The sequence below is a fragment of the Dermacentor andersoni genome, chromosome 7, assembly GCF_023375885.2.
Source record: "Dermacentor andersoni chromosome 7, qqDerAnde1_hic_scaffold, whole genome shotgun sequence".
Classification (NCBI taxonomy): Eukaryota; Metazoa; Arthropoda; class Arachnida; order Ixodida; family Ixodidae; genus Dermacentor; species Dermacentor andersoni.
The window spans coordinates 68400632-68544810 of NC_092820.1; the positions used below are offsets into that span (position 1 = coordinate 68400632).

The window sequence follows — 144179 nt, forward strand, 5'->3', positions numbered from 1 at the left end:
GCTCTTCTGTGGACCCTTCAACGGTAAGTTCCAACGTTGCATTGACTTCGGTATAGGTGCTGACGAATGGGTGGCGTTGCCTCGTGGTAATGGTCTAATTAAGGATCTTGCCCGTGTTGAGACCTAACAGCCTGTTCCGAAATCCCCGCAGCAGATGCAACCAATGCAAGCCGACTAGAACCTACCGCTTGGCTATCACGTGAATACGACCTACTTCTCCTTTATATTCTTTTCTATAAGTATTCTTCAAATTTGTCACGTGACGCTCCCTTCTAGCATATTCCTTCCGCCGTGGACCGCACCCCCACGCTCCGCCCAGTCGGCTCTGCAGGGTTGCCCCTGCAGCGTTCGTCTACAGTGTCGCACGCAAGTAAATTTGCATTTCCGCTGAGGATAATGCATACACTGATCTTAAGGGAATGGACTCCCAAGCATTGTGGCACGCCGGGTCGCAACGCTGCACGACTCCATTAACTCCGCGCAATAGCAGTTGTACGACCTGCTGTGTCGGGCCTGTAGCGCACACCTGGTATTAGAAGACAGTGTGAGGATGTCAAAAGCAACGCATAACCTTGCTATAGCTTTGAATACGAAACAGTGGTTCATCTTTTTCAACTTTTGTTTTCTTTTTTTCTTTACAGCGAATCTGTTTATGCGGACTCTGTACCGTTGATGCCGGACTTCGTTAAAGCTATCATCATCAGCAATGGTTAGAGGGCCCTCTTCTTCTTCCACAGCTGTTTCAGATCAGATGGTTTTCATTGCACGCCAAACCTTGCTCTCATTACTTGCGCGCCAAAAAGTGGCGGAGAAACTCGCACGCGAAAAAGAAAACACCCCAAAACACAGACAGAAACGTTACGCGCAAAAAAACAAAAACAAAAAAGAACGCACTGGGACAGTCGCAAAAGAAAAGCGCTCCTAAAGTCTACTCAACACGCGAAGCATGCAGAAGCGAAATTGAGGAGAAATAATAATGAAAGAACATATCTCCAATACAGACTCCTTGCGAAGATTTTCTGGCATGGTTTAACACGCAATGTAACGTGACAATGTAACGTGACAATGTTGAGACGTGACAGCAAGTTCCCAAACCCACGCAGGAGGCGCAATGATAGCAAGTCGACTAGAATCTACCGCTTGCCTATAACGTGACCCCCACCCGTAAGGCATACTACTTCTTTATATTCTTTTCTTTAAATAGCCTTCAAGACTATCACGTGACGCTCCGTCCTAGTGTATTCCTTCCACCATAAACCACATCCTCCAGCTCCGTTCAGTCGGCTCTAGAGTGCCGACATTAAAGCGCTCGGCTTCTGCCGCTGGCACGAGTGTCGCGCGCAAGTAAATTTGCGTTGCTGTTGAACATATGCGTGCACCACGCATCGTAATGCATACAGTGGACTTAGTGGAATGGATTCTTAAATGTCAAGGTACTATTTCTTTGGGCGCTCAAGTTATTTCCTTTGGTGCTCACAACCGTTGTGACACGTCTGGTCACAACGCTGCATGAATCCATTGATTCTGCGCAACAGCAGCTGTACGACCTGCTGTGTCATGACATGTCGCCCTCACCTAGCGTTAGAACTCGGCGTCATGATCCCAAGCACAACGCATAACCTTGCTATAGCTTTGATTGCCTCAGCCAAGCGAAATAGCGGGTCTTTTCTAATTCTCGATTGTTTTTTTTTTTCTTTTTTCAGCAGCAAAGCTGGTATGCGGACCCTGTGCCGTATTTGTCGGAGTTCGCAAAAATCATCATCGTCAGCAATGGATAGAGCGTCGTCTTCTTCCTCCAAAGTTGGCCGCTCCACAGCTGGCCACTGCTCCCGTGTTCGACGTCGTCGTCTTCTTCCAGGTGGCTCAGATCAAACGGTCTTAATTTCACACCTAACCTTGCTCTCATTACCTCACGCGCATAAAGAGAAGAAAATAGTGGGAGCATAGCAAAAAAATTCACTTCTAAAGAATGCTCACCAACCCGAAGAACGCAAAAGCGAAAATGAGCTTAAAGAATGGTGAAACAGAAGCTTGACGGTGTGGACTCCTCGCGAAGTTAGACTTGCATGGTGTACACTTAATGTAACTAACGTAGCTTCGCTGTTCGACCATCTTCACGGGATGGAAGGGGCGCTGATATTTTTACCTGTGTAAAGCGGGTGATATTCCGCTTTATACGGCACCGTTCGGCCTCGGAAACTCCAGCTGCAGTTGAACTGTAACTTCTGCTACTACCGCATGTTGGCCAATCTCGGAGGCCACTAAACGTCAGAATGTTTACGGCAATGGATGGCTGCTTCCTGGTATGCGCATGAAAGAGTCACAACGAAAATGTTCATTCTTTCTTTATATGTGAAGTAAAAAGACGCAAGTTATTGACATGTGGCTTAACGATTCTACTTGCGCAGTTGCTTCGAATAAAGCTTCAAGAGCATTTGGTCAAAAACTCCTGCACCCACGCAGGGAATCTGTGATGGCTGTGCCACATAGCCTTTAGGTGACCAAGATGCACTCTTGGCTCCATTGGCGCTTCATTCGCTTGCTTTTCTGTCATAACGTCTTCTGCAGCATCCATAGAGTTTCTCACTATATTACCTAGAGGGAAATCTGGCGCTGCTGCGCTGTGGTATGCATGGGAATGCCGGTATATTGTGGATTCGGATTGGCATTGTTCTCGTAGAGACAGGACACCTTGAAGACGCGCTTGGCAAGTACCGTTCCGTCTGTCACAATGATTCATTTTCTACTAGAACAGCACATAAAAAGCTGTTTTAGCTTTATTATTACGCGAAAACATGTTTTGTTTAACTATGAGAACTTGTTATTGTGTGTACGAATACATGTTACGTAAGAAGTATCAGCGGGCCGCTAAAGTTGGAGGACAGACGACAAGGTTCGCGCTCGCTTTGAAACAGTTGGTCGTCTGTTCTTGCTTTTCTTAGCTTGGCCAGGCATTGTGGGTGAGTAGAGATGTAATATGCGTGAATGGAAACATTTTATGAAGATTTTATTTTGAGAACGCGTTATTTGCGTAGCCATATCCACGTTTTAGACCGAGCCTCTTACAACACCAGCCAACACGAGCCTCGCAGACACATATACCGTCATTCCCATGACGGCACGGTGCCCCCTTAAGAAACTCCCATAGACGGTGGCGCCAGATTACCCTCTAGGTGTTATAGTGAGAAACTCTATGGCAGCATCAAACTATGGCCGTAACAGCTTTCTCTTTTGTAATATCCCTAGAAGACCTCCTGTGTACGGTTCTGGCATGAGGACCTCCAAACCTTAAAAAAAGATGTATGAAGTGTGATGCAGGCGGATGCTGGGAAAAATGCCACTAATGGCGTTTTTCACTGGTCGATTCGGAGCAGGATTTCCTGCTCCGCGGCAGCGAATCCGAATTTCACTGGTCGATCTGGAGCGGGTTCGCGCGTTCCGCTGGTCGTTTCGGATCAACTCGCTCCGCGCCGGACCGCTCTCACTTGCTCCGCCCCGAGGCGCGGATTCGGGCGGAAATGGCTCGCGTCACTTCCGCCTTCAAGCGAAATCGGTACCCGGTTGGTACGCACAACATTGTGTGCTTCGCAAAATGGCTGCGTTCGGTGCTGCTGCAGAGCTCGCGTTTAACGATGAGAGCTCGGACGACAGCGATTACGAGGTGACGCAGGTGCTGTACGAAGCCTTCTATGCACGTTGTCCATGCGCAATCCTTGCGGGCGCGACATGGAACTGACGGACTCTGCGACTGCTGCGATCAAATTACGCACGGGGAACGGCGAGTTTGCTTGCCGTGGAAACGTACAGAGCGGAAGTCGGGCATGGTTTCCGGAACCGGTTTGTGTGAGGTGTACGCAGACTTCCCGTGTGATCCCCCGGGGAGCGTTCTTGCGCTCCGCTGGCCGATTCGGATTTGTGAAACCCGACTGCTCGCTCGAGGATTTCGGCGGCCGCTCCTGATCGACCAGTGAAAAACGCCATAAATTTTGCTGAAAAGCATTTTAACCCCTCAATAAGTCATAAGGCTTTGCGAATGATGCATTTCATATTCCATATGCGTGCATGCATGTTCAATATCCTCTTGGCGATGAGTTAATTTTGTAAATTACATAGAAGGTGCTGTCGGAAACAAAATATTCAGATTGTAAAAAAAAAAGAGAACGCGTCGTTTTCAAGGGCAAACACCTAATGTATAACTTGGAAATTAGTAAAAATTTCCCTTGTTGAAAACGCGTGATAAGTTTTGACAAATGCCAGATTTTAATGCACTAAAGTGCCGTAGTTAACATATTGCGTAAAAAAAATGTGTGCGCTGCCTGGCTTGTCCTGTCAGATGAGAGTATTAAGCAACACATTAAATGCAAGCGCAGATCGTGGCGGTTGTAGTCACTGCGCCATAGCACTGAACAGCAGGAGCCAATAACGAAGTGGAAAGCAGCGCATTAGCAAAGCTAAACAGACAACCTATTTTGCATGCAGGATTTATTAGGGGGATGCATAGTCATTTCACCGCAAACCACTAAGTGACGTAAGCTCTGTGTACGCGGCATTGGTGTCCATGCTCGGTATATATTATTTCGCTTCCGCTTCTCATTATTTCCTTTAACCGGCAGCTCAAGGCTAGGCAAATTTTCAATGATAAGTCAACTATAAAGGCGTAATCGATAGATCAGGCAATACAGAAGGCGCGTAATTCTTTTTGGCGCGGAACGCCTTTGAAAACGGTCCCAGGCGGGCGCTTGCCGAAACCACGGTGTAACGAAAACATGCTATGGTATTATCGCGCATATCTTTGTAACCCTTACTTACCCACGCAGCTTACTTGTTTTGCGGAGAAAAGGGACCGTTGCCCGATCTTGCATGTCTACCGTGCGCAGATGGCACCCTTGTCGCACCAGGCTTGGCGAAAGCGGAGATAAACTCTAGAGTTAGCCTCGCACGGGGTGTTCAGAGAGAGAGAGAGGCGTAGCTAGGCAGTACATTTATCCATCAGAGCCAGGAATGATCTCGTTTAAGAGAGCTCACTATGCCATATTAGGTATAATTTAGCGAACTCAAAAGTAGTGTTGGTCCCGATCTGTGTGAGGGGCTACGAACGTGCAATACGCTGGAAAGATTTCATGCTTATACTCGGCTTGGCATACAGATAATTACTTGGGAACATTTCTAGTGACAGGACTCGTCACGTTTTCTTTAGGAAGAAAGGACAGACACGGTACATTTATTTCGGCCCCAAGGCGCGTTTCTTTCATGCACATGCGTGGCAGGCCTGCAACAAGAAGGCTAATGTGCCGATCTTATCTCGCCGCGACCGGGCTGCTGGAGCCTAGACATGTACACGAGGAAATCACTCGTACCCGTTTGAAGGCCAAGAAATGCCACTACGCTCTCCCAACGCAGACAACGGCACATCGCTACCACGGCCAATTAGCGCGTGCTTTCCCACGTCACCAATCATGGAGAGTTTAATTACGGCCCGGTGACTGAACTGAGGGCGTTTCTACATCATTCGTCGTGTCGTTCTTTTTGATGGGTTCCTCTTTTCGAATCATGCCTTGTTCCCTTCTCGGATAGCCGCAATTCGCGCCGTGTTTGCCCTCTTTTTATTCCGACGCATTGCGATATTCATTCGCGTTATAATATTGCCTGCACTCTGCCGCTGCATCTTCGCAAACGGACGCGCATGCGCATTAAACCTGTAGATCCGTCATGCACAGTGGATGGAACTGTAGGTGACAGGGAGAATCTTAAACAGTTTGGCTCCACTGGTTTCAATAGAAATCCTCAGCAAGGTGCACTGAATAACGAACATGGGACAGTGGGTGCGATTTGAGATAAAAAATATTTATTCTTTTGGGATACCATATTGCTGATAACCACAAAGTTGTTGGCCGTGCAGGGTTTTCACCAGATTAAACGATGTTTTCGGCGGGACGTTCCGGATATAAGCATGGGCGGATGACGGGCAGCTCGAGTAGAGAAATACTATAGAAAGGCAGTAATTATAGCACGTGGTTGACAAACTTGCTGTCTCAGAAGCGCTAATGTTTCAGGGATCAGAAGCTCCGAAAAGGACCGGAAGTTGGTTCTGTTCTGCTTTAGTGACAATTACCATGGGAGGGATGTTTCCTCGCCTCATATTTAGATAAGAGATAAATATGAAATATCGCCTTAAATTTGTATCGTATGGGCACCGATTTGAGGAGATTAGACTTTCCATAGCTGAGCCTCACTAATAAAAAGAAATGTTAACTTCATTTCTGAAGGCGCTTGCGTCGCACCTTCGCCTCTTTCTTCCAGATCCAGTAGTGAACTTATGGTATAAATTAGTCATTGTAATGTTTTTACCGCCTATACACCTAATATATTAGTTTTTCTGATTGCCGGCTGCCCTTAGACGAGCCCTCAACACCTGCATTCGGTCGTAGCCTGTTTTCGTGGCCACCAGTGCCACTAAGCACGCGTCTTATGTAAAACTGTATTTTTCGCACCAACGAATTGATGACGTCAATGCACGCTTTAGAGGGAGTGAGATTGTAAATTTACGTGGGTTCCAACGAAGAACCTCACCGTTCTCAACCCAGACAATAATCTCTTCGAAAGTAGATTTATTTAATGTATTTTTTATTATTCCGTATTCTGGATGTATTCATATGTTCAGAGTTCATTGCCTGTGTTCTCTGTACATGTGTAGTTTACCATGTTGTATGATTAAGTCGTTTTTTACGCCATTTTCCTTTTATTTTTCCCTAGTTCCTTCTCGTCCTCGAATTTTTTAACTTATCATATTTGTATTTTTTTCTAAATTGTGCCTTGTGTATCATATTTAAGTGCAGCAATAAAAATGCTTTAACACTCTTCCTGGGCACTTTAATGAATACCTAATTCTTTGTTGTTGTTGTTGCTGTTGTATAAATGCGAACACATGCACACACAGAGGAGCAAAATTAAAATATGAGGCTAGCACGAAATCACGGCAAGGGGTGAAATGCCTGCTAGCTCATCAGTAAACGACTCTCGAGGGACGCGTCTCGACTCTCCGGGACCCGACAGACGTGCAGTGCGCTTGGCCGCAAAAGACGACGGAGCTGATTGCACGCACCATGGCAGAAGGATAATGAAGAACTGATAGGGAGCGTCTCGCGATTCCGCTAGCCTCAGATGCCAACCTCCTCTGACGCCGCACCCTCCCGCTCTCCGCGACCTTGTAGTACACGCTCGGTTAAGCCCCAACCAGACGTACGCGTTGGAACGCGTCCGGAAGCGCCGCGCTCTCTCGACGTCTCGCCGCGCCCGACGGAGCAACAGGACGCGCACCGAAACGATGCACGAGTTGCCGCGCGTCGCCGCGCGTTTCATCGCGGCGGAGCAGTGTTGCTAGGTTCCTGCGTCGAAGGCAGCCCAGCCTTCGCTTAACGGTCGCATTAAGCGATGAGCTAAAGATGACAATAAAACAAAATAAATTCTGACTTGAACTTTGTTTATGCATTTTAAAAAGGATATTGCAAGATCCCCAGTGGTTAAGTCAGCTCAACTGCGACTTAATACGAGCATCGTGAACTCGGGGAAACCTGCAACAGCATCGGCATGCTGTTGCAGGTTTCCGCTCGCGTGCTATGCTCGCGTGCTATGTGCCCTACGTGTGCTGCACGCTGTGTCAGGTCCCGATGTTCGGCAGTGAACATTTCATTATTAATGCAGCCCTTATAGCTGAAGACTTCAGCGGCTGCCATCATAAAATATATAAACCCGTGTAGAACTACGATCAAAACCCCACGCAGCATGACCGGGCTTGCCTGTACGCCGCGCGAACAATCTTTCGGGAAGTAACGTTGGCTTGCCCTGGTCACGTGAGGCGCGCCGGGTGGGTGACGGCAGCGACAGCTTCTGGCGCAGGCGCACTGCAGGTCTCCAAGCCGTCGCGCGTCGACACGCGATGCAGCCTCCGCGCCGGACGCCGTACGCGCTCGGACGGGGTGCGGCGCGTGCGGTCGCGTGCCAGCGCGTACATCTCGTTGGGGCTCTTGGCCCACATGGTTGCCGCACCATTAGATATTGTTTGGTAAGTGGTAAAATTTCGTGGCACCTGTTGTCACAGCCATGGAGTCACGTGGAAAGTAACGGGTGGTTTTCTCCTACCGCAGCCATTGTTCTTCGCTTCAAATGCATTGCCTTGAAACCTGCAGATAGTCTTGGGCGCCTGACACATGACGACAGAATTTTCAAAAGCGTCGGTCGCTTGCGCTTAACACCGACGTTAGTGGAGTGCCCAGCGCTCTCAACTCGAAAGCCATCCAGAATGCGCGAGTGTGGTCTGGTGTTTGGTGAAATCAGCTGTTGTGCACCTATAAATGCGGTGGTTATTTTCTTGCTCTTTTTCCCCGCTGTCTTGCATCTTGAATCACCACACGCACCCACGTCGCGTGTGATGGTTCGGTGCGTTGCCTGCCCGATATAACAAAGACTCCACTTTGTCGCACGCTTGAAGCTTCAGAAACCTGGGCGTGCGTTAGTGACGCCTGACATTTGCGCCTCTTCTGTAATCCCCACAGCAGACGCAGACAAAGCTAGCCGACTAGAATCTACCGCTTGCCTATTACGTGCCTAAGACCTACTTCCCTGTATTTTTTCCTGTGACTAGGCTTCATGTATGTCACGTGACGCTCCCTCCTAGTGTATTCCTTCCGTCGTGGACCGCACATTCAGGCTCCGCAAAGTCAGCTCTGCAGTGCCGAAACTAAAGCGTTTGTACTTCGGCTCTGACACGAGTGTCGCAGTCAAGTAAATCAGCGTTTCTGTTGAGGATATGTGTGCATGACGCACCATAATGCATACACTGGTCTGTGTGGAATGGATTGTAAATCTCAAGCTACTTATATCTAGTTATTTCCTTTGCCGCTTACAACCATTCTGACATGCCTGATCACACCGCTGAGTGTCTCTATTTATATTGCGCAACGGCACTTGTACGACTTTGCCATGCCGTGCCATGTCGCCCTCACCTAGTGTCATAACGCTGCGTGATAAACTCAAGCGCCACGCATAAATTCCTATCGCTTTCAATGCTTCACCCAAGCGAAAGAGTCGTTCTGTCCTTTTTCACTTGATTCTTTTTCTCTTCTTTCTTTCGGTCCTAAAAGCTGACGATATCTCCCTTTTTGTGGCACCTTTCAGCCTGAGAAAATCGAGCTGCAGTTGATGAAGTTCAGCTTCTGCTCTCGTCCTAAGTTGGCGAATCTCGAAGACAACGAAAGGTCACAATGCTTACGGCAATGCAGAAGTTTCTGCCATGTGTATGGAAGAGTCCGGAAAAAAATGTTTCCTTTCTTTTTATTTAGCTAAAGTGGCACAAACTATTGACAGGTGGCTTTAAAACACTACTTGCGCATATGCTCCCTATTAAATTTCATGAGCCTTTGGCAAAAAATATCCTCAAGAGACGCAGGAAATCTTTGGGGGCTGCGTAACGTAGCCTTCAGGTGACGAAGACGCTTCGTTAGCTTCATTGGCAGAGTTGCGATCTCCATCTCTATGATTTTACTGGGAACTTCATTGTGTTAATTTACGAGCAGCCTCGTTCTTTTAGCCAGGCCATCAGAACTATTCATTTAATGCACTTAGAATGTAGGTGACCCTGATTTCTTAGTGTGTGTGTGTGCTCTCGTATGTATGATCATTTTTGCATATGCACATCTCATGCACATTAGTTCAAAATTGCGTGTAGTGTGTCTGCCACATCATCATTGTACATAACCATTGTGTACCACCAGTCCTTTGATCTTTTTCTAGCTCACTGAGCACCTTCTCAGCAAAACAGTCGATTTTGTTTCGTTTTATTTAACATTCTAGAAACATAACGTGCTAATGCACCAGAAAAAGCTGTTCTCTTTAACGTTCCTTGAAACAAGCCAAAGTTAACGCCTTAGAAGCTACCGGCTTCATTCGAAGTTCTATATAAGACTTTCTGAGACCAATCAGAAAGTTTTTCACAATACCTTCCTGGTGTTTTCTCTTCTCTGTTTCTTTCCTTTTTTCTTTAAAAGCTTATCTGTTACGAGTTTGCTGACGCGTTGGTTTCGTCTGTCTGACGTACATGCCGTCTTACAAAAAGCGAGCATTTCATCGTTGCGTTGGGTCAAGCTATTATTTCAACTGCGCCCTAATGTTATTGCACCTCAGTCGCACCATAGCAGGGCATGTGTGTCACGTCCTCCGAGGAAATCCTTATTATTCTTTAAAGCTTGTAATGCTTAATCATTCTTTGGCGAGCTCCCCAGTCGTTTCACGGGAATAGTGTAATGTCTTGTATCTGCACAAAAAAGCGTAATTTGCAAAGTTTAGACGTTTAATCGTAATGATATTGTAAATCTAGATGACTGGTAGCCTACAAGGCAAGAGAACAACTTAAACAGAAAATTAAAAGAACACCCACAGAGATACTTAGGGCTCCATATAACATGCATGCGGAAGCTTATAGCAGGGGTTAAGTGATGGATGCTTCTTCCTAATCTGTGAGCCAGAGATGGATCCTGGGCAGCCTCTACAGGGGGGCCCACGTCAAAATATGCAAAAGAGAAGGGGCACATCAATGGACACTGAGCGCTAAAATGACAGCATTCTCAGGGGAAGCCTGGGCCCTCAGGACTCGGAATCTGCCGGTGCTGTAAGCTCATTTCATTCTAAGCCACGGCGAGCAGGCACCATATACAATTAGGCCATGCACAGATACTTGTGTAAATATAGCTTAGTACCACGTTTTTATGGTTTTTATATGTTTTCATTACTTTAACTCTGCTAAGGCAGTCAATGTGTAGTAATACAGCTTTATGAATGCTTGTGCCTATTAATTATTATTATTATTATTATTATTATCAATTATTGGTTGCTATTATTAATTAACATTAACTCATAAGACAAGCTTATTTCATATCGTTGCAAGTTCAACGCATTTTTTAGTAAGATTTGATATATTTCAATTGTTTTTAGTTTAATTTATTAAAGTGACGTCACTTCAGTGCGTTGCAGGAGTTGATTTTGTGTGGAGTCGTCTGGGGAGCACCGCGTCGCACGAGACGCTGCCGACCAAAGTTAACTTGTTTGTAGAAACATCGCCAGCGCCGCGCCTTCCCTTCACTTACGAGAAAGGGCTTCATCCTTTGCTCGGCTCTGACATTACCGGCAGCGACTGGCGACGGCGCTCCGAAAAAGCGCTTTGTCAGCAGCCGCTCGCGCCTGTCGCCGAAGAACGCGCCGTCATCAGCCGTTTATTCCGATATGACGAGAAGAGCAATTTCTTTCCAGCGTTCAAGTCGATGCGGAATAGAAAAAATGCACACAAAACATGCATCATACACCTGGAACCTGTGCGAGAGAGAGCAACGCCGCTTTTCTTTCAAGCTATGCCAGCGGCTAGGTGCATATGAGCTCCACTGTCTATTACTGTCGTGCCGCGCAACAGTTTCAAATAATTTGTTTGCAGTGCCTAAAGCACGCCGTACTCAAGCGAGCAGAAGGCGAACATGGTCTTAGCCTTGGGAGCGGCACGGGGCGACAAGAGGAAAGCATCCAAGGTATAACGAAATTGGCAATGTAGAGGAGACCTAGCGGGAACACAATTATGAGAAGTTACTTGACACTGAAAGAAACGTTTTGGCTTTCATGACTGCAAACCCTCATTCCAGCGTGCGTGATGTGAGTGTTGAAGTCGGCATTTCAAAGTCTTCAGTGTCGAGAGTTCTTAGGAAGGCTGAAATGCATCCGTATCACCTCCAACTGCATCAAAAGCTGCAGGAGACTTTCAATGACAACTTGATTCCTCAAATTGGATCCTTGTGAACAGTGACGAAATACCAGATTTTGTTAAGAAAGTGCTCTGCACAGATGAGTCAACCTTCTCCAGAAATTCTCAAGTCAACATCCATAATGCGCATTGCTCGACCGATACGAAATCGCTTTTGGTGGCGCAGACCAGACACCTGTACCAATGGTCATTCAGTGTGTGGTGAGGTATCTTTGACGGAAGAATAATTGGCCCCATATTTTTTGACCATATGCTCACTGCTCAGCGGTACGTGAACGACCTCTTGGATGGCCCAGTCGAGGATGTCCGCTGTGATCTTGCTCTTGCGTTTTTAAAGCGAACTTGGTATCAGCACGACGGTGCACCAGCTCACAGCAGCAGCCTTGCCCGAGCCTGGCTTGACGAAGCCTACAAACGCCATGCAGTGGGTTGGGCGGCATGGACCAGTGGCATGGCCTGCAAGGTCACCGGACTTGACACCTCTTGACTTCTTGTGGGGACATGTGAAAGACCGAGTGCACCGCAAACCTACAAATACACCAGAAGCGCCAAAGGCAGAGGTTGCTGAGGCCTGCAGCGAGATGCGGTCTTGCGTCATCAAAGAAGCTACATCGGACGTGCTGAAAAGGTGCCAATACTGCATTATGGCTGAGGGCGACTTGTTTGACCACATTCTTTAGACAGACATCACAGCGAATAAATCTCTACAACCGTTATCCATGAAAAGAGCCATCTGTGTGAAACTTCGGTAGGACGTGGAAATGGCACGTAAGTAATATGAAATTACAAATTCTCTGCCGACAAGGAATGGACAGGAAGCTAAAAAGCAACCTCCCGTGTCAGTTTACAATGCTTCCTTTTGTGATAACCAGCGTAATTCACACCGCGTTATCTTGTTATAATGCGTGTTTGCTTGTTGGGGTCTTGCTCCCAAATTCGAACTCACGAGCTTCTCATTTTTCCTCCGCATGCATTCTGCTAGCGTAAGAGTGCAATTCTAGCCGCGGAAACGGGAGCCGCGCTGTATTTCAACCGCCGCCCGAACCCACTGGCGTTTATCTCGGAATCAAGCACAACGCGAAGCCATGGCGAAGCTCTGTTGTGGGCAGCACGAAAGCCGCGAAGCGAGCGACGTTTTTTGCAAAGCACGGTTGAGAGCGCCGTAATCTTATTTATTCTTTTTTTTTTTCGTGGCGCATTAGGCGCATTCGGGCGCACAGAGCGCGCAGTCACGTGGTATTTTTTAAACTCCGCGGGCTTTCGTTTTTCCCGATTAAGAACGGCCACGCCAAGTGCCTGGGTTGGGCAATACTTGCGGAACTCCACAACTTTTACGCCTGAACGTTTCAAGCTATATTTAAACTTAATTTATCTCGACTAATTACTCAAAAGAAAGACGAGCAAAAAAAATGGTGCTGTAAGTTTAGATAAACGCTAAAACATCCGCGCGACTTCTGTTCTGAAGAACGCAAAGGTTTTTTAAAAATCTTGGTTCAAGTTAGCTGGGACACCCTGTATATATAATCATGACCACATACAGACAACGAAAGCATGGGGGAAATTAGCTGTAGTTGAAATGTAGAAAATAATGAAGGGAAATTAAACCGGACGAAACTTGCCGCTGGTGGGAGCCGAGCCCACAACCTTCGCATCACGCGTGCGTTCAGTGAAGTGACTTTATTAGAGGTCCGGCGAGGACGCGAACTCGTCGCGCACCCGGCTAGTCCCACGTCGGGACCGGCAGGTCTAGCCCACAGGCCCGGTCGCGGGCACGCCGGATAGCCAGGATTTGCTTGTCTAGAGCGGGGCTACGCAGAAGCGACTCCCGCTCTTCCTTGTTGAGCTTGTGGCATCTCGACCCGCACTCCCAGAGCATGTGTGCCAGAGTGAAGGTCCGCCCGCAGGAGTAGCAGGCGTCTTCGCGATATACCACGTAAATTCTGGAGTATTGTTGGCGACAAGAAAGCTGACTCCATTCATTTTGTTCATGTAGATGGCAGTGATGTTGAAGAAGACCAGTGTTGCACTGTGTTAAATGAAGTGTTTACATAATTTTTTGTGATGATAATCTTGCCGATTTACTAAATATTGCTGATTTCTTGTTTTGTGCTATGGATCCCATATTATTTGATTGGGTTGGTATTAACCGTTTGATTTATAATCAAAAGATCTCAGCTTCTGCAGGTCCTGATCCTATTAATTCAAAAATGTTAAAATGTACTGCATTATTTTCATGTATTATTCTATCTAAGCTGTATACTCAGTCAGTACAATGCTCATCGTTTCCTTCAGACTGGAAAACGGCGAGGGTGGTTCCAATCCATAAATCAGGTAACGCAGTATGTCCCGAGAACTACCGACCCATCTCATTAACCAGGATTCCATGCAAACTCTTAGAACATGTAATATATTCTCACCTCATCGATTTCCTGCAAAGCAACTTGTTCTTCCATCCATCTCAACACGGTTTTAGAAAATCTTTTTCATGCGATACTCAACTTCTTGTTTCACTAACGATTTGTTTGCCGCATTAGATCAAGGATTCGATATTGACTGAATTTCTTTAGATTTTGCCAAAGCTTTCGACACCGTATGTCATAACCTACTTATCCATAAACTTAATCAGTTTAATATTGACCCAAATGTATTGTCTTGGATCAAGGAGTTTCTTTCTAATCGAACTCAATATGTCACAACCAATAACTCTTCATCTGCTTTGTCAACAGTTACATCCGGAGTGCCACAAGGCTCCGTCTTGGGGCCTCTACTATTCTTGATTTATATTAATGATTTCCATAACTGTGTAAAGTCATCATCAATTAATCTGTTCGCAGACGATTGCGTAATATACTGAAAGATCACTAACCCTGATGATTCAGATAAACTGCAAAGAGATCTTCACAATGTATCACCCTGGTCTAAAAATGGCTCATGAAATTGAACGCTTACAAGTGTAAATCGATGCGCATATCACGTAAAACCAGCAATAGCAATCAGTGTCGATATGTACTGAATGACACTTCCTTAGCATCCGTTAACGCTCACAAATATCTTAACCTTCACATAACTAATGATCTTTCATGGAATATGCATACTAATTATATTACTGGTAATGCTAATCGCATGCTATGATATCTTTTCTACCGTTCCTACTTCGTAAAATTGACACTCTACAAAACCCTAGTTCGCTCAAGACTTGAATACGCATCTACCATTTGGGATAACAATCAAGCATCACTAACCATAAGCCTCGAAGCCATTCAAAATCGAGCAGCTCGCTTTATTTTATCTAACTATTCCCGCCATTCCTGTGTTACATGTATGAAAGAAACCCTGAATCTGCCAGATCTTTCATTACGCCGCAAATGTGTTCGTCTTTGCCAATTCCACAAGGTTTATCACTCTAACCACGTGCTCAAGAATCAACCTATCACCCCACCTTTCTACACTTCATCCCGTTCTGACCACAGATATAAAGTTGTCGTCCCATCCTCCCGAACGAACAAGTATCATGATTGTTTTTTACCCCGCACAAGTGTCGACAGGAACCACCTTCCTGCTTCCATCATTCAGATCACAGATATATCTTCATTCAAAACAGCAGTCTACAACGCTATCGCTTAACGTTGTCTGCATATCACTGTATGCATTTTACATTGCTTTGTTATGCACCACTCCTTTCTGTAGTGCCTTAGGGCCTTGAAAGTATGTATATTAAATAAATAAATAAATACGTCGGGGTAAACTTCGTGTAGAACGGGCGCATATGTGGCGGTCTATAACAGTTTTAAGAAAAATGGCTTGCGCCCTACTCAACTTGGGGTGAGGGGGTACAAAGGCCCTTCTAGACATGTACAAGAATTGCATAACCTCGTTGCGAGTAGCGGGAGCGTCCCTGTGGCCGTCGGGGGGAGGGGAGTCGCGGTCCTTACAGAGGAAGCGCGGTCCGTGAGGTCGTGCGCAGCTTCGTGAGAAGACTCGCCGAGGTTCGGGGGAGCAGCCTCGACCGTCCCTACGTTAGCGGGAAACCACTGAATCGAATGATGCGTAAGAGCATACGGACTCGAGACGCTAAGACGAGCAGCTTGCTCGGCGGTGCAACCCTTCTGAAAAGCCCTAACTGCAGTTTTGGAATCGCTATAGATCTCGGACCCACGACCGTCTAGCAGGGCGATGGCGGCTTGCTCGGCGACTTCGGGATCTGAAGTGCGAATCGAGGCGCGCTTTTGGAAATCTTGGCGCTCAAGTCGACCACGACGACGGCAAAGGTCTTCCCATCGCTGTACTCCGCGGCGTCGACGAAGCTTGCTCTGTTTGAGGATCGCTGCGCTGGCCTTTGTTGCGACTTTGAGGTGCTCCCGTAGCGCTCGTCACCCGTTTCGTGACAGAGCGTTGCTAGCTCTCTAGTCGGTAGCGAAGACTCCGAGTCAGGCGTCGGCGAGAATAACAAAAGGGACTTTATACACTGTATACAGGTCATTATACAGGACAAGATCTGATCGGCACGGGGGCCGAGAGCTAACAGCAAACGCGACTGTTCCCGCACGGCGACGTCCGGCGAGACTCCAACGCGTAACACATCTCACTCCACTCGAGAGCGGCACTCGGCTCACGGTGGTTCGGTGGATCCGGCTCTCCAGGCGGCAGCGTTGGGGCTTATAAAGCCCCGAGAAACGGTTGTCACTCAAACGGCCCAATACAAAGCCAGCACTCGACAGTCGTCCGAGAGGTCCAACCAGCGACCGCGCTGGCCACCCGCTTCAAGTTTGCCGCGCGCGGTGATCTCCAGTGGCAAGGGAGACAGGCGCCTGGCTGTCTAGCAATTTGCTGCACGTTTGGACGTGTCGCTCGCCGATGCTCCTCCACAGGACGCCGCTGCCTGGCGGCGCAGCATCTTGACTTGTCAAGGGAGCGTTAGGGCGCTGTGCCTTGCAGCGCAGCACCGGGTTTGTCCAAAGGGCGTTCGCAGGATAAATTCTGCATCTTGTAGATTCGGAATCCAGGCTGGTTGTACGGGCACAACAGTATTCCCGCCATCAGATAAGGCGCCGGGAAGACGAGTTGCCTCCACGTGGCTCGGATGCCAGGCGCGCACGTTCGTCAGGCTCGTCCAAGTTCATGTCCAGTGTCCGGACGCCAGGTAACTTCACGTGCCCAGGTCCCACTGGCCGGGACAGGAGCTCTGCTCACAGCGTTGTCGCCAAGGCACCTCGACCAGCTCCACTCGTGTCGTTCCGATGCTCTTGCCTCTCGCCACTGGTCATGGTTGGTCGTTGTGCAGCTTGCAAAACCGACCGGGAAAGGCAACACCAAACACGAGCAAGTGTCCTCTGTCTCCCGTCAAACACCAGACAAGGCCATAATCCAAATCGATCTAACTAAACTGCTAGCCCCCTTTTCGCCCCCACTGCAGCAAGAGGCAGGTGTACGATCTGGTACACAAGGCTCAAACAACCATTTTCCCAATTAACAACACACCAAAATATCAGGAACAATTAATAATCAGCAATAATAATGAAAAATAGAATGGTCCCCTTGAAATCACTTGGACCGAAAACATACTACTGAGGAAGCAAATGAGGTCATTCAATTGTTTTCCCGACTTCCCTGCGAACATGGCAGGTTGTCGAGAAGCAAGAGAAGGTAAGTAACGAGTAGGTCACTGAAAGAAGCGAGACCTAGAATGCACGACTTAGAGCATCTGCGTTCGCGTTCCACCTTCTCTTCTTATCACAGACAACGAGGCTGTGCTGCTGGAGGGTCATGCTCCATCTCAGCAAACGGCCGCTTTTACACGACATGCTACTTAACCAAGTTAGAGGGCAATGGTCCGTTTCCACAACAAACTTAAAACCGGAGACATATCAAGCCAGCTTCTGAACGGCCCACACAACGCAGGCGTACTCTTTCTCAGAGGTACTGTATGCCTCTTCTCTACAACTTAGTTTGCGACTTAAATACAAAATTGGTCGTTCACGACCACTAGCATCTCCTTGGCATAGCACCGCTCCCATGCCGCGATCACTCGCGTCACATTGAATGATGAAACCTTTCGAAAAGTCTGGTGCCGTCAGAACCAGCTTATGGCTCAATGCTCGCTTCAGCATTTGGGACGCATTTTCTTTCTTCGAGTCCCACGTCCCTTTAACGGGCTCCGACTTCCGAAGCGCGTCGGTTAGCGGGCTGGCAAGGTCAGAGTAGTCTCTCACATAGTGTTGGTAATATCCAGCTAAACCTAAAAAGGCCCTTATATCCGTCTTCGTGGTTGGCCAGGGATAGTTCACAATAGCGGCTACCTTGATGTCGGAAGGTCTACGCCGGCCGCGCCCCACCACATGGCCCAAATAAGTCACTTAATTCACCGCAACCTAGGTGACATTTAGCTTGTTTCACAGTATAAGGCCTGTCTCTTTCAACCTGCTCAACACGACTCGCAAGTGGTGCTCCAGATGTGACTTCCAAGCGTCCGAAGATATGGCAACATCATCGAGGTGCGGCAATGCGAACTCGCCTAAACCATGAAGCACTCTATCCATCAGGCTAGAGAAACAGTACGGCGCGTTTTTGAGGCCGAAGCTCAACATGAGTGGGCGGAATGTTCCAAGCGGGGAAACGAAGGCGGCGTAGCGGCGGTACAATAAGCCAGATTCCTCGTAAAATGAAGCCCTCTCTTTTTCCCCACCCACTTTGACGCTCTTCATCAGATCGCCTATTGAACAGTCTTCCTGTTGCTCGCGAATCAGAGTTTCCCTTTCAACTGCAGCCAGCTCCTGCGAGCTGGCGGAAACCGGAGCGAGTGTGGAGCCCGCGTCGCCTAACTGCGGCTTCGTGTCCATATCGCGGCTAGCACTGCACGTGTCACTCCCAGTCACTTCCAAAACACGCTCGCCCAGGCCAGCCTCCGAGCTCTGCCTCTCCCGTGCCTGCTCGCCACTCAAGTTACCTTGATCGGTCCGTGTGCCGCACCGCTGTTCGCTACCGACGCAAAATCAAGTTCTAAGCTTCGACAGCTGGCGCGCTTTGGATCGCGTGAGGGCCATGTACGCCACGTCGGCAAAGAATGATTTGCCCTGATCCTTCAGCAGCTGCTCCGAGCTATTTGAGAAGAGGTAGGGAAAGTGCTCCGGGAGGGCGGCAGACACAGCGGCCTCTGGGTTACGTTTCCCAAACTCTCCTTCAATGATAACCGTTGCGATCGGTAAACAGACACTCTCCTCCTCGGCCACTTGCCGTATCCAAGCGCATTCTCCCGTAATATCACTCTAGGAGACGAAAGACAGGTGGACAACGTCCATAGCAGCTGCAGAGTCCCGAAGTGCTCTGCACTTCTTGCCGTTTACCTTAATTTCCTGCATATATGGCTCCAATAGTCGTATGTTTTTGTTAGTTTCCTGTATTGTTGCAAAAGCAATTTTCTCTTGGCAGTTCGCAGCGATGTGCTGTTGCTTTTTGCAATTGTAGCAGGTTAACGGCTTCCGTTTTTCAAAAGAACAAGGCGTATCGTTTCGCTGCTTGGGACCATCGTTAGCATTCTTAGATGCATTCTGTCCTTCCCTTAGTTTCTTTGGTAAGGGACTCGTCCTTCCGAAACTCGCGACGCGTGATTTGCTTCCGTTCGTCTGGCTTCCCGGAAAAACAATTTCTCCTATCTGCTTTTTCTACGCGCACTGCCTTGCTGTGCAAGCTGCGGCTGGTGTAATACTCTTCCGCTAACTCTGCTAACTGCCTTGTTTAGCTTAACCTCCTTTAGCCTATCTTGCAGCCAGAACCTGACATCCTCATCAATGCAACGGTAGAACTGCTCCAACGCGATGCATTCGACGATGTTGTCGCGGTCGTCGTAAACCTCTTCGCCCTTCAGCCATTCCACCAGGTCGGCTTTTAGACGAAACGCGAAGTCAACATTCGACTCCCTGTCCTTTTTTGCATACCGGAATCTCTGCCGGAAAGCTTCGGGCGGCAGTTTGTAATTCCGCAGTAGCGCTTACTTCACATCACTGTAGCTCTCAAACGCCTCTTTCGATAAGCAAGTTATTACGTCCGATGCCTCCCCAGGGAGCAAGGCTAACAGGTTCTGTGCCCAGAGGGATCACTCAATGCCATTCCGTTCGCACACGTGCTCAAATTTCACGAGGTATTTGGCCATATCCTCTCCGACGACAAAGGGTGGAAGTTGATCGCGTATTCTGGGACCGTTAGAAGTGAGACTAGGCGCCGGCGGGCTATTGCAGGTCTCCAACTCTTTTCATTTTAAGCTCGTGCTCGCGACGTTCCTTCTCTTTCCTTTCCCCCTCGCAACGTTCCTTCTCCCTCTTTTCCTCCGGGCGACGTTCATTGATATCCGCCCAGGCCTCTTCGGCTTCCTCAGCCTTTACGTCCCCAGTTCTCATGACCTCAAGGATCGCATTCTTTTTGTTGAGCCCAATTCAATGCCAAACTCCTCACAAATTTGGAGAAGTTCCTTGACCTTGTACTTCTCCATCGTTCACACTGTCCTCTTGCTGTTTACCCTTTTTAAATATACCTGCCGTAAGCTACTGTAACGCTACTAGTAAGACATCCGCAAGTATTTCACACACTGCCCTGTTTACCCCCTCAGCATCCCTTGGTTTTCAAAACACTCTCACTAGGCTTGAAACACACAAGGTTAACACAATGCAACACCAAATCCTTCCCTAAGCTACTATAACCTGTGTCAGAGAAAGTCTGGTGTTTGAGGTAAACTTCAGGCACTCACCGCGCCGAGGTAGCCGATGCCGGTCAATCCCGAGCTGCCATCCAGTGTTGAGACTTTGAGGTGGTCCCGTAGCGCTCGTCACCCGTTTCGTGACAGAGCGTTGCTAGCTCTCTAGTCGGTAGCGAAGACTCCGAGTCAGGCGTCGGTGAGAATAATAAAAGGGACTTTATACACTGTATACAGGTCATTATACAGGACAAGATCTGATCGGCACGGGGGACGAGAGCTAACAGCAAACGCGACTGTTCCCGCACGGCGACGTCCGGCGAGACTCTAACGCGTAACACATCTCACTCCACTCGAGAGCGGCACTCGGCTCACGGTGGTTCGGTGGATCCGGCTCTCCAAGCGGCAGCGTTGGGGCTTACAAAGCCCCGAGAAACGGTTGTCATTTAAACGGCCCAATACAAAGCCAGCACCTGACGGTGGTCCGAGAGGTCCAACCAGCGACCGCGCTGGCCACCCGCTTCAAGTTTGCCGCGCGCGGTGACCTCCAGAGGCAAGGGAGACCAGCGCCTGGCTGTCTAGCAATTTGCTGCACGTTTGGACGTGTCGCTCGCCGATGCTCCTCCACAGGATGCCGCTGCCTGGCGGCGCAGCATCTTGACTTGTCAAGGGAGCGTTAGGGCGCTGTGGCCTGCGGCGCAGCACCGGGTTTCTCCAAAGGGCGTTCGCAGGATAAATTGTGCATCTTGTAGATTCGGAATCCGGGCTGGTTGTACGGGCACACCTTGCGTCTGCCCTCGTTGTGGACGGGATGGACGTATCGGGGCACGGGGTCCACTTCGAACTTTTCGCGAATGCACCTAGGGATAGGGGTACTGACCATTGGGAATCCAACAGGGCGGTAGCCCATCTCTTCGAGGATGCGTTTACCAGCCGCTGTGGTGGTCCGGCGAGTGAGTTGCACGCGTTCTTGGGTTTTGGCAAACTCCTAGGCGGTGTTATATATCCCCACATTGAGGAAATCCTCGGTATGAGTATTCATAAATAGCCCGAGAGCCCTTTTGACTACTTTGTGGATGAGAGTTGAGCTTGTCTTGCTCCGCTCTGAGCTAGTTGTGCATATAAGTCGTGTACGTGAAGTAGCATAGTACGAATGCGTTGATCAGCCTGATGAGATTGTTTGCCTTCATGCCTCAGTGTCGGTTCGCTATTCTGCGAATGAGGCGGAATGCGTTGTCCGTCTTTGCGATGATCTGGCACAGAGCCGTTCTGTTCCCGCCGTTCAATCCGACAAACACAGCCAAGACCTGAATGACGTCGATCCTGGGTACCAGCCCCCCCCCCCCTCCCGCCCTCCCAAGAGCGAAGACTGATGCTGCTTTCGGAGACTGGCTTCCAATCTTTGGGCCTGCCTCCCTTCTGTAAAGCAGAAGCTCCGACTTGGTGGGGGTGCATCTAAGTTCGGTGGGGCGGAGATACTCCTTGATCTCGTCGATCGCCTCCTGCGTGGCTTCTTTGTCTCTGCACTCGCAGCCGACGGAGCACCAGATGGTGTGCTTGACGCCCTCGACGCGTGCCAACCACTTGGAAAGACCAATCATACAGATGTTAAACAGTGTGATGGAGATGACGGCGCCCTGAGGTGTGCCCTGCCCTCCGAAGGGCATATCTTTGGAGCGGAAGTCTGCAATGCGAAGCTTGGCCTTGCTGTCTGTTAGAAAAGAGCTGACGTAGCTGTGGAATCTGGAACCGAGACCCAGATCCGAAATGGTCTTGACAATGAAGGTGTATACAGCGCGTTGTCGAAAGCCTTCTCGAGGCCCAGGCCGAGCGGAGCCTTGACGTCTCTCGAATGGCCATCCACGATCTGATGTTTGATTGATTTCATGGATTTGAGAGTCCGGCGCGGAAGCCGATCATGTTGTACGTGTAAACCTCGTTGTATTCGAGGTACCCGTTGAGCCAGTTGAGGATGACGTGCTCCATGAGCTTGCCAACACAGAAGGTTGCAGAAATCGGCCTGAGGTTCTCGATGTTTGGCGCCTTGCCGGGCTTGGGAATGAGCACCGTGCAGGCCATCTTCGATCTGCAGGAACAACGCCACTCTTCCAGGGGACCACGAATATCGTCTTAATTGTCGGTCAGAAAGACGATCGACGTGTCGTCGACATTTCTCAACATTCTGTTGACGACTCCGTCCGGCCCCGGCGCAGACTTGCGGTTGAGTTCAAAGATGGCCTGTCTGACCTCGGCAACGGAGAAGTCTTCGTCCAGCTCGGGGCGAGGAGGGCCTCGGTAGTCCGGGAGTTGTGTCACCGGACCCCCGTCGCGACAGACAGGCAGGTACTTCTGTGCGAGTTTTGAGGCCAGTTCATCGACCATGTGAGACCTGGTGGCTTCGTGAAGGGCCCCGGCCAGGGCCAATGTATGCCTCCGATTTGACTTGGAGCCACTTTTGTCGAAAAGGTGCTTCAGCATACCCCAGGATTTGCAGTTGCGCATCTGTCCGTCGATGCATTCGCGGAGCTCGTCCCACTGCTGCTGGCATAGCGCTTTGCAGTGGTCATCGATGACCTTGTTGAGCTCCGAGATCTTCTTTCGGAGTCTGCGATTGCCTTTGACCCTTCCATCGGCGCAGCAGGGCGTTTTTGGCCTCGATCAGGTGGGTGTCTATACTGTCCATCCGCTCGACGTCGAGATCGGTTTCCACTTTCTTGGTGGTCGCTGAGGCGTCATTGTGGATGCCTTCGCACCATTCAAAACTCCTTCCAGCGCACTGTGGCCTTCGAAGTTTCTTTGCACAATGCACGGAAAGAAAAAAATGATTAGCCCTTAGCTAATAAAAATAGATGCACAGAAGCGCTTCAGAAAAACTCACCCACTTCCTCGCAACCTATAGCATCTCAAGTAAGGCATGTTGTAGGGCTAGTCGGTTCATAGATTCAGCAAAATTTTAAACTGCGCGAAGAAGACAGGACGCGAACAGAAACAGACGCACGCACGAAGCGTAGTCTTCCAAATGGTTTTATTTTGTGAAGGCAGGAAATTCATAAAGTTCTACAGAATAGGAAAAACAAGGAACAGTCGTGATGAAATTGAGCACGAGGCGCTTTGCGGCGACGGCTACGAGGTGGCGTCAGAGCAGCGCGTGTAGTCTGTATGGAAACAAATCACTGCTTGAGTGGAGGTTGTCTGCGGCGGCTGCTGTCAATTGTGCCCACGTGTCACCCACGTGCTGCCTCTTGCACTATGCCGATTAGTGAGGCAGTCGCACCACACTTACCTCCGTTTGCAACATGCCGCACAATACAGATTGTCCACACCAACCAATATAGCACGAAAACACGTATACCCGCCGTGCACGCCGACGGACGCGCCACTGGTGGCGGCCTTGCGCAGAACACGCGGGAGAGGAGCCTGGCGCGCGCCGTAGTTTTTGTCGTTGATCGTGCTTCTCGTCTTATTCACGTTTTCAGAGCAAGATAGGTAACACCATTCGCACGTGTGGAGTGGCCTCCAGGGAATGTCGAAGAATTGTTGCAGGGTGGGGGGCTCAAATACCGGTGAAAACGTGCCGGCGATACGGTTCTAATCATTCCCGGCAAAGCCTCATCAGCGGGAGCAACGGTAGCAAAAATGGATCGTCGCTTCGAAGGGAAATTTCTTGTTCTGATCCTTTCCTTTGTCTCGTCGGTGTTTTTTTCCCACTCGATCATAGTTAGACGCGTGAGCAACGAAGTTTGTCTGCAGTGCAGCATGAAGTTTAAAGGCATTTCGCTAACGTTCGGAATGCTGTTTGCCGCTTATATTGTTTTCCGCTTCTTTACCGCGTTGCGCTAGCTAGGCAGCACGACTGCACGAGCGCATTGCGTTGTATGTTAAAGGTACCGAAGTTTGAAAGAACTGAAATTGTTGGTTTCATGTGGTGCGGTAAATCTTCGCACCAGCTGTCGCGCACTTCATGTTTTTACATCTATTTTATGCGTGGCTTCGCACGTTTAACTGTTGCTAGTTGCTCCATGCATCTCTTGTCGATTTTTTTGAGCTGCGAAGTTTTCACCCTGCCTTGTTTGTAAAGAGTATAAATCACGCTTTGTCTTATCGGAATGATACTAAGTGCTTCTTTAACAGCTTTATTCTTTTCGCCCAAGGGCATCTTAGATATTGTTTGCGTTTTTGGAAATTTGTTTAGAAAGTAAGTAGTTCAGGGTGAGAATTGCCAATAGCTGCTGCATATGGTATTTTTGTTCCATTTCTCGCTGAAAAGTTCGTGTCCTGTTTGGGAAGTCATGACACCTTGATGCTGCCTGAGCAAACTTAACACGCCGAGTGTTTGTTTGTTTGACAACGTAGTCCCTTCTTGCATGCGAGTTTTGTACTCAACTGAATTCTTTCTTATACTTACGCTGCAGACGACTAAACCGGGCCTTGCCGCCAGCACTCATCTACTTTGACTGGCGCTGCTCTGCCTTTAAATATATCATGTGGCATCTCTCTAGTAACATTAACGAAAAGTACTGAAAAGATCGTCGGACTGTAGCTTTGTATGTTTCCAAGCGGTTCCCTCAGGGAACTTAAAATTGCAAAAACTGCAGTGGGAACGGCAATTCATCGGCGTATGCAGCAAAACTGCATCAGCGATACAGCGCTAACACGGGCTCTTATTAACCAGTGCGTTTGGAGACTTCGTTGACTAGTGCACGCGTTTCCACCAATAAATTCGCAATTACTGTTCTTGAGGAGACTGACTGCAGTTATTCGGCGATGTCACATGTATTCATCGGCAGAAAAATCACAACGGCATATGCAGATTTTACCGTGCGGATTTGTTCGATATAAGTCAGCACTAACGACGGGTGCTTATTATTCAGGTACAGAAGCAGCATTGCGGCACTGGTAGAATAAAAAAAAACCATCGAGAGATCGCATCACTCAACAAAATTTATCGGCTAGTCAACATGAGCTCCACATCATGTAAATGGGGTTCATGGCGTTTGTCTGCGGGACACACCTTGCACGTATGTGGACAATGTTGTCCCACACACCGGTAACATCGTGTTCATACCCGCTCGCACAGACTTCAGCATCTTCCCTACAGCTGTCACCGCAGAAGCCTGGCACCCGAACCAAGGAGACATCGCAGCCGCGAACTTCAGCCATTCTTGCTGCAAAGGGTTGTCGTCTGCTACTGCTCCCGCGTGTACTGTTGGAAGCGTCCACTAGGTGGCTTTCAGTGGCGCCTCTATACGCGGCGCACGAGGCATTTAGCTGCGCGAAACTTGAGCGCAGCTAAGTGAATATTTCGTGGTAGTTCTGGCGCTTTCATTTTGTGGGTGCTACAAGAGGGCCGAGAAGACGCCAGGGATAGTGTTTCAGCATCTGTATAGGCTGTCTGCATACATAGCTCAGGCCTTAACATGATCTCAAATACCAGCATGTCGTGCTTGTCTAGCGCAATAGTCTTCAACTGAGAGTTTTCCAGTACCTGACACACACTTGAGAATGACAGACCTTCATGCCCATGGAAGCGAGATTCCATTTACAGCGTTACCATGTAAGAGACAAATACTAAGCAGTCTGTTCATATATCCGTCGCTTGAGTGCACGAATTGGTAATGGTTAAGGGCTATCTACGCGACATAGCTTTCTCTATTACACAATTTCATGTTTCATATGCTCTGCCAGGATGAAATTCAGAGCCCTTTTTGCTCCAGCCCTGAATAAAGCACATTTTACTACTTGATATGCTAATAACTGGACATTTACTGCAAGCACTCAATTTGAAAACAATGTCGCAAAATATTTGACTTCTTTGAACATTGTCAATGCTTGCCCCCCCCCCCCCCCCCCATCATGTTTTCTAAATTACTTGGCCAAATTATGCGGTTGCAAGTGAAAATTCCCCACTTGCAATGAAGTAGGGTATCTGGTTGTGGTTGAGCCCTCTTCATGGCAAAGATGCCCTCGCACTGCGAGTAGTGAATTGGGCTATTCAGGCCACCTACACGAAAGTACTGCACTTGTTTGCGTAATATCTTCCAGAAACGCAAGGCACCTAGAAAGTGGTGTGAATAAACTTTATTTGTAACATGAAATTCTCCATACCACATACACAAATTTACTTGGGGGACGAAGAAAGAAGACTTTTTTTTTGCAATTGCACAAAGAGCGTTCAGCTTATTCTCTGTTGCGGACAAAAAGTGGACACGTCCGAAACAAGAAATCAAATACATTTTTTTTATTAAAATAAAGAAGGCATATATAGAGGTAAAGAATTAGAAAACAAATTTGCCATGCAATAGCACCAAATCTTTTTTTTTTTTTGTCTTTTGCCTTCGTTTTCTCCCCTGACAATTCTTGATCATGTTCTCTGTGTTGTACAACTAAAAAAGATGCCCACTCCCGAGAGATATCAGCCTGGTTGCCAAATTTTAGATTAAAACCCCGCATTTTCTTTTTGTTTTCTTTTTCGAATCCCCCCTCTCCCCTAGTATTCCAAGAGAGGCCAAGGTTCATTGCTTCGCTGCTTTCCCTAATCACTAAGTGCCACAGACCATTTCTTGCCAAGCAAGCGACCATGTTCCCTTTTCTTTTGTAGGGCGCGCCAAATCATACCGAGGGGGGAAAGTGAGCTGCTCAAGTTTTGCCTTGTCTTTACTCCCGCACACGAGACAGAATGCGAGAAAGAAAACACTTCTCCACAAAGTTCACAGACTGGGAGGGTTTGTGCAGAAGCGGAGAGAGAGAGATAGATAGAGGTCATTGACACAACGACTGGGAACAGAGAAGTGGCTGGCAAAAAAAAAAGGCATGCACATAGAGGAAAGGTTAAAATAAAAAGGCGGGAAGGTTTGAGGGAGCCAGCCCAAGTAGCATGTCGTCACTGCGCCAGCAAGATGCACCGCCTTACACAGGAAGCAGGGAAGACTCCGTAAAACAGGTGTGAGGGGGGTAGCAAACAAGCCGGACAGACAGCAACGTCGCTGCGCACGACGGAAGCGGACAGGGAGAGAGAAAAGAAATGTGGCCGCCTCCTAGATGGCGTCGATGTCGATGTCGTCCTCGTCTGCCCCCTTGGCCGGTGCGGCCTTGTTGGCAGGTGGTGCCTTGGGCTGTTCCTTCACCTCCTGGATGCTGGTGCTGATGTGACGGTCCGAGTAGACCACCTGGAGAGAGAGAGAGCACCGCCAATTGACATTAGGCTCCAAATCTATCTAAACGAAATGTGCACTGTGTGGGAGAACAGGAAATTGCCCATGATTGTTAAAGTTCTTGCAAGGAAGGTTCATGGGTTCTTAACCCTTTCACTGTCACAGACGTACCGGTCCGTTCTCTATCGTGCGTTCAAAATTTCGCGCCTGAGCGCAAAGCTGGCGCTCCTGGACTGGCCACGCCATCTGTTGACTCTTTCTACAAGTTCGTATTTTCACCCCGTCCTGTGTTAATACATGTATTGAAGAGTACGGTGCGACTGCCACTCCCCCCTTTCTCTTTGCCTAGTGGCGCGGTGGCTCCGCGTTCGCTGGATCATGCGTTGCGCGCGTGTGGTTATGTGTTCAAGGGTTGTTCTGCCATCTCCGCTGGTTTGAAGGTTTTTATTTTTCTTCTGTTGGTGTGTCTGCTACGGCGCATCAAGTTCAGGCACACGCACCGTTGCCTCTCCGCTAAGAGTGACTCGATTGCTGCTTTTGCTCTCTCGCCACACCCTCGCTTCCGATTTGCAGCAGTAAACGTAAAGCCCTTCGAACTTTGTTTTAGCCTTTTTCCATGTCCCTCTGTCTTCTTGATCACACAACATCCCATTTCTCTCTGTTGTGCGGGCGATAGAAAGCGCATCCTCCCTGCACGCGGTTACTTTCGGATGGCTGAACGCGCCGGGACCTTCGTCTGCTCATTGGAGCGGTGGCTCTTCCGATTCAGAATACGAGCCGAGCTTGGATTTGGACTTGGACAGCGTCTCATGCGAGGAAGACAAGAGTTCCGCATCGTCAGATTCGGATGTTGAACGGATGTTATAGTCCGGCTGATGATGATCATGATGTTTACTAACAACAGCTGCAGAACACTGAAATGTGCTTATTGCATTGACTATGTTATTTGTATACCAATCATAACCAAAAATAAATTGCTATGTTCATTCCCTGTTATGCTCGTTCCCTGAAACCAAGCCGACACTGGGGGTGCGTCACGGCCAGAAAGGGCCGACAGCGAAAGGGTTAAGCGTGTTCGAATTAATGAGATTTCACTGCAAGATAAACACCAATGAAGATACCTTGATGAAACTTTACATTTGTCTCTTTATTGCAATGTGCAGTGTGTGTGCCAAATTTCAGACCTTTCTGACAAGAAATAAAAGTTATTTCTCACCCCCTCCTCCCCCATTACCAAACTGCACCAACCACCATTTCATTGCTGGCCAAACAAACCACCATTCTTGTAGTTCCCGTAGGCACTACAGTCGAAACCCGCGATAACGAAATCACCCGCCCATGAAATTCTCGTGACAATGAAATATTTTCGTATCCCCAGCAAACGCCCATAGGATTCAATGCCTTTCGTACATTTTGACAACAAAATGTTCCTGTACTACAATCCTACATCAACGAAATTTGCCAGAACCTAACCCGGCATATTACCTACTCGCGCAAGGCTGGCCCGCTCCAATATGTGCTGAAATGCAATTGCTTTGCACAAAAATTGCGTAAAATATCACCACATTACAATTGTGTGGGTGCCACCATGTTTGTTTACAAAAACAACCAAGCGCGGGAAGCATGTCATGGCCGCTATCTTGTTTGTTGATAGCCCGTGTGAAGCGGCAGCATGTTGCTACCGACATGCTACGGCGATTTTTGCACACCTAGTGCAGTGCGTAATGTGTGCCTCGACTAGAAAAATGAAGAAAAAGAAAACACAACAACAACAAAAAAAAAACTGAATTCCACATCCCACCGACGTGGAATTGTTTATGGTGCTTGAGGTGGCGATCACAGCATGGACTGCCACGCATCGGGCCGTGATAGAGCGATCGTCCAGAATACGCATTCCTTGCTCCAAGGATGCTGGTTTTGGTGCCACCCGACATGCATCGCGTGCGGATGCGGTGCCGGGTGTAGATTTGCGCCAAGGGGCTGGAATCTCGATGAACTGCCTTCGGGTGTATGAGATACGATCACTTTAGCGCTCGGCGCCAGCTGCATGCACCAAGCGATATTGTGCTACGTCCGGTGCCGAATTACGCAAGATCTTGCAAAAGTGATCGTATCTCCGAAAGCAAGTGACCGAGAATGGTGCTCCAGGGCAGTGCTGCCACTGCCAATCACGACGCATGCAGTGCACGTACCGTTGGCAGTGTGGTTCTACATCCTCGCAACGAAATTTGGACAGTAAGGTTTCGTTCTGCGACGCATTACCCATCTGTGCTGTCTCCCATTTTGCAACAACGAAATTCTCCCGATAGCTCGCATCCGCCGATTTCGTTACTGCGAGGTTCAACTGTAGTGCCAGAGTTTCCTCTGGTAATTTTTCTCTTGGAAACTACCACTGCCTTCACGTCCGAGCAGCTAGCAGTGAAGCAAAGCAGCTGCACCGCATTCGGCCACTGACCTCGACGTTCTCGTCCTGGGAGTCGTCCCCGTCGCCCTCGGAGGAGCTCTCCTCTTCTTCGGCCTCCTGGAGCCACTTGATGAAAGGGCGTGCCCGGTCGTGGATCTCTTGGGCCACTTCGCGGCTCACGTACTTCTTGGAGACACGCTTGGACCAGTCCAGGAGCACCTCTTCCTCCACTATGTCCTGGTCGTAGAGCAGCTTCAACAGGTGCGGCACTCGCGGCAGCAGGGCTGCGCTGTACTCCCTCACCACCTGGAACAGAAGATATCGATTTATGCCTCTAAACAGCGTGTCAAGCGTTACGCACGCTTAAAACAGAAATATGCAGTTGCCTTCGCGGCAGTTTCCAGTTCACAACCGCGGTGTGCATCACGTCCAGCGGCCGCACGAACAGTGGCGGCTATAATTTAACGTGCATGAAATCGGTGACCGCCTATCGATGACAGTGCACGTTGCGCGAACATTGGGATTGGCTTCCAAGACCGGCCACTGTCAACCTCGTCACTTCCGTCACACAACGCCGCCGTCTATCGGGACAACGATGGCACTGTCAGAGAATCTTCGCAGAACGATGCTGCGCTATCTGCACTCGGAAACTCCTCCATCGAAGCAGCACCTATTTTATCGCCAGTAGCGTCGTGGTCCCCGACTTCGGCAATGCCAGTGGCTGCCGCCGTGTCGGTTTCACAGATCGCGGTTTCGCCCTAGCGCACAAAGCCCACTGCTTCCATTCATAGGCATGGTCACTGGTTGTAGCCTTCATGATCGTGGCACTCGCGGTTTTCAGAATCGCCGATATCATCGAATGCGCGAGTCTTGCAAAATTTGCAGCTTCGTCCCAAGTGACATAGCTTTGCACTTTGTTGGCGCACTGACCGCTGCTTTCGCGTCCCATTTCCACGCTCCCTGAGGAAGAGAGGGAGATAGAAGAAAAAGAGTGCATGCACGATTCGCTTCTCGCTTTTTTTTGTTATTCTCTCTGGACGCGAAGCAGCTGGCTCCACCTTGTGGCATGCCGCGTCAACTTGCGATGCTCTGAATCAGCATGCACTGCACGGTAATGGCGGCAAATACGAACTTGGTTAAGGGGAACTTAGCGAAGCAAATTTCTCGATCATTATGCATGGCCCTAAAGCATAAACTGATACTCTGAAGTAAACTCATCATTGTAACCTATATATCGTTAGATGTGCTATCACTATAAGTGGACTGCACTGTAGAAGGGTCTGGATTAGTTTTGATTAACTGCTGTTCCTTATCCTTCAGAGGGTTATGCACCAAAAGCTCCGTACACTAGCATTGTTGTGTTACGTTCCCATCTAATGCAGGGACAACGGCCAGGAATAGAACTTTTGCTGTCAGGAGCGAAGCATGGTCTGCTGCAGCAAATGCAGACCTTCCTACAGGATTCACGTGACACCCAAACCATGACCTCAACAATGTGCTCATAGCGAGACTCGAACGCTTTTCTTTATGCAGAGAACACACAAGCAAACTAAACACCTTGCACCAAATTTAAGAATGCAGTGGCTAGTGCCCTGCTGTCCAACTTGTGAGAGAATTCGCACAGACGCACCAGCCAATTATGTTAACTTACTTCCGTGATGTTACGGTCTCAACCTTTGTGCCTCTCGGCAATTACCATATTTTTCTATCTATAACCCACACCAAAAATGAAAAATTTAACGGTAGTCATTGTGCAGGTTCTATGTGAAGTTCACTGTCTGTCGCACCTCAGCTACGCACATACAGCCCTGCAGTAAAGCTACACCTCAGGGCAAGGTTTTCTCTCACTTATCGTCTAGGGCAGAGGCTCTCAAATTGGGTTCCGCGAATGGCACCCTGAGCAGACAGACCCCCATTCCCTTCCACAATAGTTTAATTTGGAGAACTCTCACACTGCACTTTGATTTTAACCAAGTCACTGATTCAATGAAGGGGCAGGCAGCCCCCCTGGCACCCCCTGGCCGTGCTACTTTGGTCAGGCTTATGCAGAGGAAACGAGGCCCTCGGGTGGCCACAGGCGACCCGTGTCCCAGGAGAGGGGCAAGCAGGCGAACCAAGGCCACTGACCTGCTCGATGCCCCCGAGGAGATACCGCTGTGCCCGGTGGTTTCCGTGGGTGAAGCGCAGCAGCAGGGCCCGCTGTCCCGCCACCTGGCCCAGGATGTTCTCGTCGAAGAGCAGCTCGCACAGCACGAGGGGGGCCTTGTCCCGAACCTCCAGGCGCTCGGCCTCGCCCACCACCTCCTTGCCATCCAGGCCGGACCCCTTGCGGGCCTTGACATAGTTGTAGAAGATGTCCATGCGCTCCTGCTCCGTCTTCTCCAGGTCGTCGTCCAACATCAGACCCTTGGCACCGGCTGTCAAGGCCTCCAGCCGACGAGCCTGGTGGTGGCCATAAAACAGCACCCTTGGAGCATTCCGAACCACAACTTCAAACTGAGCATAAACACTACGATCTTGGAGCAGGAAATGGTGCTTTTGGAGTGGGCAGCCTTTTCTGCCTACAGTAAGAATATATTTAGTATGAATGCCTGAAAATTCATCTGTACCGCTCGAGTAGTTCTCTGCAATGCTTAAGATGTTAATTTATTTGTGTTTCATACATTTCTGACAAGGCATGCACAATTTTCATAATTGCAAACCTAGTTTTCAAGCAGTCTGCAAAACTAATGGCGGCACAGTCACCATTGCAAACAGAGGATATGCAAATAGCTTGCTGCTTTCATGACACGGAAAATGTAGGTGTCATACTCATGATGAATCCACGTGCAAGCCCCAGCATCCACAGCGAGAACTTCCCATCTTCATTTTAACCCCGACCTGTGCCACCATTAGTTGGCCAAACGCACTACATGGAGATGCCCGCTTGCCAACAGGAAAGAGTGTTTTCTGAGCTGGCATTCATTTTCACAAAGGGAACCTCGTATTTCATCAAGTAAATTTGATCAGCCCATGCTTGATGTTTTCTCCAAACGCAGCTTTCTTCCCTGTGGGCAGGCATTCCACAGCAAGCTCTCGCTGTTACTGCCAGTACACTACCTTGACAGTTCACTGAATGCCACATTTTACAGGGGACAACTGATGCACAATGGCCAAGATTTTGTAATAAAGGAAGACCCCTTCTGCTTATAATGGAAGGCCTGTAGTATAGTGTACTAGAACACCGGGAAATGTGCAGTCCGCAGCAGGTATGCAGCGACCCATTCCCTCTCCCACCTGCGCCTTCCTGTGTTGAGAGAGCTAGTCCCGTTTTGCCAACTGTCAAAGAAGCATGTGCTATTTTGCTTCACTGTGTGGTTCTTAGGTCGCTAAGAGGAAGTACTGCGATACAGAAGAATGCACCAAAATGACAGAAAGGCAGCGGGACAAGTGAAACAGGACCTGCTTCGAACCGGGTTGCAAGAGTGGCTGCCGTTCGTGTCAAGAAGTCCTGTGAATTTTTTGTCCCGTAGCAGAGTATGATTGTCATGAAGTGTCCCGGAGCGATAGAGAGTAGGCAGAACCATCGACGAAGGAAGCACCAGATGTAAACATCAGTTCCGAGGCTTGATTCGTACAGTGTGTTTCCAGACAAAGATCAACAGTGAGATTGTCGAGAACCCCTGGACCAGCCAGTTCTCACACATGATGTTATTTCTGCTGGGTTTCCGGATGCTTCGAAGTACTCGCTGCCAAAGAAGGGTAATGAATGCAATATTTGTGACAAGGTATATTACGTGCTAAAGTGAATACTGTCAGACCCATTCATAACGAATTTAATGGTTACGCGAAAAGCGGACACTGTATAAGTAGTTTGTAGTATATGGACGTGCCCTTCAATATGAACAAAAATGATCCCAAAGCCAAAGCTGTCCAAGGGAACTATGATTCGACACCACTTTCGTAGGAAAACAATTTTTTGCCATCTCACTTCTTGGCACCGGCGCTTTCCTGTATCTAGTCGAAAGTTTTCGTTAAAAAGCTCATCTAAAGAATGCAATGTGGCACCGCAGCCCAGTTGGTTCTGATCACCTGCCATTAACTACAAGCGCAGCCAACACTTTCTGCGAGAGCTCGTTACATATTTTACTATCAGTGGGACACGAGTGAATTCTGAATATGATAGTCAAGCGTGCCAGTTGGCCGGAAGCAAAAACTGTTGTGGCTTGCCTGCATTTTGCAAGCCTTGCCGTTACAGCTGCAGCATCAGCCGTACACGTGCCGAGAGCCACGAAGTTTCGTTTTCTACGTCACTTTGGTCGAAAAAGTATGAAGTTTAAAAGGTAGAATGCCCTCGCAATGCTTATATGCAACAATGTAAACGAAACGTCAATGAACCATGATCTCCCGGTAACGGCGTAGTAATGTCCACCGACTCTAAACAAGAGTGTCGCTATTGCGACTGAGATGCACGCGGTACTGAACAGAGAACTGCACAAAAACAAGCGCCACCACCGCCATGGCCTCCGTTCTGCCTCGCCCTGAAGCATGGTTACCCAAGCACGCTTGAAAGCGAGACCTTCCCCGAGCTTCTGAAGAGACGCTTGCTCATCTCGGCGGCCATATCGTCGTTGCCGTTGGACTGGAGCTCGGGGTGCACCCCTGCGTGCCCAGATTGGCCGCGATTCCCTGCTTTCAAACTACACGCGTGCCCTCCTTTTTACCACAACCGGTTTTGAACTGCTCGTTGCAAGAGTACGCCACTGTTGAAAATGTTCGTTGTAAAGCAGAACCTCGTTCATATGTTTTGGAAAAAAACGCACAGAAAGAACATGCTAGCTGGGAAACATTCTATTCGGAGTAACCAAAAAAATTCGACAGACTCTACTACTGTTCACATCTACGTAATGCGAAGCGTTGTGTGGATCGGTGCTGCACAAGATGCTGATGTGGGTCTAACTGGTGGTGCTTCAGCGCCCGCAGACGCGTCATTTTCCTATTACGTGGCGCTGAAGAGGGCGCCGAGAAATACACGAAATCGAGCCGGTGGCCGATGCCGGATGCCCATGAAGCAAACACGATGGCCACATTGTGTTGCCTGCAGCAGCGAATGGCTGCACGTTTGGATTATCGCCTACTAAAAGTGTGCAGTACACTACCAACGGCACTCAGCGCTGCCGCGGCAAGCAGCTATATATCGTTCTCGATTGCGCGTGCTTTGGGCATTTTCTTGTTTACAGGGGATCTAGCGGCCACAAGACCTACAATAATATTGCAGTTTGGCAACATACCGAACGTTGGTGGCGAAAAATTGTGTGTTCCGGGAATGTACGAACTGGTAAAAAATGAGCGTAACTTTAGTGGCTCATTTTCTGTGTTCTCGATTGCAAGCATTGGCACTGGGAAAACGTACGTAACGGGAATGTGTCGGCGAGGTTCTACTGTATGTGGCCGTGTTTGAATAGGCAGCGTAGGAAAATCGTAAATGCACTGAAATGTGGTCGTTATAACCGACAAATCATTATATCGGAGATGGTCCTGAGTGGGTTCAATTGTACGACCAAGTTCTGCTCAAAACAAAGTACCTGAGAAACGCAGCATTGAAATGGATGACCTTGCCAAGGAGAATGCAGATGCAAATAAGGCAGGACAAACATTTTTTAGACTCAAAGATCCCTCACCTCAGTCAGAAATTTATCTCCCGGACAGTGAAGGCATACAGTTGCCAATCCAATTTTCCGGACTTCGTGGGACCGAAAAATGGTCCAGAAAACTTGTTCACCGCAAACAATAAAATTTATTAGGCTTAGAGCAACTTAAAAATTTATATAATGCCCTGCCTCATACTGTGCTTGAAAGTGATCAGATTTGCTTGGAATTACACAAGAGTGACGAGCGCTACTGTATTGGCGATCCCCATTGGCAGAGATGTCCATGGAGGTCACAGACACAAGCCAGATTACTTTATCGATAATTGACAGTGTGCACCTCTTAATCTTGGAGGCTATACAGCGGGCCACTGGAAGCCAAGCTTGGCCAAGCCAGCGGAAAATCCAACGGGGCCGTCCCCTAGATCAGATAGCTCATAATGAGCAATTTAGTCCGGAAAATCTAACTTTGGGGCATAAATACGTCTGAAAATTTCGTTGCGAAAATAGAAAATTCGTGAGGTCTATGGGAACCGTGACTGTGCATCCATTCAAGTCTGGAATAGCCATCAAGTCAGAATTTCTGGAGTCCAAAAAATCCGCTGGCAACTGTACTTGTGTATGTCGAGTGCCAAATCCATGCTGCAGAGCCCAACAGCAAACTAGCAGCAAGTGAACTTTTCAGTACTGAAGCATGATCAAAATACAGAGGGGCAAGAGAAATGCAATTACAGAGGTACATATGAGGGGAGAAAAGTGAGGCGAGGAAGTAGCAACGCAAGATTGTGCGGATACACTGACACTGAACAAACTGTTTCTGTGCTCCGAAGAGGGGATAGAGCATTTAGCTGGCAGCTGTGCTATGTTCAAGGGGAAATCATGTTGACATCCTGCCTTGGATTTAGGCCTGATAGCTTTGCAATGTTTTTTGAGTACCAATATTTTCATAACAGCCTCCATAAATCTGTCGGGCACAATTGAAACGTCTGTTGCACGAGTTGCTTTGCCACGAGGCTGCCTGTGAAAGGCTGAGTATCACATTCGCTTCTAATCAAATCCGCTTCTAGTCTGTTATGGAGCTTACTTACAATGAGGGGAAAAGCGACAAGGAGCTGATTTGCCAGTTGCAATTTCATGCTTACATTTACTCTCAATTACGGGAGAGCCAGCAATTTTTTTTTTTTTTTTTTACGCTGCAATGGATACCGTAAAAACCGGAATATAGGTCGAACTTTTTTTCAAAAACCCATCGCGAAAAGTCGACCCTCGACTTATATACCGGACATTGGCGGAAAAACTACGGAAGTCTTGCAACAATGGGCGGATAAAGTAAACAGCCGCCTTCGCCATCGCTATCAGCAGCATGGCGGCGTGGCGACGCTGTGGCACCTGTGACACCAGCATTTTGCGTTTCCATTGTCGCAAAGTTATATTAATTAAAGGCTGCACTTTCATTTTGTTTCAAAATTAGCGGGAGCGGAGGCCGACGTCAATTCACCGTCGCCTTCAAGAAAAAGGCGATTGAGTACGCAGAAGCCCACGGCAACCTGGCGGCACAGCGCGAACTAGAAGTATCCGAAAAGAGCATTCGGTAGTGGCGGAGGCAAAAGCAACGTATTACAACTTGCAGCAACCAAAAGAAAACGTCATTTCGTGCCGGATCGCAGTGGACTGCAGAACTGGAAGGCAAGGTTGCGGAGTCCGTCCGCGAGCTGCGTGTAAGATCGCTGCCTGTGACTGCCGAATGCATCCGTTTGAAAGCGGTAGAGATCGCACGCGCCTATGGACTGGGCAGCGAGAAGCACTCGTCATCCGACTCTGATCAAAGGCGTTGCTCTGATTCGGAGTAGCGCTTGCGCACTTCGTGCCCTTCTGTGTACTGTACACCCGACGAACTTTTAACAGTATCGCGCGACCATCGACCCGCGTGTTTGTCAGCACCTTATCATCACGGCACGGAGCGGCGAAATAGCGAAAGTAAGGGCATGTGTACACATGCGCGTATCTCGTTTGTTTCGCTGCTCGGCGCCATTAATAAGGTGTTGACAAGCACGCGTGTCGATGATCGCGCGAAACCGCTAAAAACTTGGCCGGGTGCACATGCAAGCAGCATTTAAATAAATACTGTCACCATTGTGCAACCCCCCGAGTCGCATTTGTTTCATGGTAAGGGTGTCATGTCTTTCGGTACTTTTGCCATTGAAAAGGATATTTTTTTTTTTCTTTTTTTCATTTTGAGGATTCGTTAGTTGGGGGATCGACCTATATTCCGGTCCGACCTATAGTCCGGTTTTTACGGTACTCATTTCAACTTTGCCACAAGTTTCACGAATGTATATGTACAAACTCATTTGTTTCTGCTACAAGTATTTAGAATTTTCAGTTACTGAGCCACTGATAATCATTTTTTACATCGAAATATTTCAAATAAACACTATAAACCACTCTCCCAACTGTGACCGCGCCGCATGGGGTGCAAGCCGTCGTCACTCCCCCCTCCTGCACAAAATGATCCTGGCCCACCCGCAGCACTTGCTCAGACAGCCACTCGGAGGCTCTTGTGCCCTCGTCATGCAAGATGGTGCAAGTCCGAGTTGTCTCGCTGCTTTTCTGGTTTATTGTGTTTGTACCTTGTGGGCCTTCTCCCACAGTGTTGCCATGATGAAGCGGCAGAATTTGCAGAAATAAATCGGGTTAAATGCGGTGAGAAGTTGGATGCCCCTGCAGTGTCCAAGGTTCCGAGGAGCACTCTCAGCACGATCTTGAGGAATAAGGGGCAGATTAAGGCTGCAGCGGACAAACACGCAACTTGGTGCCCGTGGCACCCGATGCGTACGCATGGTAACCTGGCGAACTCTTGAAAAAATGCCCATCAGTTTTATATAGCGCATAATTTGATATAAGCCTGCTAAAGAATTCAACAAGTGGTTCATCCGAAATCACTTCAACTGTGCCGGCTTCCACGTGCCTGGCAACGACTAAATTCTGATGAGTGTGAAAAAGCTGTTGCCAGTGTTGCCGTAGTTTGGAGCGAGCTGTCAGAATTTCCAGAACCTGTTGATGAATCAACGGTCGAAGAGTTTGCGAGTGCAGATGATGGTGTCACGACCACGGGAGAGCCCGAAAACAAAGACTACATTGCCAACATCGTACGGAGCACAAAAGAAAGTGGGCACAATGAGGAAAGCAACGAGGGTTCTCTGCCCACATCCTCCGAGGTGATTGGTGCAATAACACTAGTCCGGTGCTTCTGCGCGAATGTGGAAGGTTGTGGCTTCGGCTGCTCAGACTCCTTAGACAATGTGGAGAAGTGTGTGCGTCGCAGGCAGCGAAATTGCCAGAGGAGAAGAAAATGCAGGACAATTTCATGCGAAACTAAGCTAGTTTCATCCATAGTGATTTTATAAACGGTATGTGCTTTTATGACATTGAATTCTTCAGCAGGCTTATATCAAATTATGCGCTATATCAAACTGATGTGAATTTTTTCACGAGTTCGATATAGCCAGGTTCGACTGTAATGCAGAACCCTGCAAGATGGCTAATTTACAAACTACAAACTAAAATACAGTGGACTCTTAAACGGAACCTCAAGTGACCAGAGAAACTGGTTCCGTTTATCAGGAGTTTCATTTACTGAGAGACAAAGTTGAATACAAAACCATTTCAGCCATTTCCGTTTATTCTATTATGCACATACACTGGAATCTCAAACTCGGAATAGGACGCCTGTATCTACTAGGCAAGGTTGTAGGTGGTGCGTCCCTAGCGATGTATTCCGAGCATGCCTGCTGCGGACAGTGCCACCTCGTGGTGTCAATGCGGAAAGGGCCCACTCTCCGCCCGCGCAAGGCTTACTTCCCAGTAGTATTCTAGTACGTTATACCTGTAGCACTCCTTCAAAGAACTTGCAGCACTCACTGCTATCTAAAGGCTCCACAAATATCAGCATTCCTGTGGGCTAAGATAGGAGGGCCTTACTAAGGGGGAGCCTGATCTCACACCAAATAATTTATAAAACCTTTGTTCGAGATATGGTGCTGAAAACTAGCAGACATGTAATTTCATGTTCGATAATGAGGTCTATTTTTATCTCACTTCATTGCAATGTTGTGCAAGCGTTTCTATAATCCATTTTTCAGAAATGTTTGTGATAAATTGGTTTCTCAGATTTTGCTAAACATTGTCTCTGGAGTCGAGGATCTTAAGAGCACTCTTCAGCAAAAGTTGCATGACTTCAAGGTCGGCAATAAGTGTTTTTTTCTTTCTGAAGAACCACATGCTGCTCGCACCCAAGTTATTGTCAGTTTTTGAGAAAAGCCTCAGATTCACTACAGAAAACCGCAGAGGATATTTATTTTTCCCCCGACTTTTTGTTCAGGTGCATGTAACGTAAAATTTTACCGTGAGTTTATACCACAGGGCGGCACTGGGTGATCACCCCTATGTGTTGTGAAGTGCTCGACGCAAACGGCTCGAGGGGCAGAGGCATTTTATTCTGGCAGTATATTTCTTGTAGTGCCGTTGCTTGTCAAGCGTCAAACAAAAAACTTGGACAAAGAACAATTAACTGCCTTATCAAACCACTTGAGGTACCTGCCCTTCTAAGTTTACGAGTGATGCAAAATTGCATTATTAGAAAGAAGTCTAGCCGAACCTTGTCATAAGTTGCATCCAGCACGAATACACTTTCATTATATCCAATACTCGTTACAAGCACATATTAGTTACATGCTGATATTAGCAGGGAACAGCTGGTTTACTACATTATTTCCAATTATTCACTGTATCCACGTTCGTTATATGAAGTTTCAGCGAAACTTTGTAGAGGACGGCATCAACAAAAGATGCCGCGCTCCACTCGTTCCGAATTGAAGCCCGCGCGAGACTACGAGGGTTAGTCTCGCAGGCGAGGCAGCCACTGCACCTTGGCGGCCTCACTGGTGTCCTCGGCCCAGTCGTCATCGACGTCGTCGCCCCAGTCGTCATCCTGCGGGTCGGACTCCTGCTGCTGGGAGCCGTCCTCGCCACCGCTGCCGTTCTGCAGCTTGCCGGAGGCATCGGTGGTCGAGCGGCGCTCATCGCGAGACCTGCGTTTGGTCTTGCCCTTGGCGGCCCCAGCGTCCTTGGCGGCGGCAGTAGCTGCCGCCACAGCTGCTGCCTGGGAGCCCTTGGGACCCTCCTGCAAGACGGGCAAGCACAACGCTGAGGCAACCATCGCAGCAGTGACCCCGTGGCAACGAGACGACCTCAGCTGTGCCAGCATGGCAAAAGGTAGCACGATGCCACAATGGAGACCTGCCAACCTTTTTCGATCCTGACTGCCGAGATGGAATTTATGGAATTATGACACAAGACAAAGAAAAAATGCCGAGACACACTGCTGATACATCTGGCAGTACAGTTGAACCCATTTATAACGAACTTGATAGCTCTGTGAAAAGTGGCCGTTATATCAGTAGTTCGTCGTATACGGACTGTCTTAAACATGCTAAGAAATTAACCACGCTGAAGCTGCCATCAGCAACAATAATTTAGCAGCTACTTTGGTGCGAAAACCAGATTTTCAGTGTCACTTTAGTACCTGGTATGTTCCTGCACCTAGATGCAAATTTCCTTTAGAAGTGACCATCCAAAGAATGAAATGCACTGCTTCTAAATGGAGCCCGGTTCCAATCGCTTGCAATTTTGAAACTGCAAGCGCCGCTGCCACTTTTTATTAGAGATCTTGCGATGTATTTTACTCCTAAAAGGACATGACCATTTTCTGCATAAGAGGTTGAAGCATCTTAGCTGGCCAGAAGCGTAAATTTCAGAAACTACTGCGGCATACCGCCATTCTGTGAAGGGTTCAGACATCCGTGGTCTCAGCATTACGACTATGCGTCAGCCACACACAAGCCGTAAAATAATGTTATCTATGTCGCTTTGGGCAAAAAAATTTGATGATGGCAAGATAGAATGTCACCACCAACTGTTATCAGCAATGGGCAACGTGTAAATGAAATGTCACCAAATCGCTATCTCCCGATAATGGCATATTAAGGGGGGCCCTGCACCTGAAAACTAATTTTTTGTTTATTATGATGAAACTTGCTGAATTTATGTATTTCAATGTGCTAGTTTTAAATGTACATCCAGTTTTCTTGCAGAGTAAATAACTTTCCAGAAATTGAAGAAATTAAGCTTTATTGCCGAATTTGCTTGGAAGTGAGCTAATTACCAAACTATACATGGCATAATAAATATCTACATATGAAAATGATGTGGAACTAACGAACAGTGCAAATAAGCAAGTACGGTGTTCTAGCCCAATTTTATATCAAATGAGAACATTGCAAACTTCAGTGAGAGAAATCCACCTAACTGCTAAAAAAAGACTAAAAGATTTCTAATAAATCCAACAACATTATTTCGTATATTTGCACTCTACACAGCTTTGCCTTTCTGGGAAAAAAAATTAATGTGATAGCACAATTAGAAGCAGAGATAATGCACCTCTAATATGGCATCATCAAAATTATGGTTTTGAGAAAGCAAAAAACATTTCACAACTGATATATTAGAAGAAAGTTCGAAAAAAATGTCACCAAAGGCTATCAGTATAATTCATGGCCGTTGTCGGTCGACGACATAGCATGCACTGCAAGTACATTCACTACAAAAGGGTCACATGTTTTCGGACCGTCAATTCCCTGCGAGCTCCATCCCGACACAACTTCACCGCAGATCTCGCAAACCAGTCAGTTTAGTAGAGAGACCGTAATCCTGATTACGGTCTCTCTCGCAAGTATTACATGAGAAAATGCCGAGAAATTTGTTCACTGCAGCAAGTCCGACGACAACGTCCGGAGTAGCGGGCTTCGCACCAGAGGCTGTTGCCGCCCTATCCGCAGTCGGACCTTCAACAGACGCCGAATCTTTCGATCAGTGGCCGTCGTAGAGACAACTTGTTGAGCGTAGCTTTCTCGTGTGCAGTTTTTATCCCTTTCTTCTGCCGTGTTCAACAACAGCAGCCGTGTTCAATTCTAACGCGAGTGTAACCGGCGTATCGAAATGCATGATCCGGCAAAGCAGTTGAGGCGGCGATGTTCGGCGGCGGTACGACTTCGGTGGCAAGCTGCCGGGTATCCTGTGCCGATTGCGACAACGGAATCACTTTCGGAAGTTTATTGCGTCTCATACGTTTCCACCCGTAACAATTCACGGAACTAAACTTTGTCAAACCTCCAGCATATCCAGCGTCGCACTCGTGAGACTAAGACAAAATGACAGTTGCCTTCGTTGTTTGAGCGCTCGTGGTACTTGGAACCAATCATGACTCGCCATCTTGGGTCACATGCTCACACTGGCCAATAATAGTGTGCGGCGCAAATTTCTTTTTCTGTTGTTTCTTGACCGCAGCGCCGGCAATGTTGCCGGCCGACGAATAAAGCCAGAAATGTGAGCTTGCGAATGATACCAAAATGGTGCTAGCAGAGCTTGCAGTTATCGAGTTATGCGCGATGAAAATTGGGCAGGATTTGTCCCCAAATTAAAGGGCAACAATTGCATATTTGCAACTTTAGATCACAATAACGGAAGGACTACGCTATATTTTGTAACCAAATTGCAGGGATAAGCATGGAAACATCAGGAATGCGTAAAATAAAAATCTGAAATTCGAATTTTCAGCAGATTTTAGGTCCCAAAGACCCGGGGGTCCCGGCGGCAGTGCGCCAACTCGGGTCACGTTAACATCGACAGTAACGACAGGAATGCTTGTGTGGCTGTTGTTCCCATGGAAGGAATTTGCACGGTCGTCCCACAAAGTTTAAATAGGCCTAGCGCGGATGTTGCCGCACGGGGAATTGTGCAAAAACGAGAGTGCTTCCGTCATAGCATCCGATATCGCACGCCCAGTGTTGTGCTGTTTATGCTGTATGCTGCCGTGCTGTTTATCTTGGCCACTCCTCCCTGGAGACACACCTCAAAGGGAGCACTCGCAGCTTCCGAAATCCGCGTGCAGCAGCCACTCGCTTATCTCGACGACCATGTCGTCGTTGGGGTTTGACAGGAGCGGGGCACGCATTACCGCGCGACCGCTTTGGCAACGCTTCCGTGCTTTGGTACTTCGTGTGCGCCCCTGTTTTACCGAGACACAGTTCGAAGTGTTTGTTATAACAGTACGTTGATTTATATAACATTCGTTATATCTGCAAGTGGTTTCAACAGGCCGGGTTGGAAAATTGTAAATGTGCCGAAATGTCTTTACAATCGATACATCGTGGTACTTGATCGTTATAAGTGGTTATAAGTGGTTCGACTGTACTTGCCCTATTCTAACATGCCCCCGAATTGAGCGTGTGCCTACTCTATGCTTTCTAAAGTAGGAAACTAATGCGCAGTACTTTTCTCTAGCGCGCAGATTGGCCTCGCGATAACCCATCAACTGCAAAGTTGGCATAGCCCATCTGTGTTTTGAAAAAGACAAAAACTGGAAAGCAGAACCTTCTATGCATTTAAAGAACGACTGCTTCAATACATAGGCCCACTATTGAATGGAGAACCTCACTGGTGTTTGGTGCAACAGAATGTCGCTAATTCATTAGTTTCAGAGAGAAAAAGAAAAAAGCACTTGATTCTATTGAACAGAAATCCTACTGATAAAAAGAAGATTTTTCACACCTTTATATTCCATAACTGAGCTGTAATCAGTGCTGGTATACTAATTCGGTGTTCCCTTGAGTAAGAGTTGACCATACTGTATATCTTGATTTCTGTGTACCTACCGTATTTACTCGCATAAAGATCACACTTTTCTGTCAAAAAGAAATTTACGCAAATTCAGGGGTGTGATCATTCCGTGGGTTAAATTTCCAGCAATTTTTTTTTGTCATCCTGCATTTGCTGCGGGATGACAACAGGTCAACAAATAGGCGGCTGCAGCTGTACGTAGTGCGGGACACCAAAACAAAAATGTCGGCCGGCGGAGCAAGCTGAACGCACCGAACACGATTTTTTCTGCCGCAAGTACATTATGTGCATTGAAACAGTTTCTTCCGTATCAGTAATGAATATTATTAAGTTTGCGGCACTAAAGTAGCCATGTCCACTTTGAGGGGACAGAAACAGATGGGTGCGCTTAGCTGCCAGTGATATAGGAACACATGGCAGGCATGCTGCGGAAACTGCGGCATCCGTCTTCACTACTATCCTAATACGGCACATTTCCGCTAAGGGTGGGCAAATAGCTGTGTTACATGCGTCGGCGTATGAATAGGGTACACTTCTAATGTATCGGTGTAAACGTGGCTGCTATCGTTGCCGCTCGCGCTTTGTTGCGTGCCCACGAATGCAGACGGGAAGAATCAAAAGGCGCCTTTTTTGTTGTTGTTGACCACAACCATTATAAATCCTACACATAATAAAGGCAAGTTTGGTTGTAGCATTTTTTTTTTGTCATGGAAGTGCGGAAAGTGATGAAAGGAATGAAATGGGGCATCTGCTTAAGGGGAGATGTGGGTCTTAAAACCAATTTTGTTAATTTTAGTGTGAAAGGGATGATATTTAACAGTATTGTTCAGTTCTTTCTGCTGATTGCAAATATATAATTAGATTTTGTATATCTTCATTAGAACAAATGATGCAAAGTTTTTAATACAGAAATTCAATCAATTTCTTACGGGACTTTTCAAAAACTTAATTTTGTCAAAAGGAAAAACAAAGTATATGGCCAGAACGCCAGAGAGTAGCTCTAGCCGGTGATGCTATTTTTATTGTTCTCAGTGCAATTATAATGCAAAAATAACAGATGTAAACATAATTCAAATATTTCTGCTAATTTTCGTTTGTATTTAGTGGCAATTAAAATTTAGCCGGCAGCTTTAGAAATAAATAAATAGCATCACCGGCTAGATCCATTCGACACAAATATATTGATACCAAACATTTTGCTGGCACTTCGAAAGAACATATGAAGATCCCCCGTAAGGCAGTGTGCGGTGTCCAAAAAAATGAAGCTGAGAAAAATGAGTTTGAACTTTCAGTTCACTGTAACTTTTAATGGGCTAACAATATGGCAATATTAATTGCACCACCATGTAGCCCTGTCTTTCAGCAACAAGTTCATGACATATATATTGCCATTTTGCAAAAATAACATTGAGATATTGGTTGCAAAATCGTGCATAGTCATTGAAAGCAATGCCAGAAAGCTAGCACCATGAGCTTCACATTCCTATTTTAGTTCCTTGTTGAACAGAAGGCACACAAATGGCATCCCTATGCAAATAAAGTTGTGCAGAGTTCCTGGCCACAACAAAATATGTCCTTTCCACAAAGTTTACGGCTACAACAAAAAATTGGGATCAAATCCCAGTGGTGGTCGCCACATTTCAATGGAGCTGAAATGCAAGAAACTTCATGTGCTTGTGTTGTAGCGCTTTCCAAGTGGTCAAAATTGGTCCACAATCAAATCACGGTTTTGGAACGTAAAATCCCAGAATTTAAATTGTAAAAAAAATTTATATCTCTTGCACACTCTCACAATTGTGCATTCAGCAAAAGGTCACACCTATACCTATAAATGCCCAAGACTGTAGGCAGAGTCTGTTGGTGGCTTGTGCCTCTTTGCAAGCTTGTTTATCAAAGCATTTCTGTTTTTGTGATCCTTGTTGGACATGTGAACCTCCGACGATCCTTTCGCGCATGCCACACGTGGAGCACTCCAGCACAAGCTTGGCACAGAGCCCGTACTCCTTGGCGGGGTCCTTCGAAAGCATCAGCGTTTTCTTGGCGCACACGGGACACGGCATAAGTCCAAAAAAGTATTGCACCACGGATAAATCCACGATCGCAAGTTCCGTTCCGCTGTCGCTGACGTCCTCTTTCGTGTCAACACCCAGCAGCTCCAACTTTCGCTCCGTTGCAGACTGCGACGCCGGGCGCGTTTTCGCCTTATCGGCGATCGCAGCGCGCTTGCTTCTTTCTTCGGTCGTGAAGAAAACGGTATCTACACGGTCTGCGCCAACACGCGAGGCGTGGGTGGACGAAGTGTTGATGCTAGACGTACTGGATTGCAGCTCGGAACTCGATCCGGCAGAATCTTCAGGCAGACCAGCAGCCGGCAACTCCGGGTACACGACAAGCTTATCCGTCTTCTATCGCGCATTCCACGGCCGCCATCGCGCCTTGCCGAACGCTTGACGCGTAGTAGTCTTCAGACGACGATCTCCTCCAGCCATTCAGGCAGCGAAAAAGACACTTCATCGAACGTTGTCGAGAAGCGAGCGGCGCGATGAAATCACAGAGACAAACACGCAGCGCGCACGAGAGCGACCAGCCTGTCGGGAACGCGGGAATCGGCACTCAAACGGCGCCGGACCAATAGGAGCGAGGCGCGCGGGGGGCGTGCGTGCTTTGGCCAATCAGCGGCACGGGCGCATCCTTCAGAAATGACGCGATAGCGTCGGTTCCTCCTCACCTACGCCATTTTGAACCGACGCAAAATACGCACAAAGAAAGCAGCTTCCAAACAAGCTCAAAATGGCGCCCGCCGGCCAACGCGTTCGCAAATGACGACGGCGCGAAGTTCGAACATTTTTGGCGATTTTTTGCTAATTCCGCGGCCACCGTGGCCCGTATAAGTGTGTTTTTTTATTATTTTCCGATTATATTTAGGTTCTAGATTTCGCGGAGGGATTCTTGAATGTATAAACGTAGCGAAAACGCACTTTTCCGAAAATCGACTTTTTTGCGATTTTTTGTCATTTCAAGACCCGCGTCTCCCCTTAAGAATATTTGGTGCGTACAGCCCACTTGGTCTGTCTTGAAGAGTCGTTCGCGTAGCATTCGACAGATGGTTAGCTAGACTTGTCTAGCTAGCTAGCTAGCTAGACATTCGACATTATTAGCTAGACTTGGCACACGACATATCGCTGCCGCAAGTTCGGGGTGTGATCATTACACGGGAAATTAAAAAAAGCAAATTTTCACGACAAAATTCAGGGGTGCGATCATTATGTGAGTAAATACGGTAAGTTACTCCACAGCATGTGCAGCACCACATTTTGTTGCACAAAATTAGTCAGCATTAAACTTTCTGAAAAGTTTTCGACATCCGATACTCCTCGCTTTCTTTATCGATTCGATATTCGAAATCGCAATGCGGTATTCGTAACGCTTAGAAATTTCCATGTACTTTTTTCCTTGAATATTCACGAAACAGAGGCCGAAATTTAAGTTGCCATTATGCATTGATTGTAAGAGAATGGCGCTGTAGGTGGTAGGTCAGAATAAATAAATGGGTCCAAAATTTATCCAGAGAGATTGGTGGGTGACTGCATTTGTATTCATATACCATATAAACTCGTGTAAGGGCCGCACCCCCAACTTCGTAGCCCGAAGTATGGAAAAGAAATTTCAACAGAGAAGCAATCGTGTTCGGTACCTCGATGCCGCATGCACGCATCAGCGAATTTTAGCCCACTGCAACATGTCGCCACTAGATGGCGAGAGCTGCATGTTGACATCCGATGAAAGGGTACATTCGGGGATCTGAGGTGCGCAAAAGTCAGGGCTGGAAAGCCAACTTGCAGTGCTCTAGAGAGCTCCATAGGTGGCATCTAATACAGATCTTGAAGGCCATGCTTTTGCTGGCTGCATGCAGCAGAAGCAACTGTGGGAGCCGGAAACATTGAACGTCGGGTTTTGGACACCACCGATAGCCTGACAAGATAGCCAACCTACGAACATGTATTTACAACATGGGCAGTACGACGTCAACCCCCCCCTCCCTTCCAGTTTACTCAAAAAGAATTAGGACAATGTGCAGACTTCTGCAAGTGCTCAGAGTTTCCCCGACCGTTCCAGGTCACCCAGCAAGAAAAGGGACCAGTGCCGTCCTGACCAGCCGTTACCTGCGTGGGCGGTGGATTCTTGAGGATGAACGTGTTCAGCTTGTGGGCACCGTCGAGGGTGCCCGAGTGGCCACAGGCCCGGCACTTGGTGGTGATGACACCCTTGCGCTGAAGGACGCCCAGCACCGTCTCCGGGTTGTCGCACGAGGCGCAGAGGACGTAGCGGCGGATGAACCCGTCCAGGATGTCCTGCAGCTTGGCCGCCTCGTGGGCCCCGTTGACAATGTAGCGGTCATTCTTGGCATCCAGCTGAGTCTGGGCGCCCAGCTCGCAGCCGAAGTACTTGGTCGGGTAGGTGGGCGGCCGGTTCAGGGCCTTGGCCACCTCGGTCATGTTGACCAGCACAGTCTTGATGCCGTTGCCTTTGCCCTCCACCTGCGTGCGGGATGGGACAGGCCGTTCAATTGCAATCTTACCCAGGACTTACTAGTGCTTAAAAACCAATAGGAAGCCCAATATAAAGTAGGCCACCATTCTTATTGAAACTGCACTTTCACAAGAGGAAAAAAGTTTTCTAGTTTTAGTGTTAAAAATTTTTTTCAAGATTTCCCACTTTAAAACCCGCCCAAAATCTAACGTTTTTCCAGCACATGTGTACACATTACAAATCGAAAACACAGTCCTTTAATCTTTTCCACTGGTCATGAAACTTGGACCAACTTTGCTACAGGGACAACAGCTACTAGGACAAGGGGCACTACTGCAGATGTGGAGGCTACAACCACTGGTGCGTCGGCTACCTTTGGCAGTTTAGCACAACTTAGACAGGATTAGGACCAATTGCACCAGACTGACACAGTGCAGATTTTGGCATGCTGCTTATAGTGATACACGGGTTTTATTGGCGCAAGGGCCAGGGATGGCCAGAGGATGACCCAATCTTGCACAGTGTTTCTCTGCCCTTTTTTTCTGATCCTCGGCTAACGTTAGCCGGGACATGCTACATATACAAGAAAGGGTGCTCCAGCGATCGCCCGCCTGTGCAATGCTCTCTCTCAGCGGTTGATTTCACGAAGTTTGACAGCTCCTCTTGCCCGTCCCTCTGTAGCAGGAATGACACTGCTGCACACAACAGGTCTATGGCCTTGCTCTTCAAGCTCCTGAGGACCTCTTGAGATACTTTGCACGAGCTAAAAGGCCGAAAAGACATGTAAAGCCACCACAGGAATCACGCAGCAAACACACCACCAAGCTGCTGCACCACCTGCCCCCTCAAGGTGCCACTATGCGGCCACTGTTGGCAGCGTACGAAGTTCTCCCACAGAGTGTTGGAGAAGTTCTGTGACCAGTGAAAAAGTATCAAAGTACTTTACTGAAACCAGAAGTACCGGCATCCACAATGTGTGCAATTTAACCTAAGATATTTCTACGCATAGGTATTGTTTTAGTAAATTTAGGTTTAGGATAGGAGTTGACTGACAACAGGGTTCGATGGGGACCGCCAACAGGTCTGAATAATTGGGAGTCCAAATCGAATTTGCCCAAAAATAAGCGACCTTATTCCACAAGTGCCCAAAAAAAGTGTGCCGTCTTCTTGGTTCATCACTTTTGAAGATACCTTCAATTTCCCGTGACCATAGTGCAAAATGCATTGCCACTTTCGAAACTATTTTCTCTGAAAAAAGATGCGTGCTATATTCGGGTAACTACTAGTACGAAATCGTGGTAATGATTGAATTTAGGGAAAGTAGTCATACCCTGCTATACCACAGTCGAACCCGGATATATCGAACCCGCATATACCGTATTTACTCGCATAATGATCACACTCGTGTAATGATTGCACCCCTGAATTTTGTCGTAAATATTCAATATTTTTTCTTTCCCGTGTAATGATCGCACCCCGAACTTGTTCGGCGTGTTCGGCTTGCTCCGCCGGCCGCCATTTTTGTGTTGTTGTCCCACAGTTACAGCGGAAGCCGCTTGTTTGTTGACCTGTTGTCATCCTGCAGCAAACTTGAGTTGAGAAAAAAAAAAACAAAAATCTTTTCGTGGGAAATTTTACCCGTGTAATGATTGCACCCCTGAATTTGCATCATTCTTTTGACAAAGAAGTACGATCATTATGAGAGTAAATGCTGTAACTAATTATTGGGTAGAACAAACAGCTGTAATATCACCTCGCACGTTTTGTATAATAATGTAATTTTATACATAGAATTACCTATACTAAACTTTCTTGTGATCCCCTTCAGTTTTGACATATCTGGGTTTGACTATATAAACGCACACATACAGATGCAGTCCGCATCAGTGATGTTAAAATGAAAATTAGGTGATACAACATTAAGCCATCACTTGAAGGCTGCTCTAGTAACATTCAGTGGTGCTAAGTGTAGATTTTTTATGGCCACTTACATTAGGACTTGGCAGCTTCCTTGGCTACTTAGGGAACTTTGGGACCTGCCAACCATATGAGCCTGAGATACAATTACGGGAAGACATTCAGCTACTCGTTTGACCACTGCTGTATAGAATGGAACAAGGCCACAGGGAGGAACTTAACAACTGGGAACTGCAAAGTTCGTTTAGGAGGAATGCAGGAGTGAAGGGCTTCCGAGTCAATTTTGCAGCCTGGGAGTTCTTTAATATGCACAGCACACGAGGGCTTTCACATTCCCACTTCAATCAGTATGTGGTCACGGTGGCCTAAAATTGAAACCAGCAAAATATCATAGACCGCCATATGAGGTCACAGGCATAAACCAGACAGGCCAACAACACCCACCTTGGCAATGATCTTCGGCATCTTGTAGCGGTAGAACTGGTCCGTCAGGCTCCGGTTGACGTTGACGCTCCCCATGGTGTTGGTTTGTGGAGGATCAAATGAGTGCCTCTCAATAGACGGCAAAAGCAGGAACCGAAGACGACGCTCAAAGCCTCAGTGACGACACTTAACCTCTGACAACCGGCGGCTGTACGGCGACACCTAATGGTCAGAGATTGGGACAGGGCAGCAGACTCCGCAGAGAGGGGGAGGGGGAGTCGGCGAGGACACCCACGACGACGACGAGAAGGGGCAGCGAATGTGAGCTAGGGGCCCCGAAGTAGGTCGAGGCGGCGATGTCGAGGGAGGGAGGATAGGGAGACAGGGTTGCACGACCGGGCAGACAGGGTTGCTGTCACACGACACGAGTCAACAATGACTCGCGACCACGCAGGAGATGAAGAGGGGACACACGTGGCGACACGGCCGACCCTTTGGCGCAGAGGCGGCAGTTTGGATGAGGAGGGAGACTAGACGGGACAGAGCTCGGCTTCGGTGGGAAAGTTCAGATGAACAAGGAGGAAGAGCGAGAGTTAAGTGTTGAGAAAGAGAGAGAGAGAGAAAAGACAAGTCAGGACTGGAACGGCTGCAATCTTTGGCGGGGTTTATCCGGGGACAGTCTGGGGACGCAACAGGATACAACAGGGAAACAGCAGTTCGAGGGAAGGCAGCACGATGCAGTACATGATGCAGAAAGCAGGGTAGGAAGAGGAGGAAAGAAAAAGAAAACAGAAGTTAGACATTCATCCAAAGAAACACAAAAGCAAATGTAAAGTCAAGTTGCAATGGCAGACGGTGCTTCTGAAGCAGTTAATACAATCGAATCTCATTATAACAGAGCCACATCCATCACGAGGATACCTTCGTTATATCAGATAGTCATTACAGTAAAACCATGTTAATTCAGATTTCACAGGAACAAAAAAAGAAAAAAAGAATGGCCGAATGATAATGTAAAATTATCGAGGTTATCAAGAAAACAAATGCTTGCAATGCCAATCTGCCTACTGAGTAAATTCGCAGCCCTTGCTTTTACTTCACATGAAGTCAGTGCAGAAGCAGCGATTCTCGTCATGTTGCGAGTGATTAGCGCTCGCAGCGGTGAAGGCCTCGCGACTTCCTGCAGCACACACCCTGACCCGAGACAAACTACCAGGCGCACAGACACATTTTTTTGCCAGTAAGCTGGTCACCAACACATCATCCGTCCATCGCGACATAGCTGGCGCTCTTCATCCTCGACGACTTCCGTCGTGTTTGCGACATCGGGCTTGCAGCCATTGCACTGAGCCATGACGTAAACTACCGTTTGCCATTACCACTACCAACCCGATCGTGAACAGAGACCATGCAATTCCGACGAAGGCACGCGGGTGACGCGTGCACCGAGCCAAAATGAAACTGTCGATAGCCGAAAGCACTGCTGAAGAAAGCGCGGCCGCTATCGACGCAATTATGGACGGGCACTATGCAACTCTGAAGGCAAGGGGTCGGCGCGGTGTTGGTGCGTGTCAGTAAACTCAATAAAAGCGATAAAGGCACCAATAAACGTGAAGCGTTCTGCCATTTGTGCTCGAGTTCCACTCGAGACTATGCGATGCGCACTCTGCCAATTCGTTTTGGTTGGACGAAAGTGGCATTTCTGCTGTATTCAGCCACACATTTGCGGCGCTCAGTTCAAAGAATTGTCTGAATTAACCTGTGTGCAGTCAAATATGCTCGAATTAATGAGAGCATTCCCATTAGGTAATGCCTATGCCTGCCGGGACGGGTCCGAATTGTCCAAATTAAAGAGGGTCAAATTAAGATTTTACTGTGTAGAGGCTTCACTGTACAGGAACTTTTTAACTTAGTGTACGGGGTGGAAGCATTAGACAGCAGATGGCTGATGTCATCACATTACGAATGTTAAAGTGACATTTCAGATAGTGGCAATCATTGAGGCTAGTGTAAACTATTTATCACTAATAAGTTATCACATTAAAAAAAAAAGGAAGTTAAATACCTTCAATTTGGCGAACTTGAGGGAAACATTCTTTACTGCCAAGAGAGGCCCAGATTCACTAGAGTACCTCATTATTAATATTGTTAACAGTATCACAGCTACAGCTTCCGCACAAGTGAAATTCAAGCTTTAGAATTTGACCAGCCATGCTTGCCGGCCTTTTCTTGACTGACATGAAGAAGCTAGCGGATTTGCAGGTGATGCACAACTGTTCACGTTGCCTAGTTTCAGCTAGGTGTTTGCATTCCACGCGAAGTAGTATGAATTTCGATACTCCTAGGAAACAAACCTCCGCAGCCACAAACAGCAGACACGAGCAGCAGCTGAACGTTTAAAACATCAGTGGCTGTGGGTGTGAGATTTCAGACTAACAAGCTTCTACAAGTGAATGAAGAGATTAATTTCAGAAATGCCTAACACTCCAAATTGGTTAAACTAAGTCTTAATGGAAAGCGTGGCAAGACATTTATAAATGAAAAAAGAAAGATGCTTCAGTCACAAGAACTATGTTCTCTGGCAGAATGATGTTCAAAACTGGCAGTTTTGCTCGCGGCATGGAGAGCGAGAGCAAGGTTTCGCGTTGCGCTTGGACCCCTCGGATAGTCTCAACATATACGCAGGTGCAACGCAGCACCCATGGCAAATCCTGCTGAAGGAAGATCGCCCTTGCAGATACCAGGCGTTTCATAACATTGGCTTGATGAAGAGTGTCGCCAGTGGTGTGTTGAAGGTGTCGCACCTAGACTGTGCACGACGTGAGACCAATGAGAAACTGTTGGCATTCTTAGAATGCACCTAGCATCTCAACTGGCTTGCATGTGAGAGGTTCTCGAGGGGTGTTCTAGTTTGTGTGCGGCCTAATGGTCAGAGTACCGGGCTTCTGTGCCATGACTGAATCAGGCTGTCGGACATTTCTATTTGTGTTTATGTGTAACACACACACACACACACGCACACACACACTTACATAAACAGCATCTGGAACATCACGACAATGCCAACAATTCACCTACAGTGTCTATATACAGTCGAACCTCATTGATACGTTCCCATTATGTACGCTTTCCCGGTACCAACGTTTGCAAATGAGAACAAAAAAAGTGATCCAGTAGAGTTATGCTCCTTTTTTACTGGTTCCTATATTCCCGGAAAACCCAATTTTTCTGCACAAACGTTCAGTACGTTGACAAACTGTGATATGTTTTCCGGCTGCTAGACCCCATGTAACGATGAAAACGCGCGAGGCGCGTGCGACCGAGAATAGTATATAGCTTCACCGCAATACTTGCCCGCCCGTTTCATGTGAAAACGACGGCACGCACTCAGGTTCTGACTTCGGTACCAGAAAATCTTGTCAGGGGTCATTGCACACAGCAGTAACAGCCATCACTGCCAATACTATTGCGATAAGCACCTTCGCCTATTTGTTCCACAGCGCGTGGTGCCGTCGCAAGCGTAGTGCACGCTTTTAATAGGCGATAACCAAAACGCGCTGCGGTTCGCTGCTGCAGACTGCTATCGATCGCATACATTTTCCGGCCGCTAGACCCCGTGTGAACAAGAAAAGGCACAAGGATCAAAAACTGTATACGGCCGCCCATCTCATGTGACGATGGCGCGTGCAGTTTGTTATTCAGGTACCAGCAAATCTCTGCCCGGGTCATCACACGCCGCATTCACAGCTATCGCTGCCAAAACTATTGCAATAAGCATCTTTGCCTATCTGTTTCACAGCACGTGGTGTACAATGCCATTGGTAGCGTACTGCAATGGCGTGCGCTAAAATCATCCGCTAGCTGCTAACTAGCATGCATGCAAACGAGCATGGAAGGGCAACATACAAACTCACCTAATTATTCCGTGGTAGGATATGAAGGTTAACTGTTAATTGCATTACAAAGTGTGTTTGTTCTCCTGAAAAAGAAAAAGACCAAAGGTTTGCTTAGAAAAACAGTGCCCTGAGCAACAGTGCACAGTGAAGCTTTAATGTACAGTACGTTCCTCCTTTAAACGTTTTTTTTTTTTTAAGTCGACTCGTAAAAGTAACATTTAACCAGCAATAAATTGAATGTAACTACAACAGTTCTTCAACTGAAGTATGTTGCCAGAAAGTGGCTCATATGATAGATTAGGCCAGATATCCGTGCATTAAAAATAGTTCTACAAACCATCACTGCACATTGCAGCTCTTTGTCAATCCCCAGAGTTCCTACAATACACGCTACAGTTAAAACCAACTGATGACTACAGTTTGCATACATGACAACCAGGAAATTGATTGAACAAAAATGTTTCATGGCACACTAAACGCTGTCCATCAAGTACGCTTCACTGAACAGGTACTGTACATGCACAAGTAAGTGTGGGGAATTTCGACAACCCAAAGAATATCTTATAACTTTTGACAGTGTCATGTTTCAGTGACATGTACATGGTGTCACAGCTAACAGGAAGTTAAAAAAAAGAAAGAAGGGAAATGGAAAAGAAGGAGAAGCCTTCAGTGCAGAATAGGTTATTAAGCTGCCATGGCAGATAAGCAAGAGCCGGGAAAACCACAGCTTTCAACTTGTCCTCTTAAAATTTCACTTTCCATTACGATACTGAGATGGGAATTAGGTCAGATTAATTCTTTTTTAAAGTCTTTATTCTTCAATGTATGGAGCCGAAAACTTGCAGCAATGTAACTGTGCCTACTTCTAGCCTGATTCTCCATTGATGAAATGTTCTGCTTGTTATGGTTCCGTTCCTAGACAAGCACACTGCTGCATTCTTTGGGCGTCCACGCAGTCAAAACAAACGGGCCCGTGCGCTTGCCCTGTCTCACCTGTCTTCTCGTTTAGCGTGAAGACGGCCAGTGGTGGTGGTCAGGGTCCCCCGGAAATGCATAAACCTGTCCGGCTCAAGGGTGCAGCTGCTAGGCTCTATCTGTTGCCGGTAGTTTGCTGGATTGCCTCGTCCCAAGAATTCTGAAAAGGGGGGGGGGGGGGGGGGGGGCACATCATTGTGAGCACACTAGTACACACGACTGTGAGGCGTTACACTCAAGTCATCAGAAGCCGATATGAAGTTGAAAACAACCTCTCAGTGGAGCTTAGATATGACTACACAGCCAGGGAACACACGGATACAGCATGCAAAGAAATAATGCAGATGCAACGCACACGTTACGATCCACGCGGAGTAGTTGTATTTTACACAACTAAACGCAACACTTTCAATCGAGTTTATTTTAACCCTATGCAATGTGTAATCTTATGCAATGATTAACTTTATGCGGCACACTATACGTGAGCTTATGCTGGAATGCAAACACCAAAGCAGGCGGATGCACAGAGCGAACATCGATGCAACAATGTTACAAGGACGCTTGCGTAAGGAAGAATGGTAATAAGACGTGACGAGACGTCTGAATACGTTCAAGTATTCTACAATCACGGCGGCAGTAGTATGGGCTCAGTGGAACATACACAGTGGCCCAAGAATGGGGTGGCCCAAATCTGAAACTGAGGAAAATGAAAGACTGCATTGAATATCATGCATTATTTCATTAAGAGGTCTCCAGAGATGGAGCTGCCCAAAGTTATCTTGGAAAAATTTTTGGAGCAAGTAAAATTGCATTTTGGAGCAATTTGGAGCAGACAAAATTTCATTTTGAAGCAGGCGAATTTTGGTGGAACGACGGAATATGGCAGCGCACCTAGAAACCGTGACTAAACAGAGACTAAATCAACACGAACCACATAGCATAAGCCCACTTTGTAGCTATAGCGTACAACAGTTGGTCTGGCACGGTGCGAGCTTTCGTGTTAGGCCGAAAACATTGGTGGCACTACAATCAAACTATATATTCTCGCGCCGAAGCTCACGATGATAGCGGAAAATGCTCTCACATTATGCGGTCCAATTGACACGGTAAAATAATTTCTGGGTGAGCATATGTCAACGCAGACCTAGAGAGCTGCAATCAACCCTAGGCTGGTGTAACATAATAATAATTTATTTCTGCCTCAAGAAATACACACACGGGAGCTGCAGAAAAAGCTGTCATAAACAGCTTGCCTGAGCCGCAGCCCTGAATACAAAGCAACAGCGACAATGCAATTCATCGCACATGAGACAACTTCATGTTTAAATTAAAATAATGCAGTAGCAAAAACATAAGACCAAACAAATCTGCACTTTGGTGGGCACAGGCAAAGTCACTTCATCAGAAGCATGATTACACATATTTAAGACCACCATCAAATATGTGTTAATGGCCCGAATGAAAAAATATTGAAAACAATATAAATAAGACAACGAAAACATCCTACATGAAGCTTAACTATATCCAAATATTAGTGGTACATTCTTCTTATACATATGATTTATACATGGAGGGAATTTCTCGCTGGGTACAGGTAAACAAGTTAGCAGATTTGTATGCATTGAGAAGAGAAGGAAGTGTATGGTGGAGGCGCTCTTTCCCAGTATTGGTGCGTGCTGTTGGCACCAACCAGTTTTCAGGGTGTCTGAAAGGGTACTTTTTATTTTCTTGCAAGTTTGCGAAATGCCGAATAAGATTTATATTTTCTATTTCTATTTCAAGACAAACGCTCAGCCAATACTGATAAAGATATAAAATTTTGACTACCAGTTTTAAGAAAAATGCGGTTGGTGGTTGTTCTATAGCTTGCATTAAAGGGACACTAAAGTGAAAAATGATTTCTTCTGCATCAGTAAATTACCTTTCTACAACACCAAAAAACACCACTCTTACAACGATAAGATGTTTGGTAAGCCAGAAAAAGCGCAAGAATGAAATACGGGTAGCGACGCCTACTGAAGTCCCCGCACCTGGTGGCTGTGACGTCATCGATTTTTATGGCATCTTCTAGCGCCTACTAATTATATATAGCGGTACAGACTGACTACATTGTATTCTAAAGGAACCAAATATTAAACATGGCAAGTTTCGGGACCCTTTACTCAGCCAACGCGGCCCAAATGCGAAAACATACTTTGGAATCCCTGACGTCACGCTGACGTACTGGCGCTGGGGTTTCGGCGCGAAATTCAAACACTAGTACTCGGACCTTCATTTTCTCATCTAATAATCAAACTATTTTTTTACATGACTGCCTGCATGGTTCTGAAACAATGCTTCATTAGTCCAAACTGATTGTTTCACTTTAGTGTCCCTTTAACGACATTACGAAGAAATTTTTGCAAAATATACATTCCCTGTAGAGAAGACATCATTGCAGTGCCCTATACTGGCTGGCAATAGTTAAAATGTAAGAATAATGAGTTGTAAACAAGCAGTTTAATCAGCTTAGGAAGAATATATCTAATGCAGCCAATTTGGTCTACATTAGCTGCCCATGACACAGTTGAAGGAAATACTACCCAGACAATTAAAATGATCAACTATTTCTATTTGTTTGGAGTTAAATCAGTTCGCGAATATTGATTCCGGAGAAAAAAAGAAATGCTTGCATCATCTGAATAGATTATGAATCTAGCATTTGGGTTAATGTTTACAATGTCATCAAAGGGCCCCTCATCAGGTCTCATAGCAAATTTTGGTTATACGCTGGAAGTCGTTACGTGTCCTCTAGGGAGTGTTCTGTCGCAAAAATTTTTCAAATCGGCTCATTAATAGCAGACAGAAATATTTCAGTGCCGCAAACCCATGATTTCAGCAGGCGGGCTCCACTACCAAGCAAGACGCTCTCACCACTCGTCCCGTCTAGGCTTTGCAAGCGAAATTCCTTCCCTGCGCTCTCCCATACCGGACCTCAAGGCTTGCACGACGCATACATCACAGGCCCCGCCTTCATATTTTTTTGGCGCTACGCACTTAATGGCGTCGCGCAAGCTGTTGTCTCGTTCGTGCAGCGCAAGATTTTGCGCGCTGTGCACAAGGAAACATGACTAGCGGTATAATTCTGTGCTACACGAATACTGAGGCAGAACAAACGAATTGCAGAGCATGATACGCGCTGGAACATGGCAGAAAACTGCATAGTTTAGGTACTTGCGCACGTGACCGCACGACCGTGGGAACAAGCAGACAAAGCGGAAATTCATCTCTCTTGCTTCGGAAGTAAAACAAAAAACACACAGACAATCGGTTTGTATGTTTTATTATTTCTCTAAACTTCAATTCGTCAATTCAAGCACCAGATTGCGCAGATAACCAATGTCATCTTGAATAATTCTTGATGTCACATGTCACCACGAGCGATGTCACACCAGTACGTAGGTGCAGGCACACGAGTACGTCATCGACCGGCTTGGAGGACGGTGGCCGCGAGGAGAAGGAAAAATGTCCTTTGGATTGAAATTTCACATCTTTCCATGGCACATGGCAATGTAATACTTTGCAGACACGATCGTTATCATGCAATGTATGCTCTGCGCTTGTCAGCTCAAAATTGCTAGACCTGGTGAGGGGCCGCCCTTTAGGGTAAATGTTGAAAAGCAGTCACCCTAATATACTGCCTTGTGGGACACTAGAATAAATGTTTTATTTCTGCGCAAGTATTACATATATTGACAGTTTGTTTCCTTTTAGACAAGTGAGGAGGAATGAACTTTTATTGTACAACCAGCACTTTATGATGGCCGGGCCTAAGCCTCCCATGAAGGGACGTCGAGGGCTTGCCTCGCCGCCGTCTCGCGGGCGTGCTGGGTCGCCCAGGTTTGGTCGTCGAGGGCGGAGCTCCGCAGAGCCTCATGCAACCTTGACGAGAGAGTCGTGGTGTTAGTCTGTGTGTACTGTGCTGCGCACTCCCACAACATATGTGGAAGCGTAGCCGGGTGAATGACACAGCATCGGCAGTTGGGGTTAGTGTAGACGTCTGGAAATATAAGGTGGAGGCGGGCGGGTGAAGGGTACGTGTTTGTAGCAGACGCAGGGTGGTGGCCTGCGCCCGGCTGAACTTAGACAAGTGAGATTATTAATTTTTCATCCGGCCCTCGGATTCTGTAGTACCATAGCTTCTGCGGAAGTAGTTCATGATTAACAAGATCAAAGACTTTTGATAAGTCGACAAATATTCCCATCACAAAAGCTCAGTTTTCATATTGTGACAGAATATATTTTTGTTCTAAAAGCACCAGTTCAGCAGATCTGTTTTTTCCGGAATATGAATTGACATGGGGTGAGCAAATTGTGTTTATCTATAAACTTAATAAATCTAGAATGCAAAATTTTCTCTAATGCTTCGGAGAAGACACCGGACACAGGTCTATAATTGCCTAAATCATTGCCATCTCCCTTTTTAAATAGAACGATTACTTTTGCAATGTGCATTTTTTTCTGGAAATAGAAAAGAAGGTTCAAAATATCCGTGATTGTTGGTGCTAATATCTGCAACACATTTTACAGGCTTTATCTGAATGTTGTCAATGTCTTGACATTTTTTAGGCTGAGTATAATTGTTAGTATTCCATTCGTCGTCAGAGGATCTAGTTAGGTGGGGTTTAATGGCGCAAAAGCGGCCAAGGCTATGCTGCGCCAAACACGAGGTGTTTTAAAATCCAGTTTATGAATGAAAAAGCTGTGTTAATAATCTATATTTTATGTAAAACTCCAGTGTCTTCTAGAAATTTACGGACGTCACATAATGGAACTAGCAGATCATCACCTAAAATTAGAGCAGGGTGTAAAGGTATGTGTAGTTGATATAATTTGTGCAAAAGTGTTCATTTGTGTGTTTCAATCTGCGTACATGTGAGTAATATATGCGTAACCGTTAGTGGCTGTTGACATTTCTCGCATGTTGGTGTGTCTTCTTGCGTAAGCAATTGTGTGTGAGGTGTGTGTGCCCAATGCGTAGTCACCATAAAACTACTTCGATGAACCGCTCCTGATGATAACATGACTTCCATTCGCCAACTATGGGTTTCGTGAGATGTAGCTTGTTGTCGGCACAATGGTACCATTCGCGTTGCCATTTTGCCATTAAGGCTTTTCTAATTGCACGGATGCTATCATTATATGCTAGTGTCGTGTTTGTAGTGTCTTTGTGCGCTGCCATCAATGCACATCTATCAGCTGCTTCGTTACCCGGTATCCCAACATGGCTTGGGACCCAGCAGAAACGAATTGACCTCCCGTATTCGTTAAAAGCCACAAGGTTTAAAAAGTCTCCAATAAGGGGTTCACATTCAGATTTCAGATGTAGAGCCTTCAGTGTGCTTAAAGAATCTGTGTATATGACTGCATTTTTGTGCTTATCAGCGATAATCTGTTTAAGAACAACACATATAGCGAAAACTTCGGCCGTAAAAACAGAGGCGTGTTGTGGCAAGCGAATACTTTTTTCCCAATTTCCCGTTACGACCCCCACACCCACGTATTCTTTCGTTTTAGAGCCATCAGTATAATATTGCATGTTATTTTGATATTTGTACTGAAGAGCACGAAATTCTTGTGTGATGTGTTCGTGTGGGGTGTCTTTCTTCTTTAAATGTGTTAATGTCCAGTCACACAACGGTTGAAAGTCATGCCACGGGGGCAAACGCTTTGGCTTTCTGGCAACCTGGAGGACTTCGCAAGGAATGTCATAATCCCAAACATATTCCTCCTATCGCAGGACAAGCGGTTTAACCATGTTCGGTTTATTTGTATAGTGTAGGCGCGAGTTGCATTGTGTGAGGATGTTGTAGCAAATGTGTTGCGGTGATGACTGAATTCTGAATACGTAAGAGAAAGTGAGTAATGATCTGCGGTGCTGTAATGAGGGTTCCTTACACTCAACGTATAAACTTTGAATCAGTGACGCTCTGTAGGCACCACTGGCCGTCAGAGGATCTAGAAATATTGCATTATTATGAGAGCTTGTGTACTTGTACGCTTCCGATGACAATCCATCCATTTTTATTCTTGTCAAAGAATCATCGAAAGCATTTGGCAGCTCAGTTCATGTTAGCTCTTTGCCATCAATATCTAAATTGCGCACATGACTCTGACTGGTTACGATGCAGCAATGAGCTTACACAAGTCCAAATCACACCATGGTAGCCCTCCTTCACGTCTAGACATGTGGAGCAGTATTCCATTAGAGCTGATCGCAGTTTCTTTGTTAAACTAGTTAGAAACTTTAAACAAATGCAGATTGCCAGCCGCACGTGTCATTAGAAACCTTCTGTACAGCTTTTCATACTTAATTTCATTCCGCAATTCAGGTGTGACTTTTTCAGTGACCTTAGTGTTGCCAATTTCACCTACTTCAGGGAACTTGTCTGCAAAAACTCAAAGTACCTCCCTTGCCTCTTTACAACATGTGAAGACTCCCAGTGGTAGTTGCCGGGACTCACAACTGGAACATTTTCGTGAACACTATATTTCGTAAAACCCGATGTAACATCCAGAAGATCTTAAAATGAGCCCGAATTCAAACTTTACGTAAACTTCTGGTAGTTGGCAGGCATGTAATACCCAGCAAACAGTGAAAATTGTACTTTCTTGCGCTGTTTTCCTTTTTTGCAAGTCGACCAAGTCAACCCAACAAACCACAGACTCATTACTGGCCAAATGAAACTCGAGAGCAGCCTGGCTTACAATGAAACAGGAGTCAGCAGCGCATGGCTTCGGATAGAAGCAGATGGGCTTCCTGCCAGACATCACTGCGATCCATCCTCCAATTCCGAACAGCATGTCTCGGATGTCCTCTCACACGGGATGAATGGAAAACCATCGCGAGACTGTCGAGCCAACCGGCAGAGTATGTGCCATATGCATGCATGAATGGGGCAGAAACAATGTTTCCCTGAGCACGTCTCGCTATGAAGGCAGCATCCATTGTTGCAACGGGAGAAACATCTCTGCATTACGAAGCCGTGTAGGAAGTGCTCTGTTCTCTGCATTCTATTCTGGAATTGCTCGCTGCATTTTCAGCACGAAGCGCTACTTCCCGTGCGAATGGTCTCCGCGAAAGACAAACTTGTGGAATGGTGAAAACAACCTGGAGTGCACAAACACTCAAATGTCTAACAGAATTTACTACCCTGCTATTCAATTCTGCTTCTAAACAGAAAGCTACTGGTTGACTGAAGTCAAATCTAATCACTGGTTCAAGGTATATCTTCCACACCAAACGTGTTTTCACACAATCTAGTCTGACACCAAGATTATACAGACAAGTGGACAGCAAACAGAGTCATTATTTTCTTCCTGAATTGTAAAGCAGTCAAACGGAAATATAAAGCTGTGATCAAGTCAGCTCAATTATACAAATGAAGCATCTGGTCAGTGTACCTGCACACTACACTAACGAATATGATTTCACACAGCTGCACTTGCATTCAATTAAGCTGGGAAATGACCACTCACACACCCATGAAGGTAAATGAAACAACTGACATTGGACTATGCAGCACTGTGCATTCCATTCAAAGATGTACGCTGAATCTGTAAATTAATCGCTGTTCAACACACTTGCCTACGAGCGTGCAGTGTCGAAGACAGTGCTTCAAATATTTCCAGTAGCCAAATGAAATTGTATTTTCCAGCAGAAACACTGAATGGTTTTTTGGGCTAAGAGCGCTATGCAAGTAGCATGGAACTGTTTACAAACGGCGATTCATCTAAACACTAAAACTGTGTACATGCACTCAAACAAAACACATTGCAATACATCCCATTGGATAAAATAAAGTTTTACTCCGTGGATGGCCAATGCCAATTCTGAAAACAATTTTGCGACCTAAAATGTTTGAAAGCTCCTCCCGCTGATGAAGACAGTCACACTTTATCTGCCAACAAAATTCTTGGCATAACTTTTTCGTGCACCGGCACATCGTTCCTGTCAGAACTTCCAAATACGTAACGCGTCTCTTGGATGTTAGCTGCAATGTCGTCTGGTATTGAGTCGTGCCAATTGATCATGTTGCAAGTATTGGCTAAAATATTGAGCATATAATGTGCTCGCTGATTTACCATCAATTCCACATGACAATCTTGCCTGGCAGTTCACTGCCAAAGTGACACTCTCTCACTGTCACTAAATTTGTCCGCCTGACTAAAGTATAATATTGCTTGCTATTTGCATGCTGCAACATGTCCTATTCTCCAATATTACAGGAGACTCGCGCCTCGGTAAGTCAAGTGCTAAGACCTCTTTGGCGATGGGGAAACTGGCAGTTTCCAAAAAAATATAAGCGTTCGTGTGAATGTAAGATTATGGTATGAATTTTTAGCTGTTTCCTTACATATGCATGTAATGCTTTGCAAATAGAAGTGTTCCCCCCATGATCTGAGAGGCCTTTATTCCGTCCAGGTCGGCCTCAATTGGAATTGAAAGTGCTAAGTGCGACAGCAGTATAACAACATTTAAATAGCACTTCGGCAGACTGTGCGTTCACCAGGACATGGCCTCCAAGTTAAAAAAGCACTTTGCAGGCACTACCAGATCTCCCAAGTCATGCAAAAAAAAAAAAAAAAGAAGTGCTAGTTCTTGGCATTCAAGGTCCCTCTCAATTTCCAGTAATCAATAATGGCAACGACCCTTTATAAAGTTCTGGTATTAAGACATCTTTCAATGAGGTTTCTGCGACACATCCACACATATATGCGCTATCTGGAATTTTTTTTTTTTTTTACCGCGAGGGACTGAAAGTTGGCTGCAGCCGCTTGTTAAAGAATAGCCACTGTGACTGCCTATGAAAATTTCCAAGGCAGCCGCCGACACATCCATCAAGCGCGAAAGAGCCTTTCCCCACTGTTGTTTGACAGCTGAGGAGTGGAAGGTCATTAAAAAATGCCAGCACAAAGGTACGCGAGGCCTACACGAGACAGCAGAGTGGAAGGTCAGTAAAAAATGCCAGCACAAGGGTACACGAGGCCTACACAGCTGGAGGCATTCAGACTCCCTTCACTTTGCCGGCGTCGACAAGTTCGCCCACCACTGGCACTGAAAAAAAGGTCACCCCCCCCAGTCATGCGTGCAATGCAGGCCGTGAACTTGCTTAGGGCATCGACACGCCAATAGTGGCTGCTTTATCACGAATAATTACCTGCACCTGGAGCTGCTATTCCCTCAAGGGAGACATTTGTTGACACCTTTCTAAGCAGGGAAATTGCTATTTGCTAAAGCGGAACTGATAAGACCAAGAAAAAAAAAAAAAGTGGAGAGTCCAATTCAACAGCAGAGCTAAGTGTTAAAAGCTTGCACTCTTGTAACCACGGAAGTGGGCACCAATAAATTTTAGCATGTCTGAAACATACTACCGCTTGTTGAAGAGCGGGTTACCGGAGAGGTGTACAGCCACGACGACGCTGGTAACGGCATCCCACGACGGGGGTTTAACCAGAGAGCACACAAAGCTAATACTGCAGTGGCCTATCGCATTCTGCTGAACTGCTGGCGTAAACACTTTGGTAGTGACAATCATTAATTTGCAGTGCCTTTATGGTTTCCCATTGATGAGAATGCTTGTGCAACAGAAGGTCCCAAACGCAATTAAGTTGGACGAGTCATCGAAAGATGCCGCTATCAGCTTTGCTACTGGTTATGAAATTGATTGTGAAGAATGACTGAGGAATATGGAAGAAAGTATATGGGCTGGGAGTGAGTCGAGGTATTTGTACAGGAAAAACATTGATTCACAGTGGAGGAAAAGAACTAGGAAGCTTACCAGCAAGTATGCGGCCTGTAAAGTGAGCAACCCAGCAACAAAGAACATCAAGCGGAAAGTCAGAGAGGCTGAAATAATCTCATGGGTGGCGGCAATGGAAAAGAAACCTGCCATGAGCAACTACTTAAGAGGAAAAAACGAAATCAGGAAACAAACAATTTATAACTCAGAGGAAAGCTCATTACTTTTCGAAGCGAGGTCGGGATGCTTTAGAACATGTACCTATAAAGCGAGATGTAAGAAGGAAGAAGTAGCATGTGCATGGTGCGGTATAGCTAGGGAAACGATGGATCGTGTTTTATTAGAATGTGAAAATATCTGCCCAGCGGTCGATTTAGTCACCACTGGCCTCCTTGAAGCCCTTGGGTTCAGCGAAGAGGGGGAAAGTAAACATGTGCACATTAGAGATTAGTAAGAGGTGATTGGAAGATTGGTGGAAGAAATGTAGGGGAACAAAAAAATGGAGACGTACAAACACAAAGTTCACAATAGGGAGTCAAAAAATTTGGATATGGAAATTCATGTGTTTCTTTTTCTTTTTTAACCTAGGTAGGACATTAGGTAGCATAATAGCTAGAGCGTGGTGATGCAACCCACCACCCCATTCTAAAGGGGACACTCATAACATCCATCTATCCATCCTGGTGTCCACAGCATTAGTAATTTGTAAACAGCAAGAGGTTTATGGACAAGGTAAAGACCCAAGCTGTTAGCACCATTGTGCTCGCTGCTGCCTAAAGAGCTCGCAAACTTGTCGAGCTAAACGGCATTGACAGCACAGGAACGCTCAACCCAACAATAAAAGAGAACAAACAGGGCTCTCTACGTGTCGTTATAAAAAAAAAAAAGAAAAACTGCACGCTACAGTGTTTCACATGATGACACCTTCGCCATCCCACGTCAGCAAAGACAATGGTTTCGAAAAAAAAATGAAAGAAAGGAGAAAAGATGTGACAACACTGGAGGTGTGCGGCTGCCCATGCAATGGCTGAAAAAAATGCGGAGAGGTGCCTGCTGGTGATAAGATAACGTAGGCACGGCCCAAATATGTGAACAATAGTTACCAAGCCCATACTAAGCTCCTCTAATCTCTTATAACGTAGGCACGGCCCAAATATGTGAACAATAGTTACCAAGCCCATACTAAGCTCCTCTAATCTCTTACCAACAACACAAAAACGAGAAACGCGACGAAAACCTAGGCAACTGTCAAGCGACAGGGAGAGAGACATCTCCATGTGAACCAGACAGGACAGGTGGCGGCGAAAATACCCTGCACGTTTGAGTTTCGTTTAGATTGACAAGGTTAGATTAAACGTAGCACCACGAGACACGCAGCAGTCGAGGCCGCTGGTTTTATTTTTTGACAAGCCTGGATTTTTTTTTTGTTTTTGCAGGCAGCAAAATTACGACAAACCGCGGGCACCGGTGCATTATGCCGGCCGCCGCCGGGAATCGAACCCGCGACCTCGTCCTGATGATTATGCGCGAATTCGACTTTGAAACGGTCTGGCGGAACGTTCCACCACGCTCCTGCGCACCCGTAGGTTCGTATACAACACAAATGCAGCTATATATGTTGACTTCTACTCCACGCTGGCGCTGTCGCGCATCCTGCGGCCGGGCACTAATTCTTTACTCGACGTCACTCTCCTTTCTCTACTTACGAGACACCAACACATTAAATGTCTCTGGCTTACAACCACGCCCTCTCGTAACTCAAAATCTAGGGCCCCACACGTCAACACCACAGCCACCTAGATTGATACAGGGGCGCGTTGACAGACCCTATCGATGGCGACGTGTGAAAGCGATCGCTCGCCTGGTCGACTCAACCAACGCGGAAGTTCCCATAACGTTTCCGAAGACGCGAGTAGCTATCTGTTATACGGATGTCACACGGCGCTCTTTTGATCGGATCGAACTTTTCGGTCGCGATTGGCTTCTTTGCTCATTCTGCGGAAGGGAGCCAATCGCGGTCGAGGATTACGATCCGGATCGGGGTCAGTCGCGATCGAAAGTGGCCGTGTAACACCGGTATTACACGAAGGCGAGCTGGAACGAAAAGCCTACGATACTTCTGCAGGGGCGGCGCGGTGAAAAACAACACGCGCAGGCAACTCCGTCACACGGTCGACGAACGACGCCAGCAAAAGTCGAGACGAAAACAGCTCGGCCCCCGATAAATGTGCCGACGCAGCCGATGAAGGACTGATTAAAATGCTCGAGCGACAAGGCCTCCCCTTCCGCCACCAACCAATGCTGCGACAGAAACCAACGCGGCGCATAGGACAGTTTTGCGGACAAAAAGGGGGAAAATGAAACTAATAAACTGCCGCCCTGGAACGAGAAAAATAAAACAGCACGACACGAATAACAACCATCGGGCCACGTCGGGAGTGCCCCGTTTCCAAACAAGCCTCCCCCTCGATTGTATTCTTTTTTTTTTGTCCTTTCACTCGCAGGCACAACGCTTGGAATCGACGCAGATCCTCCGAGAAATATCTCCGCGGTGGGAAACGAAACGTATTTTTATTTCAAGCTTGCGAGTTCGCATACCGCTGACGCAAGTTACGTTTTTCGGACTGTGTTTACCTTTAACAGCGCAGGCCGAAATCGACCCGACACGACCGTCGCGCACCATCTCTGAATGCGCCCGACTGAGAGCTTGCGCTCCCGTCCGTCACATGTTAGGCCTACGACCTCCGTGCAGAGGCGCGAAGCCCCGCGAATATACGTGCGTGCTGCGACGAGAGGACACCGAACCGCGCGGCGGCAGCTCCCGGTTTCGACATACCCGACACTCGCGGTTTTCGCCCTCGCACACCACGGGTTCAGAACCCGCCCGCCGCCTCCGTGACTTTGGACGCGCGAGCTAACTGCACGCGCGGTGCTCAAAAAAGGAGACGCGAAAACTCGGACACCGCGGCGGACTCGGACGGAGAATTTCTCCCACCGCCTGCGTCGCGCTGACGGGCGCTTTCGCGTCACAGAGATGTGATGACCGAACACGCTCTGTCGTACGCGAGCGACAGCAGACGTCTAGGCCTAACGTATGTTGGGTACACACATACGCAAGGCTCTCGCGTATGTCATTCAAGACCATAAGGAAAAAAAAATCCTCGCGCCGAGAAGAGAGCTCAGCTGTGCCGCGATCGCTTTCGCCGCACATCAGCCAAGCTGGCATATCTCCTCCAGATCCTTCTTGAGCCTGGCGAAACGCTCTCAGCTGTTAAAACCTCCAAACGTGGCAGTCGGCAGCTGCCTGCCGTTTAAAAGGGGAGCGCGAGACAAAACCATAAGGAAAGAATTGCTCACTCACCGATCCACCAAAATAAAGACGTCATATAAAACTGTTGACCAGTGCTGTTGCGTGCTGAGAAACACGGTCGGCGTTCAATCTCCGGAGAAATGGTGGCGACTGAGGTGGACCTCTTCCACCGACGTCTTGTCGAGGCGGCACCAGAAAAAAAAAGAAAAGGGAGGGAAGAGAGAGATGAGAGGAAGCGGCCCCACGTTAGAGAACAGTTGACGAGAAAGGTCGAGAAGGCTAAAACGTCAAGTAATAAATCACGGCCTCCCATTCTTCCCTTTTAGAGGCACGATACGACACACACACACTGCAGTTACCTAGTAGCCTCGCGGCGATGGACCCACTAAACGGCACCGCGCAAGGCCTGGCGTGCTTGACGGCAACGAAACCGACACAACGTCCACGCAACGGCGGGCAAGTAACGAGACACGAGAGAGGCGTAGGCTACCAATGCAGCCAAAACGCCGCGAAAGACGGCCACTTACCCGAATACTGCAAGTCTGCGGCGCAGCAGCGAGCGACCAACGACGCATCTGCAATGGAGCTCGGCCTCACCACGGTTCCCGGATGTCTCTCGTTTCGCCGACAAAAAGAAAGACAAGCGCGCACACGACACAAAAAGAAAATTATTTTCTTGTTCACTAGTTATCTCAGCGCTGGTAAATAAATAATCCTGTCGCCTTAATTATATTATTATAAACGTTTTAGTAGCAATACGAAATATCGAGTGATGGTCCACTCGCAGAGTATTTTTCATATCTTGGCAATTCATAAACCAGCAAAAAAATGTCGGTATGTTTCAATATTACAGTGCTCGTCAATAACGAAGATTTTTGTAGAATTATTTCTTTAACTAGTAGGACGACGAACAAAACATTCTTTCTTTAAGGGGTTACTTTTATTGCGTGGCTGTGCTAAGCCGTTTGACGCGACGCGTCCGGCAACATTGGACTTAAAGAACTGAAGGCAAAGATGGCGGCTGCGTCGTCGTACGCATGTCTCTCGTGCAAGGTAGTTTTCGCCAACGCGGATTTACACCGGTCACACTACAAGAGTGACTGGCACCGGTACAACTTAAAGCGTAAGGTGGCCTTCCTGCCCCCGGTCAGTGCCGAGGAGTTTCAGCAGCGCGTCCTAGCGCACAGGGAAGCCAGTATCGCCGCGGAGGCCCGCGCCGCCGGCACCTACTGCGACGTATGCGGCAAACGTTTCGGCGCTCTCAAGGCGTTCGAGAATCACGTGAACTCGAAGAAGCATCAGCAGGCTGTGGTCATGGCTGAGTCCAGCGCACCAGTGGAGCCTGCTTCGCCGTCCGAAGTTATCGCTGTAAGCTTGCATGCATGCATCATGTCTGCGGTTGCCTGGGCCCTGTCTACGCATTCGTCCCGTGAAAGAACTGCGTTTGCAAGCCTCATTTAAGTTGACTTCGATAGTCAGTGACAGCTGTCAACGTTAGCGCCTTGACGACTTCGGTTAATATGACCCCCCCATTCGGTAATCAACAATAGATGACAGCTGAGGCTGCATACGCACCGATTTGAGTTAAATAAGCGCCCTTCTGCAAAAACATGTACAAAACTCGGTAGGCGTGAGCCACAGCGTTAGCCAAACGGAAGCAAAGCAGGTACGTGCGCCTTACCTTTAGGCACAGCGTTATTATAATCTCAGGTATTTTTCTGGGGCCTCCGTTAGCCAGTTACATGTCCCATCGTGGAGCAGTACTTGTAAAAACTTCCAATATATTGTCGCGACGAGAAAAGCACCGAGCAACGAAAAAAGGCGCCCAGCGACTTCTACAACACCAGTCAGAACCTTGCCGAAAACGGCACTCTCCGAGTCAGTTGTTCCTTAATTGCGTAAATTGAGCTGCCCGCACTTTCGGTGAAGTGATTTTCGTTTGAAAATAATATCCGTCATCACTTTACACCCTGTCACCGTACTTTTATGTGCTCTTGTTAGCGGCCGTGGTTAGATGGGGTACTTGCAATGTTATTGCACCTTCTTGTGCAATATTTGCGACTCGCACAGCGTTTCGAACGTATTCTCAGAACGATCACTATCGATGTTACTATCAGTTTCGTATGACTTGGTACACGGTGTGTTGTATGATTAGAGCGGTTTTGCTCAACCGGCCAGTTAGCGCGCACTGAAGGTGATAACTCCGAAAGCAGACTCGTATGATATACTTCAAAAATTTAAGGGGTGTTATGGAGTATAGAGCCAAGAAGTATTTGAGTAGAGTACAAATTATCCTTAAAAAGTATTTTACTTCAAAGATACTGGCACAATACATTTTCTTGTGGAGTTCGAAAAAAAAAAGCTACATAAAAAAGCCGATGTACTTTCAGCAAGCTCTATTGGCGTTTATCGAGGTTTTTGTTAGAGTACTTCCCCTGTTCTTTAAAACATGGCTCTCTATTGAAAGGGCTCTCCACAGATGCGCTCGAGCGGACTACGACATGTCGCAGGAAAAGTTCATAAAGTGCAGTGTACTTCAAATCAACTGTTGCTTTATTTGACTCATTTTTTATACAATTACGCAGACAACACATGGGTGACTGAAAGTCTATTGTCTCGTACAGGTGCCTTGTGTTAAAGCTTGTTTGTTTGTTAATTCCGGACTCTGTCTCATTATTTGCACTGCAACCGACAAAAGCTGGTAGTCGGAGATTCTAACCTTAGTTACTCGGCATTTGCAGACACATATTTTGTCTACGCCATAGCTACAACTGGGGACATCCAGACTACTGCAAATTACGGAGCCTCATAGTTCTACCATCCAATATCATTACTGCCCTACGTAGCCCGGTTTGGCGATTAAAAAGGGAACTCTACACAGAAAATTTGGTGGAGACAGCTTAATGACCACCCGACGATAGCTTCAGACAGCTTCACCATCACTAGTGACAACCCACCAAGTTGTGCCTATACCCTCACAAACATTTTGGCACAAATTCAAAATAAAACTGTTCTCCCCCCTTCTTATCGCGACCGTCCCTAGATTTCCCGCATTCCACGGCTGCGTAGCCAGACACTCCACATTATTGCTGCCATTCCGATGTGACAAGTAAATGTTTCTCTTGGAACTGGATATGCCTGTGCAGCAGTCTAGCTTTGGCAGTGAAATTGCAGCAATCTGCTCAGGACTGCCCGTGAACTATGTTCAGCCATTGCTGCCAGGTCACTGCTTGACTGTCAGTGAAATTTCAGCCGTAATCTGCTCCTTTGGAGAGAATAACTATTCTTCGTTGCTGAGAGGAACACGGAAACCATGTATGGTATCTCAATGTCCACCTGTGAGGCAGGGGCCTCTGTAGCAGCAGACTTTGGAACTGCGCTTCTAAGGGTAAAGCCTTCCGATTGTTGTTTCCACAACCACTCTACACGTTTTGGGGAGTGACAACGGGGCAAAGAAAAAATAGGTGCCAATTAAGGGGATGGGGGTTCCATCTTTTCATGGAACTGCTAGAGGGAACAAGTCAGTGTGGACCTGTTGAACTAGGGAATTGTGCCTGTTGTGGCCAGGTGATTCGGTCTTGTGCTCTTTTGCTAAACGGATTGGTTTTTTCATCAACGTATTTGAAATAATGACTACAAGCTAGGTACTCCAAAATGTATTTAATATACAGCAAAATTACTCCTATCTAAATGTACGAGGGCGAATCAGAAAGTCTTTACTCCTATTTTTTTTAGCAAAAGTGCGGCTGTAAATGTGAAGCCAACATATCCATTCCCAGTGGTGGACCTTTCTTGAAAGGGCCCAGCCTTATCTGCCGGTAGCTCTGCGGCACTGCGCTACTGCCAGTTGTTGAAAATGCCGGTTGTGTTTGACACGTCCACGGCATACGAGCAACAAGGTGTCATTCATTTTCTGTGGAGCAAGGGACAAATGCCCATCGAAATCCACAGTGAAATGCAGCTCATGTATGGAGAAAGGTGTCTCGCTTTGAGAAGTGTGAGGTGGTGGTGTTGAGAGTTTGCAAAAGGCCGTGAAGACTTGCATGATGACTGCGATGGGACAAATGTCTGAACCGGTGTGGGGACTATTTGGAAAAAGAGTGTAAAGTACGTAGAATAGTATGTATGTTTGTAATTCCCTGTATGTACCCTATTTTGACTAATAAAAGAATTGGGGCAAAGACTTTGATTCGCCCTTGTATTTGCAAGATACCAAGCTACTATGAAAATTATTTTAGAATGACTTGAGTAGAATATTTAAGATACATTCAAGTCTGTCCAAAAGTGACTGTCCAACAACATGTCCCATGATATGTGAACAGTTGGCGCTGCCCCATCCTTACTTGCGTGTTCTATCACAGAATCCAAAGGCCGAGAGGAGTGAAAGCACCAGCAGTTGCAGCAGCATGGTCGCTCGGAAGAATGCAAAGAACGCGTCCGAACACGCTCCCCTGCCTGGGCAGAAAGCTCCCACTCAACGCATGCCGTGGACGAACAGGACGACGGCCGTGGCTGCCATCGTCGCTGAAGACGACAGCGATGACAGTGAGTGGGAGAGCATTGAGGGTGAGGTTGCAGACGAAGAGATCGACGATGAAGAAGAGGAGGAAGTGATGGAAGATGACTCCGAGCGGGTGCCCCCCTCCGAGTGCCTGTTCTGTGGCAAGCAGAACGACAGCGTGGTTGCCAATGTGGCCCACATGGGGGAAGTGCACTCCTTCTTCATCCCTGATGCGGAGTACCTCGTGGATGTCGAAGGCTTGCTGACGTACCTGGGCTACAAGTTGGGCGTTGGCCGGCTCTGTCTGTGGTGCAGCAACGAACGGAGCGCTCCCTACGGGAGCCTTCAGGCAGTCCGACAGCACATGCGGGTGAGTGAAGGTACCTGCTGGGAATGATTTGGAATGCCTTAGCCGGATCACAGTTGGCTCATCATGATTCGAACTTGGGTAATTCAAATTCTGGTTAGCTCCAAAAACTTTGGTTGGATGCTTTGTTCTCGAACCATTTCAGCATCATTTTTTTACAAGTCGCTCCCCTAGGTAAGTTTTAATAAATTGCACATTTAAATAATGTACATTTTAATAGTGTAATAAAATGTGTAATAAAATAGTGTAATAGTGTAATAAAATAGTGTAATAATGCACATTTTAATAGTGTCATATGTCAAGAAAAAACAAGTAAATAATTTGTAGGTGATTTCAAAGTAAAAAAATATGAAAAATAAATTACACGTGTCTACAGTATTGTTCATTGTTTAATACATGGATAAACTGGAATAATAAGTTTTCTTTACAAATATGGTAAAATTCATCCAAAATATTTTTGTCTTTTAAATAGGTTTGAAACAACCAAGGCTAACATTTTGTAATGCTTCATTCCATTGTTAATTCTTATCACGTGTCTTGTCGAGTGGTTGATGCCAGCATGACTGGTGGTCTTTCAAGCCATGTCCGAGCTATTACAAGGGGAAGGAAAGAGGAAAATGAAGCGTATCATTGCAGAATATGACTAGACCATGCGGGGCCATAATGAAAGTGAGCCATGCCTGAGCCTGCAAGAAAGCTCAGTGGTTGTGCATGTGTGAGCAAGAAAACAAAGCGAGTAAGAAAATGCAATAATAAATTATCCAATTGCTGATGAATAAAATTGGTTCTCGTGCATCTCACAAAATTGCAGGCATGCACGGCAGTATCGTCACGTCGTCGTCTTCATGCTGTTGTCATCACTCCGTCGCACAATTTAATAAATGACATCTCGTTGTTTGGCCATTATCGTTATGCCGCCTTTTTCGTTCCACCAATATCATTCTTCCTTCATCATTCCGTCATTGCTGCGCCACGCAGTCGTCACACTTCCATGCTCATGGACGACCTTGGCAAGCTAGTGTCATAGTATCAATGTGGGACAATATCAGAGTGTGTGACAAATAGTCGGAGCAGCAAAAGTCTCATTATTGCCACTATATGTGTTGTTAAATAAATGTGAGTTGAGGAATGCTGTTTGTTGCTATAGTTCTCTAATGTTATTCACATTACCGTTCACAGTCATCAGGGGATGAGCTCTGCTGTAATATTTTTTTAGAACTCACCACAGGTAGCAGCATCTCAGAGGAGAGGCTAGGTGGTTCTTCACTCCGAAAGGTCACAATCTTTCAAGCATGCCAATTGATTGATTCATTCATTCATGGAGTTTGACGTTCCAAACTGACTCTGGGGCTATAAAAAATGCTGTAGTGGGTGACTCAGGATTAATTTAAACTACCAAGGCTTCTTTACCATGCACCTAAATCTAAGTACACAAGCATTTTTTTGGGGGGTGGGGGGGTACTTTGCTGCCATTGGAATGCGACCGCTGCTGATGAATCCGGGACCTTGTGCTCGGCATTAGAATGCTATGACCACTGAGTTACCATGGCAGGTCTTTTGAACATTCTGTTGCCGCCATATATGGGGTGACCCTCAGAGCGTTAATTCGCTCTGAGCTTTCAGTTAATTCCAGACTTTTTGGCTTCCTACAGGCAGTGCGCTTTGGCTAAAGCCAACTGAGAGGACATTTACAACGAATGAATAGTGAAAACTTGGAAATGCTTTATATTTAAACTGCTGTGTATGCTGACATGCAGCACTATAAGGTGGAGACTATCTCAAGAACTGAGCGGCATTTAAAACAATGGGCATGTTTCTCGGAGTATATATTGCCGTTTGACCTCTGCCGTATTTCACTTTGGCTTTTGCAGAGACAAACAAAATCGTGTTGCTCTTTTATTGATTCACATGATTACTCATAGTTATGACTTGTGCTTTCGATAATTGATTTGCAGAAGCCTGGAGGCTGGCCGACCTGCAGCACTTACTCCCAGCCTAAATGTCTCATTTACGAACCTGCTTTCAAAATTAATTAAAAGGGACCGCCATTAATCCTTCATAAAGCAGGACAGTTAACTTTTAATGGCTTCAGCTTTCAGCCTGTGTGTGGAGGGTAGGGAGTCTTTTCTCAGAGGGTGTGCAAGAACGGTGGAAGCAAAACAGGGTTTGGAAAGTAGCTCTGTGTCTGCTAGCACTGTGGGAAGAAATAAAGTAAGATCTGGTCTGTAATTGACTCGTCACATGCTGTGTCCAAAAGTTTTATGCAACGGTGACAAAAGTATTACGCACCGGTGAAAAGTAGCACAGCACTTTTTTTGTAACTCTGCTTGCCATGAGCAAAAGAGACATTGCAGAAAAAATGAGAAGGCAAAAGTCCAGATGTGTGCACAGTTTAAAAAAGAAAAAGCTTTTTTGAACTCTTTCTCTTCACTATGCGTGGACAGCTGTCTGGCCAAGTAAACTGGGCTTATCGCAACGACGGTGTAATAAAATGTCGGCAACTTGATGCGCCAGTCCTGGTACCAGTGCACTATGTGTGTCCTCGCAAGAGATTCAATGCGGTCTGTAACATGAGCTATCCTAGGTGCAGTACTGCGTTGCATCAATTACAAGCCTCACAGCATTAACCAACAGAGTTGCCTACAACTGTCGCCAGTAGCATATCTGAGCAGGTGTACCGACCAGCTGTTGCTCAACTTTGGGGATTGCCATTCGACGGTTTCTGTGAAATTCTTTTTTACTTCCCTATAAATGTTGTGAAAGAAACTGGGATGTTTGCCTGACATATTTTACAGCTTTGCAAAACAGCCAAAGAACATGCAACATGATGGCCTGTGCACTTGATCTTGAAATTATCGCATTGGTGTCAGGCAGGATATATTGATTATATAAATGTTGCAGAATGTATTTTGAGAAGCTGCAGCTAATTTTCTAACTTCTCAAATGTAATAGTCTTGTCTCGGTGCAACAGCAGCCAGCGTTACCGGAGAACACGAAGGACAAGCATGATGACACCGAGCCAATCACAAGGTCCACTGGCAACTCAACGGTGCACAGGTTGTTAGTGCATCTTGCGATTGTCAGTTTTTTTGCTTGCTCTTCGTGTTCTCTGGTGCCGTTTCCCGCCATGATGAACCAGCTAGCCCAACAATACGTGTTGACCAGTTTCATCTCAGTGTAACAACGTTCTTGTGGAACACAGCGGTTCAACGGCTTAGAAATTCCACTCTAAGACTTTTGAGTTAAGCCTCTTCCAGCCTTTGTCGATTTCGTACGGTCGCAATGTGCAGCAGCCTTTGCTGGATCCAGAGCCTGCAAGCTTTTCCGTGGTGGCATATGCAGACTCGTGGCATTGTTTAAGGTATGTGCTCGCATTCAGCAGCACTGGTGCACGTTTTGCACACTATAGGTGTGTACTGAGTGCGGTGACACAGTGCGAAATGTGGCTCGCTACACATCACACACGACTGCCGAGGAATTCGAGGGCGTCGTCAAACCAGGCGATTTCTGCATACAACTGTGGCGGGCATGCTGCAATGAAGCAGCAAAAAGATGGAACACCCGTTATTATCGCTGGGCATTGCTCAGCAAAGTCGGCTTGGACGCAAAACGCCACATATGTAAGGGCAAATTCTGTCAGTACAAATGCAAATGTTTTGCACTTAAAGACGTTGCAGCCAGTAATATCGTCCATGCCACGGTCGAAAACAATTCTCAGTTGCTTGTCGCAATGCTAGTCATTGTATACAAGGGACAGCACTGAAACAGCACCCAGTAGAAAAGTTTATCACAGGACTGGACAAGGGAGGTTACCTATGCACCGTCTTGCCAATTCTGTAAAGCCTAGCGAGTGCTAGAGGTCACGACATCCAGTCATGAAAGACCTAGAAGGAGGGTTGTATTTTATTTTCTGGTGCCGATCCTTGTTTAAATGCTGTGCAATGCAAGGGCAGTTGTTGTTCCAGGCCATTTATCGCCCTGCATGTATAGTTAGAGCATGGGCACATGTCGGAACTGTCACATCTCCATTGATGACATCACTTGATGAGGAGCAGTGACAGTCTTTATCTTCTTGATTATAGGTGGATTAGGCGTGAAAGCTGCCCCTGCTTGTTGGCTGCTTTGTGTCATCAACACATTTTTATGTGCTTCCACAGCAGCTGGCGCTGCTGTTCAATTTAGCACCGAGTGCTCCTTCTTGCTGCAATGCTGTCATCATGTCCTCTTGTTTCGTTTGTCTCTGCTCCGCCATACTAGGACAAAGGCCACTGCAAAATGGCGCACGATGGAGTGGATGGCCTGATGGACTACTCTGACTTCTACGACTACACGGCGAGCTACCCCGAGGGCGAAGGTGGAGACGCAGATGAAGAGGTCGATGTCAGCGTGCTCGAAAGTGACGGCTGGCAGCTGGTGCTGCCATCTGGGGCTGTGGCCGGTCACCGTTCCCTGGCGAGGTCAGTGAGCGTGTGTACTGGTTTCAGTGCCAGCTGTGTGAAATGACTGAATTCCTCTTTTGAACTCAAGGGATTGTGTTGCTGCCACACAGAAAAGCCGTTGTTGAGGAGACATTTTAGGAGTATTGACATGGCGTTCCTGATGTCCTAGATTTTTTTTTTTTTTTTCTCAGAAAATGGAGTACCGTGCTCTCTGTATCCTAGAAAAGATATTGGAAAGCACAAGTGATAAACAGTGGATGAATGATGAATTTTGCTGAGGACAATGCTTCAACAAGGGAACTTGCCTTGACGAAGACAAGTCCGCTTGTTGAAATGTTGGCTCTAGTGACATTCCTTGTTTAACTAATGTTCATCGCCTCAAGCCTACGTCTTCATGTGAGCTTCCTTCACGTTTGGAAAGCACAAGACAAACAGCAGCGAACGGCAAACTACTGGTGTCAGAAAGAGATTGATCATCAGCAAAATACTGACGATTGTGTTTGAAAATTTTTTATTTATTTGTAGATAGTGCAGCCAAACATTTAGCTATAGCAGGAGTAGGAAAAGAACAATGAATTTTACACATACATTACAACTACTATATATTAGTAAAAAATTCATGTACAGTAGAACCCCGCTGTTACGTTCCTCACTGCTGCGTTTTCCCGGCTGCTACGTCGTTTTCATCCGGTCCCGGCACAGCTTCCATAGGATCCAATGTATAAGGGACCCCGCTGTTACGTTGTAGCTGTGAAAACGTTCCCGCATGATGCGTCGCAAGCTGAGCCCGCCTGGGCTAAAGTAGGCAACGCGCTCCAACCGCTATTTTGGCTTTTGACGAGTTTTGACCGGGCTTGGCCGGGCTTGGCTATGGAACTGGCTGCTAAAGGGAAGCCGGATGTTGGCGTTGCTCGTGGCGTTGCTATAGCGTTGCTCCGCCTATTGGGCCAGCTCTCCTCTCTTGCTTACATTTCTCGCGAAACCACGCCGCGCTGCGCGCAGCCGGGCTGCTCGGATGCGCGCGCTGCGCAGCAATACTAAACAATCGTTAGCACGTTAGCATGATTACGCCAAAGAGGGCAAAATTTCCCGCGGATATTCCTTCGTCCGTTGCCATTGCTGTGGTGCGGTGACGACGAGGAGCACGAGCCGCATGATGCCGGGGAGTTACTAAATCCTAGCTTTGGAAAAGCCGTCGCCGCTCTGGACCTCCGAAGGTACGTCGCACCTCACAGCGACGCCAACAGCAATGCGGCCTTCCAGGCTATTGAGAAACGTGTGCTGATTTCTAGCGAGCGAAAGAAACGGCAAGCCACCATTCTAGACCTTTTGAAGTTCTAAGCGCACTCTGTGGAAATAAATTGTCTATAGTTGAAGCTGCACTTTTTTCATTCATTTTCGGAGCTTTCCTCACTGTTGCGTTTTCCCGGCTGTTACGTTTCTTTTCCTCGGTCCGCTGAAAAACGTATGAACGGGGTTCCACTGTAAAAGGCATTCCAGTACTGAATCATGAGGGAAATGTACAAAAACAAGTCTGAACGAGAACTATACGGAACAATATTTAGAGCATGATATTGAGTATTTGAGGTGGCTGAAAATGAAATATAACCATGAGAAGAACAACGTGGTGAATTTACATAATTGTGCAATAGTTATGGTGCCGCCTGCCGTGAACACTGCCCAGGGCATGATTGGAACACTGCTGGAATTCCAAATCAAACGATGTGTGTCCTCCACCTTTAGGAAGCTCGGCTAACAGCCGTAGAGTTTCGACCACCCGCACAAATGCGTCTTCACAATGTGATTTACGTCACTCGCCGGGACTAATCATCCAATCCGGAAGGTGCCATGTCGCCGCTGTAAATGTGCGCATAGAAAAAGAAAAAGAAGGCGGGGAGGCAGGGCTTAACGCCATAGTGCATCCCTCCGATCCATTGTGCGAGAAGGCTGGGAAGGAACACCGCTTAGGAATGCTACCAGAGGCTAGAGGGAGAGAGAGTCTCCATAGGCAGTGATGCTCCTCTACTGGAGGCATGGTTATAAGACTATTCATTTCTCCTATCTCCTACAATAGTGTACCGATCTGAAAAATTCTTTTGGTGAAACAGTCCTTAGACAGCTCCTTACAGCCTCCAGTGTAAAGCCAAAATTTGCAATGGGGCCTGGTGAGGGGTCCCTTTAAGGTTAGCCTTCTTAGCATCTCCCCTCACCCCTTTGGTGTCCGATTCTGACTGCTGTCGACTTGCTGCGACACCAATTAAAAGCTGTCACTCGATCAAAAAAAGAAAGATTGCATGTCGTATGGTGGGTTTTTAAACACGATGCTCTTACCATTAGGGCATAGACACATGTCTAAAAGGTCGGAATAAAACACCCTTATGAATTTCCCTCATTTAAGCAGCAGGTGCATCGCCTAGCGGCAATTTCGGCTTATTGAAGGGGAGTGCGTGAACCTTTTAGCTGACAACAAAGATAGAGGTTACGTCATGCGTTCATCACCGAATTCCACTGCGCCTCTCTCATCGTACTGTAGCGTTGTGGTGCATTTCTACAAGGACGAGCCTGGTGCGTCTTGCGGCTCAACACTTTTTTTGTGCTGAATAAAAGTTCCTCTTTACCTGCAAGGTCCACCATGGTGGCCGAGAGACACGTTTGTCACTGAAATCTGCAGCGTGTCCCTAGTCGTAGTGCACCATGTTGCCGTGCTGGCTCATGACAGCTTTGCAAACACAGATTCCCACTGTGCGTGGAATCTGCATAATTTTGTTACCTGTGAAGTTACTTCTCCAAACCCTGGCATTTCTTTGTGCCAGCCCGTGTGGAATTTCTCACATTTGGTGGCATGTACTTCAGTGTGCAGATCATGGCAACTGGTTGAAGTACTAATGTGCCAACTAGGGGGTGCTAATCGGCATAATTTTGTAAAGACAGCTACACTTCTACTACAAATAGCTCACTTCTTTTAGTGGAAGTCAACCCAAATCAGTTCCAAAATGGGCATCCTAAAAAAGCAATTAGATTTTTGCAACATGGCTTTTGCGTACATGTGCGGCACCAACCTTTTGTTTGATATTTTGCCTGTATTTGACACTACTTGTTGTCGAGAGGTGCCGTCATCTCTGTGGGGTCATGCAAACTCGTTTTAAATTGCATTTCCACTCGCCGAAGGGTGCGCAACTCGACTTGCTTACTTCTGGGCGTTCGCTCAAGTGGTCACGTGTGCGTTGCCTGCTACAAGGCACGCATGGAGGCAATGCTGTCATCTTTTACAGCCGCCAATATCAAATCTTCGGTTGCTTAGATGTTGCCCTGCGTGGCTAAGTTCAGAGATACTACTGATAAGTTCTCTTTTTTCTTTGCCTTCGGTTGTAGTTCACACATTCCCATACAATGGCCTGCGTGTTGTCATGTTTTCAATATTGCTGCGCACAGTGCCTGTTCTTGTGGTAATTGCTCGAGCGTTTATTTATGTCCAACATATTTTTAAGCACAAATTTTGCTGTACATATTTGTCTGTCTCTTATTGTATAGCGTGTTTGTGTGTGTATATATATATATATATATATATATATATATATATATATATATATACAGTGCATTCCACTTATAACGATATCGAGAAAGACGAAAAATATGATCGTTATAACCGATGATCGCTATATCTGGACTGCAGTTATTAAAAAAAAAAATTTAAAAATGCGGAACATACCTTTGCAGCTCCGAACTCGAATTCGCTACTTGCTCTAAAGAATAGATGATGTAGACAGTAGGCCGTGAAAAACGAACTTTATTTCTAGCGCCAATGACCGTGTCAAGGGTTAGGCGCGCCGAAATAGTCCGAAATCTGCACTTGCTGTTGCGGCAGCTTCAGCTTCACAACCGCGGTGTGCATGGATTCCAGCTGCTGCGCGAACACTGGCGGCAATCCTTTAGCATGCATAAAATCAATTAAGGAGTCGATCGACGACAGTGCACTTTGCGTGGACATCGTGGTCGGGGTCAAGGAGCCACTGTCAATCTCGTTGTCACTGTCGCACAACCTTGCCGTTTGTTGAGACAGCACATCTTCGGCGATCGCCTCGTCGGTGACCTCATCGCAGAACGAGGCAGCACTGTCTGCAGTCAAAAACTCCTCCTTCGACGCACCACCTGTGTCACCGGTAGGAACGAGCTCCCCGAGCTCGGTTATGTCAGCGACATCCACCGTGTTGGTCTCAGTGGGTTGGGGAAGTTCGTCCTTACTCACAAAGCCCGCCTTTTTGAAGCAATTGGTGATGAACCACTGGTAAAGCGCCTCATCAACATCGGCGTACAAAGGGTCTCTAACCCTTTTCCGCTGATCGGCATGGCCGCTGATAGCTCTTGCCTTCACAATCGCGGTGCTCCCGGTTTTCAAGATGGTTGATATCGTTAACTGGACGAGCTCATACTTCTTCACGAGGGCGCTCACCTTGAAGCCACATCGAGAGTCCTGCAAAATATCCATCTTCGTGTCAAGCGACACAGCTTTGTGCTTTGTCCGCGCCGTCTTCGAACTGGGTTGAACCGTTGGTTGCACGCTGCTTCGGTGGCGTAAGCCTGCTATCGCGAGAGAGACGCGGGACAGGCGCCACCGCGCCACTTTGCTTGTCGCTTTTTTTTTTTTCTTTCTCTCTCTTTCGGAGCAGCTGTGGCCGACGCGCATGAAGCAGCTAGCGCCATCTTGTGGCGCACCTATTCTCTGGTGCGCGGGCGGGGCGAGACGCGCTGCGTAATAATGGCGGCAGATACGAAGTTACGGAGGTAAACATCGCCTCGTCTCGACATCGTTCGTTTCAGGGAACTAAGCAACGCAAATGTTACGATTATTTTCACGCAAAACGCCGTCCAGATGGCAAAATTTTGATCTTTATATCCGATATGCGGTGAATAACCTATCGTTATAAATGGTTTTTTTCCCCATAGACCTAATGCATAAAATGACACTCTCATGTCGATCCATCGTTATAACCGATATATCGTTGTATGTGGTATCGTTATAAGTGGACTGCACTGTATATATAATGTAGTTGGTCTATGGAGAGAGAGAGAGAGAGAGAGAGAGAAAAAACTATTTGGTCCATTAAGGGTTTAGCGTTCGGTCTTCGTCTTCATCGCTGCAGACGCTTGACCTTCTTAGCAGGGTTGGGCCCCTAGTCTAGGGCTCCACTGAGCCGCGCTGCTTCGCTTGCATGCTGCACCATTGCCCTTTGGGCAGCGAGCTCGCAGTTGGTGAGCTGGCTCTCCCACTGCTCTGCACTCGGGGTTTTGTGTTGGTGGAATGTGTAGTTACGTTTACACTCCCAGTTTATATGGTAAAGCGTGGGAGTTGCCCCGCACCACGGGCAAGTGTTCCTAAATTGTGTAGGATACATCTTGCTTAGTATATGTAAGTTAGAGAAAGTTCCCGTTTGCAGCCTTCGCCAACTAGCTGCTTCTTGCTGTGTTAAGGCTTTGTGTGGCGGGGAGTATCTAATTCTATTGCCTCAGTGGTGATTCAGTAACTCTGAATAGCCGATCTCCACGGTGAAGTGCTGTCGCAGGGCGTGTGGCTGCTCGACTCGGTACGTGATCTCGCGAGCCAAGCTGTCTGCCCTTTCATTTCCTTCTATCCCCGTGTGTGCCGGAATCCAGATTAGTTTGTGGGTTGTGGTGTGTCTGAGGTGTTCTGCCTTGCGGAGGATAGCTAAGGCAGCCCTGCAGATTCTACCCTTTGTGTAGTTCCTGCATGTCTCTTTTGAATCCGTTAAAATGACCATCTCGTCGGGTATATCGGCGGATCGATCGAGATGCCTCCGTGGGTCGCGAAAGAGTTTTCGGCGCAATGTGTTGTTTGCAATAAATTTCTACTGTGTTTGAATTTTTAATCATTTCCTACTATAGAAGCTGCAATTAAAAAAATTTACCTCCATGGCAGTTTCTTGTGGAAAAGTTCAACAATGTTAAAAGGACCATGAAACGATTGTGACAATTTTGTAAAAACATACTGAGTCATTAGAGTAGGTCCTTCTGATCATTAATTGATGCATCTAAGTGCTCCGCATAAAGCGTGTAATTTATTATAAGGTTTTAAAAATGTATACTGCTCGGCTGAATTTTCAGCTGCCCCTAACCATTTGACGTAAATTGTTCTAACGACGCTGTAGGGCGAGCTATCCTATTGGCTGCCCAGGGCGCATCATCAATAATTTTTCCAACCTCATGGTGAACATATGTTGTTTGTAATTGTTGGAATGTTAGTTAATAGGCTTCTATAAAAAGAAAGTAACAAAGAGAATGCACAAGAACAATTTCTCACTACACTTAAGCGGAAGCTTTAGCTCGGGCCCAACTCCGATGCGGCCTATTCAAGTACATGTAAAACGCAAGAACATTTTCCTGAGATAACCCCTGGACCGATTTTAATGAAATTTGTTGCATTTGAAAGAGAAAGTTAAATTCTAGTGACTGTTGGAAGCGGAATTTCGATTTAGGGCTTGAATATTCTTAAAATGATTTTCCACTGTTTGACCATTTGAAAAAAATAGAAGCACGAAGTTTACAAATTCATAGCTCTGCATAAAGAACTGATATCGCAGTTCTGTAAACGGCATCCATTAGATTATTCAAAGCGGACAAAGTCAATATGTCATTTTACATCTTACATGAATTTGTTATGTTGATTACAAGGGTTTTGCAAAAGTTGTATTTCCCTATTATGAAATTTTTTTTTATATTCATTACATATCAATTTTGTCCGCTTTAGATGTACTATTTGATGCAATTCACAAAATTGTATTATCATTTTTCGTTGTTGAGTTAGAGTTGTAAACCTGGTAGTTTCGTATTCTGAAAAATTTCGATTTTTGCCAATTTTTAATAAAAGATTGACGACCTAACTCAAAAATTCGAAACCAACAGTCATTAGATTTTAAGCTTTTTTTTTAAATGCAAGAAACCTCATCAAGTTTGCCGCAGTGGTTGCTGAGAAAAACGAATTCTCCTTTTACATGTATTTAGATAGGCGCACCCGAGCTAAAGCTTCCTCTTAAGCACTTCCGGAACACAGCAAGCGTCGTCTGTTTGTGTTACAATGTGCTCAGTTTTGACAAGAGCTCTGCGGTCAGTATCGGTCTGTCTTTTCGCGAGCACCATGATTAGCCTTCGTTGCGTTGTGGGCTGCAAACGTAGCAACTGACAATATGTCAAGCTGCAACATAGTGTCCCTCTGCAAGGCAGCAGACGAATGGAGTGACTGCAGCGCATTGGACTGTCGCTATCCAATAAGTCTCAGGATTTGCGCGTTTGCAGCCATCGCTGTACACCGGAGGATTACTACCACAATAGCATTTTACAAGTCTGGTATTCGGGTAAATGCAAGCGCAGAGGGACAGGGCCTGGCTGTTTGACCGTGCCATTTCACGGGATGAGCAGAAGTGCAAACGTCTGCACGGTGCAGCCACCTGGTGGGACAGAACTCAACCAAACACAGTAGCAGTAGTGAAGTGTACTCTTCTTTGCTGATAGTGTAAATTTTTCGCAAGAGCTTAATTGTTAACACATTGTTTTTGTAAATGTTGAAAAATGTTTTATGCATGGTTAGAGCAATATTGGCTCTTTGTTTGGCGGGTTAAACTCCAGTCAACAGGTGGCTGGACCGTGCAGACTGATCAGGCCGCTCACGTACGTCTACGCTAAAGTTCCTTCATCAGCTTGAATTTATGCCTCCACCTATCTGTCGAAACGACTGGCTCGCCTGTGGTTACCGGAATACCAGACACGTTCGGCGCTGTGACAGAATGCTTGCAACGCATGCTGCTTCGACAGCTCTCGCTTGTAGTCGACTGGCAAGCAGCTGGTGGTGAGGTTGGAGGGACTTCGCATGCTCGCTCCTAGACTACCGGAAGTACGCAGTCAATGAAGGCAGAGCTTAGCCCCGATCACTCGGGGAACGAGTTGAGAAAATGCAGGGCTATGTAGGAGGGTAACTTGTTATCGTCTGTAGCTCTCTTAATATGCGACCCTTCACACAAATCGTGGTGCCTATGATTAACTTTAGCCTACGCATCTACAAAATTTCTCCAAACTGTTTCAGGGGCCCTTTAAGAAAGATTGGTTGTAGGTAAAATACTAGATGCCGAAGCGACACTGAATGCCAAGGAGAAAACCATCCTAGACATTTTGTGTGAATTTCAGAGGAAAGTTAGGGACTGCGTCTCCTCAACCCTCTCTCCGGTTGTAGAATTTAATTTCCACCTTTCTGCCATTTGACCTTGAGGGCTAAGCAGGCCTGTCGTGGTACAAACACTGCAGGCTTCACACCAAGTCGCCCTTCAATGTGCCAAGGACTACTACTACCGGAATGGTTTGCAGCAGCAATGTCAGAGTAAAACTCGGTAAAATTAGTTGCTCTATTCAAAGACTTCCAGAATGTCTTTGTTAGAGTGGCAGAAAAATAGAAGCTTAAGTATGGCTTGTTAGTGGTTCTGCTTATGGTGCATACAACCAGGCTTGTGACCAGCTGCATTGACATAAGTTTACATTATAAGTAGACTCTCAAGGCTTAATGAAACCACCTTTTCAAACTCTGCTTGATTTGGCGGAACGTCTGGCGAAACATTCAGCAATTGTGATCACGAGCAGGAGTTGGCAACAAGGTTTTGGAGGCAGTTTATTGTCGCACAACTTATGCATTGTATGTGTACCAGAACATAAAAACTGATTCACCAGGTGAAATACCTCAAGTTCACTTTCTTTCCCATCTTTTAGTTGCTGGATACTCAAATGAAGGGCGACAACAGCCTGTGCTATTCTTTTTCTGGCCCACCAGCTTTCTTTGCTGGTGCATTGGTGCGTAATGCAGTGTAGACCACTTGAAAGGTTATCATAGTCCATGCCGGTATCTTTACGGATACTCCGAACGTGTCCTGCAAGGATGCACTGGACTACTCGAACAGACTGAAAGTGTGCAGCTTGGCAAATAATCTCAGTAAATAGGCACTGAAATGCTTCAGTGCTGTTTAAGACAAAGTCATGAGCAATGCTGGAGCAAGATAATGGCATTCTTTGTTTGATAGCGATGACATACTTCGAAGGGAAAAAAAGGGCTTAACCTTTCTGCATTAATTTTCTGTGTTTTGTGGAAAGGCTCTGTAGAAAGCTCATTCTTGAGATCAACCTGACAATGGTTGCAAATATAGACAATATAGCCATTTGATGTGCAAATATGCACAATCACTTTGTCTACATGTTTCACTGCGTGGAGGCATTGAAAATTGATGTTTTGGTTGTAGTGCAAATGTAAGCAACTACGGCAATGAGTTTCAAGTAGTCTACGCCGTACTATCCCCGCTTACATGCTTCAAATTATTGGCACTTGCTTTTTGTTAAGTGTTCCCCATGCTTTCTTGCAGGTACTACCGTCAGAACTTGCCTGCTGTACCGGCATCGCGGCCTGGCGACTCAGTGCGCCGTGTCCTGAGTCAGTACCGGGCTCTGGGCTGGACGGGGGCCACATCGCGGGAGGTGGCCCAGCAGAAGGCGCGCGACATCCGCTTCATTCAGAGCGTGCGTGCCAAGAGGCACATGAAGCTCGGTTGCAAGGCCAACAAGCTGCAGAAGCACTTCAGGCCACAAGTGTTGTTCTGAAGCGCAGTATGAGCTGGCATCAGTGGAGCAGCCTGCAATGCGCCTGAGAGTATAAAATAGGATTTTTTTTTTTTTCGAGATATACTGCCACTATGCTGACAGATCTTTAAGCAGAGGGCAAGTAATTGGAGAACATCTTTGAGTTGGCTGTATAGAACTTCTGCAGATGAGAGTCACTTCAGTGCTGCTTTCTACGTGCTGCACTAATTGTTTGTTCTTGGCCACATGGAGCAGTTCATAAAGCACGTCAGCCAGCCCAGAAGGCAAGCCTTGGAATATGTAAATGAATTCAGAGGGGTACACTTGGAGTACAAGAGCAAATCAGACAGCGGGAAACTTTTAACTTCTCAGTATTTTTCGAGTGAAATCGACAGTAATTCATACACGGGGTCAGAATCCTTGCCTTGATTTAGAGAGTGGGCATGGAAACACAAGTTGTGTTTCGAGCATGGCAATTCACCATTGTATGGGGCACCAATGGTGAATTGCTGGTGAACAGAAGTGGCTGTTGCTTTAGAAAGCTGCAAGCACAAGAGGGCCACTTAGAAGAAGCACAAGAGAGCCACTTAGAAGGAAGATGGCAGTTTAATAATGCTCGAATGACACTATTGGAACATGCTGGTGGACGTCACTTGTTAAAGTGTAACTGCTTTAAAAAAATGTTGTGGCACCAACAGTTTGGTTGTAGCAAATGGCGATGTTCAGGGCCTGTGAAATACTGTCCTGGGTGCCATATTTTTGGGGCTGCCCATTGCAATTCTTGTAAAGTGGGGTTTGACAGCGTGTTGCTCCTGTTGAACTTAAATTAATTTGCAGAGCTTTGTAGGGCAGACTCGAGCTTTTTCTTTTATTTGAAATTGTTCGAGCGAGCTCTGCTGCTGGACCTTTGTCATGCTTTTGGGATGAGTCATTTCCATTTGTCCTGTACATGGGAAGACATGGGCAGTGGGCGTTTTGCTGTGAAGAACAGGGTCTTTTTAATGCAAAAAGACGATCCTGAATTTTGTTCATAAAGGGAGAGTGCTGTTTTCTTGCCCGCATTGCTTACCTCATGCATGCGAAGGGCTGATTGTCCATACAGCAGCGCATATGTAAAAGGTAAAAGTGTAAGATATGTACAGCTTGTTCTTTTGAAATTAAAATGTGTTAAGCGTTGGCTTCCTGTCTTTTGCATAATTTGAGCACGTTTGGCTGTTCTCGGTGAGCGAAAAACACTTGCTTTGGTGGAATGCGTTGTAGCTCTGTGTGGCTAAATATGAGGTATTAAGCGCTGCCAAGTAAAATGTAGTTGCGCTCTTTTTACAAATGCATGTCCACTCTGGCATCTTTTTCGACTCCACTGTCTGTAGTGTAATGCTGCCCCTAATTGGCTCCAATTCCATAATTGGCCACTTTCATCATGAACCGGAAAGCATGAGAATTAATAGGCATTTCTAAAGCATCCCTATATCATAATGAGGGCTGGAAATGTCATTGAAGCGCATTGACTACCTGCTTTTACCTTCAAGAATGGTGAAATTCTCAGCTCTGATACATCCCATGTTCAAGGTACCCACCTAATGTTGGCACTCAAAAACATCATCTCTGTTAATAGGTAGGTCGTATATTTATGGACCCTTCACAGTGGTTAAATTGTTGCAAGTTAAAACAGAGCGTACGACAGGTAATAGCTGACTGCTGCCAGTACTTGCAAGCTAAGTGTGCGTGTACAGCATTTTTGTGATAACTGCCTCAGATAATTAAAATTGGGAGATTCGAAACACAAGAATAGTTTTGACTGACAGCTTCATAGCAGTGGCCGACATCTGGATTTCACTTAGCTTCCTAATTTTAACTGTTGTATTTCATGACTAATGGTATTCCAAAGCTAACTTGCAGCATAGCCTATAGCTTGAAATTGTCTTCTATTGGTATTGAAGTTTAAGTAGTACATGGAATCTGCAGCAAAATGTGTTGCTGTTGCAGTGAATGATTCCTCGCTGGGAAATTTGAAGTGTTAACTGCTGTTAATTGGAACAGCAGCACGTTTCTTGGCATTTGAGTTTGTATTTATCCATTGTATTTGTATTACTCCACGGCCTGACTATAGCCTCTCCCGGTGATCTCTAATTACCCCTCTCTTGTGCTGTCTGATTCCACGTTATGCCTGTAAATTTTCTAATTTCATAACGCCGCCCCATTTTCTGTCGTTCTCAATTGCGCTTCCTTTCTCGTGGCGCACCTTCTGTAACTCTGACGACTAGTTATCTGCCCTATGCAGTACATGGCCTGCCCAGCTACATTTCATCCTGTTAATGTCAACTGTAATAGTGATTACCTCCGCCTGCTCTCTTGTCCATGAGGTTCTCTTCCTATCTCTTATTATTAGGCCTGAGCTTTTTTCATTCCATTCCTCATTGCGCGTTCCTTGACATGTTCTCAAGCTTTCTTGTTCAACTCTGAGTATCTGCCCCATACGTCAGTACTGGTAGAATGCAATGACTGTACACTTCAAGGATAGCACTACGCTACCATTTCAGGTACAATATAGTGAAAGGTTATGCTACGAGCACTGGCAGACTTCTGAAATTGCAACATGCTTACTAAAGTCGCCGATTGAGGGACTTTCATTTAATGTCTGTAGTGGCGCTGTAGTGGGGACTCCGAATCAACTTTATTTATCTGCTGTTCTTTAACTGTGCAAACAAGTGCTCTTGCGTCCATCTTGAGAAGAACCTCTTGATGCTCCTGGTAAATTCTAGGAGGACTTCAGTGGCCAGCCTACAGGATTCGTGGACAATGCTGGTGCTTCGTGTAATGTACGGTTTTATGTGAGTAACTGTTCTACTGAACACACGCAACGTGGACGCTGTGTTCATCAAAAGTAGACACTGGACATGCTTTTAAAGCCGGCACTGCGTTGTGCGAGGATTCTTTTCCTTCGATGGTATACATTTCTTACCACTTGGCGCAGCGAGTGGCCAATGTTGGAGTTAGTAAAGGTCTAGTGTTATGCCAGCCTGTGATCAGGGGCAGCAAGAAGAATTGTGAAAAGAATCGTTACATAATAGTACGGCCCTTGGTTGTTGCAGTCTTTCCTACCCTGCAGCTTGCATGGAAGCCACAAGCAGGGCCTAAGGGAGGCAGGGGTACGGGGGGGGGCGTACTCTGTTCTTGCGCTGTGTGTAATGAGACAGGCACAAGAAAACGCAAACAGACTGTGCACTAACGTGCGGCTGGTTTAGCTCGTACGCCGTTCATCTGTCCGTGTTTTCCTGTCCCTGTCTTTTCGTACATAGCGCAAGAAGAAAGCATCGACGGTCAGTAAGTGGCCTTTTTCATCACCCGTTTGATGTAGCTACAGTCATATTGGTGAGAAAATTGTTTCATTTACTTTGTCATATGAGGTTAATTTGTTCTGTCCATGTTTGTTATATCTGCATGAGGCTTTGCAGTTTCAGATTGAGTGGAGTGGCACAGAGGAGTCGCAATGCACTGCGTTCACTTGCAGCCAAAAAATAGTGCATTGCATACTGGTAGCACAAAAGCGTGCAAGTATATACAAAATACTACACGATTTGGTGTAACCTTCCTCCACAAGTTAAATATGTGTATCAATTGTTCCTTGAAAGTGTAGCAGATGAAAACGCTACTGCACTGCGGAATGGGTGAAGGCTGACTTGGATGGCTACACTGCTTTTGTTACTTCCAACGTGTTGGTACTTCTAAAGTATCTAAGTTATAAAACAGAGCACGTATTGAAAAACTTCCGCAAGGTGGCATTCATGCTCGAGACACTATTGATCTCAGAACCCTGTAATTCAAGACGCCCTCAACTCGCAACATCATTATTTTGCTAATTGTGGGCATTTTTAAATGTATGGAGGCAGTTTAACTTTGCAGGTATTAGTATACTTGTTTATTTTCACGGAGTGGCCGTGGTGTAACAGTTGGACCAATATCTTTTGTGTGTCCCTTCTTGCCTGAGCGAAACAAATTGAACAAAAATAGTGCTATTTGCAGGCACATATAACGGCTCTTGATAGTGGTTGTATCCTCCAGCAGTAGGCACTCTGTGGAGTGCCATCAACAAGTGACAAAGCTCTTCATAATACGAAGTGATACACACTATATAGTATGTACAGGGGAGGGTTTCGGAGTGCGAGATTGAAAATGGCCATCAATGATAGATTATAAGGTGATTAATATCTGAACAGCATCAATGTTACATTTAGACTGAACAAACCATATTAATTAAGGGAAAATGAGACCAACCTAGTCGTAGATTCCCTCCACCTTGCAGGTTTCCGCAGAACTATTACATTAAACAACAAACCATATTGATAACATGCAAGCAAGATTAAATGCATTGCAGAAAGAATATCCAGGGAAAGAAGACGTTTTCTACATTTAAATGAATTTTTAAAAAAGGCATGTTGCCAATAACAGTACATCGAACATTTTAAGTATGAGAAATGAAAAAAAATACATTTTATGAACCTAGCAGAAAAATTTCTAAATGTTATTTTGAAGCCTGACAATGTGGGCTACGTCCTTAGTGGTAAAACTACTCTGTCTCAAAGGAGAAAATGTTTGAAAAAGATTTCTTGTCATAAATACTGTGGGATGCTGGTAAACTATTCAATGCAAATGTAGTAGCTAGGGTTAGTGTTCCTGAGTGAATTGCTGTTAATGTAATTAAGTGAGAGCTGGTTGCAGAGTAATTTGTTGAAGAATTGATACTGCTATATTATAACGAAACAGCTTCCTTACACATAACAAAGTACACCCATTCATCAACAAGAGCTTTAGCATCAAAATGTGCACTGTGCGTGATTGTATATGTATTGTATCATTTTGCATACATTGTACAGATAATCTGTATCAATGTTAAAACAATATAACAATGGTAAAATGTACGCACTGTAGTCTGAACCTTGTAAACTTTCCAATAATATATTATTTCAAATGAAGGAATATCATTAGAACAAGGATTTACCGTATTCGTGGACTGTTTTATGTCATATTGTAGATGCAACTTGTAAACCATGTCTGCTTATGAACCACGGACTATAATGAGTCCCTGTTTTGCATACGCATGACGACCTGGGGTCATATAAAGTAGCAAAAGCCAACGCTCGCCCTGTCTCTAAGCTCGGGACTCTCAGCCTTATCAGCTGAAGTGCAGAGAGCTAACTTTGTGATGAATGTACAAAGAGGGAGTACTGTGCATGTCACATCTGACCGACGCTGATAAGTGTTCAAATGCAACTAATGTTCGACTTCAATGAGAAATAAAGTGAACACGTGCTACTTAGTGTAACTGTCCGGTTTCCCTCATTATTAGCCCTCTACTTTTTCTACCTACTTCACATATGCAGCTGCTAGAAACAAGTTCAGCTTGGAGATCTGGCCCTTGCCACCTGAATGTACTGTCGCATTGGGACATTGAAAAGCCTAGTACTGCCAAAGGCACAAGTTAAAAATCTAATTCTTCATTGGATGAACTTGTGGCAATGTTCAAATCACAATGATAGTAGTGAGCACACTGTCGCCAAATTCATTCTCATGGGCCAAGTGCGTCTGCTATTTACATACGTCTCACCTAACATTCCATAGTGATTGCTGGTGCTTGTGGGCATTCAAGAATGCATTTGCTATAATCTGTTCACCCACTTTGCTACTGTATGGAATCGGTGACGACGTTCAAGAGATTTGGAATGAAGATTTCAGCTCTAGTGAAATCCAGATATCTTAGGCACACCTTGCACCGAGCGGCAACTTGGTAAGATTGGTAAGTCTGTGAATACGGCAGAAAGTAAAACCACGCATGACGTATAGGTGAAAGCATTTATCAACTCTCGACACAATATGGCTGTACCATGCTGGGTGAGGAAGGGGAGATGTGACATTTGTTGTGAGCGAATGGTATACTGAGCATGTCTTTCCATGGATACAGCTTTACTCTAGTACCTGGTAGTACCTTACTACCACCTCACACAGTCCGAGACAAAGCAGGCCGACACACTTTTGAGGATGGCTTTGAAGGCCACTCTCTGCCTGCCGATGAGTACATCGACTGAAAAATTATTGGCGCTAGGGTTGCCCAACACCCTCAGCGAACTGACAGAAGCCCATTACGTCTTGCAGCAACAGAGACTTGCGCAAACTCGCACGGGCCGGCAGGTCCTACAAACCTTGGGGTTCCCAGCAATAACAACACGAACCCAAGAAACCTGCTGGATACCTCGTCACGTCCAGGACAGGTTTCACGTTGCCCTGATACCATGCAACATGGACCCTAACCTACACTCCGGCAGGAGGAGAGCAAGGGCCCAGTACATGGAGAAAGCGTTCAGGTTCAGTACAACGGCCCGTTTTACGGACGCCGCCATGTATGGGACGAACAACAAGGGCGCAGTTGCAGTGGCATGCGACCACCGAGGCCACGTTACCTCCGCGGCATCGACCCGCCCCTGCACGATTACGGAAGCCGAAGAGCTGGCCATGGCGTTAGCCATCCGCGAGGGCCTACACGCAAACCAACCATTGACGATCCTCACGGATTCCCAGCAGGCCTGCCGCAACTTCCTACAGGGTAGAATTGGAAGACCTGCTGCACAAGTCCTAGCCGGAATACTCAAGGAGGACTCTGAGGACTTCACCACTCAAACCATCATCTGGATACCGGGCCACACTGGCATCACAGGCAACCTGCAAGCCGACAGAGCAGCTCGAGGATTCGTACAGAACCAAGCACTCATCACGTCAGCTGCAGAAGACCTGGACCCTGTTGACCTCGAGTATTCAGCCATCGTGAACTACCGCAGAGGGCGTCGCTTGCGATATCCACCACCCCATCGAAACCTAAAGACAGAAGATGCCGCTGCCTGGCGTAGGCTCCAGACAGCACTTACACGAACCTACACATATTACTTCGGATACACCCCACAGCCTACAGGGACGAATGCCCATGGTGTGGGGCCACACCAACCCTATACCACATTACCAAGGAGTGCACACTACAAAACATAGAACACCCAGACACGAACATAACAAGGGAGCAATGGGAGGCACTGCTGTCCAGCTCAGCCCTCGACGACCAGCTCAAGCTTATTAGGAGAGCTGAGAAGATGGCAAGAGCCAGCGGAGCCCTGGACTAAGGGCCCCGACCATTAGCGGTTTTTCTGATTATTCTTTTAATAAAGTTTATCTATCTATCTATCTGTCTGTCTGTCTGTCTGTCTGTCTGTCTTTCTGTCTATCTGTCTATCTATCTATCTATCTATCTATCTATCTATCTATCTCTATCTATCTATCTATCTATCTATCTATCTATCTATCTATCTATCTATCTATCTATCTAGTACCTGGTCGCTGATAGGGTTAATGTATTGCTGCCTTTCTGAGAATCTACAGTCATCAATATGAAAGGAAACAGCAATTTTTTTTTTAAAACACTAACTTGTGATGCATGCATTCAAATCTAGGTACGTACACCACGCATTAAAAGATTTCCGGTTAAATTTTCAGTCTCATTGAACACGAGTATGGATGGCATGTATGTTTAGCTCCCATGAGAGTTCGAAAAAGTTTAGGTGTGCCCTTTTATGTCGATGACTGCATAGAAACCATAGTGTACATTTAATGCAACCATTGAGGTCGCATCATGGAGTCCCCATAGTTTCATCCCCATTTTCACAAACTTGCCTTGACACAGCCGTGTGTTGGACAGCCCTACGTGATGACTGGAATCCACTCGAAAGATTCACTTAGACCCTCTGTACCTTACCCTGTCACTCAACAATGATGATCATCAATATTTTGCCCCCATCCTTGCCATTCATGATCTAAATGTGTGGGGAGCACAGTGTTAAAGGAAATGCTCGCAGGATAAATGACGGTTATTGTTGGAGGACATGATAATCCCCAAAGGGCGCAAATATTTGTCTGTGCTCCCTGCACATAGCAATCCCCCAAAGTGACTGCTGCAATGAGGACTTGCTTCAGGACATCACTCTGGTAGTCTCTGCGTCTACACTTGGAGTGCCTGGTTACAAGATTTTAGTTCAGGAATTGCCAATGTGCATTGTTGAACTGCAGTCACCATTGCCATAAAATGGCGGTGCCGCCATCCGCTGCAGGATAGGGTGGATCTATGATGGCTCCTTCAATGTAGTCTTTAATTAGACTCGTGCCATGTTGCTGCCACAGTGGATCATTCCATTACCGAAACCACTCCGTGTAGCTAGAAATCGGGTATTAAGCACCGCCAAGTAAAATTTAGTTACGCTGTATTTACAAATGCACGTCTACCCAGGCATCTTTTCCGACTCCACTGTCTGTAGTGTTATGCTGCCCATAATTGATATCAGTGACAGTAAGACTATGTTAGGCAATTAATTGGCTCCAATTCCATAATTGGGCACTTTCATCATGAACCGAAAAGCATAAGAATTCATAGGCATTTCTAAAGCATCCCTATATCGTAATGAGGCCTGAAAATGTCATTGAAGCGCATTGACTACCTTTCTTTCTGGTGCCCTCCGCTTATAGCTGCCAATAAATAAAGTTCAGTGGCAGTACCAGGCATGGATAGTAAGAATGGGAATTGTTGAACGGTATAACCATGTCTTAGTAATAATTCTGGAATTTCATGTTTTCAGCATTATAGAACTGGGATAACGTAAAACTATTCAAATTTAACCTGTCGTGGAGGGCTAATGATGAATTTGGAATAACAACAGCGTGGAATAATATTACATTATGCCAGCCCTGTGTCTCACCACATCGGTTCGTACTTCTGGTATGACAAAAACCTTCGCCTAGTACCTTCGGATGTACTTTTGCTAAATTGGGAGAACCAACAAGTGCAGTCATTTCAACCTGTTCAACCAAAGCGGCGACATTTTGCTATGTTGTGGCTGCCAAATTATGTTTTACATCAGTAATCTTAAACTATTACTCAAAGAACCGAGAACAACACGAGTTCAGTGCAGTTCTTTTGAAGAGGCTGAACTTCAACTGCTTTGCGAAGAACATGCTAGATGGTATTGTTCGAATGTGCCTCGAAGGTCATCCATTAAAGTTTACAGTAAACTTAATCAAATTAAAGCTTAAGTTAATTACCGTGAAGGTAATTACCGTTCAGGATCGAGAGAGTATAGTGATCACCCATGGGGCCAGTAACCTAATTCTTTACATCAACTTAAATGTGAGTGAGTGAGCGAAATAAATTTATTTTGGTCCAGAGACCTCACGTTTATAGAGGTATTCGTGAAGGAGAAATTAACCTCCCACTCTGAAGGGAGCGCACCATGTATGTGACATGATGACATGATGTGTGTGCCATGACTTCTCTGCGGCATGCTGGCCGCAGAAAAGGGAGGAATATTTACTCGAAAACTATGCATTGATTCAATTATTGAGCATGGTGTGCCAAGGCCTATTTGAAAGTGCAGAGGATTCTAAAGCCATGAAATGAATGTTCAGTGGGGTGATCTTAGGTTGGAATGCAGGGTTGCTGGTAGCTCTGTCATGAACAATTACATATCTCCAGCATAACTTTGCCTTTGTGAATATACTCAGTTTCCTAATTAGATAAAGAAAAAATAAACGAATAATAAGACGGTGCAAACAATGAAGCATGTAACCATAAAGGGTTAGTCCTCCTTCTTTTGCCATTTTGCACCGTGCTCTGCCAGTTAATTAGCCATTAACTGCACAGCACAGCGCAAAAGAGGAAAAAAAATTCGGTGAAGTCCATTGCACATGGCTGTCGACTGCTTCGGCTATATGTACGCGACATACACTGTCTGTGGGATCGGCCCACATTGCTATGAAACTCTATCTACAGGGTCGGCAATGAACATGACAACGACGATGACTCCACGACGGTTCGATGACAAACGCGCTATGGAGACGATGGTATGACGATAATGGGATGACCATTCTGAAATGACAATGGCATAACGACAGCGTGACGACGATGACATTGACACAAGGGATGACGATGATGGAATGATCACGGCGATGACAGTCTGATGACGATGACGTACGTACATGATAACGGCGCCTGAATGACGACGGCATGATTATGATGGAACGTCGAAGGCGGTATGACGATAACGGGATGACGTTTCTGAAACAAGACCAGTGGTACGACGACAGCGTGACGATGATGACGACGGCATGACGAAAGCTGGATCACGCACTCTTGAGCAAAATTACACCCTTTTGCCACAGGACAATAATCGTCATCTTTCCAAATTTTTCTAAGAGTGTTTGTCTATACACTTTAAAAACAGTTGCACCCATTGGGGTGCATATTTGCCACACAAGGATAATCCTCATCTGTCTTGTCCGCATTTCCTTTCTTTAACGCGGCAAACCCGGTACTTTCCAGTAACGAATGGCATGCGCATTATCAGCATGACATACCATTCCCGACAGGAAAATAGTGGGCGCGGCGTTTTCAAGAAATGAATGCAAGCAAGGCAGATGACGATTATTGTTGTGTGGCAGAGATACACCCCAAAGGGTGTAACTTTGTCTACGAATGCGAAGCTGGAACGACCATGACGGTTCAAGCTACACTCAAGAAAAGTTTACACCCTTTGAGTCGTATCTTGCCATACAACGATAAACGTCATCTGTCTTGTCCGCATTTCCGTTCTTTATCGCTGCGAGCCGGTACTTCCCAGTAACGAGCGGCATGCGCGTTATCAGCATGACACAGCGCGTTGGCTATGACACTGTCGACAAGAAAGTAGCGGGCGCGGCGTTTTCAAAAAAGGAAACGCAAGCAAGGCAGAAGACGATCATTGTTGTGTCAGATATACATGGACCCTTTGAGGCGTATACTTCAAACTACTTCAAGTACACTGTAAGAAAAGTTTACACTCTTTGGAGTGTATATTTGCCACACAACAATAATCGTCATCTGCCTTGCCCTCATTTCCTTTCATTTCATTTCCTTTCATTTCCTTAAAATACCGGGCTCGCCGCGTTAAATAAAGAAAATGCGGACATGACAGCTGACGATTATTGTTGTGCGGCAAATGTACACTCCAAAGGGTGCAACTGCTTTTAGAGTGTATAAACAAACACTCTTAGAAAAATTTACACCCTTTGGGGCTTATCTTGTGCCACAACGATAATCGTCATCTGTCTTTCCCCGCGTTTCCTCTCTTTAACGCGGCGAGCCCGGTACTTCCCTGTCACGAACGGCATGCGCGTTATCAGTGTGACGCAGCATTCTCGACAGAAAAGTAGCGAGCGCCGAGTTTTCAAGAAAGGAAACGCAAGCAAGGCAGATGACGATTATCGTTGTGGGACAAACGTACACCGCAAAGGGTGCAACCGTTTTAAGCGTGAAGAATGCTAATCACATTTTGAAAATAAGCTACAAAACGCGATAGCCAAGTACAAAAGAAAGCATAGAAATGTAAAAATACAAAAAATGCCACTGAAGATCACATAAATGAAGCAGGATGGGAACGAAATGCGAGAACAGCTGCGGTCCAAATTTCCGGAGTCTCCCACTATGGCGTGGTTCAAAATCAGAAAGTGGTTTTGGGACGTAAAACCCCATACTTTTAAATATCAACCTGGAGAAGATATGGATCATGGAGGTTCACAGAGATCAAACCCGCTAATCTGTGAAGTATGATGCACGACGGAAAGCGCAACCAAAGAGCGACAGGGTAGAGAAGCAATGAAATTGGCACAATTTGCGAAAGCTCTCGATACCGGTGCCCCACCATGCGCGTGCCTATACACCATACTTTGGGCTTTGTGACGTTTTCATTACTAGATGTATCCCCGTCAATGGCACAAACAATAAACCATTTGTTCTAAACACATAAATGCGCTTTATTGCATTTGTATAAATAGCGTCAACTGTTCAGCGATGGCCATCCGCCTCGGTAGCGCAGTAGGCAGCGCGTCAGTCTCATAATCTGAAGGTCGTGAGTTCGATCCTCACCCGGGGCAGGCGGTGTATGTTTTTAATTCTCTTTTAATTAAACTTTTTTTTTTCCACATGCACGATTTTAGTACCTTACTTCTGACAAGTTGAACCAATCAGGAATTCAAACACCTATTTTAATTTATCTTCGCATAGGTTGGCTGCTAGCTGTTGCCAGAAATGGTCTCGTTAGACAACTTGTGGGTAGGTTAGAATAAAATTTGTTGCGTTTGAGGGATATAGTTAAATTCACGCGAATGTAGTACGCACAATACGGATTTAGGACGTTTTATTATTTTTTTATTACCGTTCTTGCGGAAAATAGGTGTTTCAAGAAAAATGAAGCGCCATTTTTGCAAATTCGTAACTCCGCGACGACAGTCGATATTGCAGTTGTGTGAACTGCATCTCTAGCGGACAAATTTTATAGTGTGCAAAACTATTACAGTGGCAACCATGGTTTCACAAAAGTCTTGCTAGGGTGGCTAGAAGGGGAGGTGTGAATACCGGCGGCGCTTTCCTTCGGGCGCGCGGGCGCGCGTGACCCCCTTGCGCACCGATGCCACCAGGGGGAACGTGGCGCTGCTGCTCGCGGCGTGGTATTACGGCGTGGTACTTCCGCGCTGGCCTGCGCCCTCGGCTGTCAGTTGGTCTCGTCGCCTGTTTTGGAGTGTTCCTCCCGATATTCCGTCATTCGAGGGCGAGATGCTGTGGACCACCAAAGTTATGTTGAGCACCGCAGCGACGCACGGCTAGTTTATTACATTGCAGGTTATGTGGCGAGAAGACGTGTTTCGTCCACACATTGTGAAGACTGCGAAGCACCATAAAGGCAATATCCCCAGAGAGCTTCCACCAGAGGCATCCAAAGAGTGGGACCTTGAGGGCCTTTTATATCCGTCAGAATCGTTCTATAAGCTGGACAATGCCCTTGAAAACAAACCCACTCGTTTATTCAGTGTAACACCCGCCGTGGTTGCTCAGTGGCTATGGTGTTGGGCTGCTGAGCACGAGGTCGTGGGATCGAATGCAGGCCACGGCGGCCGCATTTCGATGGGGGCGAAATGTGAAAACACTCGCGTACTTAGATCTAGGTGCACGTTAAAGAACCCGGCCCAGGGGGTCAAAATTTCCGGAGCCATCCACTACGGCGTGCCTCATAATCAGAAAGTGGTTTTGGCACGTAGAACCCTATAATTTTTAATTCAGTGTAACACGCTAGCATGCCAAAGCTGTGGCCGAGATTTTGCAGTCAGTTGATTAAATGTTAAAGATTGGTTGCCTAGACCATTCTGCTACCGTGACAGCCTCAGTTATACGTTTTTATTGTCAATCAGCAGAGCAGAGAGAAGAAACGGAAAACACTGAAACATTGTGTGTCGTATGTTTTTTTGCTCACTTGTTAATAAACGATTTCATGACCAGATCTGTTGCTTCACTGTCTGCAATCATAGTAAATTCCTTATATGAACATCAAAATGACATGCTACAGGTCTGCAAGCGCAGTCAAAAAGTGGTTTGTAAATACGTCCAGACTTTATCAGGTAATGTCTGCAGTTTACAGGTCTTACGGCACGCATAAGGTGATTGACTGCTGATCTCGAGGACGACGGTCGCATTTTCAGGGAGGCGATATGCAAGGCGCCCGTGCGCCGTATGATGTCAGTGCGCGTTGAAGAACCCGAAGTGGTCGAAATTATTTCGAAGCCCCCACTAGCTCCTAACACCCAAAGCCAGCTCACGAAATGCGCACAGACAAAACGCGTTTTAATCTCGATACAGTGCGAACTGGGCCCGTAAAATTTCACAGGAGTAATGATTTGGGCTGACATAACATTGTTTTCGTGATAAAGATTCATTCTTTGACGCTCGCAGAAAGCGCGCGATACCCGAAACGGGCTCACTTTCACTTCGGTGGTAGAGATGCAGCCGACGCGAGGCGCTCATTTCGGCTGCGTGCTTACCCCGCCTTGGTCAACAGCGCCGCCCCGCGGCATCGGTGCGCTGTGGGGTCACGTTTGCGCCGCCGGTATTCACACCTCTCCTTCTAGCCACCCTAGTCTTGCTCGCGAATTAGAGGATGTCCGGTTTTAATGCGTATTATTAGCAGCAGTTCACATGCATGATTGTGATAACATTATTCATTATTGAGTTAGTTGAAGCTAATGTTTCAAAAAAAAATTGCTATAATAGGATACAATAAAAAGAAAGCAGTTGACAACCAAGGCACACGGACCGTGCGGCATTGTTATGGTGTCTAGACACCATAGCATTGTTACTCCGCCAGCCATAGAGTTTCATATTAGTATACCTAGAGGCAAATCTGGCGCTGCGATCGTTCAACCATCATGGGAATGATGGGAAGTACAGGCTTCGGATTGGCGTTCTATTGACTGGCGAACTAGTCTACAAGTATTTTTTTGGCAGTTTTGGTTTCGCTCCAAGCGCAATTGCTATAACCTGCAGTGGGACAGTGCAACGCAAAGCTCTCTACCTTTGTTATGTTGCTCGGAGTGGCGATAGCGCGCTGGGCCAGCGACTGGGACGATGATTGTGTCGCGGTGTGGCGTCGAAGCCATGACGAGAAAGCGACGGCATCGTAAACGTTGAAAGAACATGTTTTGACCGTTTGGGCCTTGGTTTGTTAAATGCGTTAGGTTGGCGCTGTTCTTTGGCGTTAAATCGGGAACAGAAGGTTGGCAGTGTAGCGTTACGTGCTTTATGAAACTTCAGAATAGGACAAAGAAGGCATTACTGACACAAGACATATACAGTTTTACTTCTAGTGGCTTCACAATCAAATTTTATTGAGGGCTTCATTATGTGCTCGTTTATGTGCTCATTGAAGTGCATGTTTTAGGACTTTGAGAACACAAACTTACTTGTGGTAGGAAAGATAGCTGCTTCCTAGCTGTAGTCTAGTGTCGCACAATGGGTACCCGCAAAGCCACGCTGTAACGCTTCGGAAGCGGTACGCCAATATAAAATATGATGAAGCATACTCCTAGGAGGTCACTAGCGTCCTAGCTAGCACTGCAGCAGATGTGCTTAAAAGTACTTGAAGACGTTCAGCAATCGTGACAGCCGACGCAACCTTTCGAAAGAGCGAGAGAGTTCGCAAGTGCCTGTCGTCTGCGAGAAATGTCTCGCGTTTGCAGCGAGCAGGCGTCGTAGCACACAACACTTGTAGCATTCATCTCAAGGACGCAACGCTTTGTCACAATACAACATTTTTATTTCCAGAAACATTTGACGAGTATTTTTATATAAGTACATGCACGGTTGTTTTGCTGTTACAAAAATGAATAAATAATTATTATTTGGCGTTAAATTGGGAACAGAATCGGACAAGTATGCATACCCTGGTGTGTCCTAGTGACAAACCATAGTAAACCATGCTTCCATCTCAAAGTCATACAAAGTTCATGTAGCGTGTTGTACATTATATAACATACTGCAGAAATAGAATTAGATTTTACGCGATAATATTTGAGTATAGCTTTGTTTACTGCGCCAGAAGCAAACGCCACTAGTCTAAAGACCGAAGTCAATCCGAAGCCTGTACTTCCCATCATTCCCATGTAGGTTGAGGCAACGCTCATGAGAACCCCCGTAGACACTAGCGCCACATTTCCCTCTAGGGGCGCTATTCTGGACATTCCGCCATTTTCTTCGATGCATGACGTGGGCGCGACGCAAACAAAATGGCGCTGGTGGCCCGTTTCGTTACGTAACGTGACGCCAACTTGACGTTTCGCCTAAGAAACTGAAAGGAAGGCACTGAATGTAGCGTTATCGGTAAAGCAAAACAGTTTTCCTCCGCAGTAAAAATAAAGCAGCTATCTCAAAGCGTATGATTATTCCGTCGAAAACGCTTCTCGCTTCCGTCGTCTGCTGCGTACAAGCCATCGCCTGCTTCAATAGCTGGGATGCGTGTCCCCGGAAAATGGACTGAGTCATCGCATGTTGGCGCCAACGCGCTTGTTTTCTTGCTTGAGACAACATACGCGACCTACCAATGGTGATGCGCGCACGTTCTAGGCCACGTTATCGCTATCTCGTGAAACGCAAGTGACTCAGCCCGACTCGGCTGGCTGAGAAACGGCCGAATATCACCGATAGCGTTGCGCGCGCCAGAGATATCCACGCAAGCGCCGGCGCTGCCATCTCTTGTTCATTTCGCTGGTTACTCGCAGCGGGGGAGGAAACTTCAAGGCGCCGCCTTGCGTACATTTCTTTTTATAAATTAGAAAGAGGCCGTTGTCATAACTTTTCATTGTGCGAAAAGGCATTAATCTAGATTACAATACAAATGTAGCAGGGAAATGTGGACAACATTGCCGAAAGTTTGCTATGTTTAACCAATATTATTTCGTATAAAAGCGTTCGTTTAAAAAATGATGGCCCCAAACACAAATGCCAACACTACCCGAGAGCGATGCAAATACTATGAGCACGCGTTATGAAGAAAAGATTTTCGTGGCGCCAAATGGCGGGGAAAATGTGGCGATACGCATTCCTCTCGGCTGTCATTGCATATGGCTGCTCATTAGCATAATTCGCGCGGCTCGTCGCAGCAAAAATTATGGCGGAAAATCTCAGCAATGGCGGCCCAGCGCAACGTCACGCATCGTCAAAATGACGTTTACGAAACAGCCCTTCCTGTGACGCTCCTCACGAGATATTCCTTCAGCCAATCAGCAAGCTGGCATGGCGCATATCTTGGATCGCCACCACATATTCGCGCAATTGCAGATGCATTGCACTGGCTTCTGCACGCTACCGCTCACATTCTTTTTGAAGCGCTAACATCACAATATATCTGCCAAGGACCAAAAAAATGTATTAGTCCATAAAATTGGCAGCTCCACGTCACATTTCGTCATCTTGATGAAAACGCAAAATGACATTTCGCAAAACTTCCGTTTCCCGGCACAAATTTCAAGGCACGTGAGCTCGCCACAGCCAATCAGAGAGTCAACATGGCGGATAATGGCGGCCGTGCAGCCGCCATGCGTGTCGAGAATAGCACCCTAGGGTATTTATTTAGAAACTCTATGCCGCTAGCCAATCACAGAAGCAAACAATATCATCGTCATGCCACCATTTCAAAATGGCGCCGTACATACCTTCGGAGCGTCTGCTGTTCTTGAAGACCCATTTCATCGGCCGGAGCGATGAGGGGTGCAAGAGACACGGACAAAGTGTATGTAGTCTGAGCTTCTCACTCTTCGAAAGTCGCCGGCACACTCATTTCACTGCTGACCCGTTTTACTCATGATACTTCACTGCCAACTGAAGTGAAACTTGACAATAAATAGTTGCAGCGAAGCTGGTTGAACTGGTGAGGCTTATACATTGCTGAATAACGGCCATGTCCTCTGCTATAGAGGTGTCCCGGATAAGAAGCAATACGGGGTGGGATTCCTAATCCATAAGGACATAGCGTGCAACATTGACGAATTCTACAGCATTCACGAGAGGGTAGCAGTAGTCGTAATCAAACTTAATAAGAGGCATAGATTAAAGGTAGTACAAGCCTACGCTCCAACATCCAAACTCGACGATGAGGAAGTGGATCAGTTTTATGAAGATGTTGAATTAGCGATGAGAATAGTGCAAACTCGGTATACAGTAGTAATGGGTGACTTCAACCCAAAAGTGAGGAAAAAGCAGATGAACCACATCTGGCTAGTCAAGTGGCGCAGAAAGGCGGACAAGGATGCTCTGGTGAAAACGGGTCGACTTCAAGTCAAGGGCGGCTTCTGCGCTGTCATTGACCCCGTCCAACAAGACGTCACCGTGAAAGTGCAGTGGGTCGACTTTGCTGTCCAAAGTGAGAGCTTTCGGCATGCGTTGAACAGCTTTGGTGACGTCCTTGATGTGTCGAACGACAACTGGTCCGTCGCCGGTTTTGAACATGCGACGTCCACCACGAGAGTCGTGCGAATGACTTAAGGAAGGTGTTGAGCTTGACGACCTGCCTCATCTTTTCAAGTTAGGAAGTGGCATCGTCCTTGTGGCCCCGGGTTGGTCACTGCTGTTCGAGGTGCCGCAGGCAAGGACACATTCGACGGGACTTCCAGACGCCACGTTGCGGTGTGTGCCGGGTGTTCGGACACGAAAGCAATGATTGTGCAAGGAGCTACGCTAGAGCAACTAAAACGGTACCAGTACTCACCTACGGGGCAGAAACCTGGAGGCTTACGAAAAGGGTTCTACTCAAATTGAGGACGACGCAACGAGCTATGGGGCTCTTGCATTGCCCAGGGGGCGCTGCGAAAAAGGTGCTAAAAAGCGTCCTCTGTCCTAAAGTGGGTCGTACCAAGCTCGGTCGTCTGCTTCGGAAAGCACGTTTACGATCTGGACCCGCCACTTTCGGTTGTGTTTTATCACGGCCTGCAGCGAATATCGGGCGCCGAAGATTTTTTCAGGGGTGGCACGCTGCGCAAAGGCAAGAAATTATGCAGTGCCGAATACGTGTACGCCGTTCATGAATTAAGCGGCGAAGTTTTAGCGCGGTGTCAATCGCAAGTGAAGCGAGTCGCGTACGAAGTGGAACTTCAGGTAAGGTTTGCACGCTGCTAGATTCAGGCGCACGAACGCGTGGAAATGCTTGCTATAAATGAATCCACAGCAGTGATAAGCAGACATAATGTGTACGGAACTGCTCGAGCACACTACGGTACGCGCCGCGATGTACGAACTGCTCGAGCGCACGATCGTACGCGCCGCGACGGCAGCGGTCTTTCGACATGCCGCGAAACGGCGGGCCTCCTGTAATCTTTGTTGACTGCATGCCGCTAAAGAAATAGTTATGTCTGCGTTGTAGTAGCAGCCATCTGTCCCTTTTAGTAACTGGTAATAACTGATGCAATGCATGTGAGCTCGCACGTACGTGCGAATCGCGCTGCAGCGCGAGCTCGTGCGCTGCTCGCTTGATGTAGTTTTTAATGACAGCGCTCGAACATCGATCTGCTGTAATCAATACTACCTTGTTGCGCTGCCTCAACATGCTGGCTTGAGGTCAAGCATGAGCACATTTAACTCTCTAACCTATGTTGCTCGTAGGGGTAGTGAATTGTCACCGAATCAGCCCGGCCATTTGTGGTCATTTGCACACACCTGGTCACTTCACCACTTCGCATCGGTCGAATTGTTAATTGTCGCAGTGGACGGGTCTCGAATCGTGAATTACCAGCCATGCCTGCTGCTGTGTCGGTTCGCTGTCGGGACTGTAGGTGCAAAAGACCGAAATTTAGAACGCAGATAATCAAGCAAGCTTCAAGACAGGCGAAGCAGTCAGCATGGCGCGAAGTTTCGCTTACTCAGCGCGACGCGTACCTGCAGCTATGCAGCGCGCTTCAAGGCCTCACTTCGTGAGGCCTTGAAGGAAAACGGTAGAATCTGATGTTGGGATTCAGGCCTTCTTGTTCATGGCAGCCCACGACGCAGAAGTAATGACGGTGACGCCTTTTCGAGGCTGGGCTAGGTCTCTCCGGATCGACGTCACCGATTCCTTCTGCTCCCAGCATTACGTCCCACGGCACACGGAGAATCCGTTTTCGTTAAACTATAGGCTGCAACCAGCTCGCAGCGTGGTCGACGTGGTCTGTGAGAAGTGACGAGCCTTTTCGCACTCGCAACAGGGCAGAAAAAAGTGCGAATCGACGCAAAACTCGGCCTAGAAACGTGCTTCGCCACAGCCAGGGCTCAATACGACCCAAGCTGGTACGACCCAGATGTCGTTTCCCGCGCCGCGACCAGGCGCCGCTACTATACCTCAAACTCCAGCGCAAGACGCCCATGGAAAGAAGAATAATAGGTGTAACGTTAAGGGATAAGAAAAGAGCAGATTGGGTGATGGAACAAACGCGAGTTAATGATATCTTCATTGAAATCAAGAAAAAGAAATGGGCATGGGCAGGACACGTAATGAGGAGGGAAGATAACCGATAGTCATTAAGAGTTACGGAATGGATTCCAAGGGAAGGAAAGCGTAGCAGAGGGCGGCAGAAAGTTAGGTGGGCGGATGAAATTAAGAAGTTTGCAGGGACAACATGGCTACAATTACTACATGACCGGGGTAGTTGGAGAAGTATGGGAGAGGCCTTTGCCCTGCAGTGGGCATAACCAGGCTGATGATGATGACCTAAAACGGTCCTCCCAACAGAAGTCCAAGAGGACATAATAGACACGGAGGAGGCCGAAAAGTCTGCCCCGAACAGCAACACCAAGGACCGCGAAGACAAGGCCCGGGAGAGGGACGTCGAGAAAGCTGGAGGGACAACGCCTGACAGTCAGGACTTGACGAATGCAACTGAGGAACGTGCCGATATAGGCTGCACGCAGGCGCCACTGCTCTTAATTCAAGCAAGTGAAGAGGGAGACATGAGCGACATCACCGAGATCACTGCAGCCGAAGATAAAGCAGACGCTGCGGGGGCGACCGCGGCACGCGGGAAGCGTCCCAGAACAGGCATTCCGAAGTTGACGGAGGACAGCATCGAACGCAAGGATAAACGCTTGGAGCGTCAGTGGCATCGCGTTGCTGGGGCCAAGGGTAAAAAAAAAAATTGGAGGCTTATCAAGGTTAAGCCCAGTGGATGCGAAGCATGTTAAGCAGCTGCCTCAGTGTGGATGGGGCTAAGTAACGGAGACGTGGTTTTAGGTTAATCGTCGTACTTTATTCTTTGCAGCCCGACAAACACACTCTTATGGTCCGTAAATGCATGACTCTTGGTTTGCACGTCACTTATTCTGTATTGTCTTTGAGCATTTCTACACAACACCAAGTCTAAACTGTTTCCCCACTGAGTCGTGGACTTTGGCTGTAGTTGACACAAGCCGAGGGCATATCTTTCTTCGACGGCCTGCAGAAATGTCCTGTCTCTCACCGGGTCCTTATTGAAGTCTCCCGTGCAGACTAACATTCTTTTGTCGGTGCGCGGCGGCAGTCCGTCTGCCATGATGTTGATTGCATCTTGGTTGCTCGTTTGGGGCGCGACGTATACACCAGAGACGACCAAGTCGAGAGCCGGGATCTCTACGCAGAGAGCTTCTCCTCGCGATGGTGGCGCCGCCGCCGCGTCGCGCGCGACGGCGCGAACCGAAGCGTGGAGGCCTCCGCCGGGCGACGTCCGACGGCGCGATATGAGGCCCCATCTGCAGCCGGTGTGACGTCATCACGTGACGTCATGTCACGTGACCCCACTTCAGGGTCAATGGTGGCCACCGCCGGGCGTCGCGCGAAGGCCCGAAACCTACGTTAATATGCTTCGCATAATATGTCCCCGAGGTCCGGTCGGCGTCATCGTCGCCGGTTCGGGGTCAGGGACGGGTCAAGTAACACCGCGGTATTCCCACTGCAGGGTAGAGCCACGGTAAGCGTTGTACTGGTGGTTGGTTCGCGCTTACAATCACCATGATTAGTGTACCTGCACTATTACGCGTCGGTACGCTCAATGGACGGGGCCTAGGGGCTAGTCGCAAACAATATATCAGGTCAAACACATAATGCAAGAAAGAGACCTATATCTGCTTGCGGTCCAGGATTGAACTTCGTCAATAAGTATACACAGCAACAGCAGGAAGAAGCGCACTGAGCTAAACAGCCTTCTTGAGTGCCATCAGCTATTGACCAGTAGCAGCCGCGTACGGGAATCTTTATTACGGAATAAAGCGTCCAGAAAAGAATGAGGAGCAGGCTTCTGCTGAGAGAAAGGTTACTTCGCGCTCCGCTTGCGAACTTCACGCGCCTCGTGGCAAGACTTGGCTGAGATGTTCACAGCAGCGTATGCTATCCGCGGACAGTGTTTTTTTTACCAAATCCGAGGGGTGGTTTAGGACTCCCTTAAAGGGCCCCTCACCAGGTCTGCCTAAGCGAAATTGGCCGAGGGCCGACCATAGGGCGGTGCCGATCATGTCGACATAAAGAGCTTGGATCGCGGAAAGGCCGAGCTATGTTGCCTACCCTGTCGGCGCTGGCTCGGCCACGGATGATGCCCCGATGCGTAGGGCTGCATCATGCCGAGCGAGAAAGTTTTGGCTGGCCAGAGAGGTCAGCTTCACACTGGCGCGACGCTCCTGTCCGACCATATAGGATGCCGCCGCCACATAGTCGGCGCCTGAAAAGATGTTGACGCCTGCCGGTGCGTTCTTCTTGTGCGCCTGGAGCCGGGAGAGGGTAGGGGACGGAGCGAAAATTGGGGAGCGAAATAAAGAAACCGTCTGTGGCATTCGGGTCAGGTAGCACTCAAGTGGAAGGAACCGGCAAGAGGCGGGCGCGTAGGTGGTGATTGTTTGGGGGAGCTTTTGCCGAGAAGAAGCGTTCAGTGGCCGCTGATCGGCGCAGATTCACACGGTTTCTATGACGCTGCGCTTTTCGTTCGCGTGAAATGGACATTTCCAGCTTGCGGATTTTCACCTGCTATGGACATCCACATTTACAAGTAAGTCGCATGTATTATTTACGCTAACGAAAGCGCGTAAGGCCGCGTTTATTTGTTTCTAGAGGTCGTCTGCGCTTTCCGATATGTTGAAATGGACGTGTTAATAGCACGGCCTGAATTCGACGCTTTGTGGTCTTTGTAGCTGCGCTTAATATGCAAGAGGTCGCATGCCAAAGCTTGTCGTGCAAGCGAAATAAAAGACTGTGGCTGCATCGCGACACGCAAGGAACCCCCCCCCCCCCCCCCCCCATATGTGCAGGCAGTGGCTGTAGCGTATTGTACATGCCATGCGCAACGATGTAAGCACGTTGCTGTCGTGGTGACCCGCGTAAGATAATTTGAAGAAAGGCAAATTTCGGCCCGCTGGTGTAAGATATTTGCTATATGCTTATTTTGAAGCTAAATAATGTGAGACTGCGTTTGCATGTGCGATGTGTATTTAGTGTTCGTCATGAAAAGTCATGGATTTGTCAGAACCTGTTCATAAGTACAATGCTTAAGAGTTATTGAGGGGCCACAAAGCGTCTTGTCAAATATTCAGCACCCAAACAACAGTTATACATGTCCCATTACTGAAACTTGCATAGTACATGTATGTGTTTCAGATACCAGAGCGGGACTGTAGCAGAATCAATCAATTGTGACGTGGCTGCGCAGTTCTCCAGCGAATGGACTTATGCGATTCAAGGAAGGACATATTGAAATGCCCATACGAGACTGTCATTGATTAATTCACATTATATGTTTGACCAAGCACTATAACCTACCATTACAGCATTTCACAACAACGTTCTCCAATTCCTGTTGTGGTCGTATCAAAATAGTTCAGTAAAATTAGACAAGAAAAGAACCGTAGTGATAATTTGTCTACAAAGCGCTCGCCTTCTGTAGCACGCTTTATTACACAAACGTGTGCATGAATTAAATAGCGAACTATATGGGGTGTCTTATGTCAATTTATTTAAAATTCGTTTTACAGATACCTGCATTTCGCTTCTTCATCTGGGCTGCCTTTAACAGGTGGACATTATTTTAGAAATGAGTAGTAGTACATAAGTTGCTAATTGACAAAGTCGTGCGAATTATCTTTTTAATTTATAACCTTAGTGCACATGATGCAATGGTGTAAATGAGTCCGTTAACATGCAGGGCCTATTCAGATGGAACCAACAAGTTTCAGGGTATGCGTCAAAGTACACGGATAAAATGCCTTGGTGTCACAGCTGTTTACTTGGATGTCTCAGCGAACTTTCAAAATGTCTTAAAGGTTGTCTGTGGTAGATAGCTCAATTCTAGTTTACTAGCCGGTCTACTCGAAGCGATGGACACTACTTGCACAAAAAAATTTAATGCAAAATCAGCTAATTAACTGGAATTCACTAAGTAATTTTAGCTAATTATCTTATGACCCATATTGCAATTTACAAATTGTAGCAGTGGATTTCGCAAGGCGAATCCACTTTGAACGAATTCTCAGGACGATACCAGTTTCGAGATATAATTTCCTGAACTTTGCGGAGAAATGCATTGGCGTTCCAGTCACTTGTGTGCTTCAGTGCATGAACCGATGTATCGTCAACAAATTAACTGGAACGCCAATGCATTTCTCCGCAAAGTTCGGGAATTTATAGCTCGAATTTGGTGTCATCTTGAAAATTCGTTCTAAGTGAATCCGCTTTGCCAATTTAACGGCTAGAATTTGTAAATTGCAATATGGGCCATAATGTAATTAGTTAAAACCTAATTAATGAATTCCTATCAATTAATGAATTTTGGATGTCAATTGTTTGTGCAAGTATTGTCCACCCCTTCGAGTAGACCAGCTCATGAACTAGAATTGTGATCTCTACCACAGCAACTTTTAAATATTTTTGAGTGTTCGCTGAGACACCCAAGTAAATAGCTATGACATCTTGTATATATGCAATGCTCGAGGGAAGTAATCAGGGACGCTATAAGCTAAAGCTATTCGAAACTATTCTATTCCAATTCTGCAATCAGCTCTCCACAATTGTGCAAAAAGTTTTCAGGCGACCTCCACTTCGCCTGTCTGTCACGCGACATCGCGAAAACCGCGAGAACGCCCCATGAGATATGATGTATGCATACTGATTATGCATGATAAGACCAAACGAAACCAAAATAACTATTTCTGATGCCTTTTCGATGCCTTTTTTTGCTATTTTCTCTTTGCTATTGATCAAACGTTTTCGGGCTGCTCTCACTTCGCCTGTCTGCCAAGCGATGTGACAAAACTGTGCTAACTCACCTCGTCAAAATGACATGTGTGTGTTAAAGACGCATTAATACGCCGAACGCAATTGAATGTTTTTCGGAATTTCGGAAAAAAATTTCGACCAGCTACAGCGAGCTAAGTAAGGGGAAGCGGACCAATCGCAGACGCCGGCACCACCCTCTTCATCCGGTTATCTACTTTCATTGTGCTGGCTCGACACCATCGAAACCCTATGCACTTAAGCGTGCTCCTCGCCTCTTGTCCGGCAATTTGATGAGAAAATCTGCTCAATGTAAGCAATGCTATTCGCTTCGGAAGCAAAAAAAGTGACCACCAATAAACGAGGAGCGCGTTTGATTGGGCTTTTCAAACAACGCTGTAGGTTACCGCCCGGTGCTTGCGTCGGTCGTAACGTAAATTTGACGTCAGGAGATTGGAATAAAAAGAGATTGGAATAGTTTTACGTTATAGGGCTCAAGGACACCAACTCATTTTGCTGACTCTGACTTCGTATATCTCGAAATTAGTGCTAGTAACAAAATTGGTTCCGATTGCATAGGTCCTGCACGTTGACGGCCTCTAATTCCGCCATTACAGCACGTCTTCTAAAGAGATTAATTAAACATACAGTTAGCACGATTTTTTCAAATAAATGGTTCTGCACTTGCGACTTATCCAGAATGCAATGTCCACCACTTAAGGTAACCCTATTGAAGAAGCGGAACACGCTGGTATCTGCGACAAAAGGCTTTGAAAATCGACACCAGAAAAAAAAAACACCCGGTATCTGTGAATAAAAAAAGAAAAAGAAGAAAACCTAAAAATAAATACCGTCAAAAGAAGATGGCCGCGGACAGGCCAGGCTCTTGCCATCGTGAGGAAGTCGACGGCCCGTGTGTGGGCCGAACGCGGTCACCATGATTTAACCGGTGGTCATGACACCGGCCCGGTGTCGTCTGCCGAACGCCTGGCGGTGGTCGGCAAACGAGCTGGCGACGTGCAAAAACCAAGCTCGGCCCGACCGAAATGGCCGAGATTGGGCCGTCTACTTTTTAACTGGCCATAGGCGTCGGCCCGATCTTCTGCCGAGCTAATTTTTTTTTTGCTTGGGATGGCCATTTTTGGCTGACAAGCGCAGTGCATACAATGCGCGCTAAAGATCGTGTATGCAAAGTATTACATCGCTAGTCGCCGCGGAGACAGCTGAAATTTCAAACCCAACGTCATTTGCCCTGCTCCTGGCGGGCGCCGCGCTCCAAGCCGAACGGTGACGTATACGAGCTAGTGCGCCTACGTACATGTGTTTACGCTGTGACCTCGCTCATAGTGACAGGTGATTTCGAGAATTATTGAAGGCAACATTTGTTATTTGTATAATCTGTTGGTTCAGTAAACGAATGAATGCTTAGAAAAATAATAAAACACACAAACCGAATGTCTGCGTGTTTTTGTTTTACTTCGCACTGCAGCAAGAGAGATATACTTCGGTTTCGTCTGCTTGATACCACGTCGTGCAGTCGCGTGCGCACACACCGAAACAATGCCATTTTCTACTGTGTTCCAGCACGCGATCATGCTATGTGCTCCGCTTGTGCCTGCCTCAGTATTCGTGTAGCACTGACTTATACCACTAGTCAGGTGTCCTTTAGCACAGCGCGCAAAATCGTGCGCTGCGCGAAACGAGACAATCGCAACAGTTCGCGGGCGACGCTGTCAGCGCAAGTGCGCCGAGCCCCCAAAAAGTGAAGAGAAAAAAGAAAATGAAGGCGGTGTCCATGACGTATGCGTCACGCCATCGTCGAGCTCCGTTATGGGCGGACGCAGGGAAGGAATTTAGCTTTTGGAGGTTAGACGAGGCAAATGGAGAGAGTGTATCTGTTGGCAGTCGCGCTCGCCTCCTGAAATGGTGGGTTCCCGCCACTGAAATATTTCTATCTCGGCTATTAATGAACCGATTTGAAGAATGTTTGCCGCAGAACGCTCCCTAGAGAACACGTAACAACTTCTAGCGTATAACCAAAATTAGCTATGTTGCCTGGTGAAAGGATGTGTGCGCCGTACGGACACATGCAAACAAGTAACGGCTACACTCTAAAAACAGTTGCACCCTTTGGGGTGTATATTTGTCCCACAACGATAATCGTCATCTGTCTTGCCCGCGTTTCCTTTCTTTAACGCTGCGAGCCCGGTACTTCCCAGTCACGAACGGCATGCGCGTTATCAGTGTGACGCAGCATTCTCGACAGGAAAGTAGCGAGCGCCGAGTTTTCAAGAAAGGAAACGCAAGCAAGGCAGATGACGATTATTGTTGTGGGACAAATGTACACCCCAAAGGATGCAAACTGTTTTTAGAGTGTAGCAGACGACGCGCCGCGTCATGCACAGCACGGCCGCCTCGATCACGCGCGTGGTCGAGGCGGCCGTGTGCACAGTATTGTGGTTCAGCCAGTGTCCCCCAGGTGGCGACTGCGCTTGATCTCGCGGTCATTAGGAGACAGCAGGTGCCGGGCCCAACCCAGCCCAAAGGCATAATGCAAACGTGCTCGGGAAGGAGGCAGGCACACCAGTGCACGTGTGTCCCGTCGTAGAATGTACTTGTGAGCTTGTAGGAGAGCTCGGTGGTCAGGACCAAGCGAGACTGGCGGGGTGTCCGATAAAAATGTGAGTTGAGAGGAAGCTTTAGCTCGAGTGCTCCTATCTAAATACATGTAAAATGAGAATTGGTTTTTCTCGGCTACCACTGCACCAAATTTGACGAGGTTTGTTGCATTTAAAAGACAAACTTAAGATCTAGTGACTGTTGGTTTCGAATTTTTGAGTTAGGTCGTCAATTTTTTATTAAAAATTGGCTAGAATCGAAAATTTTCAAAAAACGAAACTATCAAGTTTACAACTCTGTTACTCAACCACTGAAAACGATAATACAATTCTGTGAATTGCATCTAACAGTACATCTAAAGCGGACAAAATTGATATGTCACACATGAATATAAAAAAATTTAATCATAGGGAAATACAACTTTTGCGAAACCGTTGTAACCAACGTAACAAATTCACGTAAGATGTAAGATGACATATTGAATTTGTCCGCTTTGAATGATCTAATGGATGCCGTTTACAGAACCGCGATATCAGTTCTTGATGCAGAGCTATGAATTTGTCAACTTCGTGCTTCTATTTTCTTCAAATGGTCAAATATTTGAAAATCGTTTTAACCCATTAATTCCCAGTATATGAAACACTATTCCAAAGTATAAAATATTTCTTCCTCATGTTCTTAGGGTCACTGGGAGGACCAATATTCAATAAAAAATTCGAAAGTATAGTCTGTGAATTAATTATGGAGTGTTGCATATATGCAACGCTGGGCAGTAATGTAGAAGACTTGGGCCAAGCCAAGTGAAAGACTTCTTTTATAAGCACCGTCCCTTCTGGCGCATATCACATCGAAAACAATACAAAGCGTAAGTAGGCCTGTTGGCAGCCTACCGGTGGTAGCTTACAAAACAGTTGCGATCCTTGTTCAAACAAAGCATCACCTGACACTTCGAACAAGAGACATACGTGTACCCCCCTGGGCATGCCTTGCAGCGGTTCCGTCGTGTATTCCATGTGGGCCAGTGTTTCTTGCTGTCTGTTCTGACGTCACGAGGTACATTTAAGCACACTTTCTTGAGTGGTGTGACATTCTCAATTGAAGGGCGCCCTGGTGGTCGCTTGTTGTGCAAGATAAGGCTTGTAGCGAGCTCAGAGAGGAATTCTCTCAAAGGCGGGGGCGACGATCCCTGCTGCTGAAGGATTCTCTTCTGCATGAGCCATGCATTAACAGCAGCCATCTTCAGCGTATGCCAAAATAAATACATATACCAGCGCTTTGACCTGATGGGAAAACGATATGAGAAGCACATTTTGTCAAGAAGGTCCACGCCACCCATCGATCTGTTATAGGCAGGGATGATCGCTGGGCAGTCTACAAAGACATGCTTCTTTTCCTTGCTATTCCATCTTTTAACGGAGGTTACCGGGTTGGTACCAATACAGTTGGAAAGGAGAGTTACAGAGCGGTTGTCATACCACTTCACGGCCACCATCGTCTTTTGATCACAGGAGGCAACGGAAGTATCGCAGGTACCCCGACCTCGCTTTTTCATCAATTTGTCATCCATTAACTTGCCGCACTTGAGTCTGTTTTCACGGACGGTGCCAATGTAGGAGATTCCCATTTTTGTGAGTTCTTCTACAAGGTGAGGGCCAGTAAAGAAGTTGTCAGCGACGACTAGATTGTCGTCTCGCTTCGGAAGGCTCGAACACAGCTGGAGCACAACACCAGCTCCCAACCCCAGCTGGTAGCCATCCTGGTAGCCATAAAAACCTTTGTTGCAGCGTTGGTATACATCAAAATCGTAGCACAGACCTGATTCTCCAGAACACGCCCAAACTTTCAGGCCCCATTTGCTTTTAGGTTTATTAGGCATGTATTGCCGAATGTAACAACGTCCACGGAAAGGGATCAGGACTTCGTCCACTGCTGACTTTTTTTCTTGGGGCAAGCCAATCATGTTGCTGCGCAAGGAAGTGAGCCATGGACGCACTTTCCAACACTTGTCTTCTTTAATTTTTTCAGTGGCCGCTTCATTATCAAAGAAATGCAAGTGACTTGTTATTTTCTCAAACCTGTTTCGAGACATAACCTGGGCCACTAATTCATATCTACTTCCACTTTTCCAGTAAGCACGAACCATGTGCATGTTTACAAGTCCCATCCTGAAGAACATACCCAGCACAGATGTCAGTTCCTCAACAGTGAGGTTTAGGGGGGTTCCATGTTTCTGAAAGTAGTACTTGTTGCTCTCATCCACGACAGCTTTCAACATGGAACGGGAAACAAACATGTCAAAGTATTGCTTGGCGCTCAGCGGCTCTGCAGGTGGCAGCGGAAAGTCGTTCTGGAAACTCACTGCTTCATTATCGAACTCCTTTTTCAGCCATGTGTACCGCTTCTTCGCGTTACTTGATTTCCCATCCCTTGCAGGAAAATCTGTCGTGCTTGGAACTTCTGCCTCAGCCTCGTCAGCCTCAGTTGAGTCGGCCCATTCTTCACCACTGCTGTCTCCAGACAGTTCATCTTCACTTCCCTCATCAGCAGAAAAATCACTCTCATTAGTGTCGATTACATCCAGCAGGTTTGCACGAACAAAACGTTTCGGCCTCTCTTTTGGAAGGGAATAGAACAATGCGGTTGAAATGGCAGTGGATGCCTGAAAAATCATTAAAAAAGCAAATTGAGCAAACCAATATGAAGGCAGAGACCTTACCGGTAGTCACATAAATGCACGTCACAATATAGACGACGCATTTCAAGCAGAGGAACAGTGTTGCATATCTGCAACAGCTGAAATTATGGCATTTTCTGCCCAGTGTTGCACATATGCAACACACCCCGTGCAAAAAATATCATCTACAACAGAGCAAGCGGCAAGCACGCTTTTACGTTCTAGACTAGTTTCTAGAGTGTTGACTACATACATTCAGTGAAAAAAGCAGCGCAGCTTCACCTAACATCTCATAAAAAAAGTTTACAGTACCTTGTTTGCGCAGCTTGCGGAAGACGTGGGTGCCGCCATTTTGCAAAGTGCAGAAAAGACAACTTTTGGCCACCAAGCGGCTAAGATAGTAACTTGGTGAAATGAAAAACCCTCAAGCCACAATAGTATGGACAACTTTGAACGATACAATGGGATCCTCACAAACGGCAGGGTGCGGAACTGGGCGTTGCAGATATGCAACAAGGGGCAATAATGGGTTAAGAAAATTCGAGCCCTAAATCGAAATTCCGCTTCCAACAGTCACTAGAATTTAACTTTCTCTTTCAAATGCAACAAATTTAATCAAAATCGGTCCAGGGGTTATCTCATAAAAACGTTTTTGCGTTTTACATGTATTTGAATAGGCCGCGTCGGAGTTCGGCCCGAGCTAAAGCTTCCTCTTAAGCATTTGGTCGGCCAGGCTGTCGAACGGACTCTGACTATGTCCGTGAATCATATGCACTGTAGTGCTGTACTGTGACTTGTTCAGCCTACATCTGTATGAGTGTATGTGCAACACGTATGTATAGTGTGTTTTAGAAGGAGTTTTAGTAACACAGCAAAATAATGTTCACGTCAGAATTATGTTTTCCGAAAAATTAATAAAATTTTACGCGGGAGTATCGCCTTGTGGAACCATTTCAGTTACCTGGATCCTCGTAATTCGTGCACTGTCTTTTTTTCCATGTAAACAACCGCGTATCAGTTTCATCCGAGGCCCTTGGTGAAGAAGAAACAGAGGAAGAAGACGGATCGCCTACTGGTTGCATCGGAGCCAAGATGAAGAACTTCAGCGTACAAGGTACCTTGCCCAAGTCTCCAGCTGACGCCCCACCCCAGTCGCTACAACTATCGATAATTCTAGGAAGACGAGTGCGATTACAATATTCACCTATAGCGTTCGCTGCAGGGTTAAATGTCAGCGCTGCAGGCAGCTTGGATTTGGTGTTTGCATCGTTCATTGCCTGCGTCGAGCACATCTGCATCAGCATTACAGTTGCAGCACTAGATAAAGGCTTTAATGGTCTGGCGTGCCTGCGGCTAGGCCTGCTGTAGGCAGGGCATCCTGCCTTCTCGCGAGGTCCCGGTACATTGGATTCTACATTTAATGCGAAGCATTCTTTGTCTCATGTCAGGTACTTTGTGGTGTTTTAATACAGCGCTTTGTTTTCGGCCTCTTCAATAAGAAAAGTGAGATGTCCGATTAGGTTAGGTGATGAAACCACTGTCACCCACCCTGAAAATAAAAAAAAAAAAAAAAACGATGAAGAACGAGAGTACATGCGCACGTCATATTTTGCATTATATAGGTCCCAGACGCAGGAATGGAACACGCCCATATTAGTCGACATTATCGTTGTCCTTGACGTGCGAGGGCGTCACGTGGTGTAGAAACAAGTTCCTCATGAAAGCGACAGTGCGCGACTTGTTCTCCACTAAGAGCCCGCAGACGCGAAAATCCCGGTCGGCGCAATCGGTGCACCTAGAAAAGGCATGCAAAAACCGCGTGTGCGGAGAGCGCAGCTCTGAAAAACATGGTGCGAGATCGCTGCACGGGAATAAGGGCGTTATTCATTTACTTCTCGCAGTGCGAAAGAGCGCATTTGCTTATAGATGAACAAATCAGCACAACGTTGTTTGAATACTGTATGCATCATCATCATCGTCGTCATCATCATCATCATCATAATCATAATCATATTTTAGGTCCACTGCAGGAAGAAGGTTTCTCCCTGCGATTTCGAATTACCGTTCTCCTGCGCCAACCGATTCCAACTAGCGCCGGCGAATTTCCTAATCTCATCGCCCCACCTAGTCTTCTGCCGGCCTCGATTGCGCTTCCCTTCTCTTGGTGCCCATTCTGTAACCCTAATGGTCCAACGGTTTATCTAACCTGCGCATTACATGACCTTCCCAGCTCCATTTTTTTCTCTTAATGTCAATTAGAATACCGGCTATACCCATTGCTCTCTGATCCAAACCGCCCTCTTTCTGTCTCTTAACGTTATGCCCAACATTCTTCGTTCCATCGATGTTTGTGTGGTCCTTAACTTATTCTCAAGCTTCTTTGTCAGTCTCCAAGTCTCTGCCCCATATGTCAGCACCGGTAAAATGCATTGATTGTACACCTTCCTTTTCAATGAGAATGATAAGCTTCCAGTCAAGAGCTGACAATATCTGCCGTATGCGATCCAACCAATTTTTATTGTTCTATGAATTTTCTTCTCATGATAAGGGTTCCCTGTGAGTAATTGACCTAGGTAAACGTACTCCTTCAGAGACTCTAGAGGCTGATTGGCGATCGTGAATTCTTGTTCCCTTGCCCGGCTATTTATCATTATCTTTGTCTTCTGCATATTAATCTTCAATCTCACTTTTACACTCTATCCGTTAAGGTCCTCAATCATTTGTTGTAAGTCGTCTGCAGTGTTGCTGAATATAACAATGTCATCGACAAACCGAAGGTTGTTGAGATATTCTCCGTGGATCTTTACTTCTGAGCCTTCCAAGTTTAATAGCTTGAGTACTTCTTCCAAGCAAGCAGTGAATAGCATTGGAAAGATTGTGTCCCCTTGCATGATGCCTTTCTTTATAGGTATCTTCCTACTTTTCTTGCGTAGAATTAGGTAACTGTGGAATGTCTGCACCGAATACCGTATGTTATGTCCTGGCTCCAAAGAGGCACTCCTTTTCTGTTATTTTAATTTTAATTTTTCAACCCTGTGGCGCGAAGGAAGCCTTGGGGAGAAGAAAAAAAAAGCCTTGTGAGTTACCTGTTTAACAGACCAAAGCGTGTCGCGTTGATCGCGGGCGCGAGGGCATCATTGAGCTTAGCTTCTGCTTCCGCATCAAAGAAATGCTCCCCCCAAAGAAGTACTTCACTTCTACATCTCTGCAACTCTTGACGTTATCATTTCCTTACGGCAGGCTTTCTGAATGTACCGCTTCATGTGAGCCCCAGAGTTAGGTTCAAACTATTCCACTGTGCAATAACGATTACTTGGGATCGTGCACTTAACGTGCACCTAAGTAATTACACGAGCATTTTTTTCGCATTCGACCACTATATTGCAATGGGTCCGCCCCGAATCCAACCGCGACGCGACTTTGAGCTTAGCATCACCACGCCATCCATAGTTGCGACTATGCGCCTTAAGTGCCCGTATTTTCAGCACAGTATCCCCGGGACGTTGCTAACTTAAAGTTGTTGGAATTCGGCCGGTGTTTTGAAATAGCATTCTTATAAAGTGCTGCTCAGCGAGTTAGGCTAGGGCATTGCGGTGAAGTTTGACGGATGACCGAAGAATCAGTGGTCCTATATTCATGGACACGCACAGAATGACGAACGGGTGAGGAGTTGCAAGACTGCTTACGCGAAGGGTTACAATAAAAATGATTACGTGTACCTATACTGAAAGTTACTATATGCCTTTCAATTTATAGGTGCACGAAATTGTGAGAATATATCCCTGTATTAAACGTTACTTGAGTAAAGGTTACAATATTATTTGTAACTTATAGGTGCACTAGTATGCCCCGTTATTAAAAGTTACCGGAGTAAAGGTTATACACACATTTGTGAGAATGTGCTTCTTTATTAAACGTTACCGTGCTAAGAGTGTACTCACTGAGCCTCCGCAACGGGTGTGCTGTAATGTCTGAAGCAACCACGTTAGCAAGCGCGAAAAGTGGGCAACCTGATCATAATAAAAAGCAGTAAGAAAAAAATCAGCCAAGAAAAGACGCACACAGGAAACGTACACAGGAAACATATGCTTCCTTTGTGCGTCTTTTATTGGCTGTTTTTTTTTCTTAGTACAATGGACCAACTAGCCCAACAACGTGTTTTACTACAATATAAAGTAGGATGAGCAGCGCGAATCATGACGAAGAACCCAAGCAAAAAAAAAAAAATAATTAAACTCTGTGGTTTTGCGTGCCTAAACCACGATCTGATTACGAGTCACGCCGTACTCTGGGATTCCGGTGTAACTTTGACCACCTGGGGTTCTTTTAGCGTGTACCAATCGCACGGCACGCGGAAAAACCCAAGTAACAGATGTCTTGTACGTATTTTACCCAAAAACAACAACCACCACCACCACCACCGCCTTCTTCCTATGTGGGCTTCGCTTCGCTTGGCGCTGCACATTTCAACGTGTAAGCACATTGCCACCGTCATGGTTTTTATACAAGTGGCTGTTTCCAGAGGCGTACTGGATGCTGCCGCCGACACTGGGTATCAAGAGGAGACCAGTGTTCAGCCTCGGCTTCCACGACTATGTGCACAGACCCCACGGGCTGTTCGACTGCTTCGAGATCGTGAGTCACTAATTCAGTATGAAAAACATTATGGGGTTTTACGTGTCAAAACAGCTTTCTGATTATGAGGCACGCCGTAGCGGAGGACTCCGGAAATTTCGACCACCTGGGGTTCTTTAACGTGCACCTAAATCTAAGGACCACGGGTGTTTTCGCATTTCGCCCCCATCGAAATGCGGCCGCCGTGGCCGGGATTCAGTCCCGCGACCTCGGGCTCAGCAGCCCAACATCGTAGCCACTCAGCAACCACGGCGGGTACGAATTCAATATAGGTCACAGCCTCGAGTGTGGGGTTCATTACACGCCATGCTAACAAGCGTGCCTGCTCGCTTATAGTCACACGTTGCGGGGCCCACGACTGTTCAATAGGAAGTTGTTTCCTAAAGCAACGCAGACAGATCGTGGGCATGGTCACTAGTGTCGTTCATCAGACATTTCGCATGAGGCAAATGGCTCAAGTGCCGCGCAGGACGTGATGCGAGGACAGACGGAACGCAAAATACGAACAAGACGCAGTTGGCACAAAACAGTGTTTGCACTGCGCTTTTCCACGCATCGTGGGAATTGAATTGAATTCTGGGGTTTTCCGCGCCAAAACCACGATTCGATTAGGAGGCACGCCGTAGTGATGGAATCTGTATTAATCTTGACCAGCGGGGGATCTTTAACCTGCCCCCACTGCATGGTGCAAGGGCGCTTTTGCATTTCGCCCCATCGGAAGGCGGCCGGTATTTACTATCGCGATCTCGTGCTTAGCAGGGCAGCACGATAGCCGATAAGCCACCGCGGCGGGTGCATCGTGTGACGTCGAGCTGGTCTCTGTATATGCACTGTGGAGCTTGTAGTGTGGCGTGCGCAAAAATATGAGTTTCTGTGGTCACAAGGCTCGGTGAAGATACCACAATGAATGGTACGCCTCGCAGTCTTCAGCTACCGAGCGTTTGTCGACCGGCAAAGGGAACATATCACGCGGAAAATGGACGCATCACATGCCACCTGATATTATACGTCGCGCTCAAGTAAATAGGCGGAAGTTGTCCTCGTTGATTTGTATAAGCGCGAGATTTATATTGTGCTGAGCGGCGTTATCTTCAGAGAACAAACAGAAACGGGTACAGAAAAAATAAATAAATTAAAAAAACCATGATATGCGTTACACATATTGCGCAATATTTCGTCCCTGCCATTCCAACGAGCCGGTCTCCGGTACAGATTGGTCGAGAATGTTTACTCTGTTAAAGCACACACTGTGCAATGGTTTCACGCTATTGCGATGAAGTTTTTTTGGTGTCCTCGCATTATGCACTTCTTTATACACTTGCGACACAAAGACCTGAATATGCAGTAGAAATTCGTAAGCGTGAAACTTATCGGAGGCCACATGGATTGACTATGAACCCTCCTGTCTGGCGTCTTAAGACTCCATGTTGGACTAGTTGCATGTATTGAATTCGTGGTGTCGAACACTGATGGACCATCCGATGTGAGGTTTAATGAACAATTAAGTGATAAGTGGGCAATTTCTGAGCCCGCTTAAGGCGTATTTGAGTGCACGGAGCAGACACGATGAAGAAAATATCGCGAAACGGATAAGCTCATGTGCTCGTTACAGGTCTACCTGTGTACTGCTGGCTGAAGTGCCATTCGGACGATATCATATGCAAGCGCACCTCTTGCACCGTGCTTTCATCGTATTCAGATATAATTGCCATTGTAACAAATATCGTAGCGACCATCGTAACTGTACTGCATATCTTGTGTACCGCTCCTACTTGGACCGAGAAGGTCAGCAGTATATTTTTAAATACATAATTGCCGATCAGCATGCTCCCAGTAGAATTGCGCAACGTCAGTGGCATGAGGCTACAACAAGGCTTGAACGGCTACCGTCATTCTGTTATATAATTATCGCAGCGGTTATATGCCCGCTGAAAAATAGATGTCAAGTTTGTCGACGATTCAGAAGCTTCGAGCTGCTACGGAAATTTCTGAGCTTAAGAAAAATCCTGGGCAGAAGCAGTGCAATTTTGGACAGAAGTTTCCTAGGCTCAATTAGCGCTGTATGGACCGTCTAATTAACAGCTTACCGAGCGAAAATAAAGGAAACCCGGAAGAGAAAGTACGTCAGGTAGTGAATAGGGCGGCAGCAACGTGAATCAATTGTCTACAAAGTTTGTGATTAACGATTGATTGTATTATTGATTGGTTGAATGACTGATTGAAGTTATTGCGCTATACGCACCTCAATACGACCATGCACTGACAATTAACAGCCATGCTGTTAATTGTTAGTGCTTCTATAAAGAAACAGTAAATAACAACACTAATTAAAGTACGGAGCCGTAATACGAACTTTATAACTTGTGATTGAACAGCCCCGTATAAGCCATACTCAATCGCTTTCCAAGTTACTATAGAAACTTAGGAAGCTGGTTGTCGCGTCTACGCGATGGTCAGCAAATCGACTGAAGCCAGAGCATCAGCAGGAGGGCTGGTTAGCGCGCTATACCCGCTTGCCCAATTAGCCCATCAATTTGGTTGAGTCGTCCAGTCCAGTGACAAACGAAACATGGGAACTGGTGTTAGGCTTACAAATGTCTTACATGTCGGGCGTTCAGAAAATGCAAACGCAAGCTCTTTTCTAAAGCTTTTGGAACTGGCACATTACAAATTTTATTTCTCTTAGTAGAATCAGTATTTTTAGGCATTTCTTATATATATTCGTGGTAACATTATTTAACTGATTTAGCCTACGCGTTGGACGTTGAATGATTTTTTTGTTCCCATTGTCTCGCTGAATACGTTTTATCATTGGAACAAGAGTCGTTCTTCTTTCCGCTCTGAATTATTATCCAGCACAAGGGGGCTGGTCCAGGATTGTTGTGAACGTGCACCAAGGAGGGTGTGATACTTCTGCTGGAGTAACAGTTCTCACGTGTTTAGCACCACTTTCTAGAGTCCCATTTCCGATGGAGCACTCTGATTCTATCTCGGCACAAGTAAAAGGAAAGTGCTCGAGCTATAACGTAAGGAGAGGCATCAGGGAGTTCGGCGACTCTTTACACGAAGTTAAATGCGGGATGAGCAGTTACTCCCTGCAGTATAGGAGTTTCCAGCACACCCTTCTAACAAGCGTGCGACACGGGAGATAACGCGCGGAACGCAGTATGCTGCGAGCATGAAAACAACAGGATGCACTATAATATAATTTCACATTGATTTGTGGCCTATGTTGGGCCCGAACAATAGCGATAATCTGTCTTGCGCGCTTTTTTCTCGTTTTGACGCTCTACGCTGGCGGCTCCCTGCAAATAACGTCGTCACGCTGATACGTGCTTGAGGCTCGGGACCTGAAAGTGCTGAACGCGCGCCCATAACGAATGTGATGGCAACGCAAGAGAGGCGACTATTATTGTTTGGGCACAAGATAAGCCTCAACGGGTAAACGTCTCCTTAGAATCCAATTCAATTCCAGGGTTTTTCGTGGCAGAACAACGATCTCATTATGAAACGCCGTAGTGGCGGACTCCTGATTATATTTGACCAGCAGCCGTTCTTGTACGTGTACCTAAGTTTGAGCACACGGGCGTTTTTGCACCCCATCGAAATGGGACCGCCCCGGCAGGGATCGAGCGTTCGACCTCGAGTTTAGCAGCGCAATGGTACAGCCACTAAGGTACCACGGCAGGCAATTTTTCTCTGAGAGTGTGGGACGTGATTCACATACTACAGGCTACAGTATAGACCTCGTTGACCTCGCTTGCCTTCTAAAGAGCACACGCTGGTGAAAGTTAGCAGTATTTTGGGGCTTTTAGCGGGTTTACGTCACTTGAGGATCGTATTATTATTGAAGACTCGTGCTCGCCGCCTCCTTGATCGCAGCTGGGCGGAGTGACCGTGTACATGATGATGTCCTCGACGCCGTGGATGGCATCTCGGGCGACGCGCTTCCTGTATGCGTGCTCCCTCACGTGTAGCCTCTGCGGCATCCACATGATCGTCTCCAGCATGCTGAGCCCCACTTCCGCCTTCTACCTGCCGCGCACCTTCTACGTAAGCATATGCGCAGGTGATAGAGAAGTGTGCGGAATATAACCAACCCTTATATATAACTTTCATTGATTACGAGAAAGCGTTTGATTCAGTCGAAATCTCAGCAGTCATGCAGGCATTACGGAATCAGGGTGTAATTAAATTATGAGGTTTTACGTGCCAAAACCACTTTCTGATTATGAGGCACGCCGTAGTGGAGGACTCCGGAAATTTCGACCACCAGGGGTTCTTTAACGTGCACCTAAATCTAAGTACACGGGTGTTTTCCCATTTCGCCCCCATTGAAATGCGGCCGCCGTAGCCGGGATTCGATCCCGTGACCTCGTGCTCAGCAGCCCAACACCATAGGCACTGAGCAACCACGGCGGGTGAATCAGGGTGTAGACGAGCCGTATGTAAAAATACTGAAAGGTATCTATAGTGGCTCCCCAGCCACCGTAGTCCTCCATAAAGAAAGCAACAAAATCCCAATAAAGAAGGGCGTCAGGCAGGGAGATACGATTTTTCCAATGCTATTCACATCGTGTTTACAGGAGGTATTCAGAGACCTGGATTGGGAAGAATCGGGGATAAGAGTTCATGAAGAATACCTTAGTAACTTGCGATTCGCTGATGATATTGCCTTGCTTAGTAACTCAGGGGACCAACTGCAATGCATGCTCACTGACCTGGAGAGGCAAAGCCGAAGGGTGGGCCTAAAAATTAATCTGCAGAAAACTAAAGTAATGTTTAACAGTCCCGGAAGAGAACAGCAGTTTATGATAGGTAGCGAGGCACTGGAAGTGGTAAGGGAATACATCTACTTAGGGCAGGTGGTGACCGCGGATCCGGATCATGAGACTGAAATAATCAGAAGAATAAGAATAAACTGGGGTGCGTTTGGCAATATTCTCAGATCAATGAACAGCAGGCTGCCATTATCCCTCAAGAGAAAAGTGTATAACAGCTGTGTATTACCAGTACTCACCTACAGGGCAGCAACCTGGAGGCTTGCGAAAAGAGTTCTACTTAAATTGAGGACGACGCAGCGAGCTATGGAAAGAAGAATGGTGGGTGTAACGTTAAGGGATAAGAAGAGAGCAGATTGGGTGAGGGAACAAACGCGAATTAATGAAATCTTAGTTGAAATCAAGAAAAGGAAATGGGCATGGGCAGGGCATGTAATGAGGAGGGAAGATAATCGATAGTCATTAAGGGTTACGGATTGGATTCCAAGAGAAGGGAAGCGTAGCAGGGAGCGGCAGTAAGTTAGGTGGACGGATGAGATTAAGAAGTTTGCTAGGACAACATGGCCACAATTAGCACATGACCGGGGTACTTGGAGAAGTATGGGAGAGTTTTTGCTCTGCAATGGGCACAGCCAGGCTGATGATGATGATGTTGGCTACAGGGACGAAGGCCTCCCCAAGAGTTCTCTAGCTACCCGTTTTGTGTCAGCTGATTTCGTCCTATGTCTACTATTTTTTAATGTTATCATACCGCCTAATTAATCTTAAACTGGCTTTTGGTTCACTTTGCATCCATTCTGTGAATCCAGCTGTCATCAGCTCTACACATTACATGGGTAGCCCAAATAAGTTTCTTTATTTTAATCTCAACTACAACTCGATTACTTCCGAAAGGTGACTAATACACACCGCTGTCATTATGTCTCTTACGCTACGCCTATCACTTTCTGTGCCATCAGTCGTTGATCTTTCTATAGATACCTCATAGGATTCGTTGTTATATGTGAAATTTCTGCCCCTTAAGTTATTACCGGTAGAATGCAATTATTGCAGACCTTTTTCTCATAAATAATTGTGATCTGTCTTCATCTCGAGGACTGTACAACATCCAGCGACCGCTCGATTGCCGTAATTGAAGGGTGAACATAAGCAAAAAAATCACGCCCCACGAACAAATTTAGTTATCGACAATGACTCGTGAGTATACATGCTGAAGATTATCTGGAACATTTAGGTAAAATTCCAGTAGCGTGCCAGAAAGCACGTAGGTACATAGGACAGCTAAATATTTTACAACACAGCCTGATTGTCATGAGCGAATACATACTATATATAGGAGTCTAACAGAGGCACGGCATTGTAAGTTATTCAAGTGTCCTGGAAAGCTTCGCACATTGTAGCATGGTACTGAAGTTTCACCAGAATGTTCCGATGGGCCTTTATAGTATATATAAATGCGAGTCATTTTTTTTGCCTAATTTCTTTCGTGAGGTATGCTTCATTCTTGTGTTGCTCATTTAGTTAAGCGTTTAGTTTAGCGGCCACCCCACCCTTTGTAGTTTTTGCAACTAGTCTCGTATGTTCCTCAGTTGTGGACATGCCATGACTACGTTTGTTTTGTTATACGCAGTGTAACCGCTTCATATTATTGTGCAAATTTTCTTCTCGCAGTCCGGCTCGCCTGTGACTAATCGGCCTTCATGTATGTTCTCTTGGACAGCTTCTAGAGGCTGAATACCAATCCCGAGTTTTGGTTATCTTCCAGGCTTGGCGAATCTTACCATAGTATTCTGTATGTTAATCCTCAGACTCACTTTTAGACGTTGTGGGTTAAGTTGTGGTCGTCACCAAAATTGCTGAACAGGGCAGTTACCCGTTAATTCTCGCATCCGATTGTTCGAAGTATATGCAACAGTCCGAATACCGCAAAACCGTTCATTCTCGCGCGTTTTCTTAAACTTGCGCGAATTTTGCGATTTGGAAATGTTGAGAGGGTAAGGACACGAAAAATTTTCGTGGAAGAAGTGTGGACACTATGCTGAAAACTAAACTTGATTTTACTGGCTAGTTTTGCTGGCTGGTTGTACTGCTGGCCCCATAAAGCATGACGCACGCGACTTACTTGGCGGGGCAAGTTTGCACTATACCATTATTTCAAGTGCTGTACGCGGAATCTCTGGCTTCTCACAGTGCAATACTTCGATGAGCCAGGCGGCGTGCAGTGGCTTGAAAAGTGAAATCATTAGAGGTACTTGTTCATTTTCGGCTTACTTGAAACCCGTCGCGATTGGGTCATCGTACTGTAGATTGGCCTACTGCGACGTACTTCACTGTTTTGAAAATGCAAACATGGTAAATAAAAATGCAAAGTAGCTTTTGCGGGACATGTCAGCGGTTCGGCACAAGCCCGAAATCGCGAACAATTGGGACTGCGAAATTATAGGATTTTGTACTACTGTTTCCAAGAGTGCAGTAACGAGCATTGAAGAGATTGTGTCTCTCTGCCCGACAGCCATAATCGGCTTTAGCGCGCTTTCCTTATAGATGCTTAAGACAGCTGCAGAACACTCCTAGAGACTTTTTTAGATGTTTACCTGTGGTTCTTCCATTTCAATACGTTATGCCTTTTGGGCTGCTGATATCTCGGCGCATCGAATGCCTTTTCGTAATCTATGAAGGCCATATAGGGGTCTTCGTTTTGTTCTTCATGATACGACATCCATCCCAACGTTACTAGACTAGCTTCAGTTTTAAAACTCGGTGCCGCTGCGCGGAACCGCCACCCGCCCGCGCCTTTGTGGCGCTGCAGTCGCGCCCGGCTTCACTTCCTCACTTGCCGGCTACGCGGGCGGGCAGGACTAAGTACGCGGTGCAGCGCTGGTGTATTCTGTGGTTCGTTGTGGACGGCGAATTTCAGCAAGCATGTCATCCGTAGAACTGTAGCCTTCCCCGAGTTTCTTAAGAATATCAGCAGACGATGCCGACGAGCTACGTACCTGACTACATAGGCCGCTATCGGAACGATGTCGACAGTTCGGCGCACCACTTTTTCTGTGCTCCCAGCAATGCGACGCTTCGCTCGGCGTGAAACAGAGCGATTCCTCGTGCCGACCGGGAACTCTCTGCAAAATCAACGGCACGCGCTCGTGCCACTGCTCCCGCGTTCGTCGTCTTCCACAGCTGGCTGCGTGGCCGTTCATCTTTCCAGTGTAGAATTTCACTTCACTTCTGTCGTCGTAATGGGGAGGCCTCGTTTAGGGGGGTATGAGCCAATCATGGTCTTACGTAACGGAAAGATTTAATTTTGAAGAATCACAAGCGGCAAATCGCAGGCGAAGGCTGCTAACCACGCCGCCAAGCAAACTCGAGACATCGAACACAAGCGACAACTGCGGACTGCGGGCATACCGTCAGTGACGTCGTTCTCTCCGTCGCAGCCGATTGTGTTTGTAACCTCATAACTGAGAAACACTTTAATAAACCCTTGGGATTAAAACCCAGTGATAAACACAGTGGCCGCACCTTTCAGCTTCGCTGATTAAGCATCTTCACGGAATGAAAAATCCGACTTCCTTTTTTTTCTTATTTTTTGTGTGTGGCTTGTGTGTTCAAACACTGACCTCATCTTTCTTTTCGTAGCGTTTCTTTGGCGTGGTGAGAAGCTTCGGTGGGGATGAAGATCACCCTACAATAACGCACTTTGGCCAGATATTCAGGCTCGTGTGCCTACACTGCGCGAAACGTTAAGACGACAGGAAGAAACACACGACATTTAGAAACGCTCATGAGAGTGGCTTGTTGGGTTAGTTGGTACATGGTTATACTAGGAAAATGCCAGCAAACTTGGACAGTAGAAAAAAATCGAGAGGCAGACATAGACAAAGAGACAGGAAGGCGGCTGGTGGTGACCAGGAAGGTGGTGACAAGCCACCTTCCTGTCCCTTTGTCTATGTCGGCCTCTTGATTTTTTCCACTCTCAAGTTTGCTGGCATTTTCCTCGTATAATTTAGAAACGCAGCTTCTGCGCTTCGCTGTATGCGTTTCTTCCTCTCGTGCAGTTTACCCTTCTTTCAGTATTAACGAACTGGCGCGATAAATCTTATTGCTGTAGGTGGATAGCGCTTTCTCGTGGTATCGCTAATTCGGACAAGGGAGAACGCCAGCGAGCGTGAAACACGCGCAAACTGCCCGTCCGCTCGAGCTCAAGGCTGTTACGAGGCGTCTGCTGTGGAGCCCGATGGAACAGCGTTGCCCTCTGGCGGCTGTCACAGAAGTGGCGACAGCGGCTGTAAGCGCGCGGGCGGGGAGTTTTACAACTGAAGCTAGTCTAGTAACGTTGATCCATCCAGAGCCAGCCTGTTCTCTAGGTCGACTGAATCAAGTGTAGTCTGATTCTATTGAAAGTACAATAGTGAATATATTGTGAAATATGGAAAGCAAACTAAAGGTGCTGTATATATATTATTACGATATTATCGGTAGATACCCGAGAGACGAGCCGCCGCGAGAACGACGACGAAGTGGGTCTGTGCTCTTGGCGCGAGAAAATGTCGGCCTGGTGCTCTGGCTCCAGTCCAGTGTAAATAGCTTGTAAATAGCCTCTTCCGTCTGTATCTTTCTACACGTAACAATATATATATATATATATATTAGTAGCTCGGTTTAGCGGAGGCAAGTAATACACGTTTTGACAGGTCGAGAACGAAGAGTAGTCTGGCTTTACTCCACAGTAAAAGAGGTTTGCCGAGTGGCAGTGGTGGCGCCCCTGTCGGGCAGCCACCTCACATCCTAAGAAAAAGCAGAGGGCGATGACCCCCACGTGGAGGCCAGGCGAGGTAACCAAATTTCACAGAAGCGGAGGACCAATAAGATTGACAAACGGTCGCTACAAGTGAACCCCCCCCCACCCCCCCTCCACCCCACGCACACATTAGAATGCTGGAGGCTTGGGTGTCGATAGGCGGGATTCACGCCGTCGCACGACACGGTCTCTTCTCTTCCGTGTACGTCAATCTTTCAAATTTTCTCTGAACGTGAAACCACACGGGGCCTTCATAGGAAGGAGTCACCGATGGCTCGATAGAGTTGCGCCGCAGAAAGACGTGCATGGTTGTTTCCATTGTCGGGACACTAATCACAGGCTGCCCGCTGGCAATACGTGGGGCCGTAGGTATGAGCAGGTCTAGCCAGGAATGTAACCTCTCTCAGTGCTGCGCCGCCACTGGCGGAGTGCCTTGCTGGGGGCCGAAAAACTGGCCTGGACCGCGGATTGCTGACCAACGGAACATCTCGGCAGCGCTGACTCTGAGGTCATCCTTGATTGTCGTTCACAGCCCTAGTAACACTAGGCGTAGCCTTTCCACCCAGTGTTGTCTCTCGAGCGTGGCGGTCAATGACACCTTCAGTTGTCGGTGGAGACGCTCGATCATGCCGTTGCTCTGTGGGTGATAAGCCGCAGTGTTATGCAGGCACGTGGCCTAGCAGTTTCGCCAGGGCAGAAAAAAACGAGCTTTGGAATTGTCGACCTCGGTCAGTAGTTATTCGCAAAGGACAACCATAGCGCGACACCAACGTAGCAACAAATGCTTCCACCACTGTTGTGGCCGTGATGTCTTGCAGAGGCGTCGCCTCAACCCACCTTGAGTACCGGTCGCCATAGGTGAGAAGGTACCTGAAGCCTTGGCAGGAAGAAAGAAGTCCCACCAAGTCTAAATGCACGTGATCGAAACGTCTATCTGGTGGGCGAAACGGCTGCATCGCTGAAAGCGTGTGCCGGGTCACTTTCATGGCTTGACAGGCTTGGAAGCGTCTTGCCGAACTTCGAATATCTTTGTTGATCCCTGGCCATACAAAGCGGCCTGTGGTAAGCCTCTGTGTCGCTCTGATGCCGGGACGGCTTAGTCCGTGCAGCCAATCGAATATTGGCTGTCGAAACTGACGGGGCAGGAACGCGCGAGGAGCTGCCCGCGATGTGCCGGACGTGACCAGTGTTGTTCTGTAGGGAAGCGGCACCCCCGCAAGCTGGAGCGACGAGTCTTTTTCCCGCAATTGGCGCAACCCAGGGTCGTTTTGTTGGGTAGAGGCTAGAGCTTGGAAATCCACAGTGCCAGCAGCCACAGCGCCGATCTGCGACAGTGCGTCACCTGCCTGATTTTCGGACCCGGGAAAATGGCGGAAGTCCGTAGAAAATTCGGAGATGAAAGAAAGTTGCCGAAGCTGACGTTCTGAGTACGACGAACTGTTGTTCTTGAAAACGAAGGTTAACGGCGTGCGGTTGGTCAGAATGTAAAAGCTATAATAGCCTTCAGGAAAAAAAAACGGAAATGCTTGACAACGCGATAGATGGCCAACATCTTCCTCCCGAAGGTGCTGTAGCGAACTTTTGTAGGTTTGAGGCTGTTTGAGAAGAAACCCAGCGGCCTCCAGTCTGTGCCATCGTGTTGCTGTAGTACTGCACCCACTGCCGTGGTCGACGCATTTACCATAAGACGACCTGAAGCGTCGGACAACGGATGAATCAGCAACACTGCAGCAGCCAACCGCGTTTTGACTTCCTGAGAGGAGTGTTCGTGCTCCGAGGACCAGTGGAAGGTAGGCGGTGTTTTGGAATCACGACGCGGCAAGTAGGTAAGCGGCTGAAGAACTTGCGCACAGGTTGGAGTGAAGCGCCTGTGAAAATTTATGAGCCTTAGAAACTCGCGCTACTTTCTGAAGGAGGTTGAAGAGAGGAAGTCCTCGATTGCCCGCACCCGTGATTCCAGTGGCTTGATGCCTTGGGGTGAAATGCCATGGCCGAGAAAATCCAGGGCTTCAACTCGGAAATGCATTTCTGGGGCTTTAGGACTAGCAAATATCACAACGCGTACATAGACAAGGACCAAAAGAATGACGAAGACAAGCGCTAGCCCGTACCCAAATAGCCCGTACCCAAACCCTGCTTTAGGACTAGGCCGTGTTCATCCAGTCGCTCAAATTGAAGGCGAAAGTGCTCTTTGTGCTCTTCGTCTGTGCGCCTTGCAACGAGAATGTCGTCAAGGTAGGCGAAAATGAACGGGAGTCCGCGCGTAACTTCGTCAATGAACCTTTGAAAAGTTTACGCCGCATTCTGTGTCGGGGGGTGGGTAGACCACCGTATCCGTTGGAGAATACCGTTTATTCTATCTATCTTCAAACCGTAAGGCATACGGAGAAATGGGCCAAATAGAGTAGTGATTGCTGTTTTCTGAATGTCGCTGGGTTCGACAGGAATTTGGTGGTATGCGCTCATCAAATCGATCCTGCTGTGTATTTTGCTTCCTGCGGGACGAGCGCCGAAGTATGTGGGGGAGGGGATATTGATCCGGAGTAGTGAGGGCATTCAAAGCTCGGTAATTACCGCAAGGCCGCCAGTGTCCTGCTTTGGAGCCAGATGGAAAGGAGAAGACCGATTGCCGGAGGAAGGACGAATAACGCCGAGCTGAAGCGTGTGTTCGAACTCATGGTGGCCGACTTCCATCATCCGTCCAGCGAGCCTCCATGGCCGCGCGGCGAAAGGTGGGCCGGTGGTGGCCATATGATGCGTCACCTTGTGTTTCACGGGCAGCGCATCGTTTCGGGGTTTCGTGAGTTCCGGACACTCAGCCAGCACATTGTAGTACGTTGAGACCGGTCGAAACGTAATGCATGCGAGATGAGGTGAGGTTGAACTGCAGGCCAAGCACATCGATGGATGTGACCTTATCCTTTAGGCGCCGATCGCGAACACTCACATCTAGGTCGAATTGGCTGTGGAAGTCCGCTTCCAGTATGGCAAAGCTGACGTCGGCGATCACAAACACCCATCTGTGCAAGCGCCGGAGTCCGATGTCTAGCGTTATTGACCGGAGCCCATGCGATGCGATGGCGGTCTTCACTGCCTGGAGTGTGGGTGTGGACTTGCGGCGTTGACGACCTGTGGCATTCGCGGTAACGATAGACAGCTCGGCGCCGGTGTCGACGTGGAGGCGGGTGCCGGTGATGCGGTCGACTACGAAGAATAGGCGGCTTGCGCGAAGGCTGATGTCGCATGCCGCCGTTAGGGGCTAGTCTGTGCGTTTCCCGTCCACGAATAGGGCTGGGTGCAGCGACTTGTATGTTCGCGAAAGTGAATGTTGTACCAGCACAACTGACGCCGCGATTCCTTAGGTCCGCTGCTAGACTGTGAAGGCGAATGGTTGCGCCGAAGTTGGTCGCCAATGTTGCCACCCATCGTCAGCTTCTCCAGTGCACTGGTAAAGCGGTCGACTGTTTCCTCCAGGCGCGAGAGTAGGTCTCCTGGCTCTGAGACTCTCCTAGCAACAGCGATAAGTAGCTTTGCCGCAGACAGGCAGTCGCATATGCCGTCAGCGAGTGCAGCAAGCCGATCGCAGCGGCCAATCGCTAATGGCTGTATGCGATATATATATATATATATATATATATATATATATATATATATATATATATATATATATCAATTGTCTAACCGATTAGAATAATATAATTTAATCTTCCATCTCTCTGGTACACTTACAGTCATGCGGCTACTCGTATAAAGGGTCGAAATTTTTGCGAGTACAATATACCCACCATGTTTCATCCGGTCAACAGCTAGGCCATCGCGTCCTACTGCCTTTCTCCTAGACACACCTTGCAAATCTCGTCTAACCTCGCCACCAGTTACACATGCATGGAACTGTTAGTTCCTCTTTGTCATTGCGTGTGATCGTTGTTGCGTGGCAGGTCTGGGTACTGCACAGTTCAGCATAGACAAAAAAATTAAATTATGGGATTTTACGTGCCACAACCACTTTCTGATTATGAGGCACGCCGTAGTGGAGGACTCCGGAAATTTCGACCACCTGGGGATCTTTAACGTGCACCTAAATCTAAGTACACGGCTGTTTTCGCATTTCGCCTCCATCGAAATGCGGCCGCCATGGCCGGAATTCGATCCCGCGACCTCGTGCTCAGCAGCCTAACACCATAGCCACTGAGCAACCACGGCGGGTAGTTCAGCATAGAATTCCTCTCGTGCCATTAATACATCGCAGATGCTGACGATTACATGACCCTGCTTATCTGTGATGGCATGCATCTTTTCTTTTTCGCAATGACAAGCATTATTCTTACCGATTTCACTCTTCTCCTATTCTTTGGTGTGTTATCAGTATTTTCAGTATTATAATTTCAAATGTTACTCATTGTTGATCGGCTGTGAAAGTTCAAGTTCAGCTCTGTTCTTGAGTTCGGACATATTTATGCCCTGTCGTCTCTTTATCATGTCTTTTCTTACTTGGGAGAGCTTGCTTTCTTGTGTATTAATGACTTACCTTCGACTTTAGTTCCTGCGTCCGAAGTTGTGTTTCTGAGGGTGTCGTTCCTGATTTCCATGCTATCTTCATCCTGCAGTTCTAAATCCTAACATTTGTTTCCGAGTATTTCCCTGAGTTTCTCAGCTGTTCTGACTGCTACTATCTGGCATGGTCCTTCGTCACTCATTGTCTTCTTTCTTTTTTTATTTTTTAGCAATCCTGAACCTCTAACCAGTTATTAATGTCCTTTATCCTATCTAACACTTCTACATCCTGCGGTATGCTCAGTTCGTCAAAGAGCAAGAAATCTAATTAATTTCTTGTTTATTCGTTTAGGTTTTCCAAATCCACTGCGCGCTATAACATTTCTCGAAAAAGGTATTCTTATTCCTAGTCAGTTCCTTTCCGGGAAACCTACCAACATATTTCCTTTCCTATTCCAACAGCCGATGTAATACTTGCCTGTTGCTTGCTCGCAAGCCTGCATTCTTCGAACTTTTTTTTAATCTTTCGAATTGAACTTTACCATAACTACAGCACTGAACTTTTCCAATTTCTCGCTGTTGATTGAACGTTCTCGCAAACAGCTCTACCTTTTTTTAACCATTGTGACTGTGCGTTGGGGAATGTACTTGTACTACATTTAATTTATTTATTCTATGCAAACTAAGAATTACCAGCGAGGTCCGTTAGAGAGGGCTACGAACGTTTTCAGGCTCGGTGAGCCGTTGTGCATTAAGAGGTCTAGATGATCTCAGAATTCACTGCTGCGTCAGAGCTGTGGCCGCCGCCGTGCTCAGGTGCTCCGCAGCCGCTCGGGACTAAACGCCGGTGATTACTTGCGAGATTCGTGCTGAAAAGGTAGTGGACGCACACCGTGCCAGGAAGGTGAATTTTTGTTCTGGCGGGAGAATATTTGATCGCACATAAACTAGTATAGCCCCACTAGCGCTCAGTAGTTTCCTTTTTCTTTTTTGCCGGATTCATGGACCGCTCTCATGCTGAAAAGTGTAGTTGCTCGGACGAGAATTCGGACTGAAGAGCGAGTAAGGAACTCGATGCTTTACTCCACGCCTTCACCACGTGACCAGACATACACGAGCATGTCTTTACCAGTCAGTGGTACATATACAGCTGCCAGCGTATCTCCTTTCGTACGATGCCTTTTTATTTACTAGTATTGTAGCCTCCATGACCTGCGATAGTTTAAGCTATCTGGCGAACATACAGCAATTTCAATTTTTTTTTCACATGGCCTTAATCTGAAAGTCTAATCAGCTGCATATATATAGCTTCGATGGCTCACCTCTCCCAATTTCGAACTGGCGTGGGAACGTAATATACTGCATGAACTCTCTGTACCATCACATCAACACACGGTCCTTATGTCGTGCCACGCCGGGGCCTTTGAGGTATAATAAATAAATATTGAATCATAAATAAATAATAACGGCCTCTTAAGTGACAGCTGGGCAGAGCATGAGCGCAAATTGGCAAACGTCACTTTTCGTCTGATCCACTCACGGCAACGACAAATTTCTGCGTGATCACGAGTAATGACAATTCGCAAACTGGAACTCACTAACAACTCACTGGAAAAGCCACCTGCTTCAGTGAAATTTCACTACATTCATGGTGCTCTTAAGCTCTGCAAGGACCGTCCCCTCGCGACTTGGATGCTAATTAGTTCAAAGACAATCGCATTTTGTAACTATGTGCTGGCACATCGTAGGACCACGGCACACAAACCTTTGAGGCACATTATGAATTTATATTTTTTTCCTGACACATATAAAGCACGTCACTGGTAGTTATGCCTATGACTCGATCAGCCGTGCCACTTGTGTGACAGAGCTTGATATGTCGGTGAACTAAGTCTTGAAATATGCGGCTCGTAACGGAAACGTTGAAAAGCTTAGAAAGGACACATCGTAGTCCGGCGGCAGCGGTTTGACAAAGCTTATTTATTTTTTCACAGAATATACGCTTTATTTTGGAAGACAAGACTCGTTAAAACCGAGACGCCAAGCGGATGCGTATTTTTCGCTGCTCTCCTACAATTTCTAAAAATTTTAATTAAATTCTGGGAGGAGGAGGAAACAACATCATTTGGTCAGTTTGGTTTAGTGAGGGGTGGCTACCAGGCAATGCCTTACACACACCTCCTCCGCTGTTTTGATGGCGCACAGTTGAACCTCCAGGCTCGTGCCTCGGAGTATTGCTTCTCACGTTTCAGGCGAGGGAGCGGCCAGGAGATCTGACGGGGGAGGGTGCTCCCTGCAGCCCCAGAGAATAGGATTTAAAGAGGCTGTGGACCTATTTAGTGAGCAGTGTGGGTCTGTCGAGTCAGGGTAGAAGTGTGTGTATATAACTTGTGGGTTGGGAAAGGAGTGCATTTGGAGTCGGCGCCAGGTGACTTCTTGTCCCTTAGTGAGCTTGGGATGAGGTGGGGTTTTTATACGTCTTGCGAGGTGGTAGTGTTTTGCTATGTCGTGGTGTGTGGCCAGTGGCTCGCGGACCAGGTGCCACGGGTCAGAGACGGGACCCACCGCTCCAATAAATTCTGGCATTTTACGTGCCAAAACCATGATATGATTATGAGGCACGCCGTAGTGGGGGACTCCGGTTTAATTTTGACCACCTGACATTCGTTAAACTGCACTCAATGCACGGCACACGGGCATTCTTGCATTTCGCCCCCATCTAAGTACGACCGCCATGGCCACGATTTGATCCCGCGACCTCGTGCTTAGCAGCGCAACGCCAAAGCCACTAAGCAACCATGGCAGGTTCTGCAATCTCTGCGTCAGGCTTTGCATTAAGAATTTATAGATCAGCACGCATTACGCTTCGCGACGACAGAAAACAATGTGTAACTAAGTGAGTCATTGTTTCGTAGAGGTTCTGCCACTCTCGGTGCATAGCATACAAAGAAATGTTTCCTATGCAATTTAGTGTGTCTTAGAAATTAGAAAGACAAACTCATGGCCGTGTCTTTTATGTGCGTAACTCGGGATGACACAAGTTGATAGTGTGCAAGATCGAATTTGTGGTGAACTAATAGGCAGAACGCAAATGCACACATTGATCCGGGCACAAATGTAGTTGCAGAAATATCAGCATTCGCAAGCTTTTTGATCATGCAGTGACGTAACACTACGCCTTGTCCACTGCTTCGCAGTACGTCCTCTTCCAAGGCGCCGGCGCCGGCTGCTACGTGATCAGCTGCATCTCGATCATGCAGGAGGTCCAAAAGATGTCCTCGCTTTGTGTGAGTATTTTCCAGCATTTGGCAGAATGCGACAGTGAGAGGGCTGCAGGAACCGTAAAGCTGTTTTATACGCTAGAAGCGCCCTAGATTCGTTGTTTTAGGCTTCTTTAGCTCTAAGGTGACTGTCCAGTCCTCCCTATTGCCAGAGCTGAAGCCACTCCTGATGGGCTTAGTAAAGAAACAGTGTAAATCAATCAATCAATCAATCAATCAATCAATCAATCAATCAATCAATCAATCAATCAATCAATCAATCAATCAATCAATCGTGTCAATTCGATTAGTGCTAAAGCGCCAAAATGTGGCTCTACACGCTGCGCATGTCATGATGTTCAGTTTATTATAAGCATGCTTCGTTCCTGGACGTGCCCCTCGCATGAATACCTTCGAAAACACCGCGAAGCTACGAAGACAACTTGCACTGTACTGGTTTTTAGCACTAGTTTCGTTGTCAAACTTTTTCGGGCATGTAGTCCGCCAAGTATTCCGGTTAGCTCTTCTCATTAGGCCAGTGAGTGGAGCAGTTCTCCTGCAGAGGCGGTGACACCGCGTTAGATCCCCGGGCCAGGACAAAATTTTCTTAAACAGCGGAGCTTTGGTTTTGACGAACCCGTATATGCTTCCTTTTGTAAATTCATGCTACGATTCGGTAAATAACATCTATTTTTTTGTTTCAAGAAATTTATTTACTTCGCTGGTTACAGCAGGAATTATTTGCTTACCAGTCCTTTCAGTAGTCGCTAACCGAACAGCGGACAAAGCGTTCGGCGGTAGTTTAGGTGCTGCCACATAGACAACTTCCCTAACAAGCCGGAGTAAAAAAGCGGCAATGAGCGAAACAGAGTGCCCTGCCAGACGACTTAATGAAATACGTTTATCTTTGTCACCGTAAACACTGGGGCACTGCTATGCCTTTCTGTTTTCTATCTGCGATCCAGAATTGCTGGAAAAGTTTATTGGGATTATTCTCACGCAAGCGAGTAGCTCGATCACGCTTTCATGACGTATGAGGGTACATGTCCGCAACGTCGTGAACCCCTGTCCCAAGAGTTCCCATCGAGTCAACTCAAAGAAACTGGGACCTGTTTCGTCGTATAAAACGGAACTCTGACAAGAAAACCGTCGCAATAAATAAAATGGTAATAGTATTTTGGCATACTACTTTGCTTGGTTAATTGCTTCGAGTTTCACTGGGAAAGCAGTGTAAATCTGTAAAGTTTATCTAAAATATAACCACCTGGTTCACTATTTAGACATCTGACTAGCACCTCTTGTGTTGCAGCGTTTTAAATTACAGGTATTGTGGAAGAAGGCAGACACTATTTAATAATTGGGCAACACCTATCACTTGCTCTTTATTCGCTTGCAACATCTAATTATTAAGCCAAACGAGATTACCACGAGGTACGCCAAATGAGGACCTCGAAGACGCAACAAAGCTGCTAAATATATTGACACGTGGACTTGTTTGTTTTTCGGGTGAGCGCTTTTCACCGTCTAACAAACGTTATCGCTCAGCGTGGGAGTCGCCTTCCTGCATTGGAAGTTTCTAAAATGTTATCGACGGTTCTATCCGCTGTCTGTTGTCACAGAAGCTTGTGTAATCTGATGGCATCTATGCGCGACGCGAATGACGTAGAACTTTCTGGAGGACACGCTTGCACTAGCGATTTCTCTGGAACGCTCGATGGCTCGTGTATAAAAGCCGACGCGCTGGACCGGCAGATCAGATTTTCGACGATCGCCGACTGCATTCGCCGCCACCGTTGTTCGTTGAGTGTAGCCTGCTTTTGAGGGCACAAGTTCGCCCAATAATTCCGTCAATCACAGTTTTGCTGCCTTCTTCACCGTCACTACTACGTGACATCTGGTGGAGGTGCTAGTGCGCTCCTGTACCGCAAAGTTCATGTACCGTTCATGCCCCCACAAAGCCGCGATCCAAGCTCGAAACACGAAGACAACACCAACGTCGCCCAAGACCAGCAAGCTAGCCGCAGGCTGCATGGACTGCCCCCGGAGCACGGACTTCCGCCTGATACGACCAGGAAGACTGTGGCCAGCTGAACAACCACAATGGCAGCCCCAGCGTTCCCCATCGTGCTTCGACAACCCAGGGAGCACCCTACCTTCCACGGAGCTTCGTCGGAGAATCCAGAAACCAGGCTCGAAACCTTCGAAAGGATCGCAACTTTCAACAACTGGACCTCTGAGGATAAGCTACGCCATGCATACTTCTGCTTGGAAGATGCCGCGAGGACTTGGTTCGAGAACCGGGAGTCCACCCTTACAACGTGGGCCCTGTTCCGCAGTAACTTCCTGAGAACCTTCACGAGCGTTGTCCGAAAAGAAAGGGCCGCAGTTCTGCTGGAAAGCGAAATACTATCCAATGAGACCATCGCCATCTTCACGGAAGAGATGACCCGCATTTTCCGGCACGCCGACCCGGAAATGTCCGAGGAGAAAAAAGTCCGCTTCTTGATGCGAGGTGTAAGGCAAGAATTTCTCGCAGGTCGTTCAAAGTAGTCAGCGACCATCACGCGTTGTGTTGGCTAGCGAATATAAAGGACCCTTCAGGACGGCTGGCGCAGTGGAGCCTCAGAGTGCAAGAATATGACATCACTGTAATTTAGTAGTCCGGACGAAAACACTCTGATGCCGATTGTCTATCACACGCACCCATTGACCCGTCGCCGCAAGATGACGAGGATAACGACGCCTTCCTTGGAATAATATGTGTGCAGCACTTCGCTGAACAGCAACGAGCCGACCCGGAGCTAAAAAGCCTCGTCGAGTATTTGGAAGGGAACACCGACGTTGTCCCTGGGGCATTTAGACGATGATTGTTTTCGTTCTCGCTTCAAAACAACGTACTCGTAAACCGACCGCTCCTGACCGGCGACGTCGCCCGTTACGCCAGGACACGCCGAGAGTGTCAGCGATGGAAGACGCCTCCGACAAGGCCAGCAGGATTACTACAGCCCATCGATCCTCCTTGCCGATCATTTCAACAGATCAGGATGGATTTGTTGGGACGCTTTCTGACGTCAACATCTGGAAATAAGTGGATCGTCGTGGCGACGGACTACCTCACCTGCTTCGCTGAAACGAAATCTCTGCCGAAAGGTAGCGCAGACGAAGTGGCGAATTCTTTGTCGAGAACATCCTGCTGCGACATGGCGCCCCAGAAGTCATCAGCGACAGAGGAACCGCCTTTACAGCGGAGCTCACCGAAGCCATCCTGCAATACAACCAGACAAGCCACAGGGGGACAACTGCCTACAAGCCGCAGACGGATGGTCTTGCGAAGCGCCTGAATAATACCTTCGCCGGTATGCTATATATGATATGACAGTACGTCGACGTCGAACACAAAACCTGGGATGCCATCCTGCCGTACTCAATGTTCGATTACAACACAGCGGTGCAAGAAACAACACCGATCAAGCTGGTTTACGGCAGGAACGCGACAACGACTGTCGACACCACTCTCCGACTCTCTGACGAAGAGAACCTTGACGTCGCCACCTATCTCCAGCTCGCCGAAGAAGCCTGATAGCTCGCCCGGCTGCGGATCAAGAACCAGCAGAGTAGCGACAGCCGACACTACGACCTTCGACGACGCTACGTCGAGTACCAGCCCGGCGACCGTGTTTTGGTGTGGACCCCAACACGCCGACGAGAACTTAGCGAGAAGCTTTTACGCCGGTATTTCGGACCCTACAAGATCATCCGACGGAATGGCGCACTCGAGTATGAGGTCGTACCAGAGGACATTTCGTGATCACAGCGGGGCCGCTCACGATCGGAAATAGTCCACGTTGTGCGACTTAAGCAGTTCTACCAGCGCTAATGAACTGTGGGTCTTTTGTATAGCTGAACTTTCGACTTTTTTTTGGAGTGTGTTACTTTGGAATTTGTTTCTTTGATAAGTGCCCTTAGCGTTTCGCTCTTCTGTTATGTTTGTAGCATCGGGACGAAGCTTTTGAGAGGGGGGCATTGACACGTGGACTTATTTACCTTTTTCGGGTGAGCGCTTTTCACCGTCTGACAAATGTTATCGCTCAGCGCGGGGCGCGACTGTATGTATG

General features: G+C 46.9%; 4 protein-coding genes and 1 non-coding gene across 7 annotated transcripts in view; 3 read left to right on the forward strand and 2 right to left on the reverse strand.

Moving 5' to 3' along the window:
* Window positions 1-26542: 26542 nt before the first annotated feature.
* eIF5 (eukaryotic translation initiation factor 5) lies at window positions 26543-69869 on the reverse strand. Of its 3 annotated transcripts, none has more exons than XM_050181625.2 (10): window positions 69762-69869; window positions 69286-69410; window positions 56161-56302; window positions 55186-55250; window positions 51293-51951; window positions 48565-48939; window positions 40593-40847; window positions 32166-32480; window positions 30090-30344; window positions 26543-27649 (listed from the first exon to the last, which is right to left on the reverse strand). In XM_050181625.2, exons 5-10 carry the CDS (start codon window positions 51365-51367, stop codon window positions 27518-27520), a joined length of 1407 nt encoding a protein of 468 aa, XP_050037582.1. In that variant the 5' UTR covers window positions 51368-51951; window positions 55186-55250; window positions 56161-56302; window positions 69286-69410; window positions 69762-69869; the 3' UTR covers window positions 26543-27517. The 3 variants fall into 3 exon arrangements, with proteins under 3 accessions (XP_050037582.1, XP_050037583.1, XP_054928794.1); XM_050181626.3 differs by lacking the exon at window positions 69762-69869 and adding an exon at window positions 69594-69617; XM_055072819.1 differs by lacking the exon at window positions 55186-55250.
* A 345-nt stretch (window positions 69870-70214) lies between these two features.
* LOC126534344 (cytoplasmic 60S subunit biogenesis factor ZNF622) lies at window positions 70215-89344 on the forward strand. Its single transcript, XM_050181627.3, has 4 exons — window positions 70215-70602; window positions 73596-74105; window positions 78360-78559; window positions 87952-89344. Exons 1-4 carry the CDS (start codon window positions 70249-70251, stop codon window positions 88184-88186), a joined length of 1299 nt encoding a protein of 432 aa, XP_050037584.1. The 5' UTR covers window positions 70215-70248; the 3' UTR covers window positions 88187-89344.
* Window positions 89345-100086: 10742 nt separating this feature from the next.
* On the forward strand, window positions 100087-100159 carry TRNAM-CAU (transfer RNA methionine (anticodon CAU)). Its single transcript has one exon. It is a non-coding gene; the product is annotated as a tRNA-Met (tRNA).
* Window positions 100160-110235: 10076 nt separating this feature from the next.
* The window catches only part of LOC126534947 (uncharacterized), a 37273-nt gene continuing 3329 nt past the window's right edge, over window positions 110236-144179 (forward strand). The window contains exons 1-5 of the mRNA XM_055072818.2: window positions 110236-110584; window positions 119112-119207; window positions 122616-122728; window positions 126611-126781; window positions 140002-140091. Coding sequence (XP_054928793.1) covers window positions 119186-119207; window positions 122616-122728; window positions 126611-126781; window positions 140002-140091 — 396 coding nt within the window. The 5' untranslated portion in view covers window positions 110236-110584; window positions 119112-119185. The remainder of the gene's footprint in view (window positions 110585-119111; window positions 119208-122615; window positions 122729-126610; window positions 126782-140001; window positions 140092-144179) is intronic.
* Window positions 116216-118538, reverse strand: LOC129385752 (piggyBac transposable element-derived protein 3-like). The gene is made up of 2 exons (XM_055072817.2): window positions 118406-118538; window positions 116216-118078 (listed from the first exon to the last, which is right to left on the reverse strand). The coding sequence occupies exons 1-2, from the start codon at window positions 118442-118444 to the stop codon at window positions 116306-116308; spliced, it is 1812 nt and encodes a 603-aa protein (XP_054928792.1). The 5' UTR covers window positions 118445-118538; the 3' UTR covers window positions 116216-116305.

Bases quoted from the DNA above. Each gene is read 5' to 3' on its own strand.
- eIF5 (XM_055072819.1), bottom strand. From the start codon at position 51,367: ATGGGGAGCGTCAACGTCAACCGGAGCCTGACGGACCAGTTCTACCGC. The intron at 40,848-48,564 runs GTAACGGCTGGT...CCCGTCTTGCAG, and splicing joins AGAATCCACCGCCCACGCAG to GAGGGTCCCAAGGGCTCCCA. The intron at 32,481-40,592 runs GTGCAGTGGCTG...GGCCACCACCAG, and splicing joins ACACCAGTGAGGCCGCCAAG to GCTCGTCGGCTGGAGGCCTT.
- LOC129385752 (XM_055072817.2), bottom strand. From the start codon at position 118,444: ATGGCGGCACCCACGTCTTCCGCAAGCTGCGCAAACAAG. The intron at 118,079-118,405 runs GTACTGTAAACT...ATGATTTTTCAG, and splicing joins CCGCAAGCTGCGCAAACAAG to GCATCCACTGCCATTTCAAC.
- LOC126534344 (XM_050181627.3), top strand. From the start codon at position 70,249: ATGGCGGCTGCGTCGTCGTACGCATGTCTCTCGTGCAAGGTAGTTTTC. The intron at 74,106-78,359 runs GTGAGTGAAGGT...CCGCCATACTAG, and splicing joins CAGTCCGACAGCACATGCGG to GACAAAGGCCACTGCAAAAT. The intron at 78,560-87,951 runs GTCAGTGAGCGT...GCTTTCTTGCAG, and splicing joins GGTCACCGTTCCCTGGCGAG to GTACTACCGTCAGAACTTGC.